Raw genomic sequence first — 121,896 nt, forward strand, 5'->3', positions numbered from 1 at the left:
CGCTAGTAACACGAGAAGGTCAAAGTAGGGGATCATTTGTACAAAGATTCATTTGTAACTCTGATATCTTCCAGTTCCTTAAATAGTAATTAATATGCCTTAAATAGTAATTTTTTAATAGTAAGGATAAGACACATCACCTAGTTTACATAGATTATGAAAATCAAAATTGCACAAATAAGCAATGCTTTTCAGCCACTGTATTGAATGCGAAAAAGAAGAAGGACAGGTAACATTATCATGAACTCCTACTAGGATCCAGAGGTTATGTTTGTGGGTTTTAATGGTCTGTTTATTCCAAAAATAGCTATCATTATTCCCATTTGATAGATGGGGAAACTGAGGCTTGGGCAGTAATACACCATGTGTCCACTGAAGAACCAACAGGAGAAACCAGAGCCAACATGCTACTGTCGCCCCTTTGTAACCAAACAAAAAAAATGTATTGGTTAAATAGATATACAGTTTAAATGAAAGACTATGGATGATAAAAATTAATAAATTATTATTTCTTCTGAAAAGTAAAACTGTTAAAATTAGGACTCGGGATGCCTGGGTGGCTCAGTTGGTTGAGCATCTGATTTCAGCTCAAGTCATGATCTCATGGTTTGTGATTTCGAGCCCCTTGTCATTAGGCTCACTGCCCTCAACATAGAGCCTTCTTCAGATCCTCTGTCCCCCTCTCTTTGTGCCCCTCCACTGCTAGTGCACCCACATTCTCTCTCTCAAAAATGAATAAACATATATTAAAATAAATAAAAATAATAATAAAATTAGGACACATTGTACAAAGGACCATCTTAGTAGTTTAAAATGCTGAATTGAGGAATACTTTCAAATAAATGTCTGCTTAAAATTGTCAAATATTACAACAAGAGTTCTCAACCTGTTCATAAGGCAAAATAACAGAAGTTTGTTTCTCTTTCAGGAAACATGTATGATATTAATATTATTTAATGAATTGAAAATAATAGCATATTCAAGTTACTATCTTATTATTAGATGAGTTCCAGTCCCCAAAATTTAGGAAATATTACTGGGAGGAAAACTTAAAATTATTTTTCAAAAACCTCTGTCCATTAACTTTTTTTCCTACACATATCATCTTTTGATTAGGGAGTAAAATACCAAGGAAATCTTAGTTTGAGAAACATTTGCAGGCATTAAAATAATTCATACTAATAAAGATCTCATAGTCTATATTCTCAGGGAATAGATACAATTTTGACATTTTTGATAATCTCTGTTAGGATACAAAAGTAAGTTCAAAATGTCCCCCTTCTCTACTAAAAGCCCTAGTACTTTTGTACCTCAAAATAAAGGTGCTTCCATTGCCCACTAGTGTCCAAGTTGCTTGGGAACAGGACTTGATCCATTTAGCAAAACTCACAGTATATTCTTAAAATGACCAAACTGGAAACTAGAGAAAGTTTAGTTTATGAGGCTTTACCATATGAAGGACAGACACTTGGGCAGCGGGCGGCTTTCAAACAGGAAGATAACTTTGATATTTCTTGTGTTCACTGCCCTAAGAGCATCGAATTGACTAAGTGATGGGACTTTACCACATAATATGTAAGAGCAGGATTCCCCTGCAGTCCAGGGGAAAGAGGGCAAGTGCCAAGCCGCTATTCCTATTAAAGTATGGGAGTGTCAGCTTCAGCTTGGGGAAGAGAGTAATCAATGGCATTTCTAACACTACTGGATTTGTGTCTTGCTGCATGCTGAGGAATATGTGTTTTCATTAGAAATGATCCTTTCTTTTTTAAAGTGTATTTATTTATTTTTGAGAGAGGGAGAAAGCATGCATGGAGGAGGGGCAGAGAGAGAGAGGGAGAGAGAGAATCCCAAACAGGCTCCCACTGTCAGTGCAGAGCCTGGTGCTGGGCTCAGTCTCACAAATGGTGAGATCATGACCTGAGCCTAAATCAAGAATCGGATGCTTAAGGGATTGAGCCACGCAGTGTCCCCATTGGAAATGATCTTAATGGTGGCTGATTGTATAGGTCAGGGTACAAAGACTTAACCATAATCTGAGAGTCTACACAGAACTACTAGAGATAATGTTATGACTATTGTCCTGGAAATATTTTCACATTGTTTCTATGGCAAAATGCACTCCAAACTCAAAACAATTTAAACAGTGATCTACTGGAAGACAATTCATTTATGACTTACTCCCTAAAATATGTTGGGAACAACATGTGAACTAAAAAAGACAAACCAGATAAAAGAATGTACCAACTGGTTGTTTGGTGTGCCCAGTTTTTTCTCTGCTGTGTTTGAATATTTTTTTTCCTTAATGCAATATTTATTTGCTTTGGATTCCTTCAAACCTTTCCTCAGTTTTTGATTTGTTTACTAAAGTCTCAATTATATTGCATTAGTCATTTCCCTCACATAGATATGTTGGATTATTCTCCTCCATCATTGTGAACCTACATAATGGATCAATTTTCTTTTCTTTCCTTCTTTCCTTTTTTTTTTTTTTTTTTTGCTTTTACCTCCTTTCCCCCTTATGGTTTACCTTTCTGATTTTTTATTTGATTTATTTTTTAACATTTTATTTATTTTTGAGACAGGGAGAGACAGAACATGAACAGGGGAGGGTCAGAGAGAGGGAGACACAGAATCTGAAATAGGCTCCAGGCTCTGAGCGGTCAGCACAGAGCCCGACGCGGGGCTCGAACCCACGGACCACGAGATCATGACCTGAGCTGAAGTCGGCCGCTCAACCGACTGAGCCACCCAAGCGCCCCTGATTTTTTATTTGATTTAAAACAAAGCCCGAAAAAGTCAAAACTTTGTCACCTTTTGCTAGTATGGAAATACAATGTTGTATTACAGCTTTCTTTCAGGCTATCAGTTCAGAAACATAATTTAGCCTCAAGTTTCTGTCTCTGTCCTCGAATTTCCCTAAAATTCCCCTCAAATTTTCTTTTTTCCCCAAAGCTTTCTAACAATGAAAACTTAGCCACCCAAGGCCACTGACCCAGGAAACTCTTTGGCAGGAACAATAGCTGATGTAATCTTCTAGATGAGACCACAAAATTTCCTTTGTTCCGCAAGAATGGATCATAGCGTATTCATGGCCTTTTGTGAATTCACAGAACAAGCAGCAGGTGTGTACCACAGAGAAGCGAGGTCTGGCAAATACAAGCTCACCTACGCAGAAGCCAAGGCAGTGTGTGAATATGAAGGTGGCCGTCTCGCCACCTACAAGCAACTAGAGGCAGCCAGAAAAATTGGTAACTGATTTGACAATGATTTTTCTTCTTTTTCACCTTTGGGGGGAGGGGGGGGCATCCCACTTTTCTGGAATCCCTTCATAAGATTTCTCTCACCAGTACTTCCAATAGTTTCTCTAAGCCCCTGTGACATCTCTGCTCTCTGGCTTCTCCCACCTTCTCTCCCTAGAGCCACTGAAAAGTTCTTAGTACTAGCAGCTTATTTGGGGGTCACAAGCCATTATGAGCTAATATAATAAAAGTCAAAGGAAAACAAAGATATCATTATGTCAACATCATTTCTATTCCTCATTAATTTTAATGCCACTTCTATTTATTTTTAATACTATCTTTTCTTAAAGTCCAAGTATGGGTTCCTCAGCTATTTAATGTTACTGTGTTAAGTTTTACAAAGAAATTTGCTTGGTAGAAGAAATATTGAATTTGGTGGCTTTTTTCTTTTCAAATTTTTTAAAGTTAAGTGGGAGAATACATTTGTACTTTAGGATCAAAAGGAAGATAAAGAGGTTATAATATAACAGGAAAAAGAAACTGAGAAGATGATGTCAGGAAACCTGGTGTAAACCCAGTGACTAACTAATGCTAGTTGCTTCTTAAAAAAAAAAAAAAAAAAAAAATGCACCTTGATAATTTCTCCTGGACTTATAGGAAAATCCAGAAGGCCACCCCCATTCAGAGCTTTCTTCTCCGTTGAAGAAACTCCTTTGCTGGAAGAAAAATACCTGGCAAAGCTTACGTTATTATTACATATTACTCAGGATAAAAATAAAGGTGTTGTCTCAAGTCCCCAAAGTCTCACCACCAGATTGTTCAGTCTAGACCCATAAGGCTATGTGTGAAGCAGTAACTGAAAGATGGATACAGAGGCCAGGGCCTTTACTAACTGCCCTCGACTTCTAATAAAACTGCTCTTGGCTGGCAGTGGCAAATATTTAAACAGCCTCCGAAGCTGGGCAAGGAAAACAGGGCTGCGGCTTTGTTCGAAATTTATGAGCATTTTTATCCCTATTCAAATTTGTAAAAATATTAGCAAATGTTAATTGATCCTGAAATAGAAATTAATTATCATTTGAAAAAAAAATTATTTTCCAGGATTGATGGGTAATTTCAGAAATTACTTCATGCCCCTAGATAGGTCCTTCGTGAAAAGAAGCCAGCTCTGAACTTGGATTGTTTTCATATCCATGGTATTATGATTTCCAGTCCATCTGCCTCTTTTTTTCTTAAAAAAAAATTTTTTTTTAAGCTTGTTTATTTTGAGAGAGAGACAAAGAGCAAGCAGGGAAGGGGCAGAAAGAGAGGGAGAGGGAATCCCAAGCAGGCTCTGTGCTGTCAGCATGAAGCCCAATGTGGGGCTCAAACTCACAAACCGTGAGGTCATGACCAAGAGTCGGATGCTTACAACTGAGCCACCCAGGTGCCCCTGCCTCTTTGTTTTCAAATAAGATGTCATTTTCTACTACATGTCAGATGTTATATTTTATATGTATTCAAACTTTATTTTATTTTTTAAGAAAACAGTTAAGAAAGAAAAGAAACGAAAAGAAAAGAAAAAAAAAGAAAAAGAAAAAGGAAGGAAGGAAACAATTTTTCTCCTTTTCCATAACTGGATTTGGGCAGTTGAGAAGCAGTTATTTTTATTAAGCTGACCTTCACTCAGCTGAGGAACTTTACCCTTTAGGCCTATAACCTTTTCCTTCTCTTGCAGGATTTCATGTCTGTGCTGCTGGGTGGATGGCCAAGGGCAGAGTTGGATATCCCATTGTGAAACCCGGGCCCAACTGTGGATTTGGAAAAACTGGCATTATCGATTATGGAGTCCGTCTTAATAGGAGTGAAAGATGGGATGCCTATTGCTACAACCCACATGGTTTGTTAAAAATAATAATTTTATACTTCACAAAAACAGTTGACGCGTTAACAACAACAGAGATGTTAAAGAAAAAATGGCTCCTTCTCCCGGAGATAAATCAACTTAGCGATGATAATTATTAATAATAACAACCATTCAGGGGCATCTGGGTGGCTCAGTCGGCTATGCGTTTGACTTCGGCTCAGGTCATGATCCACATTGGGTTGTCTGCTGTCAATGCAGAGTCTGCTTTGGATCCTGTCTCCCCTCTCTCTGCTCCTCCCCCACTTGCACCCTCTCTTTCTCAAAAATAAACATTTAAAAAAATAATAATAACAACAATTCACAGAATGATTATGCCATGCCAGATACTGACTCATGCTCCTTCCTCATATACACTGTCACATAATGCAACAATTCTGCAAGAAGCTACTGTTATACCCATTTTAGAAATTAGGAAATTCAAAGTCTAATAACTTACGCCAATTCAGATATCTAATAATTAACAGGTAGCTTGTATCACGGATTCAGGCCTTTTCTATGCTACATCTTTTTCTATTCCCAATCACAAAGCGGTGGGGGGGGGGGATTGGGGAACGGGAGAGAAGCAGGTTATAAACTTGTCTCGGTTAATTAGCTAACACAACAAAGCGATGCTACAATGTTAACTGTTCAAAATTACCTCTTTGATAGAATGGGGAAAAAAGAGACAAAATAAACTCTTTCCCTAATTTCTTTTTTTTTAATTTTTTAAAATCCTTATCAATTTTTGAGAGAGAAAGAGAGAGAGAGAGAGAGAGAGAGAGAGAGAGAACAATCAGGGAAGGGGCAGAGAGAGGGAGACACAGAATCTAAAGCAGACTCCAGGCTCCGAGCTGTCAGCACAGAGCCTGACGTGGGGCTCAAACTCAAACCGTGAGATCATGACCGGAGCTGAAGTCTGATGCGTAACTGACTGAGCCACCCAGGCACCCCTTCCCCTAATTTCTTTTTGTGCATAAATTCTTAAACTACCAAACTAAGCAACTCTTATTCTGTGATTTGTTTTCACAATTATATACTGGATATATTAGTTATTATTATACAGTATATTTTTATTCATATTTTTTCCCATGGTTAACTGTAGCTAGGAAATTTTTAAAAAGAAAATTAATTCAACATAATTACTCTAAAGAGCTATTCTGTATTCATGTTCTTGGAGAAAAAATAGATTGTTCTTTTTGGATATATTTTCCCCAGGACGATACTACGAAGAATTATAATGTGTTACCATCTGTCTCACATTTAGGGTCACAAACACCCTCAGGTGTTGCCTTATTTGGATCTACCTTATAAGAAAGTCCCTATAGTAAAGTTATAATAAGTTATAGTGAAGTTCTAGCATATTATTATAGAATCTATTATATAATGATATTAACCATTGGAAAATAGTTTCTCATGTTTGTAACTAATCTTTATCTTAAAATAATGTGTATTCTAAGTAGAAAAGAATTTTGCCTAGAGCCATCTATTTCCACTCGACAAAATATGAATAAACACTTACAGTGCATTTATGTAGGACTATAATTTTCAATCACTTTGACATACATTAAATCTATTTTATATTTAGTTCTATATTCAGACATTATTAATAGTCCATATACCTTCTTTTCCTTCCCTTTTCCTCTCTTCCTTTTTCTTCAATATATTCATACAAGCAACTTTCTGTTTACTCTTAAGAGTAACTTTTATTTCCAAGTATATTCCCTGATTCTTTCTTTGCTTGATAAACTTTGGGATCTCTGAGCATCTATTCAATCATTTCCATGTGTCAAGATCTAGGGGAGACAAAGAAGTGCCAATTGGAAGTTTCCTACAGTATTTCCTTGCCCTTTTATACAAACGCCGCCTTAACTTACAAATTTTTATAAATTGCTTTTGTTTCTCATAGAGGCTGAATCATTTTTACTCTGGGAATATTTGTACAGAATCCTGAGACACTTGTTCTTACTCAATTCTCAGCTTACTTTTGGATTCAGTGACTGGCTGAGTTTTTAGGATGTGGTGAGCCTGAAGGGGACTGGGGACCGCCTGAACTAGCACTGAGGGAAGAACAGTTTGCTGAAAAATAATTGGAAGGAAAAAATCATAACCATATCATAAAAATAAGGCAATGATTATTAATTAATCAATAAAATGTAGAGCTGATTGATAGGGCTAAATAGACAAATTGTTCAATATTTGAATTGTTTCCTAATCTAATGGTAGGGACAATAAAGATAGGATGGTAGGGGACAGGGCAAGTCACTCCAAAAGCTGGCACTGTATATGCTTATGTACACATATGAGCTATGTATTATATAATATTTAATATTACAATAAGAACAGCTTACATTTTATGTAACACCCTTAGTTATCTTCCGTGTTACTATCCTAAGAATAATCCTGTGAAGTAGGTAATAGGAGAGACATGATTATATTTACTTTACCCATGAAGAAACTGAAGTATCCAGTGGTCACAGAGCTCAGACTGGATCCCTGACCTTCTTTCTTTTGTCATTCCCCTGTCTTTCTAAGATTCTGTTGGGTCCTTGGGGAGATAAGCTTCCTTACCTTCTATGGTATTCAGGATTCTAACCAATTTTTTTTTTAAATAGTTGTTTTAAAGGATAACATTCTTGGAAAAAGTCTCTAACTGATATAATGAAAGATATCTTCGAACACTCCTCACAGTCACCACCACCACCACCACTCGTGTAATTTTTGAGTTTCCAGACTGTACTTTTTTTCAGGACACAAGACACTTATTTGATCTGAAATTAAAATTAACCAGGGCCTTTCCATACCTTTCCCTCAAGGTCACACTGTAAAATCACTGGCAGAGGTTGCTGGTCTGTTTGTTCTCATACAGCTTATAAGGATGACAGTAATCCAGAAAATGATAAATTACTTGAAAAAAAAACAAACATTAATATCTCCATCAAATCCTCAAATATTAGGATCAAGGTGTTAGTTTAAAACCAGTAAAAGGAGTATAGAATGATTGTAAATTATTCTTTTTAACTGAATTACAGTGACCTCCAAGGTCCCTTGTGATCCTGAAATTCTATAATGATTTTCCAAACAGAATTTATGGGACTCATTATTCTAAATGTTCAAGAGTCTTGAAGACACAGTGTTGACATCACGGGACAAAATCCCAGCCATCTTGATTGGGCTGTTGGTAAAATTGGTATATGTATTCATCAAAATATATACACATGAGACCTGCACATTCTAAGCTGAAAAGATAAAAAGGAAAAAAAGTAAACAAGAGCACAATTAAATTGCTGTTTTTTCTTGCTGTTTTACTTTTTTTTAAAAATTCAATCTATATTCATTTGAGAAAATTTAGCAATGAATAATGAATAAATTCATTTATTCTCTAACTACAAGTATATGTATTTAATATTTCATTAAAAGCAATAAATAGGCACTAAGAAGTGCATATCAGTTTAAAATAGGGATAATATTTTTTCTAATGCTTTCTTTCTTTCTTTTCTTTCTTTTTTTTTTTTATCCACTTCAGCAAAAGAGTGTGGTGGTGTCTTTACAGATCCAAAGCGAATTTTTAAATCTCCAGGCTTCCCAAATGAGTATGATGATAACCAGATCTGCTACTGGCACATTAGACTCAAGTATGGTCAGCGTATTCACCTGAGCTTTTTGGACTTTGATCTTGAAGATGACACAGCTTGCTTGGCTGACTATGTTGAAATATATGACAGTTATGATGATGTCCATGGCTTTGTGGGAAGGTATGTGTTTCCCCATATAAAAAGTTAAAAATACATCCAATATTTTGTTTGATGGTTCTTTAATTTTCTTTACCTGTCCCCACAGTTATTGATTTTCCAGTATTTTTTCTCCCCTGCAACACCATATCCTTTAAAAATTGTGCTTTATTTTTTTCTTAAGTTTATATATTTGAGAGAGAGACAGTCAGAGAAAGAGAGGGAACACACACGTGGGCTTGCAAGAGTGGTGGGAGGGGCAGAGACAGAGAGTGAGAGTGAGCGAGAGAATCCCAAGCAGGTTCCACAGAACCAGACGATGGGCTCAACTCATGAGCTGTGAGACCATGACCTGAGCAGAAATCCAGAGTCAGACGTTCAACTAACTGAGCCACCCAGGCACCTCAACACCATATCTTTTTTTAGCAAAGATTTTTCTTAGCACGTTAAGCCAGTCAGCTGCTACATTTTCATATTTTTGAAATAGTGATAGCTGCCTTTTGATTACTGTTAAGTAATCAGCAGTAAGAATTAAACAGTCTATCTAAAAAGACCTCAAGATTTAATTAACAACAGAAGGAAGAAGACACATGCGAACCGAGAAAGTTTCAAGTATTCTAATTTCTATCAACCTCCTAAAAATAATGATAAATTCAGTAATTATTGTCTTTCTTCTGTGTACAAAGCATTGTGTTAAGCATTATGAATGTAAGAATAGGCGAAGTACAGCCCCTTCTCTCGTACAATTTACTTAGAAGTACAATGGAAATATGCTTTAAAATAGCTTTCTTTGCCATAAGAAACACGTGCTCCTTTCCTCAGTATTTCAAGGGAGACAATATTTGCTGGGACACAATATTTCTGTGTTCCCATCCTAAATCATCAATATAGTTTAAACTTTGAATGTCTCACAAAATATTACAAATCAAAGAGTATATAATTATATCTTTTATTTATATAGCCCCCACTTCATAATGCATATCTTGGACTATCCATTATCAATAGACTATCAGTGATCAATTTTCTATTATCCATGACAGTAATTTAATGAAAGAAAATGGTAGTGAGGACAATTAAAAATGACAGACTCAGTAGTTTGCTGTGACGTGAAATGTAACTGAAATACAAAGAAAAACCAAGCATTTCTTGCATAAATGAACAACAATTTTTGGACAGAAATTGTTTTTGTTTTGTTTTGTTTTGCTCTTTGGCTGACAGACCACTGCAATAGAAAAAATACAAATACTTTTTTAAAAAATAGGTTGAAGAAGATATGAAGCAGGGTTGGGGAAATTAAGAGCTAAGTATTTATTGAAAGAATGGACATCCTACCTTGAGAATCAAGATGATATTTTTATTCTAAACCTAGTTTCAGAAATCAATTACAGCCCTAGGTACAATCACATACTATTTTTTAAAAGGTTTTCAATAGACTAATTTGTCATTTATTGTATTTATATTATGTGATAAATCCATCCCTTTTATATAATGTGCAAGGGAATTCCTTTCAAGTCATGATTCAGATAAAAATCAATCCCTCTTACAAGGTCCAACATAATTTTCCGCATTTAAATCAGTCTACACTAGAATTCAGAATATTAATACTATCAGCCATATACCTATTCCTCTTTAACTGTGAAGAAAGCTTTACGGGATTAATCAGAAACAAATTAAAAAATTTTCCAAATACATTCAAGTTGTCTACTACACAAATAATTCTGCAAGTACACAGAGTAGAAATGCCACATGTTCTTTTTTTAAGAATCTCAACAGGGCCGCCTGGGTGGCTCAGTCAGTTAAGTGTCCGACTTCAGCTCAGGTCACGATCTCAATCGGTTAAGTGTCCGACTTCAGCTCAGGTCACGATCTCGCGGTCCGTGAGTTCGAGCCCCGCGTCGGGCTCTGGGCTGATGGCTCAGAGCCTGGAGCCTGCTTCCGATTCTGTGCCTCCCTCTCTCTCTGCCCCTCCCCCGTTCATGCTCTGTCTCTCTCTGTCTCAAAAATAAATAAATGTTAAAAAAAAAAAAAAAAAAAAGAATCTCAACACTGTGAGGTTATTTCAAACAGCAAACTTTTTTTTAACTCTTCTCTCTTACAATTTCAAGTTAAAAAAAAAAAAACCCAAAACAATAAAAAATATATATAAAATAATAGGAAAGTGAGCCATTACTTAGGAAAAATAAAGCACTCTAATTATAGGTCAGAGCCACTTGCAATAGCTGTGTAATATTCATTCGTGTGACTTCTCTTTTTTTAAAATTCCCTTTCAGATACTGTGGAGATGAGCTTCCAGAAGACATCATTAGTACAGGTAATGGCTCTAAATTGAGGTGTAAGACTATGGTTTGTTTTCCCATAGTGTCACAGAAAACTAAGAACTCAGTAGTTACTACTATTTTCTTTTTAAAGTTGAGAGAACAATTGGGACAGATGTAGCCTGCTAGCTTGTAAAATGCAGAGTTTGTCTCTTCTTAAAGCCTTATGCCACCTTACACTAAAAATGTGTAGACTCGTTATGTGGAGGAATGCAGTCTGAGATAGTCTCGAATCTGCAAATCCCTGAAAACTGCTGTAGGTTATGATTTCCATAAAATGAGGTAATACACCAAAATGTTTCATCAATAAAGGATTGAAAAGTATTCTCAAAAGCATTAAAGCTGTTAAAAATACCTTCTGTCAAAAAAAAAAAACACCTTCTGTCACTGAAAAAAATTTTGTATCATACTAACTGCATTTTTATCTTAGTACAGTGTTGTAAAGAACACAGTTCTAGGAGATATTTTTAATAGGTGTTGCATGAGAAAAGAACTCTAAGGTCAAGTAAATTTGGGAAACATTGGGTTAAACCAATGTTAAACAAATCTCTTTAATGGAAGATGTCAGAGAGCTTTTAATATGCTAATTATGCAAAGTAAATGTCAAAAGGCGAGCTATGGTAGGCAATGTGTTCCAAATCTTTTTAACTCCTGCAAATTATTTGTGACTTTGTTCCAAGCAATATACCTCAAGTATAGTCGTATATATTTAGTTCAACAAGCAATTCCACAGCCATTGACCCAAACTGCTATTTTCTGGCTGAAAACCTTTTGTTTCTTAGATATTTTTATTTTTTTCTTGTTATTTCCATCCCCAGCACTAGTAGTTGGCATTCTTACTTGTTCTATTTTTCCTCCAAGTTATAAAATTATCACAATGTTTCCGCAACTAAAAACAACAAAATACACTGAATTACAATTTCTAAGTAGTCCTTAAGCTCAGACACCACTAGCTCAATTACTCCCACACCCTAGCCTTGAGGTGCATGAAATTCTCATTTATGCGTCATTATTACAAAAGATGGAACTTCTTATTCAATTCTTGAATGATTAATACTTAAATGTTATTCATTCATTCTCTATGTTACAATTTCCCTGGTCAGGGCAAACTATTAAACTATTTGTTTGTCTCATTCTTTTCTTGAGGTCATATTTTACGTTAACAGAAAGTTAAAAGAAGACATGAGCTGTAGGAGGTAGTTGGGAGAGGAGAATCCTATTCTTAAAAAAGAAAAAAAAAAAACTAAAAAGGGAGAGTCAAATGCCTGAAACTTGACATTTTTCTTGTTTTGTCTAAAACAGACTAAACTTACTGCAAGTGTAAACAAATCAGTATTTTTCTAGCATAACTGCAAGAAACTGAAAACACACAATTTATGATTCAGAGAGAAACAAATGAACACACAGAAGAGAACAGTGAAACAAAACAGCCAAAGATTTAGCAAAACAGCAAGAGCAGGAAATTGATACCAAATAACAGAAAAACATTTAAAATACATTTGAAGTATAATCCTGTCAGTCAAGTATAATGCTGTTAACATTTGATCTAGTTTTCTGTATTAAAAAAAAGTTTTTTTTAATGTTCATTTATTTTTGAGACAGAGTTTGGGGGCGGGGGGGGGGGGGCAGAGAGAGAGGGAGACACAAAATGTGAAGCAGGCTCTAGGTTCTGAGCTGTCCAGCACAGAGCCCAATGCAGGGTTCAAACTCACAAACCATGAGATCATGACCTGAACCGAAGTCAGAGGCTTAACTGACTGAACCACTCAGGTGCCCCTGACTTGGTTTTCTTCTTAAATATATCCTTGTTCACTCCAGAATATTAATATTAAAAAACAAAAACAGAAAATGAATGAACTAAGAACCAGCCGTAAACTATATCACTTTAATAAAAGGTATATAAAGTAAGAGTATACCCACTCTCCTCATCTGTCCCCACCCAAGAAAGACATTAGCCATTCTCCCAGGTGTTTTCCTGTATTAAATAAACATTATATACACACACACCATGGAAGTATTTCCAAGTCACCATATAACATGTAGATCATTCAAATTCATTTTAATAATTGCCTAGTATGTCACTGTATGGATGTGCCATACATAATTTGTCATGTACCAATATTTAACATCCTACAGATGGTTGTTTCTTTTTTTTTTGTTTGTTTTCCTTTCACTATTTAACGTTTCACTGGATATTTTTAAACCTCTACTTTGTGGTGCTGGGGTTTTTTGTTTGTTTGTTTGTTTGTTTTTTGCTTTTTTTTTTAAAGAGATTCCTAGAAGTGAAAATTTGGGGTCACAAATGATTTCATTTTAAATGTTGATAGACGTTGCCAAGCTGGCACTAGGCCTACAGTTGCCAGTTTGTATATCAACTAGTTGAGTAATCTGTAAAATGTGTTCTCTTTGTTTGTTTTTAGTTTAGGCAACTCTTCCAAGTCTGAGAAAAGTGTAGTGGATCAGAGCATGAACTGACCAGTGCAGAGACCGCCTGGGCTCAAACCCAGTTGTGCCACATTAGCTTTGTTGTAGCTTTGGACAACTCAGGCTCTCTATGCCTCAATTTCACCTGTAACATAAAAACTTTAATATCCACCTCATGATGTGGTGGGGAATAAATGAATTAATAGATGAAACACACTTAAAGCTGTGCTTGGCAAACAATTAAATTTATGTGGGTTTTTTTGGAATGAATTCTGGATTTGTGATGTGGATGAAGAAGGCCTTTACCTCCCCAAAAAGAAAAATATACCTATATTTTACTTTATATAATAAATTTTCCCTTTTAGCACATTTTGGTCTTTAATGCAGGCAAAATGTATTTAGGTATTCTGTGTAAAGTAGGGAGTTAGTGTTGTGGCTTTGTTTCTTACAATGGAAAGCTTGTTGCCCTGACATCACTTATAAATAATCCATCCATACCTCACTGGTTTAAACTGCCTGCCACTCTCCTGTAATTCAGTGGATGTTCCTTCTATAAAGAATACTTTTGGGGCGCCTGGGTGGCTCAGTCGGTTAAGCTGTCCGACTTCGGCTCAGGTCATGATCTCGCACTCCGTGAGTTCCAGCCCTGCGTCAGGCCCTGTGCTGGCAGCTCAGAGCCTGGAGCCTGCTTCGGATTCTATGTCTCCCTCTCTCTCTGCCCCTCCGCCTCTCATGCTCTGTCTCTCTCACTCTCAAAAATGAATAAATATTTTAAAAAATTTAAAAAAAAAAGAATACTTTTTAAAACAGAATAGGCAAGATTTCCTGTAGGACAGATTGAAGGGCCAGAGGAGGAGATAGAGAAGTCTCCCACTCTGCTGTACTTGACAATGGAAGGAAGCACAGATTCCACGTCTTCAGAATCCAGCTCTGAATCCTGGGAGTCTGGTTCATGAATTTTTATGTTCTCCTATAAGAATGATGAGTCTTTGGACTGTCAGCCAAATCAAAGTAGAGTAACATCTTTGTTCTTTTGCACTCCCCTGTCTCACCAGGAAATGTCATGACCTTGAAGTTTCTAAGTGACGCTTCAGTGACAGCGGGAGGTTTCCAAATCAAGTATGCTGCTGTGGATCCTCTATCCAAATCCAGTCAAGGAAAAAACACAAGTACTGCTTCTACTGGAAATAAAAACTTTTTAGCTGGGAGATTTAGCCATTTATAAAACAAATAAGGACACTCAAGTGTTGATGTTTGTATCTTTTGGAACCCCTTTGATCTCACTTTTATATTATTAGTGGTAGTGTTTATTTATTATTTTTCTAAATGTGAAAGGCAATAACTGATAATTTGGGGAAAATTGGAAAATACAGAAATTTTAAATGAAAAAATAAAATATCTTATAATCCCACTGCATAAAAATAACAAATATTAACATTTGTTTATTTTTCTTTTAGTTATTTTTCAATTTGTGGTATATGTATATATGTATCTATATGTATTTGTATTTGTATTTGAAATTTTGGAATCCTGCTCCATGTACAGTTTTAATATTTTGGTTTTTTTAAACTTGAACTTTATGGCTTAAGCATTTTCCCATATCGTTGATTATTCTGCAATAACATAATTTTGAACAGCTGTAAAATAATCTGTGGTATGATTATTCCATACTTTATTTAAGCCTATCTGCTTTGTGGGAATTTTAAGTTGCTTTCATAAATATTGCTGCAATAAATATCATTGAACATGTGTATTTATACAGCTCTCTAATTATTGGGGATAGGGTCCTAGAAGTAGAATTACTGGCTCAGATATTAATTAAAATAGGATTTTCTTCAAGTCCCTGGCTGGTTCAGTTGGTAGAGCATATGACTCATGATCTTGGGGTTGTGAGTTCAAGCCCCATGCTGAGGGTGGAATTTACTTTAAAAAAAATAAAATAAAATAAATGTACAGCTTTAAAAAAATAGAATTTTCTTTCTTATGGGCAAAAGTGACATATCATTATGGTTTCAATTTGCAGTGAGATTGATGGTTGGTTTATATATTTTTGATCAATTTTTTTTAATTTTTCATGTCTTTCAACCATTGTTTTACTTACACAATCTTTTATTGATTTATAAGAAATCATTACATATCGGATATGTAAGTTCACGTCTCTCCTATATGTTGCAATTTAATTTTGTGTGAAGTTTGATTTATATAATGTTTTTTAATGTATTAAAGGTTAAATTTTATTTGCTATCATACTGATATTGCTGCAGTCTCTTGTTTTTATATTTATAATGGATATTCCCATTACAAGTTTATATATTTATTCATTAATATTTTATTTTTGTTGCTTTATGGCTTTGCTGTTTTAGAAGGAAAAAGTCATAGTTGTTACCCTTTATATGAGAGGTAATGGTTACCGTCCAATTAAACTCAGCAGAAATATATGTGCCTGGCATTGTTCTGGACACTTGGGAAACACTCAAGAACCAAATGAACAAAAATCCTCAGGTATGGGGAGCTTATGTTCTGGTGGAAGGAGAGAGACAATAATTAAACATGATAAATTAGTAGGGGTGTTATAATAAATACTCGGTGCCCAGGAAGAGACGAGCCACGTGCACTCAGGAACCAGGATAAAACGTTTATTGCCCACCAGGACCAGCCCAGCGGAGTCACCTCCAAAGGCTGAGCCCTGAACCTTGGCATCAGCCTCCTTTTATGGTTGGGATGGTAAGGGGTTGAGAGACAAAAAAAGGGGGGGGGGCACTAATCAGTGGTGCTAGGTGGGCAGTTGGTGGACACAGGAGGAAAGCAAGATTACAGAAGCCAAAAGCATATAAGGGGAGTATCCAGCTTTGGACATCTGGCTGGCCCCTTTTATCTTGTTTTTACTAGCTTTTCTTCTCAGGGGTACCTGGGTGGCTCAGTTGGTTTGGTGTCTGACTCTTGATTTTGGGTCAGTTCATGATCTTTTGGTTCATGACTTGGAGCCCTGGGTTGGGCTCCACACTAACTGTGCTGGGCCTGCTTGGGATTCTCTCTTTCTCCCTCTCTCTGCCCCTCCCATGATCTAGCATGTGAGTGCACTCACACGCGCATGCTCTTTCTCTCTCAAAATAAATAAACTTACACAAACAAAGAACATGGTAAATTAGTAAACTACATGTTAGAAAAAAATTACAGAGTGTTGGGGCACCTGGGTGGCTCAGTCAGTTCAGCGACTGACTCTTGATTTCAGCTCAGGTCATGATCTTGTGGTTCATAGGGTCGAGCCCCATGTCTGGGCTCTGCACTGACAGCACAAAGCCTGCTTGGCACCTCTCTCTCCCTTTCTGTCTGTCCCTCCCCTGCTCCCACTCTCTCTCTGTCTCTCAAAATAAATAAATAAACTTAAAAAAAAAAGATTAGAGAGTGTTGCCTACAAAATTACTAATGGAATGAGTATAGATTTTAAAAAAAGAAAGGCTTAAGAACTGAGCCTTGGAAGAGGAAGATCAGCAGAGAAGACTGAGAAGGAACAAAGGGTGAATTAGAAGGAAAATCCCTTGGGGTCCTAGAAGCCTAGTGAAAAATACATCAAGGAGGAGGGAGTGATCAACTGTATTAAATGTTGCCAGTAGATTTACAAAGATGAGTGCTGAGAATAACCATTGGGTTTAGCAACTTGAAGATTGTTGGTGACCTTGAGGAGCAGTCTGGGCAGGGTGGAGACAAAGGCCCCTTGGGGTGTCCTGTAGAGTGAGGTAGAGGAGCTCACTGGAGAAGATGAGTCTGGCTATCAAGGAAATGATGCTGTCAGGGTTGAACTGGGTTGAAAGAAGGCTTTCTTGATGATAATGAACTTAGAGAAGGGAGAGATGCTGGGGCCATTTTTCTGAGTCTGGGTAGTAGTCAGGGTCCTGGGAAACTGAAGAGATTATCACAGGAGTGTGGGCTGACTTACAGGAAATTCTCAGGGGATTGTGAATCATTAGATGCCCACCACAGAAGAAGGACCCTCCGCCCCCAGAGGAGAAAAATCAGGGGTGGTTTTATGAATCCAAAGAGAGAGCTTCCTTGATGGAAAAGGATTACCCAAATAAAGCTGAAACAGACCTTCTGCCAACCCAGGACTCTGCGAGGGGATTGCAGGTAAATACCCCAACTTCTTCTTCCTCCTAGGCTTTTATGTCCTGCTGGTGCTTCCCACTGTCTGAACCCAAGCATAAATCAGAATACAAGGAAACCTGGTTGGTGCTGTCCACAGAGATCAGCTCCTGGGCCCCAAGCAAGAAGTTAAAGCATAGATGTGGAAAGGTGAAAGGAAAACATCTGTCATCATGGATGAGAGGAGACTGGTTCTAGTGCAGAAATGGAGGGACTGGCTTTAGATAGGAACATGGACAGTCCCTCTATAGTCCCTCTTTTATGTCATGAATCCTTTAACAGTTGAAACCTATGAACACTTCTCAGTGTTATGTTTTTAAATGCATAAAATTCAGAGAGGTACGTGGGGCGCCTGGGTGGCTCAGTTGGTTGAGTGTCTGACTTCAGCTCAGGTCATGCTCTCATAGTTTGTGAGTTTGAGCCCCACAAGGGGCTTGCTGCTGTCAGCCTGTCAGTGCAGAGCCTGCTTTGGATCCTCTGTCCCTCTCTCTTTGCCCCTTCTGCACTTGCACTCTCTCAAAAATAATAAACATTAAAAAAAAGTCAGAGTACAAAGAAATCTAATTATTTTGAAACACAGTTATAAAATCATTTTTAAAATCAAATCTGTGATACCTTAATGCATGTGTTTCTATATTAATGCTATAAATAATAACTACTGGTGCATCTAATAACTATCATAATTTCAAAGTAGTGATACATATGTGTATAATAATCTGAAGTAGATGCAAAACTGTTTAGTGGTATAAAAATCCCTATGATGTCTACTTGTGACAATAACATAGGTATTGCCACTGTGGTTTACTACCTATATTCACAATTGAAGGAAATGCTACATTTCGGTTAAGAGTTATTAGAAATAAAAATGCATCCAGGAGATGGCCTGGATTAAATCCAAAGATCCATTAGAAGGAAGGTAGAGTGTGAAGAGAGAAGTTGACCTGTAGAGAGATATGTGGGAATCTGCAGGGCTCTCTTCTGCTTGTTTTGCATTTCTCGGTAGAGAAAGAGTCAAGTCATGAGCCAAGAAGGAGAATTGGGAAATAACTGTATGAGGTTTGAGAAGGGAGGAGAAGGCATGAGAGGGTCTTCCAGGAAAGTGGGAAAGAGAATGGACCAGACAAATAGCATGTAGATACCAGGCAGAAGCAAAGGCCCATGCAAGGTTTGTGGTATGGACGAGTAGGAGACTGGTCAGCAAGGCTATGTTTTCCTCTAGTTGTTTTCAGTTACACAAAGTACAAAGACAGATTGAGGGAAAGCTGGAGTCACCAGAGCAGAGTTTTTGTCAAGCAAGTAAGAAAGAAGGTAGGAAAGGGAGTAGGGAGTGCATAAAGGAAGGACTGTGGTGATAATAACTCATGGAATTTAGTTTGATAATGAGGGAAGAGAGGACTTTGAGGAAATGAGAGACAGTGAAGAAATGGCAGACTCGATGAGGTGAAGGTCCCATAAGGACTCAAAGGACTAAGAGTCAGAGGATGAGAGGGGATGTAGCAGAGAGATAGGAGGTCAGAGAATGGGACTTTAAATATAAGCTTTTGTGGCAGGCAGAATAGCTCCCCCTTCCCAAGATGTTCTGTCCTAATCCCCAGAACCTATTAAGTATGTTACCTTATGTGGCAAAAAAGGACTTTGCCCATAGAATTAAGTTAATGGCCTTAAAATGGGAAATTATGCTAGATTATCCAGGTTGGCCAGAGGTACTCACAAAGATTCTTAAAAGTGGATGAGGGAGGCATAAGAAAAAGAGAATCAGGGGCACCTGGGTGGCTCAGTCGGTTGGGCATCCAACTTCGGCTCAGGTCATGATCTTGAAGTTTGTGGGTTTGAGCCCAGTGTCGGGCTGTGTGCTGATAGCTCAGAGACTGGAGCCTGCTTCTGATTCTGTGTCTCCCTTTCTCTCTCTGCTCCTCCCCTGATCATACTCTGTCTCTCTCTTTCTCTCTCTCTCTCAAAAATGAATAAACATTAAAAAGAAAAAGAATCAGAGAAAGAGATAGGACAAGAGAGAGATATAACATCGCTGGTTTCAAAGATGGAAGAAAGGAGCCATGAGCCAAGGAATGTGAATGATTCTGGAAGCTGGAAAAGGCAAAGAAAGAGATTCTTCCCTAGAGCTTCCAGAATGAATGCATCCCTGCTGACACCTTGGTTTTGATCCAAAAAGACCCATGTTGGACTTCTGAACTACAGATCTGTAAAATAGTAAGTTTGTGTTGTTTTAAACTACTAAGTGTGTTATAATTTTTTATGGCAGTGATAGATAGTTAATACACCTCCTAATCAGTTTCATGCAGGCTTAGACTTTGAGGAATTAAAGTATAACTCAAGATGACAAAGCATAAACAAGAAGAAACAGTAAACAGAAGATAGCTATTTTTCTAGAGAAATTAACTTAGTTGACTATTATTTAAGACTAGTATAACACTTATGTTTGTATGTTTTCCTGCCTACACCTAATATTTCTTTACATTCTTGTTCATGAAATTTTTTTCACTCTCCTCTTTCTTTCTTTATTTCCTTGTTCCTCTTTCCTCTTTCTTTCTTTTTCTTTCTCACTCTCTCTTTCTTTCTTTCTCTCTCTCTCTCTCTTTCTTTCTTTCTCTTTCTTTCTTTCTTTCTTTCTCTCCTTTTTTTCTTTCTTTCTTTCTCTCTCTCTCTCTCTTTCTTTCTTTCTCTTTCTTTCTTTCTTTCTTTCTTTCTCTCTCTTTTCCTCACCTCTGTAAGTTTTATTGGTCTTTATCTGAATCCCCATTTTTCAGTTTGTTTCCTTTGGAAGTCTCAATTGGAATTTAATAGGAAATTGAAGAGTATGAGTAAATTTGAAAAGTATAATGTACTCTAGTATATCAGGTATTATTATTTATGATGATGATGATGATTAATGAAAATTCTCTAAGATTTTCTTGAAATTAATATTCAGATTTTAAAATATTTAAAATGATATTAAATGCCATCTATTACCACTGATCTAGATTCTCCTATATCTCAATAGTATAGTGAAAGAAGGATACACAGGGTCAGAGACAGGTTATAACGACTTCTGGACTTCTGGAGATTGAATCATTTACAAACCTTTCTGAGGCAGGACACATTATAGTTATATTCTGAGATCTATAAAAATAATTGGACAGGAAGAGCTACAATATGTATAGATGATTGTGTGTGTGTGTGTGTGTGTGTGTGTGTGTGTGTGAATTATTGAGTGACTTTGTAAAGCATTTTTTAAAACTTGATTTTCTTGGTGTGCCTGGGTAGCTCACTCAGTTAAGTATCCAACTTCAACTCAGGTTACAATCTCATGGTTTGTGAGTTTGAGCCCCGCATTGGGCTCTGTGTGGACAGCTCAGAGCCTGGAGCCTGCTTTGGATTCTGTGTCTCCCTCTCTCTCTGCTCTTTCCCTGCTCACACTCTATGTCTGTCTCTGAAAAATAAACATTAAAACAAAAAAAAAAAAAAACAACAACTTGATTTTCTGTTTTCTTCAATTTAGCATCCTTTTGCATGTCTAATTTAGTATTCTTTAGTATCCTAATAGTAATTCTATTTTATTAGAACATTTTCAATTTAATACCTGCTCAGGTGTATTTAAAGATTTTTTTTCTCTATTTTTTTGCTTTGTCATAGTTATATGTGGATTTGGGAGATTCCTTTTTAAGTAATGCTTACTTTCAACTTAAGGTGATCTTTATATCAATATCATTCTCTGAAAATAAAACAAATGTACTGATGTTCATATATGTATACATTCAGTATTTTATTTATTTAAAAAAAATTTTTTTTTTCAACGTTTATTTATTTTTGGGACAGAGAGAGACAGAGCATGAACGGGGGAGGGGCAGAGAGAGAGGGAGACACAGAATCGGAAACAGGCTCCAGGCTCTGAGCCATCAGCCCAGAGCCTGACGCGGGGCTCAAACTCACGGATCGCGAGATCGTGACCTGGCTGAAGTCGGACGCTTAACTGACTGCACCACCCAGGCGCCCCTCAGTATTTTATTTAATATGACATTCAAGTTCAGATTTTTGGAAAGAATGTTTTATTTATTTTTTAAATTAAAAAAGTTTTTTTTAATGTTTATTCATTTATTTTTGAGAGAGAGAGAGAGAATGTGAGGGGGGGAGGGGCAGAGAGATGCACACAGAATCCCAAGCAGTCTCCAGGCTCTGAGCTGTCAGCTCGGGTCTTGAACCCACAAACTGGGAAATCCTGACCTGAGCCGAAGTCAAATGCTCAACAGACTGAGCCACTCAGGTGCCCCTATTTACTTGTTTATTTATTTAAATGTTTATTTACTTTTGAGAGAGGGAAAGCACAAGTGGGAAGGGGGGAGGGACACAGAGAGCTGGAGACAGAGGATCCAAAGTAGGAACCCTGCTGACAGCAGTAGCCAGACATGGTGCCCAAACTCACAAACAAGAGATCATGACCTGAGAGAAAGTTGGATGCTCAACTGACTGAGCCACCCAGGCACCCCTGGAAAGAACATTTTATGAAAAGGAAGTTTTTTAGAAATATACTTTACAACTGGTCTCCCTCAAAAAATTTTTTTCAGGTTCTGTTATTGTGAAGGCAAGTTGTTTTCATGTTTTGTGTTGCTTTTTTTTTTTAAATTTTTTTTTAACGTTTATTTATTTTTGAGACAGAGAGAGACAGAGCATGAACAGGGGAGGGGCAGAGAGAGAGGGAGACACAGAATCTGAAACAGGCTCCAGGCTCCAAGCCGTCAGCACAGAGCCCGATGCGGGGCTTGAACTCACGGACCGCGAGATCATGGCCTGAGCCGAAGTCGGCCGCTTAACCGACTGAGCCACCCAGGTGCCCCTGTGTTGCTTTAAAAATACTGAAAACATATATTCACAGCTGTTTAATCTCCTTTTGAACAAACGCCCAGCAAAGAAAACCACTAGAAGGTATTATATACAACAAAACCTAAATGTATAAAAGCAAACTCCCTGAAAACAAGGCTCTTGGGCCACAACTCTAAGGCCATATCCTTAACAGTATTTATAAAATATAAAAAATAGTTTTTGAGTATGTATTTGACTGTCAAACAATTATAAATAGGATTATTACTTGCCTAAGTCTCAGTAACTTCAGTGTATCTCATGATGTGCCCCCAAAAAGTTACACAATATTAGATTTAATTGAATCAAGATGTTCATTTAAGTTGAAATTACATGTAAAACATAGTACACAAATAACTATTCACATCATTTTCTGAAATTATATTCCTGTTGCAGTGAATGGGGATCACTTACAGAACAATCTTAAAAGGGTTCTTTTTGTTTTTCTGTTTTAAAGTACCAAGTATTTTGTAATCAATATTCTGCAAGCACAAACAAGAACTCTTAAAATAACAGTGTATTGATGGAGGCGAGAGCCTCCCATCTCAGAAGAAAAGCCAAAGTCAACCCCCAGACCCATCATGATCTGGCTCCCTCTTCTAACTCCCCCCAGCTCGTCTCCTATTTCTCCCCTCACTCCCTCCACCACCATCATCTGTACCCTAGCCACACTGGTGTACTTATTATACTTTGACACATTAGCATACTCCTGCCTCCAAGAGTATATTTCCATGGGTGGCTGTTGTGCTCTCTCTTTAAGAGCAAAGACTTATTTTCCTTTCATCCTCCTGGCTCTCCCATGAGCCCAGTGACTTCTAAAGTTCTAGGTTTTAAGCCCTGTTGATTGTAAGAACTTGCAAAATTCAGCCTCTCTGGTTTTCAAAGCCAAATGCTGTTCCCTCTGCCTGGAATACTCTTCCCAGATAGCCACCTGACTCACTCAATCACTGCCTTTAGATCTTCATCCAAAAATCACAATTTCAATAAAGTCTTCCTGGGTCTTTCATTTCAATTAACTTCTCCCTAAAATTTCATATCCCCTTCCCTACTTTATTTTTATCCTTAGAACTTATTACTATTTAGCATACTACATAGTTTAATTGTTTACCTGGATTTGATCTCCCACTAGAATGTAAGCTCCATGAGAACAGTGATTTTGGCTGGATTTTTGTTTTCCACTGTTGTATCTGTAGGCCTTTGCAACAGAGACTGACATAGGGGATCCTTAATTAAGTGAAGGAATGAATTAGTATTAGTCTTTTATTTAGAATGAAATATGGTATATGAAATATAATTAGCTTAAAAATCATAAAGCCAAGTGGAGAATATTAAGGGGGCTATCTATACATTCTTACTATATGCCAAGAGTTAAGTGATAGAGAATGTATGTTTTATATTTGTATCAGTTAGAGTTCAATCAGGAGACAGAAACCATAAAGAAATCTGAACGGGGAAACTGTAATACCAAGAATTATAGGGGTATCTGGGTGACTCAGTTGGTTGAGTATCTGACTCTTGATTTTGGTTCAGGTCATGATCCCAGGGTCATGGGATAGAGCCCCCTGTTGGTTCGGTGCTGAACGTGGAGCCCGCTTAAGACTCCCTCTAGGGTCTCCTGGGTGGCTCAATTGGGTAAGTGTCTGACTCTTGATTTTGGCTCAGGTCATGATCTCACGGTTCCTGAGTTCGAGTCTCACATTGGGTTCTGCACTGATAGCATGCAGCCTGTTTGGGATTCTACTCTTTCTCCCTCTCTCTCTGCCCCTACCCTGCTTGTGCTCTCTCTCTCTCTCCTCTCTCAAAATAAATAAACTTAAAAAAAAATGTTCTGTCTCTAAAAAAAATAAAAGATTCTCTCTCTTCCTCTGCCCCCTCTCCCACTTGTGAGTGTGAGTGCACACATTCTCTCTCTCTCAGAAAAAAATTTTTTTTAAAAACATACATAAAGACCCATAACAAAGAATTATTAACCACAACACGGGAGTGGAACAACAAGTGATTGACTAGTGGAAACTAAATATACAAGGAGATATAAGCAGATAAATGGAGCTGTCACAATCCCTATGACTGAGATAGAGGACCTGAGGAAAAGCCCCCCAGAAAACCAGACCTTGCTGGAGAGAATGAATTCTATGGTTCCTGGGTGTCAGAGAAGTCACTGTGGTGTAGTGTTGGTGGAACTTGCTAGAAAGCACCCTGCCTAGGGAACCTGTTCAAAAAGAGGTGTCTTATGGAAGACCCTCCATGGCAAAATCATCTGAGGTGGTTGCCAGGAAAAGCTGGAGCTGCTGACCCATTGTAGAAGCTGGATGCTGAAGAAGCCTTGTGCAATGCAGAAACCTGCTGAGCAAGCACACTGCAACCAGAATGGAAAGCTCCTTCCTTCCATCTCTCCAGTGCCCTCTACTGACATAGCTTAATAATCTGCACTACACATAAAGGATACATTTTATTATTTTTTTTTTAATTTTTTAAACGTTTTATTTATTTTTGAGACAGGGAGAGACAGAGCATGAACAGGGGAGGGTCAGAGAGAGGGAGACACAGAATCTGAAACAGGCTCCAGGCTCTGAGCTGTCAGCACAGAGCCTGACGCGGGGCTCGAACTCACGGACCGTGAGATCATGACCTGAGCTGAAGTCGGCTGCTTAACCGACTGAGCCACCCAGGCGCCCCAAAGGATACATTTTAAAGGACTCATTTTCAGAGGCAAATAAGATAGTATTTGGAGCTGGGAAGCAATTAATAGAACACTGGCACATTTTCTATCTTCAAGAGTTATCATGGGGGACCCGCCTGGGTGGCTCAATTTGTTGAGCATCTAATTCTTGATTTCTCAGGTCATGATCCCAGGGTCGTCAGATTGAGCCTTGTGTTGGGCTCTGTGCTGAGTATGGAGCTTGCTTAAGATTCTCTCTCTCTCTCTCTCTCTCTCTCTCTCTCTCTCTCTCTCTCTCCCTCTGCCCCCTTCCCCTGCTCACACTCTCTCTCTTTCTCCTAAAGAGAAAAAAGTTATTATGGGGACTTCCTAGGAAGATGGAGGAGTAGGAAGACCTTAAGCTCACTTCATACTATGGATACAACTAGATAACATATCAGTGTAAATAACCTAGAAAACAACCCAGGGACATAGTCGGTTAAGAATCCGACTTCAGCTTAGGTCACGATCTCATGGTTCATGGGCTCAAGCCCCGTGTTTGGCTCTGTGCTGACAGCCCAGAACCTAGAGACTGCTTTAGATTCTGTATTTCCCTCTCTCTGTGTTCCTCCCCAACCTGTGCTCTGTCTCTCTGTCTCTCAAAAATAAGTATTTTTAAAAAATTATAAAGAAAACAACCCAAAGACTAGTAAAATAGACAATCCCTAGCTAAATGTAGAGAAGAAGCCACATTGAAGAGGGCAGGAAGGGCAGAGAAAGGGTGGGGAGCTAAACAGACCTGTGGGACTGTCTGTGGGGGAGAGTGAGCCGTGGTGCAGAGAGGGAAGGAAACAGACTCTAACACCAGGGAGCCACACAGGGAACATGAATCTCCATAACATTTGGCTTTGAAAACCAGAGGGACTGAATTTTTCAAGTTCTTACAATCAGCAAGGTTTAAAACCTGGAACTTTAAAAATCACTGCAGGGCACCTGGGTGGCTGAGTCAGTTAAGTGTCTGACTGTTGATTTTGGTTCAGGTCATGATCTCACTCAATTGTGAAATCAAGCCTGCATCAGGCTCAGCTCTGACAACACAGAGGCTGCTTGGGATTCTCTCTCTCCCTCTCTCTCTGCCCCTCCCCACTCATGTTCTCTCTCAAAATAAATAAATAAACATTGAAAATTTTTTGTTTTAAATCACTGGGTGCATGGGAGAGCCAGCAGTATGAAAGGAAGCTGAGTCTTTGCTCTTACAGAGAAAGTACAACAACCAGTCCATGGAGATATAGCATGGAAGCAGCACTTTGAAAAATGCCTGGGGTATACATGAAGAAGATGTATTGTCTAATCTCAGAGCCTGTGCTAGATGGACAGGGATCATTGGAAAACTTCTCCAGAAACAAAGGAGCTGGCAGGTGCCATTTACCTTCTCTGCCTCCTCCTTCCTCCTCCCCCCCCCCCCATAAACACATGGATACCTGCAGGAACCAATCTGGTTCCAACACTCCCTACCTAACTTACTAACAGTGAGCCCTACATCCTGCATTTTCCTATGGACCCACCCCCTCCAACCTGGTCTACCTCTATCCCTGGCAGCTGCAGGTTCCCTCCCACTAGAACCTATGGTGCTGACACCACACACCCTGCACTCTCATTGAACTTAAGTCCAGTGCTACCACATCTCTGGCAAATGCCTAGTCTGACTCAGCTTAAGCCCAAGGTGGCCCCAGAATGGCCCACTAAAAACATAGGGGACAAACCTTGCCCACAACAGGCAAAGAGAGCCACTACAGGACCTCTTTCTTAATAAGTCCAGTACTTTCAAGAGCAGGAGATGTAGCTGACTTTCCTAACACATAGAAACATTGAGATTTAGATAAAATGAGGAGATAGAGGACTATGTCCCAAATGAAAGAAGAGGACAAGCACAGCAAGAGGCCTAAATGGCACAGAAGATAAGTAATGTGACTGATAGAGAATTGAAAGTAATGATCATAAAGATACTCACTGGACTTGAGAAAAGACCCTGAATAAGACATACAAAATAAGCAAACAAAAAATCAAAGATGAAGAACTCTTAACTCAAAAATACACTAGATGGAATAAATAGCAGATTAGAGGAAGCAGAAGAACAGATCAGTGACCTGAAAGAGTAGTGGAAATCAATCAAGATGAACAGAAGGGAAATAGACTAAGGAACTTCAGTGACCATCAAGCATAATAACATTCACACTACAGGGATCCCAGAAGAAAAAGGGAGAAAAAAGGGTACAGCAAATTTAGTTGAAGAAATAATAGCTGAAAACTTCCCAACCCAAGGAGGTCCATAACAAGACACACAGTAGTTAAAATAGCAAAAAGTAGTGATGATGAGAGAATTTTAACAGCAGCAAGAGAAAAGAAAACAGTTACATATGAGTGAAACCACATAAGACTTTAAGCTGATTTTTCAGCAGAAACTTTGCAGGCCAGCATATTAAAAGTGCTGAAAGAATAACACCTGCAGCCAACAATGCTCTATCCAGCAAGGAAACCATTCAGAAAAGAAGGAGAGATAAAGAGTTTCCCAGATGAACAAAAGTTAAAGGAAATCATGACCAGTATAGCATCCCTACAAGAAATGTTAAAGGGGACCCTTCGAGTGCAAAAGAAAGAACAAAAGTAGGAGTGAGAAAAGTGGGAAGCACAAAAACAGTTAGATTAAGTATATCTCTAAAAATGAGTCAAGAGACTTACAAAATAAAAGGATGTAAAATATGACACCATATACCTAAAATGTGGCAAGGAGAGGAGTAAAGATTGGGTTCGGACATGAACAACCATCAACTTAATATAGATTAAGTTGCTATGTGTTATATGCATAACATATCATATATAAACCTAACAGTAACCAAAACCCAAAAACCAGTAATAGATATGCACAAATATAAAGAGAAAGAAATCCAAGTATATGACTGAAGAAAGCCAATAAACTGTGCGAGACAAAGAGAAGAAAAAACTACAAAACAGAAAAATTACAAAACAACCATAAAACAAGTAACAAAATGATACAACTACATACCTATCAATGATTACTTTGAATGTAAATGGACTAAAAGCTCCAATCAAAAGACAATGGGTAATGGAATGGATAAAAAAAAAAAAAAAATCAAAAAGACCCATCTATATGCTACCTATAAGAGACTCATTTCAGACCTAAAGACAAGTGTAGATTAAAAGTGAAAGGATGGAAAACCATTTATCATGCAAATGGAAGTGGAACAAAAGCTGGGGTAACAATATTTGTACCAAACTAAATAGACTTTAAAACAAAGACTGTAATAAGAGACAAAAAAGGACACTATATAATCATAAAGGGAATGATCCAACAAAACAACAATCCAACAATTACAACAAAAGATGTAACAATTGTAAATATTTATGCAACCAATATGGGAGCACCCAAATACATAAAGCAGCTAATAATAAAGAAAATAATCAATAGTAATACAAAATAATAGGGGCCTTTAACACCCCAAAGATCATCCAAACAGTAAATCAACAAGGAAATAGTGGCTTGAATGACAAATGGGACCAGATGGATCTAGCAGATATATTCAGAATATTCCATGCTAAAACAGCAGAATATATACTCTTTTCAAGTGCACATGGAACATTTTCCAGAATAGATCACATTTTTAGGCCAAAACCAAGTCTCAACAAATTCAAAGAGATTGAAGTCATACCATGCATCTTTTCTGGCCACTTTGAAACTAGAAATTAACTCATAAGAAAAAATGTGTAAAGAACACAAATGCATGGAGGTTAAACAACATGCTACTGAACAATGAATGGATCAACTAAGAAATCAAAGAGGAAATCACAAAATACATGGAGACCAAAGAAAATGAAAACACAAAGGTCTAAAATCTTTTGGATGTAGCAAAAGCAGTTCCAAGAGGGAAGTTTATACCAATACAGGTCTACCTCAAAAGCAAGAAAAATCTCAAATAAACAACCCATCCTTCATATAAAGAGGTTAGAAAAAGAAGAACAAACAGTCCAGAACCAGTAGAAGGAAGGAAATAATTAGGAAATAATCTAAAAGATTAGAGCAAAAATACAAGAATTAGAAACTAAAAAAAGAAAACCAATAGAAGAGATCAATGAAACCAGGAGCTGGTTTTTTGAAAAAATCAACAAAATTGAGCTCTCCACCCAACGGCCACCCTGCCAGCATCATGGACACAAGCTGTGTGCAGCCCTTCAAGCTGGCCAGGGTCACCAAGGTGCTGGGCAGGACCGGTTCTCAGGGACAGTGCACACAGGTGCGTGCGGAGTTCATGGACTACATGAGCTACTCTATCTTCTGCAATTTGAAAGGCCCCAAGCATGAGGGCAACATTCTCACTCTTTTGGAGTCAGAGCAGGAAGCTCGGAGGTTGTGCTGAACTTGTGGCTAGGTCCTTGATGTCTGGATCAACCATTCAGCTCACAGGGATGATCTGTAATTGTTAATAAAGTATTTATACTGTATGTTTAAAAAAAAAGCAAAGAAAAGATCAACAAAATTGATAGACCTTTAGCCATGCTCATAAAAGAGAGAGAGAGAGAGAGAGAGAGAAGACCCAAATAAACAAAATCAGATATGAAGGAGGAGAAATAATAACTAACACCACATAAATACAAAGGAATATAAGAGAATATTATGAAAAGTTACATGCTAACAAATTGGACAACCTAGAAGAAATGGATACATTCCTAGAAACATATAATCTCCCAAAACTGAATCAGGAAGAAACGGAAAATTAGAACAGACCAACTACAAGCAATGAAATTGAATCAGTAATTTAAAAACTCCCAACAAACAAAAGTCCAAGGTCAAATGGTTTCACAGGTAAAGTCTACCAAACTATTAAAGGAGAGTTAATACCTATTCTTCTCAAATGATTCCAAAAAATAGAAGAAAAAGGAAAGCTTCCAAATTCATTCTATGAGGCCAGCATTACCCTGATTCCAAAATCAGATAAACACACACACACACACACACACACACACACACACACACACACACAAAGAGAACTACAGGCCAATATCTATGATGAACATAGATGCAAAATTCCTCAACAAAATACTAGCAAAGCAAATCCAACAATACATTAAAATAGCCATTCACCAGGATCAAGTGGGATTTACTCCTGGGATGCAAGCGTGGTTCAATATGAACAAATCAATCAACGTGATACATCACATCAACAAGAGGAGGATAAAAACCACATGATAATTTTAATAGATGCAGAAAAAGCATTTAACAAGAAGCAAATTATTCTCTAAGCTTACTTTTTTAAAAAAATTACTTTAAAAATTACTTTTTTTTTTTTTTTTTTACTAACAATTTAATATGCCCTAGAAAGGATCTTAGTTCCGTTATTTGAATAATTTGGCTTTTGGTAAGAAATTGGATTTTATAAGAGATACAAGATGATATTTTATATATTAAGCCTAATATATATATTTTTATTTTTAATATAAAACTGTCAACAAACGATGTTGAGATTTGGTAGGTTAGCATCGAAAGTTCTGTTCTAGGGGCTGGGCTGGAGCTAAGAGGGAGAGCACCTGCCCCAGCTCTGAGCCCCACCCATGGTGCAAGACAACTCCTGGAAGATCCAGTTCATAGTCCTGCTGCTGGAGTTGCCCATTGACCCCAAGCTGGTAGAGCAGATTCTCAGGCACCGCCCCACCCCTGCCACCCTCATGTTGACCAGTGACCAGTCATCCCCAGAGATAGATGAAGACTGGATCCCCAACCTTCCTCTCAAGTGCATTTTGGCCATCTCTCCACAGCATTGGAAGAAGGTGAGGAGGACCACACCCACAATGAAAAATCCATCCCTAAAACTCAGGAGAGGGGCAGAGAGAAACCCATCACAGAGGAACCCTCAACCCATATATCACCATTGGATTCCCAGAGAGCCAACTTGATCTCAGAGTGAAGAAGGTATCCCAGAATCAAGGCTGCAGTTGGGAATGCAGACACTGGATTTGTTTCTTTTTCTTCACTTTTGGGAAAAATCTCATTTTTCAAAAGTGATAAATTTGGTGCTAAAAACAACAACAAAACCAACCAAACAACAACGAAAAGTTCTGTTCTGATCATGGAAATCTTGAATTACAGAAACACAAGTATGGGGTTCTCCTCTGTGGGGTAGGGTTATGAAGTTGCTACAACAGTATTTGGTTATATACAGAGAAAATAATGATAATTCATAATTAGTTAATAAGTAAAAAATATTGAGTGGTTTCTGCTAGCCACAGTGATTTATCATGTGTAGCAACATAGACTTAAAGTCTAATATGAGATCTGAGGCTAGTTTGACGTATTTGTTGAAGCTTGTAATTGCTCTGGGACAAGGAGGTGTATTTATTTTGTTTCTCTACTGCCCTCCCCCAACAACTCCATCCACCTGCTCCATATCTTGCTTCATTTTTTTTAATGTTTATTTATTTTTGAAACACAGTGAGAGACAGAGCATGAGTGGGAGAGGGGCAGAGAGAGAGGGAGACACAGAATCCGAAGCAGGCTCCAGGCTCTGAGCTGTCAGCACAAAGCCTGACGTGGGGCTTGAGCCGCTGAACCATGAGATCATGACCCAAGCTGAAGTCGGATGCTCAACCGACTGAGCCACCCAAGTGCCCTTTGCCTCTTCTTTAAGGGATAGGTTTTATAGGCAATGTTTTTCTAATGAGTTAAGATCCATAGAGCATGGCCTAACATGTACATTCTTGCTTGTACAAAAAGAAAGATTTATATAAATCAAGGAAAAAAATCAATCTGTAATCTTATAGGCTCTGCTCCAAGTTAAAATGCCTAGTCTGTGGAGTCTTTCATCCATAGGAATTCTGGAACCAGAGCTATTTGGGGGGTAGTTTCCTAAATTATATATAGTATATGAATTCTCATATCAAGACGTACTATAATCTGATTGTGTATAAGAGCTGCTGTATATTTTTCTCTAAAAGTAAATCTTACTTATTACGTTTGTAAGTGTTTTGATGAGAGATCCCAAAGACCACCTCCAGGTACAATGATTCACTAGGATGACTCATAGGCTAAAGAGTATAGGCAAGAGTATAGGCTAAAGTGTATAGGGAATATACTGTTTAGAACAAAATCAGTAAAGAGAAAAGGCACCAGGACATATTCTTGGAGAAACTGGACGCAAGCTTCCAAGGGTCCTCTCCCAGTGAAGTTACACAAGACATGCTTAATTCTCGTAGCAATGAGTTGTGACAAACATGTGCCATGTTGCCAAACGTGGAAGTTCATTAAAGATTCAGTGCCTGGGGTTCTACTGGGGGCTAATCGTGTAGGCACACTCTACCTGGCACATACCCAAATTCCACACTCTCAGAAAGAAAAGTATTCAGTAAAAAGCATATTATTCATACAAAAAATTCAGTAAGCCACCTTTATCAGTTAATGTTGGGAACCTTCCCAAAACCTAAGTTCCCAGATACCAGCTAAGAGCCAATCTCGCAAACGTGCCTTTTCAAGGATAGCAGTTCAGGCCTGCTATGTTGACTATTTTCTGTATGATACTGTACCACAGAGAATAAAGAATATTCTTCTGATAATGATCTCAAACTATCAATTATAGCTGAGACACTGAATTGTTAAATATTTTGACTACTTGAGTGGTTCTATTAGACCAAAGAAAATAAAGTTTATCTCTCCTCAATTCTTTCATAATTTACTGTATATGTTCAACTTTATCTTTTTTTTTTTTTAAACAATCTGGCACTGTCATTTTATGTTAATGAAAATTGTTTTCTTCAGGTGCCTGGGTGGCTTAGTCGGTTGAGCGTCCATCTCTTTATTTCAGCTCAGGTCATGATCCCAGAGTCCTGGGATCCAGCCCCCATCAGGCTCTGCACTGATCATGGGGCATTCTTAGGATTCTCTCTCTCTTTTCCTGCTCTCTCTTTTCTCTACTGCTCTCTCTCTCTCTCAAACTAAAATAAAGAGTCCTAGGATCCAGCCCGCCCCCACCCGACCATGCCATCAGGTTCTGCATTGAGCATGGGGCATTTTTAGGATTCTCTCTTCCTCTGTCCCTCTCCCGCTTTCTCTCTCAAACTAAAATAATAAATGTTTTTTTGTTCTTTTCTCACGAAAAGTCCATTTGTCTTTCTTTTTCCTTTTCAGACAACTTTAAATTTTTGCTCTGCTATAGAGGTGAAACTAATGTTAGATAGAGTGATAAACAGGAAAGCAGTTTTTTTCCCCTTGGGAATTGGAAAAAGGACTGGGGATTGTTGAGTGCTCTTGTGTACCTTGCAGCTACCTGTATCACTGGACAGATTTGTGGACAGTTGTCCTGTTTTCACACCAGTGTGGTATGTAGTTTGTTTAATGGCGCTTCTGCTCTTTATATTTATAAATATTCTTGTCTATAGGCTCCCACATCTTAGAAAACAGAGACGTTTTGGGTTATTTCACCTTGAGAGCCAAGGATGTATTGATTTCTATCTTTTTGTTTTTAATGTTTACTTATTTATTTTTGAGAGAAAGAGAGAGGAGAGTGACTCAGGGCTTGATCCCAGGAACTGTGAGATCATGACCTGAGCCAAAATCAAAAGTTGGATGCTCAACTGACTGAGTCACCCAGGTGCCCTTATAGATTGTTTTTAAAGCTATCTCAAAATATTGAGCCACAGATTATTTTCTAAACTGGCAATCTCACACACATTCAAATTAATTTATTTTTTATTAAGTCCTCTCATTTAGGTGTAAGCCCACTTATAAAAATAGAAGACAAGCCTCCTTTCACTTCAGATACTGAATCTAAAATAGAATACTGTTTGAAAGTTTCTTGAAGTATATTTTACTTAACTTTTTAAATCTTTATGTAGTCTATCTTTAAAAGAAAGGCTTCTATAATTGTTTTACGTAGTGTATTTTTTTTTTCAAATTTATTTATTTATTTTGAGAGAGAAAGGGAGAAAGTTCATGTATGAGCATAAGTTGGGGAGGTTAGAGAGAGAGGAGAGAGAGAATTCCAAGCAGGCTCCACATGCTGTCAGCACACAGCCTGACACAAGGCTTGAACCCATGAACCTCAAGACCACAACCTGAGCCAAAATCAAGAGTCGGGTGCTCAACCAACTTAGCCAGCTAGGCACTTCGTTTTTTTTTTTTTAATTTTTTTTAATTGTCGTTATTTTATTTTATTTTTAATTTTTTGAGAGAGAGAAAGAAAGTGCGCATGTGCATGTGGTGTATTTTGTTGTTGTTGTTATATTTGAAAGTTTTTCACAGCTACATTTTTTTTTTTTTTTCAACGTTTGTTTATTTTTGGGACAGAGAGAGACAGAGCATGAACGGGGGAGGGGCAGAGAGAGAGGGAGACACAGAATCAGAAACAGGCTCCAGGCTCTGAGCCATCAGCCCAGAGCCCGACGCGGGGCTCGAACTCACGGACCGCGAGATCGTGACCTGGCTGAAGTCGGACGCTTAACCGACTGCGCCACCCAGGCGCCCCACAGCTACCTTTTTAAAATCAACTCTTTCATGCCTTACTGATTTTAGACATTTTTCCCTTTAAGTTATAGTTGGGACAGATCTATAGTCCAGAATAATAAGTATCTATAAAGCATCCTGGATTCCGTAGTAAAATTTTGTATATCTCTGAAGATTAGGGAGTTCTTTAATTATAACCCCTAATTTGGCTTTGGACCAGGATTTTAATTTAACTTCAAATATCCACCAATGTATAAATGGATAAACAAAAAGTGGTATAACCATTCAATAGAATATTATTTAGCAATTAGAAAGAATGAAGTACTGATACATACTCTAACATGGGTAAACCTAGAAAACAAAATGCTAAGTACCAGAAGCCAGTCACAAGAGGTCACATATTATGATTCCATTTATATAAAATGTCCAGAACAGGCACGTCTATAGAGACAGAAAGTAGATTAGTGGTTACTTGGGGATGGGATGGAGTGGTATTAGGTGGAGAAGGAGGTGACAGTTAAAAAGTACAAAGATTTTTTGTTTGAGGTGATGAAAATTATCTAAAATGGATTTCAGTGATGATTGTACAACTCCTATGAATATACTGAAAACCACTTAAATGTACACTTCAAATGGGTAAATTGTACAGAATGTGAATTATCTCAATAAAACTGTTAGAAAAAAGAATAAATGAAAGGCATGCCATCTACTTCACATAAGAGACTAAATATAAAGAGTTGCTCAAATTCATAATCAGAAAGTGCAAATCAAGACCACAGTGAGATATTTTACACAGTGTGATTGGCTCAAATTAAAACTATCAAGTATTAGAAAAAATGTGAATCAATGAGATTTTTTATAAAATTGCCTTGTGGGATTATAAACTGGGAACACCACTTTAGAAAACAAGTTGCCATAGCCTTATAAAGTTAAATGTTCTCACGTACAGAAATTCGACTACTAAATATATACCAATAGAAAGAACTTTCTGATGATACTGGGAGTGGTATTAACAAATGTGATGTTTGGTAATGTATAATGAAATTGATCAAGATTTGGAACAGCCATATAACTCAATGACTTAATACTTTTCAAATGACCAATGCATACTGATACAAAGTCATGCATGAGCAAAAGACTGATTCAAAATTCAAGACAGACCAACGTATTTTAATATAACAGCCTATAAAAAGTTCATTAATATGATTTCAGATTCCATATGGCAATTAATCTTTTTTTTAAATTAGTCTTCACACCCAATGTGGGGCCCAATGCAAGGTCCAACATGAGGCCCAACATGGGGCCTGAACTCACAACCTGAGCTAAGCTCTGGAGTCAAATACTTTAACCAACTGAGCCATCCAGAAGCCCCCACTGCAATTAATCTTTAAGAAACTATTATTTATCAAGTTCCAGTGTTACATCAAAGAAGAATATCCACAATTGTCTGTAAAAGATATTAAAATACTGCTCTTTCTTCTAACTACATACTTGTTCCAGGATGGGTTTTCTTCCTATTCTTCAAAAAAGCAACATAGCACAATAAATTAAAGGCATAAGCCTTTATGAGAACTCAGCTGTCTTCTATTTAGTCCTACAAAAAAGTAAAACATTCCATGTTTCTATTTTTTTCATAAAACCTTGTTATTTATCATTATATATAATGTTTATGTTAACATACAACGGGTTCACTATTTTTTTTAAAATTTTTTAATGCTTATTTTATTTATTTATTTTTATTATTTTTTAAACATTTATTTATTTTTGAGACAGAGAGAGACAAAGCATGAACAGGGGAGGGTCAGAGAGAGAGGGAGACACAGAATCTGAAACAGGCTCCAGGCTCTGAGCTGTCAGCACAGAGCCCGACACGGGGCTCGAACTCACAGATCACAAGATCATGACCTAAACTAAAGTCGGCCACTTTACCGACTGAGCCACCCAGGTGCCCCAATGCTTATTTTATTTTTAAGAGAGAAAGACAGAGCATGAGCAGGGTAGGGGCAGAGAGAGAAAGACACAGAATCTGAAACAGGCTTCAGGCTCTGAGCTGACAGCACAGAGCCTGATGTAGGGCTCAAACTCCAAACCATGAAAAATCATGATCTGAGCACAAGTCAGACACTTAACCGACTGAGCCACCCAAGCGTCCTAGTTTTGGTTTATTTTTATAGAATATGTTTCGTTACGGTTTTTCTGATTTTTTCCTCATGGATAGATTCAGGTTATGAATTTTTAACAGGCATACCATATCAGTCTGTACCAGTTTTGATGGTTTTCACAGGTGTCTCCACTGTAAAGTTACTTCTTACTTGGTAATTTGTTTCTTCTTACTTGGTAAGTATCTTAAGGGGAGATATTTTGAGACTGTTCCCCATCAGACTTTTGCTCAGTGGTTTTATTTTATTTTTTAACGTTTATTTTTCAGAGAGACAGAGCAGGAGCAGGGGAGGGGCAACGAGAGAAAGAGACACAGAATCTGAAGCAGGCTCCAGGCTCTGAGCTGTCAGCACAGAGCCGAATGCAGGGCTCACACCCACAAACTGTGAGATCATGACCTGACCTGAAGTTGGATGCTTAACCAACTGAGCCATTCAGGCACTGCATTGTTAAATGGTTTTAGTACCTACTGATGATTATTGCTCAAATCAATTATTACAATCATGGTTGCAAAATGGTGATTTCCTAACTCTGCCATTCCTTCTCTGATATATATATACATACATAAACACACACACACACACATATATATACATATACATATGCATGTATATATATATTTATTATTTATTCCTTCTCTAATATATATAAATATAAATTTATTTATTTTTGCATTTATTTATTTATATATTTTAGTATCACTAGGGGCTCATAGATTCTTTTTTTATTTAATAGTTTATAATCTATCATTCCAGATTCAGTCATGGGAGCCCTTCAAGCTGTCTCTGGAGTCTTTAACATGTTTCCTAACTTTTTAAGCACTTGTTTGCTTTCTGACACAAAAAGATGTTCCAGGCTCTTATACATTTTTCAGCCCCAGCCCTAGAATTAGCTATTTATCTAAGAAGGTCTGGTTCCTTTTAGTGAAACTTTCTTTCCATCAAATATATTTTGGAAAGCACTATATATTAGCACATAGAGAGTTGCATAGTATTTTATGGTATAGATGTGCCATAATCTATTTAGCATTGGTTTTGTCTAAAAAAAATTTTTTTTTTACAAACAACTCTGCAATGAACAGAAGTCTTCATAGTTTATTTTACACATGAGTGAGTACACTTGTGGGATAATCATTTAGAAGTGGAATTTCTGCATCAAAACTTTGAGAACTTGGGGCACCTGGGTGGCTCAGTTGGTTAAGCATCGGACTTTGGCTCAGGTTATGATCTCGCGGTCTGTGAGTTCAAGCCCTGCGTCGGGCTGTGTGCTGACAGCTCAGGGCCTGGAGCCTGCTTCAGATTCTGTGTCTCCCTCTCTCTGTGACCCTCCTCCATTCATGCTCTGTCTCTCTCTGTCTCAAAAATAAATAAACGTTAAAAAAAAATTTTTTTTTATAAAAAAACAACTTTGAGAACTTAAATTTTTGATAAATACCACAAATTGTCCTTCCTGGAGGTTGTACCAATTTGTATTTCCACTAGTATCATATGAGAGCAGACAACCAAGCTTACAAATAAAAATTCTGTTTTGTCCATACTACACTTAGGGGATTTAAAATTGTCAGTTATATTAATTTAATAGACTAGGCAGTTTAAGAAAAATTTCCTTAACCCAGTGATCAAGAAAAATAGAACCTTTAATCCTGCCATGAGTACTCCTGGTGATGAATTAAAAATGGATTAATTTTCTAAATTTGTAATTATGTTCTTTGTCCAGAAAGGCCTGAAGCATAACAATGAGTCACTTTCCCTTTTGGCTCCTCAAAGCTGTCAGTTTCAATTATTTTTGTAGTTCTTGAGCTTATAAAAGACTTTTGTTTTTCTCCATGAATGTTTTGAGACATAGGCAAAGGATTTCTGCTATAAAAGTTAAAGAAAATTTGTGCATTGTACACAGTAGGAATCTCAGATTTGATGCTAAAATCATTTGGGGTACATATTAAAAATGCAGATTATGGGGCTTGTCCTGGAACTTCTGGTTCAGTAGCTCTGAAAGGTATGGTCCAGATATTTGCATATAAAGAAACTCCCCCGGGATTTTGATGCACTGATTCTGGAATCACACTTCAAGATATACAACATTAAGTTATTGCTGACGGCTATAGTCACATTATTTTAATGTGGACTAGGAAACCACTTTAAATGAAAATAGGGTTTGGGTTTTGGGGTTTTCTTTTTCGAAGCATTTGTGGTTTTATAAATGTTGTCTTACTTGAATCTGAGAAACTAATGAATCTCTGGCTAACATTTTCTGAATATTTATAACATGTACCCAGTCATTGTTGAGGCAATTTCTGTCTATGAACTTACCTATACCTCAGATACCTATGAGGTAAGTGCAATTAGTCCCATTTTACAGATAAAGAAATTGAGGTACAAGAGGTTGAGTAACTTGACAACAATCTTTGCCACACAGCAAAGATTCAAACCTTATCAACTGGACTCCAGGTTTAGCCCTTATACTATGTTGCCTCTCTTCATTTGAACTCAAAGGGGCTCAATTTTCTCATCTAAAAAAGAGTTGGTTTGGTCATAAATAGTAGAAACTCTTTGCCCAGCTCAGTGGGAAGATTAAAGCTTAGAACCTCTTGGTTATTACGATTTGATAACATTGTGGGATAGGTCTGAATGTAAGGGTAACTGATTTCAGGCTAGTCACAGGTCACTGGGCATTATTAGCTGTGTATATTTACTGTATATGAACTAGCTGATGGGATAAAATAATCTTTAAAAACCTTTTTTTTTTTTTTATGTGTTACCTGTTGCAAAGTCCATCAGGGGATCGATTGAAAACACGGAACTTAAAAAACCTCAAAGTGGAGCTTTCTTTAAATAAATTCTGTAAAATAGTTACCATGGTGGGTAACATTTCAAATGTCTCCCAGAACTCTTATACTCCACAATTTTTATTTTTATTTATTATTATTTTTTAAAGTTTATTTATTTTATTTATTTTGAAAGAGAGAGCACAAGCAGGGAAGTGGCAGAGAGAGACAGAATCCCAAGTAGGCTCCACACTGTCAGCACAGAGCCCAACACATGGCTTGAATTCATGATCATGACCTGAGCCTAAATCAAGAGTTAAATGCTCATCCGACTGAGTCATCCAGGTACCCCAAGTCCACAATTTTTAAATGATGAAAATTAAACTAACGAATACATTTCAGAAAAAAATTTGCAAAAATTTTAATTAGTATATTCATGTATTCGTGTAATAAGCACTTATTAAATACTATGTGCTAGCATTTATGCTAGACAGTGGGCAACAATAGTTACCATTTACTGAACTTTGATGTTGGTATTTTTCTTCTCATTTTATTTTTGAAGACATGGTGAAGTTAAGCATCTTTCTGGAAGATCTCAAGTCACACAGTGGCAGCACCAGTATTTGAATCCTCATCTATTTTGTTCCAAAGCTGGCCCACTGCATTAACTCTAGTAATTTGGATTACAGATGGATACTTCACTAAATGAATTACTATAGGGGTCCTGTAAATAGTGAGCATCCATAGGACTCTTTATATTGAATTCTTACCATGTTCAAGAATAAATCTACTATGAAAACCACACCACCACAGTGGTTTATGCAGGGGAGATCTCATTAAATATGGATGAATGAATGTAACTTAAGTAGGTTAGCTCTAGAGTTACTATGACTACATTAAAGTTCTCTATTTTACTAGGTAAGCTTCACATTGCTTATTTGTAAATTCAAGCAAAGTACTTTTTTGTCTTAAAACCACTGGGAAGAATAAAAGAGATACTGTCCAGGTAACACCTAGCACTCAATAAAAAGCAGTTGAAAAGCATGCTATAATCTTGAAATGATTATGTTAAGGTCATAAATTGAGACCCTAGGTAGATATTAGGTGGACAGGTCTAAGAATTATTAGATAGAAAGAATCATAAGGACTACCGGGGGCAAGTAGGAAAAAGGAGTCATTGAGAGACCTATGATTATAGGGTTGATATCTGCTGAGTAATGATGTGGTTAAAGACAGAAATTGTGAAGTTAGAAGCAATACTGGATTGTGCAAGGTGCAAGGTGCAAGGCTTTTCATGATCTTCTGAGGACAAAAAGAGATGCAGGATTTGAATAAGCAAAGAAGATAGAAATTGTATATTAGTTAAATGATTAAATGAAAAGACGGATGAATTAATACATAAAAAATTAATTCAGAATGGGGCACCTGGGTGGTTCAGTTGGTTAAGCCTCCGACTTCAGCTCAGGTCATGATCTCACAGTCGGTGAGTCCGAGCCCCGTGTCGGGCTCTGTGCTGACAGCTCGGAGCCTGGAGCCTGCTTTGGATTCTGTGTCTCCCCCTCTTTCTGCCCCTCCCTTGCTTATGATCTGTCTCTCTCTGTTTCAAAAATAAATAAAAACATTAAAAAATTTTTTTTAAATAAAAAAAATTAATTCAGAATGTACTTATTGGGTGCCAGGTACTACGAACTTATTGCCTAGCAAGACAAGATTCACGGTGGTAGTTTTAGAATTTCTACAAAAGAGAAGCTCGGGGATAGTAATCTCATTTGGAAGGGTGTGGAGAGAGGGGTATGGGTGGGGAAGGGGATTTGTCTTAATGACTCTGTAATCTCTTAGCACTTTAGCTGAGGTCTGAGAAAATACCAAAAAAGAGGGAGGGGCACTGATTGAGATTAGGCTAGAACAATTGTCCTCAGACCAACCCTCAACTCTGCCACTGCAGACATATAAGGCAGACATATATAAACAATAATAAATTACCAAGATACTTATTTCAACAGATCTCTGAATAAAGAGCTATGTCAGCATGGAGGTGCAAGCATTTACTTTTCCTCGGGGGAAGAGTAGACAAGGGAAGGATTTAATAAAAAGTTGTGATTTTAATACACCCTTGTTTATTACACTTGAAAAAGGGAATTAATGTTCTAAACACAAGGAACAACACAGATCTTCAAAGACAGAATAGAGACCCTGCAGACTGTTTCGAACTTAGCTGAAGCGGAGGTAAGGCTGGATATGAAGTGTTAGCAGTGGCCCAATCATCATAGGCTTCCATGTTTTGAAATTCATCCTATAGTTTTTTTAAAAAAAATCTTTTAATGTTTATTTTTAGGAGAGAGAGAGAGAGAGTGAGCATGCACATGTGTACAGGAGCAGGGGAGGGGCAGAGAAAGAGGGAGACACAGAATCTGAAGCAGGCTCCAGGTTCTGAGCTGTCAGCACAGAGCCCGACATGGGACCCAAACTCACAAACTCGAGATCATGACCCGAGTTGAAGTCAGATACTTAACTGACTGAGCCACCCAGGCGCCCCCTGAAATTTATCCTATGATTGATGGGAACCACTGAAGGATTTCAGTCACTGGCAGTGACAATGATAAAATGCTACCAAACATTTTACTAAGATCAAAGGACTATGCATTTGAAAGAGGTACGAGCAACATGACCACCCCAACCTCTTCTTTGTGGTCCCTATACTCAAGGAATTTACATTCTCATGGGGAGAGATAGACAATAAAAAATAGACATATGATACAATATCAGGTAGTGATAAGTGCTGGAAGAATAAAGCATAGGAAGGCATAAAAGGATTGGGCGGAGGTATTTGTCTTAAGGCAAACTCAATGTTCTTTTCACTAATCTCATCTCATAGTCCACATTAAAAAAATTGGTTTCAAGTCCTCTCTCACTTTCCAACACAACAACTCTACTATACTGAAATCTTAATGTTGTGAACCTAACCATGTATTTCATTTATTGTCTAATAATCCCTTTACTTTCTTCAGTATCTGTGTTGTCTTGCCAAAGCCCAGAAAATGAGGAACAAATTCCCCTCTGAATGTTATAGAACTCATTATCACGCTGCACTGAAAACCTTTCTCTACCATTTCTTCTATAGTGTTTCTACATTTCACCCAGACACAAGTCTTCACAATTTTTTAAGCCCTCAATTTCTGTAGTTTGGCTCACAAGATCTGTTTATGTCTCCTTCCCTTTCCTCTTTCATTTTTTTGCTTAAGAAACATGCTCTGTATTGAGCACTTAGTTTGGCAGACACTTGGCTAGGAACAGAGAAGGGCAAAAGGCAGTCCTGACCTCTGGAGCTGATAGCTGTGCTCAGGGTAAGAGACTTTCGGGGTAGGGGATCTGAAACCTGTTAAGGTGAAGTGGACGAACCACTTGCTGTTGGGCCTTAGATGCCTGGGTTGAAGTTGATACAATCCTGGGTGATATCGACAGTGCTCAGAGGCCTAAGATAAGGGGAGCAGCATATTAATTGTTCGTCAAGGGTTTCCAGTCCTTTCTCCAAGTGCGAAGTCCTGGCCAACCTCCCACCCTTCGGCACCTGGGGCCTAAATAAAGGAATGCAGATCCTCGGGAGCTACCTAAATCTACTGAATCACAATGTCTAAAGGTGGGGCCCAGAAATCTGCACTTTAATCATGAATATCCCCAGGCCATTGTTATGTACACTTAAAATTTGGAAACCCTAGGCTTCATCATTGCTATATTCTGGAGAAGGAAAATGAGGCAAAGAAAGGCTGTTTAATTTGCTAACGTCACACAGAGCTAGGTTTTGAATATACAACAATCTAGATGCAGCTCCTAGTCTTTTTTTTTTTTAATTTTTTTTTTAATGTTTATTTATTTTTGAGACAGAGAGAGACAGAGCATGAACAGGGGAGGGTCAGAGAGAGAGGGAGACACAGAATCCGAAGCAGGCTCCAGGCTCTGAGCTGTCAGCACAGAGCCCGACATGGGGCTTGAACTCACGGACCATGAGATCATGACCTGAGCCGAAGTCCGACGCTTAACCGACTGAGCCACCCAGGCGCCCCGATGCAGCTCCTAGTCTTAAACATTACAATATGGTCCCATCTCCTCTTACTATATGGTTTGTTGCTAATATTTCAAGAAGCACAGGGCTTGGAGTTCGAAAAGAGTCTGAAGGCCCACTAAGTTTAGTCTGATGAACTTCGGCGACTCACTCACATTTTGAATTTCAAGTCCCTCGCCGTTTAAATTTAGGCCCAAACACCCCCACCTGCAAGATGCCCTGATGGGAGAGACTAAGCAGCCGACAGAGCAGGGAGGCGATCGATGATTTAGGCGCGCCGCTGCCTGTTGGATTGGCTCGAGGCTCTCCCGTCAGGCCTGCCCTGCTCCCGCGCGCTCGTGGGCCCGCCCCCGCTGCCATCTTGGCCTAGGCGGGAGCGAGCCGCACGCGAGAGTAAACAGCCGGAGCCGGGAAAGTCGAGTTCCGGCTGCGTCCGGGTGCCGCGGGCTAGCGGCGGAGAGGACGCAGTCCTGATCTTCGTACGTGGGGTAAATATCTGGGTCACGGTGCTAGGCCGCGAGGAACCCTCAGTGAGGCTCACCCTCCGCCCCCTCGCGGCGAGGTGCCTTGCTCCCCGGGCTTCTCCCGCCCCCCGCGGGTCTCCTCCCACTGTTGAAAGCTGCCCGGGAAAGTGGTGGCGGGAGCGGGCCTGGGCCGGAGCGCAGCGTGGACCCGGCTGCGTGTTGCGAGGCTCAGGAGGAGGTTAGAGTCTTGGATTTGGGGGCCAGGGGCCGGGCATGTAGACGCAGTGGTGCAGTGAAGCTGGGGTCGGGCGCTCGGGTCTGGGGCCCGGACTCCGACCGAGCCACTGCGGGGCTGTTTCTGTCGGTCACTCGATTTTCTCCTTTTCCGGTTCATGCCTCAGGGTGGCCGACATGACGGCCCCGGGTGCAAGCCCCCTGGAGCCGCTGTTGGAGACTTTGGAAGACCCTTCCGCCCCCCTTGGAGAGCAGACCGACGCTTACCTGACTCTGACCAGGTAAGGCCCGCTGGGGTTGGGGAGGAGATAGTTGCGGTGGGGCACGCAAAACAGTTTGTGTATTCTAGAAGTCTGCTTGCTATGAGGACGCCGGGGTCGTGGGCAAGGTGGGGGGTGGTGTTGCGTGCTAAGTGACGTCCCCGGTGTTGCTGCAGCGCTCAGGGCGTGTGTTTGGAATGAGGAAGCCCGCACGTGCATCTCGCAGGCGAAGCATTTTTTTTTTTTTTTTTTTTAAGTTGCGTTAGAAGTGGGTGTGCTGGCGGGATGGTTTTTAGTGTAAGTTGCCCATGTATTTGGGGCAACGTGGCAACCCAGAATTGCTTTTTTAATAGGGAGCAGTAACCTGGGTTTCATTTTTAATTGCAAATGCCTTGCAGTATTTTTTTCTTTGCAAATCGTATTTTGCTGAATTATCTGTAGTTATTTGGAAATGCTAACAGTTGTAACAATTGGCACAAAACTATAAAGGCACAGTAAATTTCTAGTAAATTGGTAATTGGAGCTAGGTTTTCATGTTTCCTTTTCACATAGTGATACTGTCCAAATGTGTACACTTTGGATGCAAAAGTTATTCTTAGGGTTTTTTTCTGCGTTAATTTTGGACATTATTACATGATAAATTGTATACACAGGTATTAAGTATTTTAAGCACTGGACCAATCAAATTGGTAGAGTTCTAACAAATTGTAGAAAAGAGTATACAAGTGAGTATTTTAGGGAATGATTATAATTTCTTTTGTGTGTCATTTGCATAACCTTGTGTTCTTTCTGCTTTTAAGTCGAATGACTGGAGAAGATGGAAAAGAAGTCATTATGGAAATTGAGAGAAAACTTTCTCGGCTGTTCAGAGTTTTAAAAGTATGTCTCTGTTTATTGAATGGTTTTTACTTTGTAGGAAAAAGATTTTACCAGCTAACTCATAAGAACTTTGTTGTTGTTTTTTATAATATTTATTTTTTCAGAGAGACAGTGACTGTGAGCGGGGGAGAGGGAGAGACGGCGAGGGAGACACAGAATCTTAAGTAGGCTCCAGGCTCTGAACTCAGTACAGGGCTGCAACCCTTGAGATCATGACCTGAGCCAAAGTCAGATGCTCAACTGACTGAGTCATCCAGGTGCCCCACTCAAAAGAGCTTTGAAATGAGAGGCGCCTGGGTGGCTCAGTCAGTGTAGCCTCTGATTCTTGATTTTGGCTCAGGTCATAATCTCATGGTTCCTGAGTTCGAGTTGGGCTCCCAACTAACAGCTCGGAGCCTGCTTGGGATTCTCCCTCTCCTCTCTCTCTGCTTCTCCCTGCTCTTTCAGAATGAATAAATTCAAAAAAATTTTGAAATGAAACAAAAGCAGGATTATTTTGAGTACTTAATATGTATCAAGTACTTTTAAAATTAGTTTACATGTATTCTGCCACTTAATCCTCTATGTCCCTATGAGGGTACTCTTTAATCCCCACTTTGTAGAAGAAATTGGTTTAACTTGCCTAATGTTGCCTATGGCTACATAATCTAAAACCTGTGCTTTTAATTTAAAAGCAATTATCAGAGATTATTTCATGTTTTCTGCCGTTTGATAGGAGTGTACTTCTAAGTAAACGATTTCTGTAATTTTGTCTTTGTTTTGTGGGTAGCATTCATTTTTTAAAATTTTTTTAAGCCTTCATTCACCATCAGTTTTTGCCACTCTTGCCTGGTTAAAAAACTGTTATTGTTATCTTTTTTGCTTATTTGTCGGGAGGTGTTTAACATCAGACTGAGGACTTCTGTTGTTATCCTCACTTGAGTATATAGTGGCTTTGTGACTGCCCCTAACACCCAACTTCTAAATTCCTTGCTTTTTAGAATGAAAAGGTTGAACTGAATCTCCAGAGTTCTTATTTTTATGACTGTGTTTTTGTGCTTTAAAAAAAAGTATTCTGTCATATTTAGTGTACATTTTAGCATGATTTCTGCCTAAATGTTGAGGCATTTAAGGTACTCCTTATCCTTAAGTGTACCTCTTACAGTCCTCAGTGCTTTTTGTTCATGTAAGCAGGAGCTTTTTTGTGTAGTAGTTCAAGGCTTGTTAATAGTATTACTAAACAACGGTAATCGTATTGTCTCATTTTTTTTCCTTACCATTTTTCACATTCCAGCAGTATATTGGATGCGATGAAAACATGCATTTTTATAAATTTGGTGTTTGAGAACATGCAAGATCAGGAACTCAGTGGCATGCACTGTTAATAGAATTTGTAACTTAAATGCCTGATGAATAATTATTTGGAAGCATGTGTGTGGTTAATAGTAAAATCAACAGAAGCTTGACAATCAACAAAAGGTTTCTGGGTGAATTATTAAGCACTGCAAGGATAATTGAAGTCCTTTAGAACAAGAACCCGGCTGGTCGAAATACAACATGTTTCTGTATTTAGAATACTGTTAGTATCAAGTCTAGGAACCCACAACATTTTTTTTTAATGTTTATTTATTTTTGAGAGAGAGACAAAGCATGAAGGGGGGGAGGGGCAGAGAGAGGGAGACAGAATCAGAAGCAGGCTCCAGGCTCCAGGCTCCAAGCTGTCAGTACAGAGCCTGACACAGGGCTCGAACTCCCGAACCTGAACCTGGAGAACATGACCTGAGCCGAAGTCAGAGACTTAACCCACTGAACCACCCAGGTGTCCGCTCCGCCCCCCCTCCCAAGCATTCTTGAAGACAACACTGTTAAGGAATACTTTCAGGCAATATATATTTAATAAAAGTTGATCATAGATATTCTCCTGGAGATATAGCAGTAGCTTTCAAAGTCTTAGGTGTTTAAGACTGTCTTTTTGTGGTTCTTTGAACTGGTTGTTCTGTTATCTCTTATGCTCCAGAGTTTGGTCTTTTTTATTGTTTTGTTTGATTAATTATAAAAGAGGTGTCCCAAGGAAGTGTCTGTTCATATACTTGACTATTTTTCCTGCTCAAGAGCAGCAAATAGCTGAGAATTTCTTGGATATCTGATTGAGAGCAGTGGGATGATTTGAAGATAAATCACTTTGGAATAGGAAATGGTACCAAGAAAAACACAGGGTTACAAATAATTGTAGGGTTGGGGAATATAGCAAGATTACCTTTGACAGGTTTGGGATTTTACAGCTTTCACATACGTAATATGGATTGGGCTTTGAATTCCAGATGGACATTCAAATTTTCCAATCTGCAAAGTAGGGATTTCTTTTAAAAGATTCAGATAATGCTTAAAGCTTCTATCACTTTAGATTCTCAGTAAATGTTACATTCCAATTCCTCCCTGTTATAGAGGTGTCACTCCACTCTAAAGCTAGAATGTCAGCTTTTGTCTTTTGAGTCTTTTGCCTATCTTTTGTGGAGGTGTCTTCAGCATTTTCCATTTGTTGTCATTTTTTATTGCCTTCAGGTGTGTGGAGTTGGAGACATTCTTTATCTTTTAAGAGAACACTTTTTAGGTGGTCTGTATCTAGTGCCATTCTTCCTTTTTTGGCCAAGCTATGTACATGACTCCTGATTTTATTCCTTTTTTATCTACTCAAACATTTGATTGATTAGGCTAAAATAATTTTGTTTTCTGGTCCACTTTTGTTCCTTAAGAATTTATTTACGGTTGTAATTGTTTGTAACAAATGTGCTTTTTGTTTTTACAGATTCACATTTCCAGTCAAAACTCAGACCTCAGTAGTGCTGCTCTACAGGCCTTGGGGTTTTGTTTGTATAATCCCAAAATTACCTCAGGATTATCAGGTAAATTTATTATGACTTAATATTTTTTAGAGTTTATAAATATAGTTTGGTATGTTAAAAGTACTGTTACTTTTCTGTTAGTTTTGTGATTTGTAGTCTAGGATTTGCTTTTGACAAAGAAATGATGTTTTGTCATCGTTAGAAGATCTTTTTTCTAGATGTAGCTTTAACTCTGATACCATAAGATTTGCTCTAAAAAGAGCATAAGTCTATTTTAAAAATGATTGCAGTGAAAATTGAACCTTTTCCTGTATAAAGCATATCTAATATCTGCTTTAGAAGTTAGTAATTTAGATGGTCATTTGTTGTAGTATAAAACAAGCATATGCACTAAGGAACATGCTGAATTGAAAATCTTTCACGTAGTGGTATTGGGGTAATTTGGAACCAAAAGTAGCTAAGTTTTCAAGTAATCTTAATTATTCTTTTGTAGTTTGCCATTTTATTTTATTTTATTTTTTTAATTTATTTGAGAGAACAAGAGAGGGGCAGAGAGAGGAAGAAAGAGTCCCAAGCAGGCTCTGCTCACAGCATGGAGCTTAAGGGGGGGGGGGGGTTCAAACCCACAAACCATGAGATCCTTAGCTGAAACTGAGAGTCTGACTCTCAACCCACTGAACCACCCAGGCTCCCCTGTAGTTTGCCATTTTAATGCAAACCTTGGAGGTGAACTTTACAGAGGGAGAAATCAGGGATAGGGAATAAGGATTCCTTAAAGTTATTACCATCTTTCTGTCTGAAGGTAAAGTTTCTGCCCATTCTTTTTTATATGTGGAAATGTTCCCAATCTAAAGTAGAAGTTGTTCATTTTAGAGCAGAGGTATAGGATTTATGACATCTTGCCAAAATTTGTCTTATATGTTCAAGGCTATTAATGATGCCTATACAGTTTTTTCAGTTGCACAAAATTAAATCTATTGTTTGTTTTCTCTGATAAAGTTTTGTGTTTTGGGAAGAAGTTTGATACCAACATTGGTTCACTGATCCTAATCTCTGGATATGCATTTAATTTTTTTGACAATGTAGAGTATGTTTTGCTCTATTTCTATATTTGAGATTTTAAAGGATATAAACTGTTTCACATAATTAAAGCTACTTGTTTTTCAGACACAGATATTGAAGAACTGCTTTTAAAATTGAATGATAGTGTTAAGAGCTCAGACAAAAATGTACGTACTAGGGCACTTTGGGTGATATCCAAGCAGACGTTTTCCACTGAAATCATTGGCAAAGTAGTGAGTATGGTTTTTATATAAGTTTTCGTAACTACGCACCACTTAAAAAATTCAGGTTTACTTGATTTGTATTTATTTGGTTCTGTCTTTTAGGTATCCACTATAATTGATTCATTAGAAATAGTATTTAATAGAGGAGAGCTGCATTCTGCTGTTGTTGATTATGAAGCATTAAATGTCATCATAAGGTATGAGTTTGCTGCTTTGGAAGAATAATTGCAGTACATTTAGAATTCACTTCATCGCTTCTCGGCCTTTTGGCTAAGATCAAGTGTAGAATTCACTTCAAAGAGTGGACTTTGGTTACTTGAGTTAGACATTTAAAGAACGAAAATGTCTTCTAAAAGTCTCAAGGAGAAAAGATAACAGGAAAAAGAAGGAATTAGATGAGTTTAAATTAGTAGGTTTCCTTGTTTATTTTTACTGAGTCATAAAAATAAAGTCTTGGTTGGGGTGCCTGGCCGGTTCATTTGGTAATGTATGCGACTCTTGATCTTGGGGTCATGTGTTTGAGCCCCATGTTGGGCAGAGAGTGTACATAAAAATAAAGAAAAAGTCTTGGTTATGCTGATGCTGGTAACAGAGTTCTGATTTTAAAAATTATTTCCATTAAAGCTTTTGCAAGAGTTTAAAGAATAATAGGCTTTCAAGTAGACTTAGGGGATATGTCAGAAGGCAATAACAGTGACTAGCAGCAAATGGGAGAACAGGAAAATCCCCTAACTTCTATCCATCCCTGCGCTTTAAAGGACATACTAACAGCGCAATGACTTTGTTGCTGTGATTTGTCTTACATCGTTTTTCCATTCTTTAAAGTTTTCTTTAATTGAGCTATTTGCCTTAACTCTACTTAGTGTTCTGATGCCCTGAGTGATGCTCACATGTTACCATTCTCTGGCTATCTTCTAAAAGAATGTTAAATTTAATTGTATAAAAACATTGATACTAGGGATGCCTGGGTGGCTCAGTCAGTTAAGTGTCCGGCTCTTGATTTTTGGCTCAGGTCACGATCTCACAGTTTTTGAGATTGAGCCTCGAGTTGGGCTCTGCACTGACGGTGCGGCACCTGCTTGGGATTCTCTCTCCCTCTTTCTCTCTGCCCCTCACCCGCTTGCGTGTGTGTGCTCTCTACAAATAAATAACCATTAAAAAAAAGTAATATGGAGATCTACAAATTAGCAAGTAAAAGTTCGATCTGTGTGTGTGTATGCGTATATGTACATATTCTGAAACAAATGGACCATACTAGGTATATTTCTTTGTGCTGGTTATTTTCCTAGTAGTTTAGACATAAAAGGTGAGGTCAAGCTAATTTATTCGTTGACTTTTTTATTATAGGCTAATTGAACAAGCCCCAGTTCAAATGGGAGAAGAGTCAATTAGGTGGGCAAAACTGGTCATACCTTTAGTGGTTCATTCAGCCCAAAAGGTACATTTGAGAGGAGCAACTGCTTTAGAGATGGGAATGCCGTTGTTGCTTCAAAAACAACAAGAAATAGCATCTATCACAGAGCAGCTTATGACTACTGTAAGTATTACTTTAAGGATTTTTTTGGATACTGAATTGTAAATTTCTGGCCCAAGCTTAGAGCTCATAGTGGTATCATTTCATTGTGATATAGGAAGTTCCTCTTCGAATAAAACATAAGTAATTGCTTAAGGTAGTGTAGGCACACTGCTCCTAGATTAAGGAAGGAGTGTCTATTCAGTGTTTGTAGGATCTAGGCATTTTACTTCATCACCAATGAATAGTGATTGAAAGGGATTGCATTTCTTTTTTTTTTTTTTAATGTTTATTTATTTATTTATTAAAAAAAATTTTTTTTTTTTTTCAACGTTTATTTATTTTTGGGACAGAGAGAGACAGAGCATGAACGGGGGAGGGGCAGAGAGAGAGGGAGACACAGAATCGGAAACAGGCTCCAGGCTCTGAGCCATCAGCCCAGAGCCCGACGTGGGGCTCGAACTCACGGACCGCAAGATTGTGACCTGGCTGAAGTCAGACGCTTAACCGACTGCGCCACCCAGGCGCCCCTTTAACGTTTATTTTTGAGAGCAAGAGAGACAGAGCATGAGCAGGGGAGGGGCAGAGAGAGAGAGAGAGAGAGAGAGATACATACAGAATCAGAAGCAGGCTCCAGGCTGTCAGTACCGAGCCCTACACGGGGCTTGAACTCCCAAAATGTGAGGTCATGACCTGAGCCAAAGTTGGGACACTCAACCAACTGAGCCACCGAGGCGCCCCGAAAGGGATTGCATTTCTGGAAAAGGGAGAACATTAACTAATTTGAGTGCTATTTGGATTGTTTTACACAATCTCAATAGGTATAAATTTAAAGCACATAAGTGCATATAATGTATTGTTTACTAATAACTTTTCCTAATAAGCTTTTCTATCTTTATTTCTTGTAACAAATATTTATTTAGCACCTGTATATGCCAGGCATTGTTTTAGACACTGAATATAGCAAAGAACAAAAGGAACTTGTGGAGCTTATTGTCTAGTGGGAGAGGCAATAAAGAATACAGTATATTCAGTGAAGAACATGATGGAAAACAGACTAGATGAAGAGTGCCATTGTAGAGGAAGGGTGTGGCAGTCAGGGAAGGAAAAAGAATAGGATATTTGAGCAGTGATTTGAAAGTGGTACAAGAATTAGCTACTTGGGTAATATGGAGTAAGTTAATTCCAGGCAGGAGAAACTGAGAGCAAAGGGCCCTGTTCTGATGGTTGTGTGTTAGTTGGTGTTCAGTGAACACTGGCAAGGGCAATATGATAGAGTAAATGAGGGTGAGAGGATAGGAGATGATGTCAGAAGAACAGAGGGCCAAATCACATAGGACCTTGGGGGATATTGTAAGGAATTTTCACTTTTATTGAAAACTGTATTTGAAGGTTTTGAGTATTGAGCGTTATATGTACTGACTTGGGCTTTAAAGGGATTGCTGTGCCTGTGTTGGGAATAGACTCTAGAGGAGTTGAGTAGAAGAAGGGAAGGCACTTCAGAGGTAACTTCAGTAATCCAGGTGTAGTGAGGGAGGCTTCCAGATTTTAAAACCTGGGATTTTGTTTATTTTTTAAAATTCGAGAGGCCTTATGGTAATGTTTGGAGACTACTAAAGTAGCTCCAATGTCTTTGCAAGTTTTTTTATTTTGATAAATTTATTTTCCAAGAGTATATATAAAATTCTTCATAAATTTGAACTAAAATGTTCTCAGGTGTCTGCTACCCATGAAGCTGTTAATGTATTTTTAAGTTAAAATGTTATCATTTGAACCCTTACGGTATACATGCTGGTTTTCTGGGAAACGTATATTGGTAGAAGAAAATTAAGCTCAATTGATAGATGGAGGAATGGCCAGATTTGTGATAAGACCGTTATTGTAAGATGTTAATGGTATGTATTTATATTTGGAAATTCAATGTAAAACTTTCAGCTTTGCTATATACTTGGAAATTTTCTAATAAAATACTGGGAAAAGCTATTCAACTAAGATAGTCTGATACTGCATATTTTGTTTTCCCAAGCGTCTTTTGGTAAATATTTTTGCATTTATTTGCAGAAATTACTTTCAGAACTCCAAAAGCTATTTATGAGTAAGAATGAGACTTATGTGTTAAAATTGTGGCCTTTGTTTGTCAAACTTCTTGGGAAGGTAAGTCCACAGATCATGAATATTTCGTAGTTTATACATGAGTTTCTCTCGTGTCTTAACTTTACATAGTGGAGCTGATCCTATAGATGTGAATTCAGCTGCTTAATAAAATTTGTTTGCAAACCCACTGTAAATACTTTTGCTTTTCCAGTCAATTGCAAATCTGCAAAATGGCAAAAGAGATCCACCCCAGCGTGCAGGTTCCCAGCTGAGGTAGAGCAACGTTATGCTCTGCCTTTTTATTTGAGCTCTCAGTATTCATTTGTAAACAGATGTCCTTTTCATAATCCGCTTGGTGACATATTTTCCACATTTTGTGCTTTTTCTTGGTGAATTTAGTTTTAAGTGACCCTCAGGCTTAGTGCCAAAGTGTTGTCCATGATTCTTAAGCACAGGAAGATTATGTGATGTGCCCTGGGGAGAAATTATATGTATTATTTTTTAAAATTTTCTTTAATGTTTGTATTTATTTTTGAGAGAGAGAGAGAGAGAGCGCACGCATGAGCGAGGAAGGGACAGACAGAGAGGGAGACGCAGAATGTGAAGCAGGCTCCAGGCTCTGAGCTGTCAGCACAAAGCCCAACGCGGGGCTTGAACCCACCGGCCACAAGATCATGACCTGAGATGAAGTTGGACGCTTAACCAACAGAGCCACCCAGGCACCTCAGAAATTACACGTATTAGATAAGCTCTGTTCAGGCATGAGTTACAGTGCTGTTGGCTGTGAGTTCATTGTTCATGAATCAACAATACATACGGTATCTTTAAACAGAAATAAATATAAGATTGATGTCGATTGGTTGACAGAAAAGGTTCTCATAGGAGCCTAACCTGCATCTTCCCTAGGAGCAAGGGCTCAGTACTTGCTAACACAGTGTTTGCAGTGGACTTTATAGAACTTAATTTTGATGAATAATGAGGATCAACCGCATGTTGTCTTCTTTAAGCCAGGTTTTTTTTTTTTAAGTTTTTTTTTTTTTTTTTAACGTTTATTTATTTTTGAGACAGAGAGAGAGCATGAACGGGGGAGGGTCAGAGAGAGGGAGACAAAAAATCTGAAACAGGCTCCAGGCTCTGAGCTGTCAGCACAGAGCCCGACGCGGGGCTCGAGCTCATGGACCGTGAGATCATGACCTGAGCCGAAGTCGGCCGCTTAACTGACTGAGCCACCCAGGCGCCCTGCCAGGCTTTTTTTTTAAGGAGAGGGGAGGTGTTTTTCTTTGCTGTGATAAATAAACCTATTTATCGTAACCGTCCTACGTACATTTCATTGTTATTAAATATATACACAAATTTTGTAAACGTCACTATTATCTATACCCAAAACTTTATATTCTCCAACAATTTTATATATGTTAAGCAAGAACTTCTTTGGTCTCCTAGCCCCAGCCTCTGGTAACTGCTGTTCTACTTGCTGTCTCTATGGATTTGCTAATTCTAGGCATCCCACATAAATGGAATCATGTACTGTTTGTCTTTCTATTTATGGTTTATGCTAGACATCATTTTTTCAAGTTTTATTCATGTTGTAGAAATTAACTAAATTTCATTCTTTCTTAAAACTGAATATTTCATGGTGTGTAACTCAGTTTGTTTACTCATTTGTTGACAGATATTTGAGTTGTTTCTACCTTTCAGCTATTGTGAATAATTGCTGTGAACTTTGGTGTACAAATATCTTTTGTATTCTCTACTTTTCGTTCTCTTGGATATATGTGTAAGAGTGGAATTGCTGGTTCCAAACTGTTTTCCACAGTGGCTGCACTATTTTACATTCCTACCAGTAATACACCAGGGCTCCAATTTTCCCATATCCTTGCCAAACTTGTTTTTTTTTTTTTTTGTTTTTTGATATGATAGCCATTCCAGAACATTTTGTTTTGTAAAACTGGGCCATTTTCATGTTTTTGACAATGCAGTAAATAGTTCTCTTGGTGATTGCAGACATACAAGAAATAATCATAGTAATGGTGGGTTTTCCTGATTGGTGTGCAGTCTTCAGTAATTGTAAAGAGCTACTTGTATGTAACTGCTGTCAAGCCAGTAAGACCGCATCTCTGCATCCATCATTTTCAGGATTGCTAGTAACTTGGGCATATTTCTCCAGAATAACCTTACGTGTTTGTTGTGTCACAGGACCCAGCTTGCTTACATCTTTGTCCATGACAATACCTTTGGTAGTAATACCCAAAGTTGTATATAGTGGGGATAAAGGGTTTTTCTTTATGCCATATGTTGAGGTAAAAGGTGACTTTCAGGCTGAGCTGTATTATGTCGGCCTTCTTGAAACATAAGTCTATTGGCCTAATGAATTTTTCACATTTAGGTGATTTTCGTATAAAGCCGTTTCCAGTGGAGCAGACTAGTTACAGCAACCAACCTCTTCTTTCCCTTTCCTGTTTGAATAACTTAGAATTTCTTTCTTCCTGGGCATTAACCTTGGGCAGAGGGCCTTCCCATTTTCGCGCTTCCCCTTTCTGGTTTTAATCATATTTGAAAGTATTTTAGCTCAGGGCTGTCCCACTGTGTCCAGTAGATAGCAGGTACTATTCCCTGTGAATCTTTTAGTCACTCTTAAGTTTGGTGTTTCCCTTTAATACGTTTTCTTAATCGTAGTTTTTATTTGTATTTTTTTTTTTTTTTTTTTTTAGCATGGTGCTGTTTATGGTAGTGCTTAGCTTTCACACCAGTTTGAACATTCTAGAGCTTTCCTTTTGGTTTTTCTCTTGGTAATCCAAGTGATATCCATAGTAGTTATAGTGTAACTCAATAAGTTGTTTTGTGGCTGGTGGGTTTTTGTTTTTATAGAGAGCAGGAGCACTGGGGAGTTGTTGGGGGAGAGGGAGAGAGGGAGGGAGAGAGAGAGAGAGAGAGAGAGAGAATATCTTCACCCTCTATGCCCAGCACAGAGCCCGATGTGGGGCTTGATCCTAGAGCCCCACCGTGAGATCATACATGGCCTGATCTGAAATCCAGACTTTAATGTTTAACCGACTGAGCCACTCAGGCAGCCCTGCCCACTTTTTATTTGGGTGGTTCATTTTTGTTGTTGAGTTGTAGGAGGAGTTCTTTATTTTGGATGTTAACCCTTATAGGTCTGGGATTTTCAAATATTTTTCAAATATTTTTTTCAAATATCTTTTCAATTGATAATATCCTTTGGTGCACAGGAGTTTTTAGTTTTTAAGTTTGAGAGAGAGAGAAAGTGAATGAGCAAGGGGAAAGGCAGAGAGAGTGAGAGAGGGTATCCCAAGATGTGGGGCTTGAACTCACGAACCGTGAGATCATGCATGACTCAGGCTAAATCCAAGAGTTGAATGCTAAACCGACTGAGCCACCCAGATGCCCAGGAGTTTTTAGTTTTGAAGTCCCATAAAAATTAGATTTTCTTTAATTGCCTGTGCTTTTGGTGTCATAGACATGAAATTGTTGCCAAATCCAGTGCCATGAATCTTTTTCCATGTGCATTTTTGTAGGATTTTTATAGTTTTAGTTCTCATAACTTTTTATATTTGATTCCTTTTGAGTTTATTTTTGTATTGTGTTGAATCTGTAGATTGCCGTGTGTAATAATTGACATTTTAATGGTATTAAAAAATCTTTCTATACATGAACATGAGATGGTTTTCCATTTATTTAGGTCTTTTTAAATGTTTTTCGGCAATACTTGATAGGTTTTAGTGTACAAGTCTTTCACCTCCTTGGTTAGATTTATTTCTAAGTTTAATTCTTTTAGATGCTATTGTAAATGGAAATACCTGATTTCCTTTTCAGATTGTTCATTGCTGTTGTGTAGAAACACAGCTGATTTTTGTGTGTTGATCTTGTATACTGAATTTATTAGCTCTACTAGCTTTTACTTATGGATTCTCTAAGCAAGTTATTTTTTGTTATTTATATTCTGTTCAGTTTGGATGTGATTTACAGCCGGTTGAGATTGCGGTTTCATTTTTAATGTATTTTTCCTTGTTATTCATAATTTACTTGTCATCTGTCCATTTTTCCCTTAACGTTTTGTCTTTTTGAGTATATTTAAAAAAATTATTTTTATTAGTTTCAGGGTTCAACATTTCTTACTTTTTTTTAATTACTGATTTTCTTACGGATACCGTTAAGTTGGTAAAATTTGAGATTTTTCTTAAACCTTCCTCATTTTCTCTAATGTCAGAAATGTTCTGTGTTATGCATTATGTACTTTATGGAGCCTTATATTTTGTGATGCTGAGTTTTGAGTGTACGTATAAAAATCAGTAAATTTTAAACTTAAGTTTTTAAGACTTTACATAGCTAACACTGAATGAATTAGGTTAATAATAGTGCCTGTATATTGTTTTAGTCAGGTAAATAACTTTCTAATGATTTTTCATTTTTAGACCTTGCATCGAAGTGGGAGTTTCATTAATTCTCTATTACAGCTGGAAGAACTAGGATTTCGTAGTGGAGCACCCATGATTAAAAAAATAGCATTTATTGCCTGGAAGAGTTTAATAGATAATTTTGCTTTGAATCCAGGTAAGTAAGTCTTATTTAAAATTTTTGATTTTTCTATGGATTTCACTCAAGCAAGATGAAAAGAACAAAGCTTTTCTGATCTTTTGGGTTTTATATTGAAATAACCTGTTAAATATTTTTTTTTTATTTTAAGAGAATAAACTTGTAGCTAAAAATAGAATTTAAAAGGATAGGCATTTTTGAAATTCACAGCTAAAAAATTATGATTGCTATGGAACAAAAGTATCAGTGACTGATGAACTTTTTCAGGACCTCTGGAACAGTACCTAATAGTGGGTCATTGCTACTAATGTATAGAATTGACTCCTTTTGATTTACTTTATCTTCCTGTTGCCTAGCGGAGGTGTTTGATATATAGTTGACCCTTGAACAGTGTGAGAGTTAGGGGCACCAACACCCCACCACAATTGAAAGCCTGTATATAACTTTTGACTCCCCCCACATTTAACTACAAGTAGCCCACTGTTGACCAGAAGCCTTACCAATAACATGAATAGTTGATTAACCTGTATTTTGTTTATGTATTGTAAACTCTCGTCTTAGGATAAAGTAAGCTAGAAAAATGTTAAGATCATAAGAGGAAATATCTTTACAGTACTATACTGTAAAAAAAAAAATCTGTATAAGTGGACCAATGCAATTCAAACCTATATTGTTAATGGGTCAACTGTAAATATGAGAAAGTATGTAGCCCAAAAGTGGATCAGTATGAGTACCCACTTACCTTATATATAAACAGTATTGGATGTTTATAAGATCTGCTAAGTAATGTTGATTTCATGTTATATTTTTCTCTGGTGAAGATCATTAATCCCTTTTTCCTTAGTGTGTATTATAAAGTAATTATTTTTATTACCTATAATTTTATTGAAAATGGTGGTAAAAGTACATTGCCAGGCACAAATTGTAAATGTTACCTTTTTGTTTATGAACTGGTAATGCAAGTTAGCGTTCTGGACTAAACCTATTGGACTTGTGTAAAAGTTAAGTGTTAAAGCATAAAATAGACATAACTTAAAGAAGGTAAATAAAACGCTATCTCATTTGAAATAAGTCCAGAGTTAAAAAGTCTGGCCCTGGTATTATGGATCCAAGAAGTCTTAAGGAATCAGCTGCCTGCCTTTCTCTTCTGTTATCTTCAGTATGCCTTAATTATAGACTACAGGAAAGGGAGAAGGCAGAAGAGCAAAAATGAATTTCTTCCCAGCTGAGCCATCTATCGCTAGAGCTTTCCAGAAATTCTATATACACTTCCCTTTAAATCTCATTGGGTAGAATGGCTAAATGGGAGACTGAGTAAAGGAATAAAATATTGGGTATCCATCACTGTCCTGAGTGAAAGAAGTAACTAAAAATATGGTAACTGTCAATTTCTGCTGTAGGGATATTATTGTAGGACTCTTCTTATAAGTACAGTAGGAGTTCAAAAAGGATTAGAGTATTTGCACAGTGGTTTGACTTTATTTTCTTTATAGAAATGTTAATTGTGCAAGCTAAATGGCAAAATAACTGTCAGAAATATTAATGCCATTTCATCAAATAACACAGCTGGACAGATGTTTCAAAATCCCTATTAAGTCTTCTTGATAATTTACTTGAGCACAGAGGTCTTTTTATGTATCCCCAGTTGTTACACTCACATGGAATATTAGGCTGGATGGTTTGTTGTGGAGGACTGTCCCATGTGTTGAAAGAAGTTTAGCAGTATCCCTGGGTGCATTCTAGATGCCAACAGCATTCTCTGTACCTCCTGCCTCTCCGGTCTAACAGCCAGAGATGCCATATATGTTGCCAAATGTCTCTTGGGAAAATTGTCCCTAGCGCACACACGGTATCTAATAAACATTATTTATTCTATTTATTTATTTATGGCCATCTTAAGTACAGTCTAGTTGTATTGGAGTTTGTCAAAGTGAAAATTTGAGGTGTAACAAGAACAGTTGGTGGTTTAAAAAATTTTTTTATAAAGTATTTTTTATTTTTGAGAGAGAAAGCACAAGCAGGGGAGGGGCAGAGAGAGGGGGAGACACAGAACCTGAAGCAGGATCCAGGCTCTGAGCTGTCAGCATATAGAGCCCGAGGCGGGGCTCAAAGTCAAGAAACATTAGATCATGACCTGAGCCGGAGTGGGACGCTTAACTGACTGAGCCACCAGGTGCCTCCCAAAATAATTTTTTTTAATGTTTATTTTTGAGAGAGAGAGGGAACATGTGAGCTCCAGGCTCTGAGCTGTCAGCACAGAACCCGACATGGGGCTCGAGCACATTAACTGTGAGACTATGGCCCGAGCCAAAGTTGGATGCTTAACCGACTGAGCCGCCCAGACGCCCCTAAAAAAAAATTATTTTTAATCTGTTCTCTTGCGATGATAAAAGGAGACTTACATACTTAGTTTTAAAATTTAGTTTTTAGCAAAACCACAAAATTTATCTTAACTTCTTACATGTTTTTGCCCATGTGCTTATTTTCTTTTAAGAAATTTTATGCAGTGCGAAAAGACTGAAGTTGTTAATGCAGCCTTTGAGTTCCATCCATGTGAGAACAGAAACTCTAGCACTAACAAAACTAGAAGTCTGGTGGTATTTACTAATGAGACTTGGACCTCATCTTCCTGCTAATTTTGAACAGGTAATATAAGTTTTGGCTCTAATGATTGGAGTTTTTTAACGTGTTCTTAAATTCTTAACAGTCTATTCTTTCAGTATTACATTTGCTGTGTTAGCAGATCACAATATATAAAAAATCTTTTCTTCCTAACACAGAATTTTTTATTTCCCTCAAAAGATTCTCCAGTTGTGTGAAATGGAGCTTCTAAAGCTTTCTCAACCAGCAAACACTCAAATATCTAACTCTAAAGTCATTTTGAAAGATTTTTGAAAGGAAATTCCATAACATTTAGAATGTAATTGAGAATAAAATCAACATTACTGAAATAGAAATTAAGTGCTACACTTGGTTGATAAAAGTTGGATCAGTTCTTGTTTTTTTTGTAACTTTCTAGGCTACAAAATTGTAACAAATCCTCTATCTAATCTGAGGACCATAGGCTTTGGCCCTCTTCCTCCTTGCTGGTCAGGTCATGCTGGCAGCCGCTATGGTGGACCCACTGGGGCCCAGCAGCAGCTTCTCCACCCCCCTGCTGGCGCCATCTTGCCAACTGCCCTTGCTGGCATTTAGACATAAAGTTTATTTAATCTTAGTTATACTTCCTTTATTTTTGCAATGAATCCCATCTTTGGTTTCTGAATATTTGTACAGTAAGTAAAAAAAAGGATAGCTCTGATAATTTCTTTTATCTTTTTCATTTCTTTATCTGGGTTTTTGGAGTACATTTTACTTTTAAATCTGTAGTCTTAGTCTTTTTGTCTATATACACAATTGCACAGCAGTGAGTATAGTATATTCTTGGGGTTTTGTAATATACTGGAATTTTTAGCAAGTTTGTAAAATTTTAATTAATGTATTAAAGATTTTAAACTTAATAGCATGAATTAATTAGAATTGGGCATTAATGGTAATATGTAACTTGAGATCATAATTTTTCCAAATTCTACCATTATGAGGTCCTAGTAGGCTTATCTTACCCAGTTGTCCCACACATTCATTGGTTGAAGTTATGCATTGGCTAGATTTGATTGGTACTGGAACGATCTTAGAAAATGAGCTTGAGGTTGTCTTAGTTTATATTTTCTTAGGGTGAATTTTTTAAAAGCTTAGAATGAGTCTCTACCAATAGCATTAAAACTCAGGCATTATTTACAGATATAATTTCCCATTTGGAATTTAGTAACAAAACTTACAGGTATTATACATGGCAAATATAGTTGTAATAAAAATGTTTACTTTTCCAATTTTAGTATTTAGGCAGTGCATCCAAACAGCCAGTAGGATTCAACATATCAAAAGAATTTAGATTGCTTCTTAAATTTAACTGTATTATGCAAGACTTTTAAAAAATTATGGATAATTAGGTAGTTTAGAGATAGTTTCCCTTTCTTTTTGTTTTTAACCCCAATAGGTGTGCGTGCCTCTGATTCAGAGTACAATAAGCATCGATTCTAATGCTTTACCTCAAGGCAGTTCATCTCGTGTAGCTACTTCTCCCGGGTTAAATCCCATGACTCCTATACACAAAGGTAAGGTAGACATACTTGGTTCTTTTTCTGTTTTTAAAAAGGACTTGAAATAAAACCTTTGCTAAGTGTTACTCATATAAAATGAAGCACTTCGTAATTTTGGCTCCCTTATCACAAAATCCATCCTATACTCTTGTTTTCCTTATGTGTTACTGTTGTACTTGCATTGTTGTAGTTGAAGATCTGCGTTTTTCTACTGTATCTGTGAGATATATTACAAATGACTGTTGAGTTTGTTTCAGAACCAGAACCTTAGAGTTATTATTAAAAACAACAGATCTTAACAGATGTTTTTTAAAAAGTGGCTTAGCATATATAGTATTGAAAGAAAATGATTTGCTGTATATTATTTTGTTAGTTATAGTCAGATTTTTATATTTAAGTGTTAGAAATGTGTGCATATTAATATTTCATAGTATTATTATTTTAATTTAAGTGGTATCTGACAGAGGCACCTGGGTGGCTCAGTCAGTTAAGCGTCTAACTTCGGCTCAGGTCATGATCTTGTGGTTTGTGAGTTCAAGCCCCAAGTTGGGCTCTTACGCTCAGCCTGGAGCCTGCTTCAGATTCTGTGTCTACCTCTCTCTCTGCCCCTCCCCACTCATGCTCTCTTTCCCAAAAAATAAGTAATAAAACATTAGAATTGGTAAGTGACAGTAATGTTGTTCTTCACCTACTAATTAGGAACTCTTACAGGTTTTAAACAAGAACTCAACTTTTATTTCAGAAACAAAGTATTTACTTTTTTTTTTTTTTTTTTTAATAATTTTTTTTTTCAATGTTTATTTATTTTTGGGACAGAGAGAGAGCATGAACGGGGGAGGGGCAGAGAGAGAGGGAGACACAGAATTGGAAACAGGCTCCAGGCTCTGAGCCATTGCCCAGAGCCCGACGCGGGGCTCGAACTCACGGACCGCGAGATCGTGACCTGGCTGAAGTCGGACGCTTAACCGACTGCGCCACCCAGGCGCCCCCAAAGTATTTACTTTTAAAAATATATTTCACTGAAATGAAGTAAACAAAATATGTTCATTTGGTTAGCTAATTTAGCTTATGTAACTTACCTTTTTTTTTTCTTTTTTCTTTCTTTCTTTTTTTTTTTTTTTAAGGTGCTTCCCCATATGGAACTCCTGTAACTCCTCGGATGAACTTAAGTTCAAATTTTGGTGGAATGGCCACAATCCCCTCTATTCAACTTTTGGGACTTGAAATGCTGCTTCATTTTTTGTTGGGTCCAGAAGTCTTGAGTTTTGCTAAGCAAAACAAACTTGTACTGAGCTTAGGTATTTACTTTTTAAAAACCGTTTAGATCATTGTACATTGGGGTGAGAAGACATGCTTTTTTCCCCCACAGCCAAAATATTCTGTAATTCTGTGTGATATAAGCATAAATCTTTTTAATAGAAAACACATGTCGGACCACCTAAAATTTTATATTGATACATTTATTTCATAAAGCTTTGGGTCGGCATAATTGTCTTTTTTTCTTTTTTAGAGCCACTCGAACATCCATTAATCAGCAGCTCTTCTTTTTTTTCCAAACATGCAAGTACGCTTATCACTGCTGTTCATGATAGCTTTGTTGCGGTTGGAAAAGATGCTTCTGGTAAATACTTAAGAGAAGATTTTTTTGTTTGTTTAAACCTGTGTTTAAAAAAGTAGAATAGGAAATATTTACATATTGCCATCTTTTGCCCAGATTATGCTGCAGGACCTTTACGTATAAATCATTTAATCCTTAGAGTAACCTTTGTTTTTTAGATGAGGAAATTGTGTTGTACATAGAAGTAAATAACTTGTGCAAAGTCACATAGTAAGTGGTGGAACTGTGATTCAGACCTGGGCTCTGTGGCTCCAGCATCCACACTCAAAACTCCTATGTTTCATAGCCTGTCAGATATTGTGAAGAAATTTCAAAAATGAAATCGTTACCTGTTTAACTGGCTGGTTTTCAGGTGTCCTTTTGAATCTTTATTTTTTTCCTTCTGTCAGCAGCAAAAGGTGTTCAATAAAGAAAATACAGGTACTAGAAAGAAAATAATTATCCTTAAGTTCCATGACCCAGTGTTAATGTGTTACAGTTTGAAAAAACATTTCTTTAAGCAGTGTTGTGATAGTGTTTCATAAACTGATTACAAGGCTGAATATTATAAGAATTCTGTTTTAGACTAAGAATTGCTCAACGTCTTTAGCATAAAGGTAAAAGGGTGAGCCTTTATAGTACTTTCTGCTTCATTTCTAACGTTTGTTTTGTTTTGTTTGGCAGAGGCAGTTGTCAATGCTATTTGGAAGGAACTAATTAGCTTGATGAAATCAATCATTGAATCAGGTAACTACTATAATACTGATCAAATAATTTTTATAGAACTCAGTGAATTGTTTGGCTTTTACATATTTTTTTTTTTTCAACGTTTATTTATTTTTGGGACAGAGAGAGACAGAGCATGAACGGGGGAGGGGCAGAGAGAGAGGGAGACACAGAATCGGAAACAGGCTCCAGGCTCTGAGCCGTCAGCCCAGAGCCTGATGCGGGGCTCGAACTCACGGACCGTGAGATTGTGACCTGGCTGAAGTCGGACGCTTAACCGACTGCGCCACCCAGGCGCCCCTTGTTTGGCTTTTATAAATAAAATTATTTTAGAGTCAATTTTTGAAGCATATAGCTTCCAGACTTTAATTTTCTTTTAAACAAGGCAATTTATTGATTTACTTTAAAAATTAGTCTTTCTTAGCTAAGTATATGTTTTTATTCCTAAAAATACTGTATTTTCACCCCTAAAAATACTTGCATGTTTAGAACCACATTCTTCCTTTTCCTTTTTGATAGGTAACAAAAAAGAGAGACCAGGTTCTGAAGTTTTGACCCTCTTACTAAAATCGTTAGAAAGCATAGTAAAGTCAGAAGTATTTCCTGTATCAAAAACATTGGTAAGTAAGATAATTCATGCTGGAATTTAAAAATCATATTCTGAAATTGAATTTTTTATTGGAAAAAATACTACTTACACAGACCATGTTTTGAGAAGACATTTTGTATCAAGTATTTATCAGCAATTTAGCCCTGTAATAAATGTTATTCCATTGACTTCAGAGTCGTCTGAAACCTCAGTAAAGTAAATGACTATACCGGCAATACAGAAATATTCCACTGTCATAAGAATGAGCCATACAGAGAAAATTGGGGTTAAGAACATGAACTGTGAACTGAGCTAAACATTAATTTTATAAGATTGCCTAGCTCCATTAATTGTTTGTACATTTAAGCTGGTAATAATCTTTGGGACTTGTGCAATTTAAATTAACCCTCCTTAACTGAGATAAGTATTTTGGTATTAAAGACTTTTTTTTATCCTATAGTAGAGAAGGAAAAAACCAATTGGATATACTTTTTTATAATAGTGAGTCTCCCCAAGATAAACTGCAGATGAAATAGACTGTACTTAAATTCCTTCTGAGTCTCTGTGTACTGGGACGGCGATAACTACTATGGCAGTAGATCATAGTGGTTAATAGCAAGGGCTCTGGAGCAGACTAGGTTGAATCGCAGCCAAATTATTTATTAGCTGAGTGAACTTGGGAAGTTTATCTCCTCCCTTACCTTTTTTTAAGGGAATGTAGTAGTAGTTTTATGATTAATATGTGAAGGGCATGATGAGCCAGAAATGAAATAAATGAGTCCACAAATACAATTTATTATTATTATTATCATTAGTGTTTGATTCAAATGAGAATGTGAAAACATATTCACCAACATTTCTTTTCTTTTTTTTTTTTTAAGTTTATTTGTTGAGAGAGGGAGGGAGGGAGAGAGAGTGCACACTGGAGGGGCAGAGAGCAAGAGGAAGAGAGAGTATCTCAAGCAGGCCCCGCACTGTCAGCACAGAGCCCGATAATGGGGCTTGAACTCTAGAACCCTGAAATCATGACTTGCGCTGATACCGAGAGTCAGATGCTTAACGTACATCCACCCAAGCGCCCTAAACTTTCTATTACATCATTATGTCACTGAAGTTAAAGTCGTTCAAGTTAATACCAGTACATTATTTTTGGATGGCAGTTTGATAGGCTCTGTCACATTTGAGAGGTGTGTCTTTTTTTTTTTGTTTTGTTTCTTGTTTGTTTTACTTTTATTTACATCCAAATTAGCATATAGTGCTATAATGATTTCAGGAGTAGATTCCAGTGATTCATCCTCTATGTATATAACACCCAGTGCTCATCCCACCAAGTGTCCTCCCGAATGCCCCCTACCCATTTAGCCCATCCCCCCCACTGACAACCCCTCTAGCAACTTTCAGTTTGTTGTCTATATTTAAGAGTCTATTATGTTTTGCCTTATCCTTGTTTTTACATCATTTTTGCTTCTCTTCCCATATGTTTATCTCTTTTGTATCTTAAAGTCCTCATATGAGTGAAATCATATATTTGTCTTTCTCTGGCTAATTTTGCCTAGCATAATACCCTCCAGTTCTATCCATGTAGTTGCAAATGGCAAGATTTCATTCTTTTTGAGTGCCATTCTTTTAATACTTCATTGTGTGTGTATATGTGTGTGCACATCTTCTTTATCCATCCATGGACGTTTCGGCTCTTTCCATAATTTGGGTACTGTTGATAGTGCTGCTATAAACATTGGAGTGCATGTGCCCCTTTGAATCAGCACTCCTGTATCCCTGGGATAAATACCTAGTAGTGCAATTGCTGGGTTGTAGGGTAGTTCTATTTTTAATTTTTTGAGGAACTTCCATACTGTTTTCCAGAGTGGCTGCACCACTTTGCATTACTCTTTTTCCGCATCCTCACCAAATCTGTTGTTGCCTGAGTTGTTTATTTTAGCCCTTCTGACTGGTGTGAGGTGGTATCTCATTGTGGTTTTAATTTGTATTTCCCTGATGATGAGTGAAGTGTTGAGCATTTTTTCATGTATCTGTTAGCCATCTCGATGTCTTCTTTGGAGAAGTGTCTGTTCATGTCTTTTGCCCATTTCTTCACTGGATTATTTTTTTGGGTGTTGAGTTTGATAAGTTCTTTATAGGTTTTGGACACTAACCTTTTATCTGAGATGTCATTTGTAATAAATACTTCCTCCCATTCTCTCGGTTGCCTTTTAGTTTTGCTGATTGTTTCCTTCGCTCTGCAGAAGGTTTTTATTTTGATGAAGTTCCAGTTGTTCATTTTTGGTTTTGTTTCTCTTGCCTCCAGAGTAAGAAGTTGCTGCGGCCAAGGTCAAAGAGATTTTTTTTGCCTCCTTTCTCCTGTAGGTTTTTTTTTTTTTTTAATATAATTTATTGTCAAATTGGCTAAAATACAGTGTGTGAAGTGTGCTCTTGGTTTTGGGGATAGATTCCCGTGGTTCATTGCTTACATACGACAACACCCAGTGCTCATCCCAACAAATGCCCTCCTCAGTGCCCATCACCCATTTGCCCCTTTCCCCCACTCCCTCATCAACCGTCACTTTGTTCTCTGTAAGAGTCTCTTATGGTTTGCCTTCTTCCCTCTCTCTCTTTTTTTTCCCCCCCTTTTCCCATGGTCTTCTAAGTTTCTCAGGATCTACATATGAATGAAAACACGTATCTGTCTTTCTCTGACTGGGTTATTTTATTCAGCATAATACCTTCCAGTTCCATCAACGTTCCTGCAAATGGCATGATTTCATTGTTAATCATTGCCAAGTAGTATTCCATTGTATATATAAACCACGTCTTCTTTATCCGTTCATTCGTTGATGGACATTTAGGCTCTTTCCATATTTTGGCTGTTGTTGAAAGCACTGCTATAAATACTGGGATACATGTGCCCTATGAATCAGCACTGCTGTATCCTTTGGATAAATTCCTAGTAGTGCTATGGCTGGGTTTAAGGTAGTTCTATTTTTAATTTTTTTTTTTTAATTTTTTTTTTTTTAAATTTTTTTTTTTTTTTTCAACGTTTATTTATTTTTTTGGGACAGAGAGAGACAGAGCATGAACGGGGGAGGGGCAGAGAGAGAGGGAGACACAGAATCGGAAACAGGCTCCAGGCTCTGAGCCATCAGCCCAGAGCCCGACGCGGGGCTCGAACTCACGGACCGCGAGATCGTGACCTGGCTGAAGTCGGACGCTTAACCAACTGCGCCACCCAGGCGCCCCACTATTTTTAATTTTTTGAGGACCCTCCACACTTTCCCAGAGCGGCTGCACAAGTTTGCATTCCCACCAACTGTGAAAGAGGATTCCTGTTTCTCCATATTCTTGCCAGCATCTGTTGTTTCCTGACTTGCTAGGTTTAGCCACTCTGACTTGTGTCAAGTGGTATCACAGTGTGGTTTGATTTGTATTTCCCTGATGATGATTGTTGAACATCTTTTCATGTGTCTGTTGGCCATGTCTATTCATGTCTTCTGCCCATTTCTTCTTCACTGGATTATTTGGTTTTTTGGATGTGGAGTTTGGTAAGTTCTTTGTAGATTTTGGATACTAGCCCTTTATCCGATAGGTTATTTGCAAATATTTTATCCCATTCTGTTATTGCCTTTTGGTTTTGTTGGTTGTTTCCTTTGCAGTGCAGCAGCTTTTTGATGAGATATGTTGAGTAAGAAATGGCTACGGCTGAGGTCAAAGATTGTTGCCTGTTTTCTTCTGTAGGGTTTTGATGGTTTCCTGTCTCACATTTAGGTCTTTCATCCATTTTCAGTTTATTTTTGTGCATCGTGTAAGAAAGTGGTCTAGTTTCATTCTTCTGCATGTTGCTGTCCAGTTCTCCCAGCACCATTTGCTAGAGACTGTCTTTTTTCCATTGGATACTCTTTCCTGCTTTGTTAAAGATTGTTTGACCATCCATTTGTGGATCCAATTTCGGGTTCTCTATTCTATTCCATTGGTCTATGTGTCTGTTTTTGTGCCAATACCATACTGTCTTAATGATTACAGCTTTGTAGTAGAGGCTGAAGTCTGGGATTGTGATGCCTCCCACTTTGGTTTTCTTCTTCAGTATTACTTGGGCTGTTCGGGGTCTTTTGTGGTTCCATACAAATTTTAGAATTGTTCTAGCTTTGAGAAGAATGAATGTGTATCTTGTTGGGGTAGTATTGACATTTTAACAATATTTATTCTTCCAATCCATGAGCACGAAATGGTTTTACATTTCTTTGTGTCTTCAATTTCCTTCGTAAGTTTTCTATAGTTTCCAGCATACAGATCTTTTACATCTTTGTAAAATGTATTTTATGGTTCTTGGTGCAATTGTAAATGGGATCAATTCGTTGATTTCTCTTTCTGTTGCTTCATTATTGGTGTATAGAAATGCAACTGATTTGTGTGCATTGGTTTTTGTACCCTGCTACTTTGCTGAATTCAGGTATCAGTTCTAGCAGCCTTTTGGTGGAGTCTTTCGGGTTTTCCACGTAGAGAGTATCCTGTCATCTGAGAAAAGTGAAAGTTTGGCTTCTTTGCCAATTTTTATGCCTTTTATTTCATTTTGTTGTCTGATTGCTAATGCTAGGACTTCGAACCTATGTTAAGCCAGAGTGGTGAGAAGGACATCCATGTCACGTTCCCGATATCAGGGGGAAAGCTCTCAGTTTTTCTCCATTGAGGATGTTGTTAGTAGGCTTTTCATATGGCTTTTATGATGTTTAGGTATGTTCCTTCTATCCTGACTTTGAGGGTTTTTATTAAGAAAGGATCCTGTATTTTGTCAGATGCTTTTTCTGCATCTGTTTACAGGATCATATGGTTCTTATTCTTTCTTTTACTAATGTGATGTATCACATAGATTGAGTTGTGAATGTTGAACCAGCCCTGCAACCCAGGAATGAATCCCACTTGATCATGGTGAATAATTCTTTTTATATGCTGTTGAATTCGATTTGATAGTATCTGGTTGAGAATTTTTGCATCCATGTTTATCAGGGATATTGGCCTGTAATTCTGCTTTTTTGTGGGGTCTCTGTCTGGTTTGGGAATCATGGTAATGCTGGCTTCATAGAATGAGTCCGGAAAATTTCTTTCCGTTACTACTATTCGAACAGCTTGAAGATAGGTATTTTCTTTTTTAATTTTTTTTAATGTTTTATTTATTTTTGAGAGAGAGTGCGAGCGGGGGAGGGGGAGAGGGGCAAAGAGAGAGGAAGACACAGAATCTGAAGCAGGCACCAGGCTCTGAACTGTCACCACAGAGCCAGATGGGGGGCTCAAACTCATGAACCATAAGATCATTACCTGAGCCGAAGTCGGACGCTTAACCGACGGAGCCACCCAGGTGCCCTGAGAAGGATAGGTATTAACTCTGCTTTAAATGTCTGGTACGGTTCCCCTGGGAAGCCGTCTGGGCCAGGACTTTTATTTGTTGGGAGATTTTTGATAAATGATTCATTTTCTTCACTAGTTAATGGGGGTCTATTCAAATTTTCTGTTTCTTCCCATTTGAGTTTTGGTAGTGTGTGGGTATTTAGGAATTTGTTCATTTCTTCCAGGTTGTCCAGTTTGTTGGCATATAATTTTTCATAATGTTCTCTGATAATTGCTTGTATTTCTGAGGGATTGGTTGTGGTAAATCCATTTTCATTCGTGATTTTATCTGCTTGGGGCCTCTCTTTTTGAGAAGTCTGGCTAGGGGTTTATCAATTTTGTTTTTTTCAAAAAACCAGTTAGCTCTTAGTTTCATTGTTCTGTTCTACGTTTGTTTGTTGTTGTTTTTTTTTTTTTGGATTCTGTGTTTATTTCTGCTCTGGTCTTTATTATTTCTCCTCTGCTGGCCTTGGGGTTTCTTTGTTGTTCTGCTTCAGCTTCCTTTAAGTGTGCTGTTAGATTTCGTATTTGGGATTTTTCTTGTTTCTTGAGATAGGCCTGGATTGCCACATATTTTCCTCTTAAGACTGCCTTTGCTTTATCCCAGTTTGGGCTGTCATGTTTTCAATTTCATTTGTTTCCATATATTTTTAAATTTCTTCTTTAATTGCCTGGTTGACCCATTCATTCTTTGGTACGATGTTCTTTAATCTCCATGCATTTGGAGGTTGATTTTTCTGTGGTTGATATCAAGTTTCAGAGCATTGTGACCTGAAAATGCATGGTATGATCTCAGTTCTTTTATATTGATTGAGGGCTGTTTTTGTGAACCAGTATGTGATCTATTGGAGAATGTTCCATGTGCATTTGAGAAGAATGTGTATTCTGCTGCTTTAGGATGAAAGTTGTGAATATATCTGTCAAACTACAATACAGAACCAGAATACATCTGGTTCAGTGTATCATTCAGGGCCATTGTTTCTTTGATTTTTCTGTCTGGATGGTGAGTCCATTGCTGTAACTGGAGTTTTAAAATCCCCTGCAATTACCACATTCTTACAAGTAAGATTGCTTATGTTGTGATTGTTTTATATGTTTGGGTGCCCCCGAATTGGTGCATAGACATTCATAATTATTAGCTCTTCTTGATGGGTAGACCCCGTAATTATGCTATAATGGCCTTCATCATCTCCTGTTATAGCCTTTAGTTTAAAATCTAGTTTGTCTGATATAAGCATGGCTATTTCAGCTTTCTTTTGACTCCAGTAGCATTGGGTATTCTTTCCTGCTTTGTCAGATTAGTTGCCATACATTTGTGGATCCATTTCTGGATTCTATATTTTGTTCGATTGATCTGTCTGTTTTTGTGTTGATACCATATTGTGTTGTTGATACCAGCTTTGTAATACATCTTGAAGTCTGGGATTGCGATGTCTCCAGCTTTGATTTTTTTCAGGATTGTTTTGGCTAATTGGGGTCTTCTGTGGCTCCATACAGATTTTAGGATTGTTTGCTTTAGCTTCGTGAAGAATGCTGGTGTTATTTTGATAGGGAGTGCAAGAGTGTGTCTTTAGACCCAGCTTCTAGTTAGTAGTCTTTTGAAATACTTGCTTTTGGCACTAGTGAGTACATAATTCATTGCAGAATATCTTTTTGTGGTATGAAAAAAATACCCTCAAGGGCCATTAATAGAAAAATGTTTGAATAAACTATGCATGTTCCTATAGTAGTTACGAATGTCTACATAGGGGGCATCTGGATGACTTAGAAGATCATACAACTCTTTTTTCTTTAAGTCTGTTACAGCCTGCAAGCGAGTGAGTGGGGGAGGGGCAAGGAGAGAGGGAGAGTGAGAATCCCAAGCATGTTCTGCACTGTCACGTGGAGTCTGATACAGGACTAAGCTCAACTGTGAGATCATGACCTGAGTCTAAATCAAGAGTCAGACGCTTAACAATTGAGCCACCCAGATGCCACAGAAGAGTGTACAACTGTTGGTATCAGGGTCATGAGTTTGATCCCCACATTGAGCATAGTGGTTACTTAAAAGAATAAGTAAACTTAAAAAATGTCTACGTATGTTGATGTGAAAACTCCATAACATAATTAGATGAAGGTCAGTTCCAGAGTATCTCACAGTGTAATGTCATTAATGGTATAAGAAAAATAATTATGTATTTTTATATGTGACAGCTAGCCCAGGAAGTTATGTTTCTCTGTGTACTAAAATACATGGAAATTTAGAAGGTCCTGAACATAAACTCCAAATTGATAGCATTGATTTTTCACTGGAGATAAAAGACTTTATTGTTTTATTTTTTTGTATTTCTGTATTTGAACTTTTAAAATTTTTTTTTTTTTTTTCAACGTTTATTTATTTTTGGGACAGAGAGAGACAGAGCATGAACGGGGGAGGGGCAGAGAGAGAGGGAGACACAGAATCGGAAACAGGCTCCAGGCTCTGAGCCGTCAACCCAGAGCCTGACGCGGGGCTCGAACTCACGGACCGCGAGATCGTGACCTGGCTGAAGTCGGACACTTAACCGACTGCGCCACCCAGGCGCCCCTGTATTTGAACTTTTAAAAATAACATTCACATTAACGTATAAACATTGTATTTGAAACTTAAACTGGGAATGTATTTACATTAATGAATGAGCATTACTTAACCATAAATTGTTGAAAATATAGAATATAGCTAACGCTACTAGATTTTTACTAAGTAAAGTAGTTTTATGGCTAATTTACAGCAAAACTTTTTATCTTTCTTAGGTCCTCATGGAAATTACAATTAAAGGACTGCCCCAGAAAGTATTAGGTTCACCAGCATATCAGGTTGCTAATATGGATATTCTTAATGCAAGTATCTTAAATGTAATGATATGGTTAAAATTAGCCAAAAAAAAAAAAAAAAAGGTTCCATGACAGTTGTTGTTTTCCTTACCGTAGTGAAACATAAATTGTGAAATTTTGAGAGAATTAGATTTGGAATGTTGATTATGTTAAAGGGAAAAACTGATAACAGTAATAAGTTAATGTAAAGAAATATGGCACTATTAATGGAACTGTTTTTCTGAATTACATAAAAAGTTCTAGAAGGAAAGTTTTCTATTTACTTATACATAGTAATAGTGGTGGTTACTGTTTAAAAATTTGGAAGCATAGTAACAGTTGCTTGATTATGGTGAAATAAACATAACTACAAGATGTAGGTATTTGTTAGTCCAGGACGTTTTAACTTAATGTTCTTTTTATGTCTGGAATATTCCATTCCTCAATTGCTCATGTAGATGGAATAGCTGTCATTGAAATATAAAGAGCTTGATTTTTGTGTGTGGCTTATAGAAATATATTTTCTGACATTGTGTCATATCCTAAGTAATAGGTAAAGTTAAATTATTTGTAGCTTAAAAGGATCCTATTTAACATAATTGTAGGAAATGTGTAACAAGATTATACTCCTTATAACAAGAAGATTGACTGCAATCTCCTGTCTTTCTTCAGGGGACTCCTGCTTTGTTCTTAATTCAGTTAATTTTCAACAATAATCTCCTGGAATATGGTGTAGAAGATGAAAGGTAATTTAAACTGAAACTAGGCTTTTTATGTTTTATTTTTTGAGAGACAGCACGAGCAGGGGAGGGGCAGAGAGAGAGCACAGAATCTGAAGTAGGTTCCAGGCTCTAAGCTGTCAGCACAGAGCTCGATGTGGGGCTCAAACCCACGAACTGTGAGGAGATGACCTGAGCTGAAGTAGGACATTCAACCTACTGAGCCACCCAGGCGCCCCCTGAAACTAGCCTTTTTATAAACTTGGAAAGGTGGCTGTTTGATGAATGAGAGTCTTGAATTATATACTATATCATTTTTTTAAATTAAAAATATCAAAATAAAACTTGGGATTTATCATTTCTTGTTTCCTTGGCAGTTACTTTTGAAATTTTAGTAGTGTGGTGTAACTAATGTATTTTGGCAAAATGCACTCTGGTTAATGCATGGCTCAAAATTTTTTCTTCAGGTTTTTTCTCAATCTGGAAACACTTGTAGGCTGTGTCCTTTCTGGACCAACTTCACCACTAGCTTTCAGTGACTCTGTTTTAAATGTTATTAATCAAAATGCAAAGCTGTTGGAAAACAAGGAGCATCTCTGGAGAATGTGGAGTATTATAGTCACCCCACTAACTGAATTGATTAATCAGGTATGACATAAGTGCTACATATTTCCCATAAAACTTAAGTTTGAATTTGAATAGAAGATGTTAAAAATTTTCTCCTGTGGGATTAATTTCCTGTTCTTTATATTAGTTGATTTCTTTTCATTGCATTTCTGCCTTTTTTGAGAAGGTATAACTTAATGGGGACTAATCAGCTCCATTGTTTCCAGTAGTGATTATAAAGCCAGAAGGCTCAGGTCTGTTACATACAACTTTTCATATTTATATTTCAGTTTATTTCATTATTTGTACTATTATGGAAGAATAATGTTCTTCTTGACTAGACTGTATATTAAGATTTCCATGGGCAAGCCATGTTGGTGATTGTGGCAAAGCCATATACTAGTCCCTGAACCAGTAATCTGCTGAGAGTTGACTAACCCTTATCATTTAAATACTTTAAAAAGTTACATTATTGGCAGGGGTAAGGAGCTCAAGTTCTGTCACTACTAATAAATGGTTCATCAGCTGCTTTGTCAGTCTTTAAATGGAAGTATGTTCTGGGAAATACTCTGCTGTGATTCTGAAATAAACTGAAGACTCAAAATTCATTAAGTGATAATATAATAGCCATTATTTTTACTTCTCAATTCACATCATTTAACATTCTTCTGGAAGAAAAAAGTTTATATTCCTAAATAGTTTTCTATTATTTGAAGGATAGCAATTCAAGTTCTTGCTTGAATCCTACCTTCTATGTATAGTAGAAAATTTTGGACTTACTTCTGGGATTTTTTTTTAAGGACTTAAACACCATGCATTGTTTCTCAGCGTTGCTGTAACACATTACTGTAAGCTGATGGCTTAAAACAACAGGGATTTAGTCTTATAACTCTGGAGCCCAGAAATCCAAAATCAGTGTGTTGGCAGGCTTGGTTTTTTTCTGGAGCCTGTGGGAGAATTGTTGTATTCTTCTCAGTTAGCTACCTTTGGTTGCTGGCAGTTCTTGATTGTTCCTAGGGTTGTAGACCCATCACTGTAATCTCTCCTTCCATCTTCACATGGCATTCTTACCTGTGTCTTTTGTCTATCCAAATTCCTTTTCTCTTACAAAATACTAATGATTGGATCAGGACACACCCTAATCCAACATGCATTCATTGTAACTTGATTACATCTGCAAAGTACTTATTTCCAAATGAGGTCATATTTGCAATTAGAGGACTTAGGAGTGCACTACCTTTGAACATCTCAATACTGGGGGACATATTCTTACTATAGATAATAAGATGGTACTACATAGACTAGAAATAGATGGTAATTTGTCTAATTTCTTCATTATTTTTCTTGTTTCAGACCAATGAAGTGAATCAAGGTGATGCCTTAGAACATAACTTTAGTGCCATATATGGTGCATTGACTTTACCAATAAACCATATATTTTCAGTACAGAAATTTCCAGTGGTAAGGCAATGTCACATTTTTTACATGAAGAATTTACAATTTTCTGAAAATGTTATTTCACCCTTTATAATGAATTCCTACAGTAATTTTTCCTGAAATGAGATTTCCTTATGACTTAATTAGCTTAGGGTAAAGGAAAATGGTGAAGGAAGAAAGAAATTTCTCTTGACCTCTGATAATTGTGGCATTATTACCGTTCTTCAAATAGAATTCTGGGGGGGTGGCGGACTTACTGTACACTAATGTCTTCTATGACACCTTAAATGTTACAGTGGCTTTTTAAGGTATAGTCTCTTAGGTGTTTTATATGCAGATAGACATTTTAAAATTTTCTTTCTTACTGTTAATTTTAGGCTACCATGAAGACCTTACTTAGAACTTGGTCAGAATTATATAGAGCATTTGCCCGCTGTGCTGCTTTGGTGGCAACTGCAGAAGAGAATTTGTGCTGTGAGGAACTTTCTTCCAAGATCGTGTCCAGTTTAGAAGATGCAGGCTTTTCAGTGAGTTTATCCCATACTGACCTTGGTGGTATTTAAAGAATACTTTCCAAATAAATTGAGATGACATGTGTGAACTATCATTTATTAATGCTTTTAGTTGATAAGGGACTAATACATAAACAAGTAACAGCATTGCAAAACAGTTTTGTGTCTTTGGTCTACAAGACTCTAAAGTCCATGTTTCAGGACCAGTAACATGGAGGCACTTTTAGTACTTTCCTACACAGGCAGTGCTTGTGTCATTCTAGATTAACAACACAAGGACCTTGTCCTGGAGCCAGCTTTTCTCATATTTATCTATTAGATCTTCAAAGGCAATCCTTTAGAAGTTTGTAGACTTAACAGCAGAGGATTGTTTTTGTACCTTTCCTTTATTTAATAAAAGAGGCAAATGCTTTCAATTGGTTTATATCACTAGAGTAGACTTCTTTTTTGTATTCACACAAATAATTTACATATTGATACCTATGTACATGAGTACTGTGTTCTTGCCACTTGAATTCTATTATATAACTCTGAAGCATGCTTTTTCATCTGGAAATATGGACTTCTATCATTTGATAGTGGTTATCACTGTTAAGAAAAGTAGAGATACTGGGGCACCTGGGTGGCTCAGTTAATTAAGTATCTGACTCTTGGTTTCTGCTCAGGTCATGATCTCATGATTGGTAAGTTCGAGCCCTGCATCAGGCTCTGCACTGACATTGTAAAGCCTGCTTGGGATTCTGTCCTCTCTGTCTCCCTTTCCCACTCTCTTGCTTGTCCTCAAAATAAAAATAAACTTAAAAAAAAAAAAAGAGGTACAAGAGCTAGAAATTCATCTTTCAGATTTTTTATTGCCCTTATAGTGTCTTTTTAAAAATATTGGTACAATTTTGATACGATAGAATTTGTCAGGATGACTTTAAAAATGTCATCTTATCATTGAAAAAAACTTCTGTAGCACTTAGGGTAAAAATCCAAACTACTTACAACTGCCCGTGAGGCTGATACTTCATTCTCCAAGGGGTCTTTCCTAATTAAGTTTGCCAGTATCTATGGTAGCACCTTGTTATTTCCTTTTTGGCACTTCTGTCAGAAGCATTTGTGTACTTCATTATGTTACTTAACACTCCATGAAGTACATTCTGTCTTCATATGTATCCCTGGCATTTATCTGGCACATAGTGAATGTTTTTTTTAAATCCAAGTTAACATATAGTACAATAGTGATTTCAGGAATAGAATTTAGTGATTCACCACTTACATATAACACCCAGTGTTCATCCCAGCTAGTGCCCTCCTTAATGCCCATCACCCATTTTGCTCATTCCCGCCCCCTCCCCCCCAATCCTCACCAGCAACCCTCAGTTCTGTGTCCTTAAGAGTCTCTTATGGTTTGTCTCCCTCTCTGTTTTTATTGTATATTTCTTCCCTTTCCCTATATTCATCTGTTTTGTTTCTTAAATTCCACATGTGAATGAAATCATATGGTATTTGTCTTTCTCTGACTTATTTCTCTTAGCGTAATACACTCCAGTTCCATCCATGTTGTTGCAGAGGGCAAGATTTCATTCTTCTTGGTTGCTGAATAATATTCCATTATATATATTACACCTTGTGTATCCATTCGTCAGTCAACGGACATTTCGGCTGTTTCTATACTTTAGCTATTGTTGATAGTACTGCTGTAAACATTGGGGTGCTTATGCCCTTCGAATCAGCATTTTTGTGTCCTTTGGGTAAATGGCACATAGTGAATTTGTTGAATGATTTTATAACTGTTAGGGAGAATGTCAGCCCATACTTTTCATCTTTTAAATACTGTCTTGGTTAGACTTTCATCTTTGTTCTCTTCTGAAATAAGTTTAGAATCTGTTAAGTTTTATGAAATACTCTTTAGATTTTGTTTGGCATTGGTTGGTTATGTTGAATTCATAGAGAAATTTGAGAAGTACTCTTTATTATGTTGAATCTTTCCATCTAAGAATAATTGTGTTCATATATTTAGCTCTTCTAAGGTTAACCTATCTTGCTTGTTTTTTTTTTTTTTTTTAAAGCTGGCTTTCAGCCATTACAAAGGTCCATCTATTCCTACCTGCCACACAAATACCCATAACGTGGTTGTTTCTGTAGTATTTATAAAAGCTGTTGCTGATGTGCATTTCTTTATATCGAACCAGTCTTTTTTTCTTCGGATACCCTTAGTCACAGTGAAATTCTTTTAAAACATTGCATATATATAGTGTTTTAAGATTTTTGCCTGTATCTCTGTTAGTGAGATGGAAATTCCTCATTGTCTAATTTTTGTCTAGTGTAAGAACGTCATCTGTAGTTGTATTGTTCGTTGATTATCACCATTGAAAAAAAATTTTTTTAATGTTTTATTTACTTTAGAAAGAGACAGTGTGAGGAGGAGAGGGTCAGAGAGAGAGAGGGAGACACAGAATGTGAAGCAGGCTTCAGGCTCTGAGCTGTCAGCACAGAGCCTGATGCGGGGCTCAAACCGCGAGATCATGACCTGAGCTGAAGTCAGAAGCTTAACCGACTGTCACCCAGGCACCCCGATTAACACCATTTTTGAAGTCACTGATAAATTCTATTGTATAAAAATACAATAATCAGAATTATCCCAGTATTGTGGAGAAGAATGTTATACTTGATACTAACATTGTATATAAATTATTCTCAAATTTTAAAAATTTTAAAAATGTTGAAAGTACATTAAAAACTCTGAAAAGATGGGTTTCTAACTTTTAAATTTTCAGTGTCATTACTATATTACACCGAATGTTTTTGTTTCCATTTTCTGGGTAAATTTTTAGCTTACATCTGAAGGTGTCACTTTTTCATCTTTTCCAATGTATGCATCTAAGGCTACTCTTAATGCTGCTCTTAATGATTATAGGATATTAATTTTTTCTTTAATTTTTATTTTGGTTCAAGTATAGTTAACGTACAGTGTTAAGTTACTGTTTCAGGTGTAAAATACAGTGATTCAGTGATTCTGTACATTACACAGTGCTCACCATAAGTGTACTTTTAATCCTTTTCATCTGTTTTACCCATCGCCGCTGCCCTCTGGTAACCATCGGTTTCTTCTTTGTAGCTAAGAGTCTGTTTTTTGGTTTGCCTCTTTGCTGTTGTTACTGTTACTATTTTTAAGTTTATTTTGGGGGAGAGAGAAAGTACATGTCAGGGAGGGGCAGAGAGAGAATCCCAAGCAGGCCCTTCACTGTCAGCCTAGAGCCTGACACGGGGCTTGAACCCATGAACTGTGAGATCATGACCTGAATCAAAGTCAGATGCTTAATCGACTGAGTCAACCAGGCGTCCCTGCTGTTGTTTCTTTTGTCTAAAATTCCACATATGAGTGAAATGACATACTTGTTTTACCTTGACTTACTTCATTTAGCATTATGCCCTTTAGATCCATCCACCTTGTTGAAAATGGCAAGATTTCATTTTTTTTTTTTTTTTTTTTTTTGGCTGAGTAATAGTCGATTGTATATATACACCGCATCTTTATCCATTCATCAATTGATGGACAGTTGAGCTGCTTCCATAATTTGGCTATTGTAGGTAATGCTGCAGTAAACCTAGGAGTGCATATGTCTTTCAAATTAACATTTTTGTATTCTTCGGGTAAATATCTATGGTGGAGGATCATATGGTAATTCTATTTTAATTTTTTGAGGAATCTCCATACATGCTGCACCAGTTTGTACTCCCACCAGTAGTGCATGAAGGTTCCTTTTTCTCCACTTTATAGTCAACACTTGTTTCTTGTTTTTGATTTTAGTCATTCTGACAGATGTGAGGTGGTGTCTCATGTGGTTTTGATTTGCATTTTCCTGACTTGTGCTGTTGAGCATCTTTTCATGTGTCTGTTTGGCCATGTGTATGTCTTCTTGGAAGAAATGTCTGTTCATATCTTCTTGCCATTTTTAATTGGATTATTTGTTCTTTGGTTTTTTTAAAAAAATTTTAATGTTTATTTTTAAGAGAGAGACACTGTGAGAGAGGGATGGGCAGGGAGAGAGGGAGACACAGAATCCGAAGCAGGCTCCAGGCACTGAGCTATCAGCACAGAGCCCCATGTGGGGCTTGAACTCATGAACTTCGAGATCATGACCTGAGCCGAAGTCGGACGCTCAATTGACTGAGCCACCCAGGCGCCCTGGGTTATTTGTTGTTTTTGATGTTGGGTTGTAGAAGTTCTTTACTTGGATACTGCCCTTTTTATGAGATGTGTCATTTGCAAATATTTTCTCCCATTCCATAGGTCGCCTTTTAGTTTTACTGATTGTTTACTTTGCAAAACTTTTTATTGTGATGTAGACTCCATCATTTATTTTTGCTTCTTTTTCCCTTGCCTAAGGAGACATACCTAGAAAAATGTTGCTATGGCCAATGTCAGAGATAATTACTGTGTGTGCTCTCTTCTAGGATTTTTATGATTTCATGTATTACATTTAGGCCCTTAATCCATTTTGGGTTTCTTTTTTTGTCTGGTGTAAGAAAGTGGTCTACTTTTATTCCTTTGCATATAACTGTCTAGTTTTCCCAACATCGTTTGTTGAAGAGACCATCTTTTTCTCATTGCATAGTTTTTTTTGCCTCTTTTGTCAAAGATTGACTATATAGTCATGAGTTTTTCATGGGCTTTCTGTCCTGTTCAATTGATCTATGTGTCTGTTTTTGTGCCAGTGCTGTACTGTTTTGATTACTATAGCTTTGGTAGTATATCTTGATATTGGGGATTGTGAGAGCTTTAGTATTGTTCTTCAAGATTTCTTTGGCTATTTGGAGTCTTTGTGTTTCTATACAAATTCTAGGACTATTTATTCTGTGAAAAATGCTGTTGGGATTTTTTTTAAGGGATTTAATTTTTTTTTTTTTAATATTTATTTATTTTTGAGACAGAGACAGAGCATGAGCATGGAAGGGGCAGAGAGAGAGGGAGACACAGAATCTGAAGCAGGCTCCAGGGTCTGAGCTGTCAGCACAGAGTCCAGTGTGGGGGCTCATATCGTCAGCTGCGAGATCATGACCTGAGCCAAAGTCAGAAGCTCAACCAACTGAGCCACCCAGGCGCCCCAATGGGATTTTTATAAGGATTGCATTAAATCTATCAGTTGCTTTGGATAGTATGGACATTTTAACAGTATTTTTTTTCCCTGTCTGTGTGCATGGAATATGATTCCATTTGTGTCACCGTCAATTTCTTTCATCAGTGTTTTATATATTTTAGGTTACAGGTCTTTCATCTCCTTGGTGATGTTTATTCCTAGGTATTTTATTATTTTTGTGCAATTGTAAATGCGATTGTTTCCTTAATTTCTCTTTGTGCTGTTTCTTTAGTATATAGAAATGCAATGGATTTCTGTATACTAAGTTTGTATTCCACGACCTTACTGAATTCATTTATCAATTCTAGCAGTTTTTTGGTGGCATTTTTTTTTTTTTTTTTAATTTTTTTTTTTTTCAACGTTTATTTATTTTTGGGACAGAGAGAGACAGAGCATGAACGGGGGAGGGGCAGAGAGAGAGGGAGACACAGAATCGGAAACAGGCTCCAGGCTCTGAGCCATCAGCCCAGAGCCTGACGCGGGGCTCGAACTCACGGACCGCGAGATCGTGACCTGGCTGAAGTCGGACGCTTAACCGACTGCGCCACCCAGGCGCCCCTTGGTGGCATTTTTTAAAGGTTTTTTTCTAGGTATACTATTATGTCATCTGCAAATAATTTTACTTCTTCCTTACCAGTTCGGGTGCCCTTTCTTTTTCTTCTTTGATTGCTGTAGCTAGGACTTACAGTACTATGTTGAGTGAAGGTGGTGGGAGTGGATATCTTTGTCTTATTCCTGACAATAGGGGGAAAACTCTCAGTTTTCATCATTGAGTATGATGTACACTGGGTTCTTCAGATATGGCCTTTATTATGTTGAGGTATGTTTTCTCTAAACCTACTTTGTTGAGGGTTTTTATCATGAATGGGTGTTCTACTTGTCAGATGCTTTTCCTGCATCTATTGAAGTGATCATGTGGTTCTTATCCTTCCTCTTGTGATATATCATGTTGATTTGTGAATATTAAACTGCCACTGCATCTCAGGAATAAATCCCACTTGATCATGGTGAATTATTCTTTAATGTATTTTTGAATTCCATTTAGTAATATTTTGTTGAGGATTTTTGCCTCTGTTCATCAGAGATACTGGACTGTAGTTCTGTTTTTTGTAGTATCTTTATCTGGTTTTAGTATCTGGGTAATAGCGCTCATAGAATGAATTAGAAGCTTTCCTTCCTCTTCTATTTTTTGGATTATTTTGAGAACAGTTATTAACTTTTCTTGAAATGTTTGGTAGAATTAACCTGTGAAGCCATCTGATCCTGGACTTCTGTTTGTTGGGAGTTTTTTGGTTACTGAATCAATTTCATTGCTGGTAGTTGGTCTATTCAAATTTTCTATTTCTTCCTAATGCATTTCTAGGAATTTATCTATATTTTCTAGGATGTTTAATTTGTTGGCATATACTTTTCATAATATTCTTTCATAATACTTTTTATTTCTGTGGTGTCAGTTATTATTCCTCCTTTTTTTTTTTTTTTCAAAGATTTATTTTTAAGTAATCTTTACACCCTAAGTGAGGCTCAAACACACAACCTTAAGGTCTAGAGTCTCATGCTTTTCTGGCTCTGTTTCTCTTTCTGATTTTGTTTGAGTCCTCTTTTTTTGTTGATAAGTCTGGCTAAAGGTTTAGCAGTTTTGTTGGATTTTTCAAAGAAGCAGCTCTGGTTCATCTGTTCTATTGCTTTTTTTAGTTTCTAATTCATTTGTTTCCTTCCTTCTACAATTTTGGGTTCTGTTTGTTCTTTTTCCTGCTCCTGTAGATGTAAGATCAGATTGTTTATTTGATATTTTTTTCTTGCATCCTGCAGTAGGCCTGTAATGCTATAAACTTCCCTCTTAGGAACACTATTGCTGCATCTCACAGGTTTTGAACCATCATTTTCATTTGTTTTCATGATTTGTTGGTTGATCCATTCATTGTTCAGTGGCATGTTATTTAACCTTTCTGTATTTGTGTTTTCTTGAGTTCTTATTTCATAAGGTTGTGGTTGGAAAAGATGGGTTGTATGAGTTTGATTTTTGAATTTGTTGAGAGTTGTTTTGTGGCCTAACGTGGTTCATTCTGGAGAAGGTTCCACGTTCACTGGAAGAGAATGTGTGTTATGCTGTTTTAGATTGGAATGTTCTGAATATTTCTATTAGATCCATCTGTTCCATGGTACTATTCAAGAGTATTTCCTTCTTGATTTTCTGTTTGGATAATCTGTCCATTGATGTAAGTGGGTGTTAAGTTCTCTACTATTACTGTATTACTATGAATTATTTTATGTATGTTATTAGCTGTTTTACATACTGGGTGGTCTCATGTTGGGTGCATAAGTATTTACAATTGTTTAATCTTCTTGTTGGATTATGATTATCCTTTATGAGTATATAGTATCTTTGTTACAGTCTTTGTTTTAATCTGTCGTGTCCAGTAGAAGTAGTGTTTCTACCCCAGCTCTTTTTCCACTTTCATTTGCCCGATTAATTCTTTTGCATTCTTTCACTTTCAGTCTGCATGTGTCTTTAGGTCTGACATGTGTCTCTTGTAGGCAACATATAGATAGATCTTGTATTTTTTTAATTCATTCCATTACTGTTTGTCTTTTGATTGGAGCATTTACTCCATTTACATTCAAAGTAATTTTTGAGAGGTTTGCACTTAATTGTCATTTCGTTTCTTGTTTCCCTGTTGTTTTTGTAGTTCTTCTCTGTTCCTATCTTGTTCTCAGAGTTTCCTGGCTTTCTTTCGTGGTATATTTGGATTCCTTTTTTTCTTTATTTTTTGCATATCTATTACTGGTTTTTGATTTGTGGTTACTATTAGGTTTGTATGCAACATAGTTTGCATGTAGATAGCAATCTGTGTTAAGTTGATCACTACTTGAGTTTGAACTCATTCTTTACTCCTGTCTCTACCTGCCCTGTATTTTAGGTATATGGTGTCATTCTTTACATTCTTTTGTTTTGTGAATCCCCTTACTGCTATTTATAGATATACTTCATTTTACTGCTTTTGTGCTTCCTGCTTTTCTTCTACTTAAGGTCCATTCCACTCAAAGAGTCCCCTTTAACATTTCTTATAGGGCTAGTTTTTTGGTCATGAATTCCTTTATGTTTTGTTTGGGAAATTCTTTATCTCATCTTCTATTCTGAATGATATCCTTGCTGGATAGAGCATACTTGGCTGCTGGTGTTTGTTTGTTCGTTTGTTTGTTTCTTTTCTTTTTCTTTCATATTCTTTGAATATTTAATGTCCCTCTCTTGTGGTCTGCAAGGTTTCTGCTGAAAAAATCTGCTTATAGGCTTAAGGGTTTTCACTGGTATATAACTGTTTCTTCTCTCTTGCTGTTAAAATTCTCTTTTTATCACTGCTTTTTGCCACTTTTATTACTATGTATCTTGGTGTGGACCTTCTAGGGTTGATTTTGTCGGGGATTCTCCTGTGCCTCCTGAATTGGATTTGTTGACTTTCTCAGGTTTGGGAAGTTTTCAGTTATTTCTTCAAATTTTCTGCCCCCTTCTCTGTCTCTTCTTCTGAGATCTCTGTAATGTGGATATTACTATGCTTGATGGTATCACTGAATTTCTTTAATGTTTTCTATCTCTTTATTCAGGGTCTCACTGAGATTCTCCAATCTTTTTCCAAGTCCAGTAGGCATCTTTATGACTATTGCTTTAAATTCACTATCAAGCATATTATTTATTTCCATTTCGTCTATTAGTCTTGTGTTATGATTTGTTCTTTTCTTTCATTTGGTGCATGTTCCTCTGTCTCCTCATTTTATGTAACTCTGTTTCTGTGTGTTAGGGAAGTCAGCTGCATCTTCTGCTCTTGCAGGTGGTGGCCTTATAAAGAGAGGTCCTGCAATGCCCTGTATTTCAGTGTCCCCTATTCACCAGAAACTCGTTCTTGAGGGTGTCTCATACATGTGTTGTATGTGCCCTGCTGTTGTGTCTGAGTCGCTTTTGTCTTCAGTCCAGTTGTCTGCAGTGGTTCTCACTGTTGCTAGGTTTGTCCCTATGTTGTTAGTAGGCCAGTCTGGTGCCGTCTTGGGCTTGAGTTGAGTCAGACCAGGTGTTTGCCAATAGCAAGGAACTCCGTGTTACTTTCCCTATGTTCCCTGAGAAGCTTTCATTGGTAGGTGGGGCCTGCAGGCAGTCTTGATGTCTGCCCTGAGTCCACTGCTGGAGCCACAGTTAGAATGGTGTATGTGGTTATGTTCACCTCTCCTGGAGTAGGAGTCACTTTGGAGTCCTCGTGATTCCTGTTGGGACTGTTTGCCCATTGCCATACCATGGGCGGGCTGGAGGGGCAAGTCCACAGAAAAACACAGGTGCAGGGCAAGACTTTAGCATGCTAATTGGAGAATGTTCATGCTGCGCTAGCTCCTGTGTATGTCCATGTGTCTAGCCTGGGCATTGGGAAAGAAGTTGGACCTGCCAGCTCTTTTGTTCTTACAGAAGTCTCCTAAGGACCCCTGCTCATCCAGCACTTGTTTGAAGTTTAGTCATAAATGTTTTTCCCTTGTGCTCCAGGTGTTTCTCAAACTGCTGCGTCTATGCTGTATCTCAGTAAGTTTGTTTGTTATGCTGTTTATGGGTGGGGACTCAAGTTTCTCCTGGCAGTCCCGGCCCAACCAGCTGATTTTTGAAGTTCCAAGTGTTGAGCCCCACTGATTGTAAGAATTCCCAAAGTAGCCCTTCTGTTTTTCAAAGCCATATGTTAATGGGGATTCATCTCCCTGGTGCCTGGCATGGGGTCTGCTTCTCACCCTTTTCTGTGCCTGCTGTCACCTTCCTTACTGGGGACCATTTTGTGAGTCAGCTTGGTTCCCAAAGGCATCTCCACCCTTCCTACTGTTTTCCATATGGCCCCTTCTCTACATTTAGCCATCAGTCTTTGTGTTGTTTTCTGGGTGATTTGCACTGATGTGAGTGTTACCTAGGTGTATTTTGGAGATAGGGTGAATTTAGGCTCCGTCTACTCTGTCATCTTCCCTCTACCACCTGTTATCTTTTTTTAATGTTTATTTATTTATTTTTGAGGGGGGTGGGGGAGGGGCAGAGACAGAGGGAGACATGAATCTGAAGTCGTCTCCAGGCTCTGATCTGTCAGCCTGGAGCCTGACACGGGACTTGAACCCACGAAGTGTGAGATCATGACCTGAACTGAAGTCAGATGCTTAACCCCCAGGTGCCCCCTACCACCTGTTTCTAAGAATCTTGGTAAAGTATCTCCCTGATTGTGAATTTGATATATTTGAACATGTTTATTACATATTTTGATGCTACATCATCATGCTTATAGGTTCGTGACTTTGTCTTCATGGTAATTAGTTCCTCTCTACCTTTTTGAATTTTACCTACTTGATATTAACTGATATGAATATGCTCATGCCTTTTTGAGAATTTGTGTAATCTTTTTTTATTTTTTATTATTTTGAGAAAGAGGGCACAAGTGAGCGAGTGGCAGAGAGAGACAGAGAGAAGCAGAAGTGGGGCACAAGCTCACCTGAAGTGGGACTTGAACTCAAGAACTGTGAGATCATGACCTGAGCCAAAGTCAGATGCTTAACTGACTCAGCCACCCAGGTGCCCTGTGTAATCTTTTTTAAAAAAAGAAACTTGCCGTGGGGTGCCTGGGTGGCTCAGTTGGTTAAATGTCTGACTCTTGATTTTACCTCAGGTCATGATCTCACATTTTCTGAGACCGAGACCCTCCTCAGGTTCTGTGCTGGATGTGGAGCCTTCTTGGGATTCTCCCTACCACCCACTCCTCCCCCTCCTGTGCTCACTTGCGTGCTCCCCCTCTCTCAAAATAAATAAACATTTTAAAAAATAACAAATGAAAAAACTTACCCAGCAATACAAAGAAAATTGCATGAAATAATACAGTTTGACAAATTATTATACGAAATACTTCTGTAGCCATCACCAAGGTCAGTTATAGAGTATTGTCAGCACCCCAGGTGCTCCTCCTTTGTGTCTTTTGCAGCATATAAATAAATATGGAAGTCTTTTTAAAAGTAGATTTAACCTTGTATTTAATAGGAAATGGAGTATGTGTTTTAATCTTTAGCTTCTTTCAGATATACTGTTAAAACTTCTATTCATCTTTTAGATTTGAAGAGTTCATATCCGTAACATTCTACCCCAGCAAGTAAAGACATTGATACCACTCTCCTACAAATGTAGGATTGTAGACTCTCCTACAATCTCCTACAAATATTTTTTAAATATGCATTTATATATATGCATATATATATATATAAATGATGACTGGTACCTGGTACTAATATATAAGATACACACACCCACATATGACTGATAACCTCCTTGTTTGGTACATATAACTAATCAGTATTGATTAGTTATAATTTTTAGGTTCCAGAAAATTTAGATCACAGAATTTTGACTAAAATTATTTATTATAGCTTATATTGTTGCAGATGCATACTTTGATACTTTTTTTTTCCTTAATAACTTTTTTCTATAAAGTTACAGGATTTTTCTCTAGTTTTTGGAATTTAGACATTTCAGCAGGGTGTCTCTTGGGGTGTCTTTATCATTTTTAAATATTTTTGAGAGAGAGGGTGCACACGGGGAGGGGCAGAGGGGGGGCAGAGACAGAGGTTTGGAAACAGGCTCTGTGCTGATAGCAGAGAGCCCAGTGTGGGGCTTGAACTCCTAAACTGAGGTCATGACTTGAGCTGAAGTTAGATGCTTAGTAGACCCTTTCAATCTAAAGAGCTGTGCCTTCATCTCAGAAAAATTGCCTTGCTTTAATGGTGTTCTTTGTCCCTTCTGTTTTTCAGTACTGTTTTAGGTGGTTTTTAGGCCTTTGAATTTATCTTTTGTGTCCCTTCTTTTTCTTTCTCTACACCTGTTTGTGTTTTGTTTGGTACTGCTTTCTAGGAGCTTGGTTACTTTGTGACTTAATTTGTGGTTTAAATGCTGAAGTGTTTGATAATGGTTTTGTTTTTTTAATTAGTGTTTTTTTTTTAGTTATTATTACTTTCTCTATTTTTTTTTGAGAGAGAGTGGGGGAGGGGCAGAGAGAGAATCCCCAGCAGGCTCTGCACTGTCAGCATGGAGCCTGATATGGGGCCTGATCCCATGACCCTGGGATCGTGACCTGAGCCAAAAGCAAGAGTTGGATGCTCAATCAACTGAGCTACGCAGGCATTCCTGTGATTACTATTTTTAAGTCGATAATATTTCCTCTTCTCTCTGGCATATTAATTTCCTTTTGTTTGTTATTAGATTTTCCCTCATGGGTTGGTACTGTTGATGTTTAGCCCACCTTTCCCATGGGACTGGTTCTCCTTGTGAATGTGCATGTTTATTGATTAAGGCTAATACTGAGCAATACTGGTATCTGTTTCCTAGAGAGAGCCCCTCTTTTTCCAGCCTTGATAGCAAATTGAAGTTAGAGGCATCTTTTACTTGGTCATTGGAGCCTGAAGGAAACACCTGGGGATTTAACATCTTTTGTATATGAAAATATGGATTGTCATCTGGACTTGCTGTGTAATTTTTGTTGGTTCATTGGGGCACTGCTGCTTTCCTCCTCCTGGCTCTTAATACTCATTGGGGGAGATTGTCTTTGGGGGCAGACATGTGAATTATCCCAGTGAAGTGGAAAAGTGGATAGTAATGGAGAATAAGGGGAGAAGAAAGTGCATTTATTTTATAGATCTTTAATTTCAGTAGTGTTTTAACTTTTTTCTCAGAACTCTCACTGTGTCTTCTGTTACTTAGGTTTGCTAGGAGGGTGCCTGGGAGCTCAGTCAGTTGAGCATCTGACTTTGGCTCAGGTCATGATCACACACACAGTTTGTGAGTTCGATCCCTGCATTGGGTTCTGTGCTGACAGCTCAGAGCCTGGAGCCTGCTTTGGATCCTGTGTCTGCCCCTCCCCTGCTTGTGCGCACACTCTCTCTCAAAAATAAATAAACATTAAAAAAAAAAAAGTTTTGCTAGGAAGGCTATTTTGGAGGTGCTTTTTTTTTTTTTTTTTTGGAACTCATGGTGCTGGGATTTTCTTGGTTCTGTGTTTAGTCTCCCTGCCTTTAAAAAAATGTTTCCAGAAAATCTCTGATGCTTCTATGAATTTTATTTTTGTTTTAGTTGGATTACAGGAGGAGGAGGAAAGGGTATGAGGGAGCTTAGCAACTTTTTCATTGTTTTGTTTTGTCACTGGGTTCGGTGAACACTTGTAATTTTCATGAAGAATTTGATAAAGACTCTAATTAAGAACCTTGTTCTTGGGACCCCTGGGTGGCTCAGTCGGTTAAGCATCTGACTTCGGCTCAGGTCATGATCTCACAGTTTGTGAGTTCAAGCCCTGCATTAGGCTCTGTGCTGATAGCTTGGGGACTGGAGCCTGCTTCAGATTCTTTCTCTGCCCCACCGCCACTTGTGCTCTCTCTCTCTCTCTCTCAAAAATAAACAAACATTAAAAACAAGAAAAAAGAACCTTGTTCTTATGGGGCACCTAGTGGACTTTGTTGGAAGAGTATGTGATATTTATTTATTATTTTTTATTTTACGTCCAAGTTAGCATGTAGTGCAACAGTGATTTCAGGAGTAGATCACTTAATGCTCCTTACCCATTTAGCCCATCTCCCCTCTATCAACCCCTCCAGTAACCCTCTGTTTGTTATCCATATTTAAGAGTCTCTTATGTTTTGTCTCCCTGTTTTTATATTATTTTTGCTTCCCGTCCCTTGTGTTCATCTGTTTTGTGTCTTAAAGTCCTCATATGAGTGAAGTCATATGATATTTGTCTTTCTCTGACTAATTTCGCTTAACATAATACCCTCAACTTCCATCCATATAGTTGCACATGGCAAGATTTCATTCTTTTTGATTGTCGAGTAATACTCCATTGTTTATATATATACCACATCTGTATCCATTCATCCATTGACAGACATGTGGACTCATACTTTGGTCTCTTGTTGATAGTGCTGCTATAATACATTGGGGTGTACGTGCCCCTTTGAAACAGCATACTTGTATCCCTTGGATAAATACCTAGTAGTACAATTGCTGGGTTGTAGGGTAGTTCTATTTTTAATTTTTTGAGGAACCTCCACACTGTTTTCCAGAGTGGCTGCACCAGTTTTCATTCCCACCAGCAGTGCAAAAGAGATCCTCTGTCTCCACATCCTCGCTAACATCTGTTGTTGCCTGAGTTGTTAGCCATTCTGACAGGTGTGAGGTGCGGTATCTCACTGTGGTCTTGATTTGTATTTGCCTGATGACGAGTGATGTTGAGCATTTTTTCATGTGTCTGTTGGCCATTTGGACAGATGTCTTCTTTGAAGAAGTGTTTATTCATGTCTTTTGCCCATTTTTTCACTGGATTATTTGTTTCTTGGGTGTTGAGTTTGATAAGTTCTTTATAGATTTTGGATACTAACCCTTTATCTGTCATTTGCAAATATTTTCTCCCATTCTGTCATTGCCTTTTAGATTTGCTGAGTGTTTCCTTCACTGTGCAGAAGCTTTTTATTTTGATAGGTCCCAATAGTTCATTTTTGCTTTTGTTTCCCTTGCCTCTGGAGGCGTGTTGAGTAAAGTTTCTGTGGCCAAGATCAAAGAGATTTTTGCCTGCTTTCTTCTCCTCGAGGATTTTGATGGCTTCCTGTCTTTCATCTTTAAGTCTTTCATCCAATTTGAGTTTATTTTTGTGTATGGTGTAAGAAAGTGGTCCAAGTTTGGTTTTCTGCATGTCGCTGTCTAGTTTTCCCAGCACCACTTGCTGAAGAGACTGTCTTTATTCCATTGGATATTCTTTCCTGCTTTGTCAAAGATGAGTTGGCCATACATTTGTGGGTCCGTTTCTGGGTTCTCTATTCTGTTGCATTGATCTGAGTGTCTGTTTTTGTGCCAGTGGCATACTGTCTTGATGATTACAGCCTTGTAATACATCTTGAAGTCCGAGATTATGATGCCTCTTGCTTTGGTTTTCTTTTTCAAGATTGCTTTGGCTATTCAGGGTCTTTCTGGTTCCATACAAATTTTAGGATTGTTTGTTCTAGATCTGTGAAGAATGCTGGTGTTATTTTGATAGGGATTGCATTGAATATGTAGATTGCTTTGGGTAGTATTGACATTTTAACCATATTTGTTCTTCCTATCCAGGAGCATGGTATCTTTTCCTATTTTTTGTGTGTCGTCTTCAATTTCTTTCATAAGCTTTCTACAGTTTTCAGTGTATAGATTTTTCACCTTGTTGGTTAGATTTATTCCTAGATATTTTATGGTTCTTGGTGCAATTGTAAATGGGATCAATTCCTTGATTTCTCTTTCTTTTGTTTCATTGTTGGTGTATAGGAATGCAACCAATTTCCATGCATTGATTTTATATCCTGCAACTTTACTGAATTCGTGGATTAGTTCTAGCAGTTTTTTGGTGGAATCTTTTGGGTTTTCCATATAGAGTATCATGTCATCTGCGAAGAGTGAAAGTTTGACCTTCTGGCCGATTTGGATGCCTTTTATTTCTTTGTGTTATCTGATTGCTGAGGCTAAGACTTCCAATACTATGTTGAATAATAGTGGCGAGAGTGGACATCTCTGTCTTGTTCCTGACCTTAGCGGGAAAGAAAGCTCTCGGTTTTTTCCCTGTTGAGGATGATATTAACATTGGGTCATTCATATTTGGCTTTTATGATCTTGAGGTATGATCCTTCTATCCCTACGTTCATGAGGGATGAGAGAAAGGATGCTGTATTTTGTGACAGGCTTTCTCTGCATCTGTTGAGAGGATCATGTGGTTCTTGTCCTTTCTTTTATTAATGTGATGAATCACATCGATTGTGGATATTGAACCGGCCCTGCACCCCAGGTATAAATCCCACTTGGTCTTGGTGAATAATTTTTTTTAATGTATTGTTGGATATGGTTGGCTAATGTCTTGTTGAGCATTTTTACATCCATGTTCATCAGGGAATTGATCTGTAGTTCTTTTTAGTGTGGTCTTTGTCTGGTTTTGGAATCAAGGTAATGCTGGCTTCATAGAATGCATTGGAAGTTTTCCTTCCTTTTCTATTTTTTGGAACTGCTTCAAGAGAATAGGTGTTAACTCTTCCTGTGACTCTTGATCTTGGGGTCATGAATTTGAGCCTCGTGTTGGGTGTAGAGATTACTAAAAAAAATAAATGAACTTATAAGTTAAAAAAAGAAAGGGAACCTTGTTCATCAGACTCAATTTATTGGTTTATATGCTGAGTCTACTGGGCATCTTAAAAATGATTTATTTTCCCTAAATGTTGAGAAACAAAATTTATGGTACTTGGCACACAGAAGTTAATGAGCAAGTATTCATAACTGTATTTCATGTACCTTATAGGTTATATGTGGGAATGAATGTCTTATATTTTTTGTTGATGCTCGCTATATTTGGAATTTATGCCAGTAGTTGGAAGTTTCTAATATAATATTTAATTTTTCTTCCCCAGAATTTGTTGCTCTTAGATAGGATCATTCATGTTATTACTGTAATGGTTGATTGCATTGACTTCTCACCATATAATATTAAATATCAGCCAAAAGTTAAATGTAAGTACTTTTGTTTTTATTTTGTTCACCCAGTATTTGATAAACACGACTGTCTAAACTGTTGTCAAGGCAAATCCTAATATTTTTTCTGACCTCATTTTGCTGACTTTTGATGTATAACCATGTCCTACAAGTTTGTTATATAACTTTGGTATGCTAGGAGCTTAAGTGCTCTTACATGCCCATGCTCACAGTCTCTCTCTCTCTGTCACATACGCACCCACATATCTTTATTCCTTTGTATAACACTGAAAGATCAATATTATCCTATTTAGAAATTGTGTAGTAAGAGTGATTTTACTTGCCATCTTATACAAGGGATTATCTGGGCAGGAAAATTTGATGTTTGTTATTAAAATGTTATTTGTCGCATTACTGGTAATGTTAACATTTGCTAATTGGTTAAGACAATATCTGCCAAGTTTTCCACTGTAAATTACCGTAGAGTACCTATGATTAATAAATTAATGTTTTGTGGTAGGTTATTTGAGACTATATACTTTTTTTCTCAGCCAGTTTTCACTCATGATTTTATCATCCACTAATGCTTTTTGCCTGAAACACTAATGTTACCAGAAGAATAGTTCGTTGTTTCATTTGATTATGTTAAATTGTGTCAAGATGATTAGCTCCTTTGTCTTTAATTAATTCTAAAAGCTGTCCCTATTATTTATCTCTATTCTAATAAATCATTCTGCCGTTACTGAGCACTGTTAGGCACCAGTCACTTCCAGGTGCAAATGACATCCTAATGTAAGATAGAACTTCCTTTGTCCCATTTTATTTTTACCACTGTGAGTTTCTGTTATTCATTGGTTTATAATTCATTGCTATTAATATTTATGCTCATGTTTGCCTCTTTGACCATTTCATGTGTTTCCATTATTTTTTGAGAACTTTGGCGTAAGATCATCAGGCTCATTCTGTACTTCTCCCTCCTTAAGCCTGGAACCAGACATATTTCCAAGAAACATGGTTCCTTTTGCTGAAGATGGCATTTAGAAACCAAGGTTTAGTCATTGTGGCTAAGATGTCACTGCTTTTGGATCCTCTTGAGTAGACGTTTGGGATAGGTGTCGCCTGACTCATGGGCTGTCTTGTCAGCCTTAACATCCTGGCCTGGAATTTCTGGGAGACCATTCTAATTTATATTCATCTGGGAAACAGATTCTGGGGAAGAAGGAGAGTTTTCTCTTAAATCTGAGCTATTCTACTTTTAGAGACTGGTTTCTTTGAGGGAAACGGGTAATTTTGGACTATGTTTTTTGTTTTGTTTTTTTGACAAAGTGGATTCATCCCTGTAGGTAGGTATCTGAAGAGAGGCAGAATCTAAGAATAGTAAACAGGAGTGTTGGACAGTGCTTTTAAGATACATCTTTTTGTTTAAATTTAAGCTTTTCCTGTATTCTTGCTGAGGATTTGAATCTGTGATTTGATTAATGTTATTTGTAGGGTTCAGTTTATTATACAGGGAGCAGTAATTTCTAAGGGAAATTTTGTTTTAAAAATTGAATTTTAAAATTTAGTTTTGGAACTTACATAATTTAGTACTTACGAATTAGTTGAAATTCAGAGAATATAAAAACTTGAAATGTGTTTTATAATTCTTTAGAGAAAAGACACCCACTTTTCTGGAATTCTTCTAGATCTGCCAAATAGTTTTCCTTTGTCTCTGTTTCTGTTTTAAAGATACGGTTGTAATGGTGTATATCCAATAATGGCATATCATTTTAAAATTTTGAGTATCATTCTACAGAAACACATATATGAGATGTACAGTATCTGTCATTTAAATGAGATAAATTGTAAAGATGTACAATGACACTTTTCAAAGTACTTTACTTTTTAATAAATTCAATTTTATCTTAGCACCACAGAGACCTTCAGATTGGTCCAAAAAGAAGAAAGAACCTTTAGGGAAATTGGCTTCTTTATTTAAACTTACTGTGAAAGTGATCTACTCTTTCCATACTCTGAGCTTCAAGGAAGTACATTCTGATACTCTCCTCACTGTTGGCAACTCAGTCACCAGTATTCTTTCCAAAGTACTTGGACGTATTTCTTTGCCTTCTATGATCCGAAAAATATTTGCAACTTTATCAAGACCTCTGGCATTATTTTATGAAAACTCAAAGTAAGTATTTTTTGACTTAATAGCTTTAAATTAAGCGTCTTGGATATAGGTAGCAAACTTTGGTCATTTTCCTAGCAGCGTGTGGTTACAAATGGTAATCTACAATTTAGTGAAGAGGACAATATACTCTGCTTTTGTTAAAAAGATAGTTCAAATCATACATAAAACGAGGTAGAAATTGTGAGTTTTTAATTTTGTATGGTAGTTCAACCCTCCTTTTCAAAAACAAATTTTTTTAATGTTTAGAGAGTGTGCGTGGTGCAGGGACAGAGGGAGACACAGAATCTGAAGCAGGCTTAGGCTCGGAGCTGATGCTCAGAGCCTGATGTGGGGCTGGAACTCATGAACCACGAGATCATGACCTGCGCTAAAGTCAGAGACTTAACTTAGCCACCTAGGCACCCCTCAACCCCCCTTTTCAATTTAGTACATCTCTTTTTAGATTTCTTAATACAAATAAATACACCTGTTAAGTGTATGACTTACATGTAGCATATTTGACATGCTACTTTGCCATTAAGTATATGGCGTGCACTTAAAATATTGTGTGTATCTTGCATCATACATATAAGAATCTCATTGTCTTTAATGTCTCCATAGGGTTCTATGAAACTTTGTACCCAATTATTAGTGGACATATGTGTTTTTCCAGCCTGTTCACTCATAACAATATTATAGTTGAACATATTTGTACACACATCAGTGTCCTCATTTTGTACTACATCTGCAGAACAAGGCCCTAGAAGTTAAATTGTTGGTCCAAATGGTATACACATTTAAATTTCTGAATTATCCTGTAAAAATTTATTTTATTTTACATTATCCTTTACATTTGAATTGAAGCAACCATTGCCTTAAAAAAAAAACCATGAAAATATCCCAAATAGCATACTTTTTAAAAAGCAGCTTGAAAGGATTCATTGATGTCTTTTCTGTCAAGCTTATGTGGTTCAATCATAATTGTCCCATCTTTTTAAAGTTATATTCATAGAGAAAGTTTCAGGAACAAATTTTACAAAGTACAAAGTAGAACCCTAAATACATCAACTTTTTGTATGTCTTTCAGTCTTTAAGTTTCATCAAAAATAATTTATGCTTTTTAGAAAAGGTACAATAACAAACTAGTATTAGTAGTTTGAGGTCTATTCCAGATGTTTTTCTTGGACTCCTTTTTTAAAGATAGGTTTGTTTCATGCTTAATGTTTGGTAATTTGACATTTTTTAGATGAAGATTTGGGGCACCTTTTAAAATCACTACACATGTCTCATTTTTATGGCTGCATTATGTATTTTTAGGCTTAACTTTCTGAAATATAAGTGGTACTCTTGTGTTTTTCTTCCCAGGCTTGATGAAGTTCCTAAAGTGTATAGTTGTATGAGCAACAAGGTAAAAATAGACAATTGTCTGTAAAACATAGCTTCATGAAGAAAAAATGTTAGAGTTCAGATAGTTGCCTTCCTTACATATACTTCTGATTTTTAAAAGGTTTATATATTTTCAGTTTTCATAGGCATTTAATAACATGACATGGACACATACACAAGATAGTTGTTTTTTTTTTTTTTTTTTTTTAATTTTTTTTTTTCAACGTTTATTTATTTTTGGGACAGAGAGAGACAGAGCATGAACGGGGGAGGGGCAGAGAGAGAGGGAGACACAGAATCGGAAACAGGCTCCAGGCTCCAGGCTCCGAGCCATCAGCCCAGAGCCTGACGCGGGGCTCGAACTCACGGACCGTGAGATTGTGACCTGGCCGAAGTCGGACGCCCAACCGACTGCGCCACCCAGGCGCCCCCACAAGATAGTTTTTAAAGAAGAATAACATTGCTTTAAATTCATAGACCTCAACAACTCTTATCCCTTTATATAGGAGAGTATTTATAGGTAAAACTTGTGTAGCCAGCTGTTAATCTCTGTTCATGAGAAAACAATTTTTTCTGTTAATGGAAAATAAGCTTGACATCAAATCTCACATCAATAATTAATTTCACCTGACAGTTTGTCAGTTTATATAATAAACCTGTATTTAAGGAAATAGGTGCTTTAAAAACCATTTGAATTGTAAAAATTGAAGAAGTGGTAGCATGTTGTGAGTTGCTTAATTTATAATTCTTTGTGCTTTTATCTTTACTGTTTTAAAAGCACATTTCCAAATGTTATCCTAACAAAATTTTCCTTTTTCCTAGTTAGAAAAGCTATTAGGAGAGATAATTACTTGTCTGCACTTCAGCTACACTGGAACTTATGACAGCGAACTTCTTGAACAGATCTCTCCATTATTATGCATAATATTTTTGCACAAGAATAAACAGATTCGAAAACAGAGCGCTCAGTTCTGGAATGCCACATTTGCTAAAGTGACGATGTTGACTTATCCTGAAGAGTTAAAGTATGCTAATAACCTATTTCATACAGTTACTGTGATATGTAAATTGATATTTTTGTTTTAAAATGAATTTTTCTTAGAGGAATCATTGCAGAGGATTCCTCAATTGAAATGTTATTTTGAGGATGTGGTAATTACTAAACATTATTTGGTTTACTTTGGTCCTTCGAGTATCCTTGGTTTTAGGAACATAAAAAGAAATTTAAAACTTTCCTTGATAAAAGAAATACAAAGGACAAGAAATTGATGGTTATTACATCTGGGTGATGTGTACATGGGAATTTAATGTAAAAGTACTCCTGCTTGAAAAATTTGGAAAATTTTTAAATAAGAGAATTTGGGAACTGAAGAATGTAGCAAAGAAACTAAATGTACTGTCTACATTTCTCCTAGTTTTGTGTGTATATAGAGAAAGTCTTTAAACTCGATGTATTTTGTCACTTTAAAATTGTAATTAAAGTGTCCTTATTAACATATCGTTGGTATTCACCAGTATTACTTGACTGAAGGTATATATGTTTATGTACTTTTTTAAAGACCAATATTAAGACAAGCCAAACAGAAATTTCTGCTCCTCTTGCCTGGTTTGGAAAATGTTGAATTTATGGAGGAATCCAGTGGCCCATACTCAGATGGAGTAAGTTGGGATTTTTTTTATTAGTGTTGTTCATTTATTCCATTTTCGTGTAATTTTTTAAAAGACAAAAACCTAGGGATACCTGGGTGGCTCAGTCAGTTGAGCGTCCAGCTTTGTCTCCCATCACGATCTCGCGGTTTGTGAGTTCAAACCCCGTGTTGGGCTCTGTGCTGACAGTTCGGAGCCTGGAGCCTGTTTCAGATTCTGTTTCCTTCTCTCTCTGCCCCTCCCCCACTCATGCTCGCTCTCGCTCTCTCTCTCTCTCTCTCTCTCTCTGCCAAAATTTAACATTAAAAAAAATTTTTTTAAAGACAAAAACCTAAAATATGTTACTGAAGTAAAACTTGAACATAAGAACATCATAATACAGGATTTTTGTATGACCTCAGTTGTCTGGCTTGAATACTTTTTTTTTTTTTTTAATCTGAGTGTAACTGACATACAATATTGTGTTTCAGGTATACGTCTTGGTGATTTGATATTTTTATGCATCATGAAACAATCTTCATAAGTCTAGTTATCATCTGTCCTGCAAAGTTATGACAGTGTTATTAACTATTCCCTGTGCTGTACATCACATCCCCATGATTTATTTATTTATTTTTATATGTTTATTTTGAGAAAGAGTGTGGGCGGGGGGGAGTAGAGGGAGAGAGAGAATCCCAAGCAGGCTCCACACTGTCAGTGGAGAGCCTGACGTGGGGTTTGATCTCATGAACTTTGAGATCCTGACCTGAGCCGAAATCAAGAGTCAGATGCCTAACCAACTGAGCCACCTGATTGCTCTGATTCGTGTATTTTATAACGGGAAGTTTGTACCTCTTGATCCCCTTTGCCTGTTTCATTTGCTCCCACCTGATCCCTGCTCTGGTGTCCAGCAGTTTGTTTCCTGTCTTTGAGTTTTTCTGTGTTGTTTGTTCATGTTATATTTTAGATTGTACCTATTAGTGAAATCATATAGTATTTGTTTTTGAGATTTTACTTAGCATAATATTCTCTAGGTTAATCCATGTTGTCACAAAGGGCAAGATTTCATTCCTTTTTATGTTTGAGTGATATTTCATCATGTGTATATACCTTCTTCTTTTTTTTTTTTTTTTGTATATATCTTCTTTATCCGTTTATCCATTTATTTTTCATTGATCACTTAGGTTATTTCCGTATCTTGGTTATTGTAAATTATGCTGCAATGAAGTTGAGGGTGCGTATCTCTTTAAATTGGTGTTTTTGTTTTCTTTGGACGAATACCCAGAAGTAAAATTGCTGGATTGTATGGTAGTTCTATTTTTAATTTTTTGAGGAACCTCCATACTGTGTTTTATAGTGGCTGTACTAATTTACATTCCACCAATAGTGCAAGGGTTCCCCTTTGTCCACACTTATGCTAACACGTGTTATTTTTTGTCTTTTCCATTAATAGTCACTTTTACTGGTGTGAGGTGATATCTCATGTTTTGTTTGCATTTCCTTGATAATTAGTGATGTTGAGCATTTTCTCATGTGCCTGTTGGCTATCTGTATATCTTTGGAAAAATACTCAAGTCCTCTACCCATTTTTTATTTGGGATTTTTAAAAATACTAAGTTGTTTACTAACCCCTTATCAGAAGTATGATTTGCAAATATCTTCTTCCATACAGTAGGTTGCCTTTTCATTTTGCTGATGCATTCCTTCATTGTGCAAAAGTTTTTCCATTCGATGGAATTTCATTTATTTTAGCTTTTGTTGCCCGTTGACCTGAAATACTTTTATGATTTAAGGGCATTAAATTTCACCATAGATTCTCATGTAAGTAGTCTGGTTTTTGTTCATTAATTATCTTTTTTGAACTATGGCATTTCATATATATTCCTTTGCAAATGTTGTAATTATTATAATACATGGTTAAGTGTTGCTTCAGATAAACGAAAATAATAATTATTGGTCCATGTCTAAGCAAGAGCTACCCTTCATTTTTCTCAGTTCTTTCCATCAAATCCCTCATTCCTTCTGTCAGAAAAACACATATTTGTTGTCACACACCCACTTGAAACCAGGGTACTTTGGCCAGTAACAATTACTGTCTGAGGATCAAGGAGTAAAGACATGGGTACTGCATGTCCACGAGGTACCACATTCTTAGACAACTTTGTTTCTATTCAGCAACAACAAATGGAGTCTAGCTGTTCTTTGTTTAGAACCTGTAAGAGAAAAGTTAATGGCCAACTGAGTACTCTATTGTTAGTTCTTGGCCTATCATGTATGCCTTATTGGTTGTATGATGTTTAAAGTTTCATGGCTGTGATTTTTCTTCTTAGAAATATTTTCAGTAATTGGAAGGGTCTTTGAGTCCAGTAATTTGATTCATTTTAAGTATTTATATGATGTATCTTATTCTTAGAATATGTAAAATTCTCAAAACATTCAGATTCTATAAAATTTCTAAAAATGGTGCACAACAGCTGTGTAGGTTAGAAATGTCAAATCTGTTTGATGTTGAATTATACAATGGCTCTTTTCTTTGACATGACTTTAATAAGTTTGAATAATGAGAAAGAATTTTAATATTTGTAATGAGCATTTATTACACTGGAATTTTCAAATCATGAAAAGGAGAAGTAGAGCATTTGTACTTTTTAGCAGTTTTAATTTTGGGGCGCTTGGATGGCTCAGTTGAGCGTCTGACTTCGGCTCAAGTCACGATCTCATGGTTTGTGGGTTTGAGTCCCGTGTTGGGCTCTGTGCTGACAGCTCAGAGCCTGAAGCCTGCTTCATATTCTGTGTCTCCCTCTCTCTCTGCCCCTTCCCCACTTGGCACGTGCACACTCACTCTCAAAAGCGTTAAAAATTTTTTTAATTGTTTTATTTTTAATAAAACAGACAGAGAATTCACAGTTAAATATGAAGATAAGTGGCATGGAAAGAAAATCAAGTGGAAAAAGAGATTCTTTTTTGGCACAAACAAAGGATGCGAAAGAAAATATGAAACCACCAGGCCAAGTATGTTTTTCCAAAATTTATTTAATAGAACTTTGAGTATATGGTAGCTTGAGAATGTATAACTTCTAATTGGAAGAAAAAGCTATTAAAGGCTAAATAAAAGGATTAAAGAAGAATTAGAGAGTTTGGTCTAAAAGAACGTAGGATAGCATGGAAATCTAGAAGCTTTAGGAGATGATTCATTCTTCCTGAGGTTTAAGTCTGTTTAATATGTAGCATCCATTAAGTATAGTTAATTCAGGCACCTATCCATTAAGTATGGTTAATCCATTAAGTTCCTTGAAATGGAATCAACTATAGGTATGAATAATTATAGAATAGGTAGCATCAGAGACTGTTTTAGAACTTCTGGTAAAAGAGAACACAGAGGTAAGACATCTAAATCTAAAACTCGTAATCTTAACTAGTTGCCAGTCAACTGATCTTCAGACAATAATTGTCTCTTCCGTGACTTCCAATAAGGATATTCTGGAGTCTTGAAACCATGGCCTTTGGCAAAATGAAAGAATGTTATGTTTTAAGGAATGACTCCAATACAGTCAGGTAGCAACTATGATATAGAATGAAAACAATTGCATTGAAAAATAGTAAAAGTAACAGTAGCAGTGTTCTTGGTCTGTAGTGCATATTTTTTTTGGCAACTTTTACTTAACTTGACTAGTTTATGCTTCAGCTTGAGAGCTGGTGATACACTCCCTTGCCAAACCATTTGATTTTCATATGTTGTCCCGAAAACCATATTTGCCTGTGCTTTGTTGGTAACTTGCCTACTTTTTAAAAAGGTGTAATAATTTTTACTTTCCGAATTTTTTTTAGAGGTAGAATGAAAGCGAGCGACATTGTACTAATTATTAACCAAGGATATCATATAGATTTGAATTTCAAACTTCTTAGTCATTATTGAAGACCTTTTCTAGAGGGCTAGAAGAGAGATTGGTACGTTTGCTTTTTTAAAATTTGCAGTTGAAATTAGAGTCGCCTTCTCCAAAAACAAAGAGTGAAATGCCTTTGGAAGAAGAAAAGTCTGTCGACTTTGTGTTTATACCTTCCGAAGGAAAAGAAGCAAAGGAAAGAATACTAACTGAACATCAGAAAGAAGTACTCAAAACAAAGAGGTTTGTAGTCCTTTTATCTTGAATTAGATATTCTGTATTCACATTTAGATGTCGTGCAGCAATTATAACTTTCTGCTTAGAACTGAGGTACTGTATGTATAATCTGTATTTTAATGCCAGAAAAGATGTGCCATACATGGTTGCATTTCATAATGCACATGGTAACTTAGTTATGTACCAAATATTTCTGAATTCAGACGTGAATCATTAATGGAGGTAGTGTTGGAGGAGAGGATAGGGAAGATGATTTCATGGAAAATAAGCATCTAAGCCTTGATTTTATATTGTTCTTAAAAGACAATTAGATGTACAGTTTTAAGTTTAATTTCTAATTGTAGAAATGTTGCATTTTGAAGTTACTTATGTAAGATCTTTTTTAGGTGCGATATTCCTGCCATGTATAATAACCTGGATGTTTCACAGGATACTTTGTTTTCTCAGTATACTCATGAAGAGTCTTTGTGAGTATGGAAGATGTTGAAGTAACTGGTTTTCTAATTTTTAATTAAAAGTAATTTATGGGCAGCTGGGTGGCTCAGTTAATCGTCTGACTCTGATTTTGGCTCAGGTCATGATATCACGGCTCGTTGTTTTGAGCCCCACATCGAGCTCTGAGCTGACACCAGGGATCCTGGTTGGGATTCTGTCTCTCCCTGACTCTCTGCCTCTCCCCTACTCTCTTTCTCTCTCTCTCTAAAAAGAATAAATAACATTTTTAAAAACAGTATTTTAATTTGCACATTTTTATTTCAGGGAAGTTCCTACTTTAACTGAAAAATCAAAGGAAGATTCCAAGGTGATATTTAAGGTATGTTTGGTATTTCATATTTTGGGGTTTTTAGAATTACCATTCCATTATGAAGTCTTGTGTATTAATTTTAAGATGTATTGCATAATCTCTTAACTCTTATTGGCAGACTTTGGCAGAATTGTAGTCATTTTATTTGTGGGTATTTGTGTGTTTAAAATAAATATATTTGGCTTTATTAAATATTTATAATTAGAAACACAAATTAACGGGTGTCTACCACCACCTTTGGAATATTTGCAAAATATTGAAAGTCAAGTGTTACCTTTTGAGTTACTGAAGTTTTATACTAAGATATCCCCACAAAGTCAGACTTATTTGCAGACTAATCTATATATGTGTATACTTTTCTGTGCAGGAGGAACAAATGGAGAGTGACATTGTCATCCCTCAAGATGTCACAGAAAACTGTGGTATGGATGAACATCCTGAAAGGGGTTCCCTTTCAAATAATGAGAGTGGTTCTATTGAAGAAACCAGCCCAGACATACTGAGCAGTAATAATGATGCCAGAAAGAAAGCTTTAATTTCATCAACGAAAACACCAACTGAATGTGCATCTAGTGCAGAAAATACTTTTGGTGTCAACAGTAGCTCAGTTTCTAATGTCATCATTTTTGGAACTCCCCCACAGCCTACAAGTCGGAGGCAAACTTTTATTACTTTGGAGAAGTTTGATGGTTCAGAAAATAGACCTTTTAGTCCATCTCCCTTAAATAATATGTCATCAACTGTTACAGTGAAAAATAACCAGGAAAACATGAGTAAAACAGATATTCCATCAAAAACAAAGAAAAGAGAAATAGCTCTTGTAAAATCTGACTCTGAAAAAATAGTGCATGGAATTAAGAGATCAAGCCGAAAGTCGAGTAAAGGTGAACAAACTGGGAATAAAAGGTCTAAGCTCTTAATGAGATCTGAGCAGGAGAAAAATACTCAGGAATCTGTTGATGGAATGGTAGCCTTAGAAAATAACCAACCTGGTTTGCTTAATCAGACAGAATGTATGTTAGATAATAACCATACTCATCTCTCTGAATCTGCAGTGGAGTATGAGGATATGGTGCTTAAACCAACAATAGAAAATGCAGTGTTATTAGAAAACAGTACTGTAGAAGACAAAACATTAGGAATTAATTTAGAATCCAAAGAAAATACACCCCCAACTGTAACACCAGCAGATCAAATAGTAGATGAGGATAGTACTATTCAGATAACTCCAAGCCAAAAAACCCTTAGACGATCGTCAAGGCGACGTTCAGAAATAGCAGAGCTCACCACTGACAGCCAAGAGAAAGAAAATAATCAAAAAAAAGAGAGACGTAAAGAAGAAGAAAAAGCTCTTCAGAAGAGCCCATTGCAGGTAAAAGATGACTTGTTACTTAAGCAAAAACTGATTTCTGAACAAACTGTGCAGGAAAATGTAGAGAAAGGAACTAACTTACATGAGAAGACTTTTGGGGAAACCAGCACTAATGCTGAAATTGATGAAAGTAAAAGAAAGCTAGACCTTGAGAATATTAAATCTGAGGGTGACGGTGCTCAGGACATTGCAGAAAAGTCCTCTGAAAAACCAGTAAGTGGACGAACACGGTATCAAACAAGAAGAGCATCCCAAGGTTTACTATCCAGCATTGAAAACTCAGAATCTGATAGTTCTGAGGCAAAAGAAGAAGGTTCTAAAAAGAAGAGATCTGGAAAATGGAAAAACAAAAGCAGCGATAGTGTTGACATTGAAGATCAAGAAGAGAAAGTGGTAAAACAAGAATGTATAAACATTGAAAACCAGACACTTGATTGTAAAGCAAATTCTGATGTAGACAGAGACATAAAATCTCAGATTTGTGAACAAAAAGATGAGAGTAGTGTAACTCTTGAAGATTCTACAGTATCTTCAGATTTATTGCAGGTTTCTGATGACGGATCAAATACTTATGAGGGAAAAATCAAAACCAACAAGTGTGCAGAATATTCTTTTTCAAACCCATCAGTGCCAGAATCAAATCTTAGGACTAGAAATGCCAGTAAGAGATTACAAAAACGAGATTCTGTAGAAAATAACAGTGTGGGAGAATCTTCAAAAATAGGGACATCAGACATTTCTTTGCTTTCTGAAAAATCTTCTCAAACACTTGAATGCCAGCATAAGAGAAGTAGGAGGGTAAGGCGATCTAAAAGTTGTGAGTGCTGTGGAGAAAAATCACAACCTCAGGAAAAGTCGCTCATTGGGTTAAAGAATATGGAAAATTACGATGTAAAGGTCACTGAAACAAAAAAGACAGACATGCAAATAGCTGTACCTGTATCGGAAACTTCTAAAGCTAATCTGTACTCGGAGGTAAAACTTTCAGATGAGCATCATGCTGTGAATTTTCATTTGGGTCTCAAGGAGGAGAATGATACTGTTAATGATTCGTTAGTCATATCTGAGACTGAGTTCAAAGAAGATACTGTCCAAAACCCTCTTCCTTCCGAAGTAGTGAATTTTGAACAAGAAACTTGTGATACGAATTCTGCAGAAGCAACATCTCTTGAGAGCCAAGGGCCGTCCAATAAAAAATGTAAAACTGTTGGCCCATCTTTAGATGATTCCAGAGATAATTCACTGGAATATGCTACTTTGGAGATTAACAAAGAAAAGCCAGAGGCTGTCCTGGAGAAGGAACTAACAATAGAGAACATTGCCAGTGTTGAAACAAATGCATGTGAAGCTGAAGCAATATTTAATCCAGAAGTAGTAGAAGCTGTTGAATTGGATACAGAAAGTGATCAATCTGAAGCAGGCTTATCTGAACAAAAGGATGCCAAAACTGTTTTTGAAGAAGAGGTAATGGAGATAAACAGTGAAAGATGTGATAACTCTGAAGCAGAGGCAGCTGAAGAACCGAATGCTGAAGAAACAGTAACTAAAGAATTTAATTCTGGTATTGGTTATTCTGATGATACCACACCTGTAAAAGTGAGTGCTCAGGCAGAGATACCTGAACAAACAGCAGTTGGGGAATTAGATGAAGGAAGTGATGAATCTAGTCCAAACTCATCTGAAGAAATGAATGCTAAAATGGAAAATTATGAAGAGACAGTGATTAGTGAGGTAAATGCTGAAGCTGACCAAGTCAGTGAAACAGAGGATGGGGACTTGACTACTAAAATATCTACTAAGCTTGTACAGGCCAATACAAAGACATTGACTATGGGAATCGACAGCTTTGTTTTCAATACACTTGAGATGAGTATTGAAGAAGGAAAGGTGGACTCTAATAAAACTGAAGCAAATATTGAACTTAGTAAGTCTGAAGAAACAACATTAGATGACAATCAAATGGTAGAAGGGAATGATGAAATTTTACAAGAAGTTCACCCTACTTCAGAGAAAGTGGAGGAAACCTCACAGTCTCTGACATCCGAAACAGCCATCTCCGAACTAGTAACAGAAGACAATAATGCGTCTCCTCAAAAATTAAGGGAACTTGATCCTTTACTTCTGTCAGCAAATGGCAGTCCTAGTGGCATGCAGACACGCTGTGTCTGGTCTCCTTTGGCTTCTCCATCCACCAGCATTTTAAAGAGAGGATTAAAAAGACCACATGAAGATGAGATATCGTCACCTGTTCACAAGGTAGGGGAATTGAGGTTGAATATTAATTAGCCCATATTTACTTTGAGTATTTTGGTCATACAGTGACACCTGTTGAATGACAGAATATTAGACCACTTATTTTGAATGTTTACCAAGGTGACTCGGGAAAAGGGTAGGCAGAAGGAAAAGTGTTGATAAAAGGGGACTTAGATCTGTCTTTACTTGAGGACACTGAAGATTTTCAGCCATGTACATTTTTCACCTCTTGCAGAATTGGTGAGGATTTCTCATGATTTCTCATAACATGAGGAAGCATTTAGAAATGGTGGTAAAACAGCTTTAGTTAGCATTTACTGTGTGGTAGGACATTGTATGGTCTATTTCACATTGAAGTGTTTATATGAACTCATTTCCAGACCTTACAACGAAAAAGTCTCAGGCTGTGCCTTTATCAATTTCTGGGTGGGATTGCATTTCTAATTTTATTTCCCCATCTTCACTAAAGTCACTTTTGTGAAAATCGATTATCTATGTATCTGATTTAGCTCCTGACCCTATAACTTACACATAGTTTGTTGATTGAATAAATTAAAAAAGGAAAAGTTACACGTGCTTACATAGCTGAGCTTGTCCTCTGCTTAGCAAAGGAGTTCTGAAAAGGTATGATGTGAGCATTCTTTAACTTTAAAATTGAATCTGCCATTTACTGCAGAATACGTGTGTTTATATATACAAACATGCTTTATAGACCTAAGATATACTTAATTTTGCCTTTAGCAAGGACATTGTGAAGACTTCTCAAATACACCAAAAATTCTTACACTGACAGTTCAGTTTTTTGGTTTTGTTTTGCTTTGCTTTTATTTTGAGGCTGTGTGTGTGTGTGTGTGTGTGTGTGTGCGCGCGCGCGCGCGCATGTGTTTTGTAAGTATCTTAAGTTTAATTAAATTGTCCATAGAAGTCTTTGAAAAGTATGAAGATAGAATGCTTTTTCTTCAGTATAATTTATTTTTCTTCTGTATATATATTTTAGATTGGTGATAAAAGTTAACTAGTCATGTTTTGCTTGATAGTACCTCATATTTAATTTTTATGTAGGCAACAGTAAGACATTGTAGTTTCCTATAGCAAATACATACAGAATCTGCCCATTCTTGGGAATCAAGACCAGGAGACATTTATATAGATATAGATATAGATATAGATATAGATATAGATATAGATATAGATATAGATATAGGTATAGATATAGATACAGGTATAGATATAGATATAGATATAGATGAGGATTTCTCATGATAGTTTTTTTGTTTTGCTCATAAGCTATATATATGTGTGTGTGTGTGTATATATATATATATGTGTGTATATATATATATATATATAGTTAATGGCATAAATGCTCTATTGTGTATTTGTATCAAATAGCTGAATGAATGAACACATCATAAGAGTTTAGTAGAAGCTAAAATGACTTCATGCTGGGACTAAGACAAAAATTGCCACTCAGTTGCTGTGATTCTGGTATCCTCAAAGAGTTTAGAACAGAGGTTAGTAAGATGCACCAGAGCCCAGTTAATACCATTTCTACCTCTTTACCTTATTTTTTTTAAGCTACTGTAGTAAGCCTACAAAGTGAGTAGAATTTGATGATACAATTTCAACTGCTGCATACAATTTCATTGTTTCTGCCACTGTCCCTGTTTCAGTCTTTGTTGGTATATATTATGTAGAGACCATTTAGAACATGGATAATTGGAATGATCTGTGGTATTAAGTAATACCTATCTATGAAAGCAGCCATTAGGAAGAAGTACAGCAATGTGCAGTTGGCTTCTACTGAAGTAAATTAAGCTTCTAAACCCACATTCTATTTCAGGGAGGCCTGATAATGAGAATTTATGGTGTGAATTTTTTTTTTAACTTTAATTATGTTAAATAAAAACATGACCTGTGTTTTCAGGTTCGCCGTGTCTCCTTTGCAGATCCTATATACCAAGCAGGATTGGCAGATGACATTGATAGGCGATGCTCTATCGTTAGATCCCATTCTTCAAATAATTCTCCCACAGTAAAAAGTGTTAAAACTTCACTTACACAATCTAAGGTAAGCTGTAGGCTTTGAAATATGCATATATGTATGCAGGCATAGAAATGAGTTAAGTATAATTTGTCTTAAAAATAGTAAAGAACAGGGGCGCCTGGGTGGCGCAGTCGGTTAAGCGTCCGACTTCAGCCAGGTCACGATCTCGCGGTCCGTGGGTTCGAGCCCCGCGTCGGGCTCTGGGCTGATGGCTCAGAGCCTGGAGCCTGTTTCTGATTCTGTGTCTCCCTCTCTCTCTGCCCCTCCCCCGTTCATGCTCTGTCTCTCTCTCTGTCCCAAAAATAAATAAACGTTGAAAAAAAAAAAAAAATAGTAAAGAACAAAACTTCTTTGGTTTGGATGTATTGTTTTGTCTGTGACATGGTAAGCAAACACGAAGAATGGGAAGAGACAGTAAGACAGCAAGTAATTGATTAGGTAATAGTCAATTACATTTTTTAGTTTTCTCAAAATTTTAGGAAATTACTGCAATCTAAGTAATGAAATTATAAAATTAGAGTTTCTAGGGTTCTGAGTGAGTTTTTTTTTTCTCTTCTTTCTTCTGTCTAGCATAATGCCACTTCAACCAAAGGATTTCTGTCCTCAGGATCACGTAGCCCTAAATTTAAGAGCTCAAAGAAGTGTTTAGTAAGAAGTGCTTTAGTTTTCATGCAACTTTATTTTTCATGTTCAGTCAGGTGACCTCTGTTTAACGGCTTTTGAAATTTATTCTAAGATTACAGAAATGGCTAAAGAACCTGTGCCATGTCCAGCAGAAAGTGTTTACCCAGCTTTGGTGAACTGTGTGGCTCCAGTTGATATCATTTTACCTCAGATTACATCAAATATATGGTAAGGAGTTATTTATACTGGTCTAATACTTCAAGATGCCACTTGTTTAAGAGGAAAAGTTAAATGAGGTTCTATTTAGAACTGATTTACATGCACTTTCACATATTTTATTTTAAAAATAAAAATTTATCTGGGAAGATGAGGCAGATAGGGCAATAAGAGAAGCATCTATCATAATTAAATAATGGCTAAGATAATTGTGCTCAATATTTGCCAGGTGCTATGCTGAACTCTTTGCATATGTTCTTATTTAATCCTAATTATAAATCCCATAAGGAGTATATTTATTTTCCACTTTATAAGATGAAGTTTACAAAAGTTAATCAACCAAAGTCAGGTAGCCATTAAATCATAATGTAGGTGAAATCTGACTGACACACATTGGGTTTAGTCTCTGTCCACTGCTATTGCTTAAGCTGGACAAACATGTCAAATTCAAATTTTGTTTTAACTTAAATGTACATGGGGTATCCTCAGAGTGGGTTAAGTGTGCCTGTATAAATGCAGTTATGATTGAGCATAAGTCAGGAAATTCAACTGGATAGGCTATCACAAATAGAATAACTATAGAGTTGCCTGGGTGGCTTAGTCAGTTAAGTGTCTGACTTTGGCTTATGTCATGATCTCAAGGTTCTTGGGTTAGAGCCCCACATCAGGCTCTGTGCTGACAGCTCAGAGCCTGGAGCCTACTTCAGCTTCTGTGTGTGTGTGTGTGTGTGTGTGTGTGTGTGTGTGTGTGTGTGTGTGTCTGCCTGCCCCTTCCCCACTTGAGCTCTGTCTCTCAAAAATAAACAAACTTTGGGGCGCCTGGGTGGCTCAGTCTGTTAAGCATCTGACTTCAGCTCAGGCCTTATCTCATGGTTCATGAGGTCAAGTTTTGCATTGGGCTCTGCACTAACAATGCAGAGCCTGCTTGGGATTCTCTCTCCCTCTGTCTCTTTCCCTTCCCCCACTCGTGCTCTTTCAAAATAAATAAGTAAACTTTAAAAGATAAGTAAACATTAAAAAATAGCTATAAAACTATATGATGACATTTCTCCTTTTTCTCTTACCTCTTTAGGGCAAGAGGACTGGGACAGCTCATTAGAGCTAAGAATATAAAAACAATTGGTGATTTGAGTACTCTTACAGCATCTGAAATAAAAACTCTTCCTATCCGTTCTCCAAAAGTGTCCAATGTAAAAAAGGCTCTCAGAGTTTATCATGAGCAACAGGTAAACTTCAATGTTAATAAATCATGTATAGATAAATGATTTAGCAATACAATTACAGAAGTTTGTACTGTTGCTTAAAAACTCATTTTATGCCACCTCCCCTCCACCCCCCCTGCCCCCCGCCCCCAGGTAAGAGTAACTTAGAAGGTCACTTTATAATTTTATAGACAAAATTGGCTTCTTGAGTTTGTATACTATCTTTGTGTAATGCATCTCTTTCTTCTTCAGTTCTCCTACCCCCTTGTCCCATTCGTTTCCACCAAATTCGTGATTGTGGTTCTGTGGCTGCTATTCCTAAAACCTGGTCGTTCAAATCTAAACATTATAATAAAAATCTTGCAAATTAGTAGTCAACAGTACTTTGGTCTTGATATCCAAGACAACTGGGACTAATTTTTCTTGCTCTTATCAACTTTTTGCACATATTTTGGCTTACAGACATTTTTGAAGATTCTCCACCACCCCCCCCCCCCCCGCCCGCCCGTAAAAATATATACAGAAGATTCTGTATATTATTTCAGAAGGATTTAGATTGTACTGAAACCCATTCAGAGACCCTTTATGTGCCCATTGAGATTATGCAAAAAATTGTGAATAAATGGGGGGGGGAAGATGTTAAGATTGAAAAACCAGTGTTTATGTTAGAATTTCTGAGACTGCACCTTACTACTGAAGACTTCTGTTTTCTTGAAAGTCTTTGATTTAAAGATTATTTGTGATCTTTAAAAACCTGTTAAAAAAAACAAACAAAGACTATATTAGTAATTTTCAGTCTCAAAGATCAGGAGCTCAGTGTCTGAAGTATACTCAGTGGTCTGTGGGCCCTGAGATTTGTCTCTGAAAATTAACATTTTTTAAAAGCGGTTTTATTGAAATACATTGATATACTGTAAGGCCCATCCAGACACACAATTGATTTTTAGTATATTCACAGTTACACAGTTGTCACCATGATCTAATTTTAGAGCATGTATTACCTCCCCAGAATGAAATCCTGTATAGCCCTTAGCATTCACTCCTCATTCTCACCCCCCCCCCCCCGATTTTTTTTCTCTATAGACTTGCCTGTTGTGGGCATTTCACAAAACTGGGTTCATGAAACCTGTGGTCTTTTGTGACTGGCTTCCTTGAGCATAATGTTTTCAAAGTTCACATGTATCAGTATTTCATTCTTCTTTATGGCTAAATAATATTCTATTGTATGAAAATATAAAATATTCATATAAATTCTGTATGTTATTTAAAGTTTAGAAATCTCTTCCTTGGGTTTTCTTTTCCCATGCTTCTAAACTTGGGAAATATAATGTAATTTTCTTGACTATCATGGATTTCTCTTAAGAAGTCCATTAGAAAATAGGAATTCCTAATCAGCTCTTTGAGAAAAACACTTTGTAATCCTGTTTTTTGTGTCGTTAGTAGAACATAGTTTCTTAGTATTATTAGCTAAGTTAATAGTCATGTGATAGGCTGGGAAACATACTGTGTCATATTTTTTTCCAGCTTTCGTGTTTTTTAGTCGTTTTAAAAACAACTTGCTGGTTTGTTGATTTTGTTTTTTTTTTGTTTTTTTTTTTTTACTGGCCTGAATGTATAATCAAGGTAAAGTCTCGTGGACTAGAAGAGATACCAGTTTTTGATATTTCTGAAAAAACAATAAATGGAATACAAACTAAATCTCTCCCTTCTGATGAAGAAAGACTTGCCTCAGGTATATTTTAACAAAGTGGGACAATTTTATTTATAGGATCAGCTAACTTGAAGAAATATTGTTATGGTTCTAGTTTTAATTTGACCGTGCTCTGTTAATTTCACCAGTTTTTGTGTTGTTGTGCTAGTGGCCAAGTGCATGAGAAAGTAACTGATTTGACTTCAAGTATGCCTAGTTGTTTTTATCTAATTGTTAACTGCTATTCCATCAAGGTCTTAAATAGGGATATAAACTAAAAATTGTGTTTCAGTTATGCTGTTAATAAAAATGAAGTTGCCTGACCATTTCTTTAATGGCACAGAACAAACTATGGTAGATATTTCTGTTGGCCTTTTCCTTTTGAGGAGCAGGGATACAGCCTGCACTCCCAACTTAAATCCTAGGTAATTAAACTTTGTATTAACGTAAAAAGAGATATATACAACTTAATTTTTATCTCGGATAAATTGTGCTTTTTTTCTTTTCCTTTTTAGATTTAATTGATCCTGTTGCTTTAGAAACTTCATTACCTAAAAATCTTATGGCACAGATTAGTGCACTTGCTGTTCAACTGGATTCAGAAGATCTCCATAATTATTCAGGAAGCCAGCTGTTTGAAATGCATGAGAAACTTGGTAGCATGGCAAACTCAATAATAAAAAATTTGCAGTCACGCTGGAGGTCACCAGCCCATGAAAATTCCATTTAGTATCTTAAGAGAAAATTGAAGGTTTTTTGTTTTTTTTAACATCACTGGATTTTTTTTGATTCCTAAAATAAGTTCTGAAATACAGCACAGTCTCAGTCTGTTTGCAAAGTTGATATTTCAAACCCTGAAGGGCTGTGACTTATTACGTAAGTTCAGTTTGTAAGTTCATATGTAAAATTTTTGTTCATACAACATTTTCTTGGCTGCTATGCATAGCTTTTTGAAAAATTTAAATACCTTGCTGAAACCTGAAAAGCGAAAACTAGAAACAAAAGCATTTTATTTTACACGTCTTAAACTCCTGGATATTCTGATGAAATGTTCATGTAAAATACGTTATTTTAAGTAAAATTGAACATTTCTATTTGAATTTTTGCTGAACTGGTAAAACTGTTTATACTTTTTTTTTTTTTAATTTATATTTGTTGTGCCTGAGGTTTAAGAAATTTGTTCTTTGTAGAACACCTCAAAGGAGATGCAGAAGAATTGAAATGTTTTTTTGCAGATGTCAATTTTGGACATATTTCAAAAAAAAATACCGAAAGTTGCAACTTTTGGGGTTAATATATTAAAGCCGAATTTACTAAAATTCCATTCATTTGCATTAGCAAATATTTGTGCAACAGCATTGGTGAAAATTTAGTCGTTTGAGACCTACCCCATTCATTTTAAAATGCATGACTGTTTGTACATTATGTATAGATTTAAATGTTTTTAATTTATAAATTTCAGCCTTTGTTAATGGCATGAGTTTTTCTGCAGCTACTTGTGAATACCTTTGTTTAATAGAAACCTATTTTGTATATATACAAAGGCTGAGAGATCAGTATGGACAGTTAGAAGTGATTTGTGGGCTTGCTGCAGATGATTGTAGGATTCTGTATCTACAAATACAAATAGTTTTGTACTTAGTAGTCTTAGTAAAAACATGAGTTTATTTTCTAAAGTAACCAGAATGAGTTATAGAGATGAGAAAGTGTTACATAAGAACTTTGCTATTCATACCTATACTTTTTTTTTTTTTTTTTTTTTTGGAAGGAGGGTGTCCACCACTAGAAAACGTGCTTCATCACATTTCTTTTTAATGGAGAGTTAGTATGGCTATTTTTGTTACAACTTGGACTATAAGAAATCTAGACTTTATCTGCTCTTTTCACCTACACCTAAAGCAAACTTGGAAGAAATTTGAAATTGTTCTTTTGAAATATGTATGTTTTGCCTAGTTTAAAAGAATAGGGTGTATATAATTAAAACGTTTGTAAATTTTACCATCTAGTATTAGTGCCTGACTTCCCACATTTGTTTCGTCTCTTCACAGTGAGAATATTTCATTTGCTCTCTGAATAGAATGAGTGAGTGACCTCAGTTTCATCCTTTATTCAGAACTTAACCAGATTGAAAAGGCACACATTATTCAGCAAGTTACAGCAAGTTTAATCCTTGTGTCTAGTTAATTCTTATAATACTCAGAAGGGGACCACCAATCAGCCAGCAAAGTTGGTGTCAATTTCGTAATTATAAAATAGTAGTTTATATCGTCTCTCTTTTCCCAGATTCTTTTTTATAGTAAAGAGGCACGTAAGTTTTTTTAGTTAACAGATGTAAGAAGGTGTGTGTGTGTGTGTTTGTTTGGAGAGTTAAAATTGGCTTATTTCTTACTGTGTCTTAATGTTTGTGTTAACTGGTTGGTGAAATGAGTTCTAGGGAACATGAACAGTATAGCAGAAAATGTGACTAAAATGATTATCATTTACTTAAATCACTGAATTTGATACAAGCACAGCTATTAATTTTCAAATGTTATAGTTGCACAAGGATGTATTTTAAAATGTTATTTGAAGGCAGAAACCAGTTTGCTAAATCTTCATTCCTGATATAGTTGTAAGTGTATATTTGAGGCACCTTAATTTTAATATTCTTGCCTTAAATGTTTCTGCACATTTTCCCCTGAATGATTCCTGAATAGCAAAAAGTATTAACACTCCTTGATCAGTTTCAGTGTGTTGTTTCACTATTAAAATAACATCAGTTTTCCAGCTATTTTCTAAGGGTTAATAAAACAAATGGCAAGTATTAGAGAATCTAAATGTGATTTCTTATTTTATGCATTTATAAAAAGAATCTGGTTGCTTGCAGAAGCATAGTACAATTTATGTTCCAAATGGACTTTGTATAATGGATTTAATTCAGCATTGCAGTGAGCCCATTCTCAAAATGCTGTCACATTTGAACAAGTTTGAAAGCCATTGTTGAATGATATGGAGCTTTTGTTCTAATTCCATATTGTCTAAGATGAATCGGGTTTTACACCTTGAAAGTAGTCAGGGATTCTATTATATTTTTAAGAACCATAAAAATGTCAAGCAGTTTGGATTATGTTTTGCCTAAAATAAAAGTGGCAGGGCAAGAAACAAAATTAGGGGAAAAATGGGAGAGGGGTGTGTGTGTGTGTGTAGTTTACAATTAGCATTTTTCTAAAAAATTTTTTAATTAAAATAATTTAAAATAAGTGCCGTTTAGAAAACCTTTCTTGGAATTTAACAGAAAATGTGAGTTAAAGGGGTCACATTTTCCCTTAATGCCATTCTTTCCAACTTGACTTTACAACCCAGTAAGAAGGGCCTAGTTTCCGTCTTACATTCTTTGTTACTGATTTTCAGGGAGATACTTTGCAGCTGGGCTAGGAGGTCATAAAATAGCAGCTATTGACAATATTACGATTTTGGTGGAGGGGAGAGAGCTGTTTGCTCAATAGCACAACCCATGTCTGTTTTATTCCTAAGCCATCAGAAAGGTTATGTACATTGTATACAAACATTAAAGTTTTGACTTTTAACAGTGCTTCTCAAATTTGGCCTGTATGTATGAAAATGCAGATTATGATTCAGCAGTTCTGGGCTTGAGGCCTGATAGTTCATAGCCAAAAATTTCCACATGATCCATACAAATGCTCATGTCTGTGGGTAGGCCTAAGATGCTTCAGGCTGCGAATTAGGTGATAATAACTCAAGCAGGTTTAAATCCCAGGAATTGTTGCTACAAAAGATAAAGGTTAGTGTTTTTTAAAATAATTTTTTTCAGATTTATGTTTGGGGGTACAGACTGGTCTTGAAGCCTTCAAATTAAAGTTCAAAGTTTTTTCAACAGTTAAAGGTAGAATTTTGCCTCATTTGGAGCCTTTTTTAAATATGGAAGATTTACGGTATTGGAGAGATTTATGTTTTTAAGTAGGCAGTTCTGTATTTCATATTGTAAAGAACCTTACTAAGCAGATTAGACGATTTGAACCTTTTTCATTAGTGTATGTGGATTATTTTCTCATTTTTCTAATATAAAAGTAAAATTTCAAATATTAGGAATGTATTTAGTCTCTAAATCTTGCCTTCTAAGTTATGGGGCTTCATATTTTACTAATAAACATTGAAAACAGACTACCCCTAATTAAGATTAACTTGGCAGTAAAGTTAGCAGTACCAAAATAAGTCCTAAAAGATGCGAGTTGTCATTTTACTAAAGACTTCTGGTTACTTTGCCATTACATTGTTGACATTTTGTGTCATCTTAAAATGGTGTTTGAAAAACAAATAATTTTACCCAAGAAATGAGTTTCTCTGGGCATTGTTATGTTGTGTTTCCCTAACATATTTTAAATGCTTTTTGTGTGGATTGCACTCCTTCAGAGCACTTAAGAAAATGTAGCCAGAAGTTAGGTAATGGGTTTTTTTAATTGATTTATCAAAATTTGTTGATTTTTTTTTTTTTGTTTGTTTAATCTGTAAAATAAATCTGGGCTTCGGTTTGCAATGGTCCAGTTGATGATAATGTCTGTTATATGCCAGCCTTTGTATATTGCTTTTTTTTTTTTTTTTTAAATGTTCATTTATTTTTGAGAGAGAGAGAGCACAAGCAGGGAAGGGCAGAGAGAGAGACACACACAGAATCCAAAGTAGGCTCCAGGCTCTGTCAGCACAGAGCCCGATGTGGGGCTCGAACTCATGAACTCTGAGATCGTGACCTAAGCCAAAGTCAGACACTTAACTGAGCCACCCAGGTGCCCCTGTATATTGCTTTTTGAAAGTATGTATTAAAATCTGAGTCATGAGGATTTGAAGATCCTTAGATATTTAAGAGTAGAATTGAGTATTCACTCAGTTCTTTAATAGAATGTTAAATTTTATAACATGATGTTAACCATTTTTTTTCTTTAAATACCAAAGAATATTTAAAACCAAACATGAAGTGCCAAGCTGTAAATGCTTACTTTCTTGAAGTATACCATTAGAAGAAAAGATAATCTCTCCCTTTACCTGAGAGTATAAGATTGAAGGCAATATTTTAAATTGATATCACATGGAATAAGAGAAGTATATAGCCTTTTAGTATAGGAACAGTCCTATATACTTTGAAAATAGCTGGTAGTTATCCTATATCCTATACACATAGTACCAGAACTGGTACTAATAAATACCCTGAATAATTGTTTGAGATCTACATTATTTATGGGTTACTCATCTGACTCGGTCACTAGTAGAGCATGTAACTCCTAAGCTCAGGGTTGTGGGTTCGAGCCCTATGTTGGGTGTACAGATAACTTAAACATAAAATCTTAAAATATATATATACATTATCTAATATTCTGCCCCCCCAAAACAGTAAATAAAACGACTTCCAACAATAGGCAGAATCATTCCTTAAATGAATAAATTGGGTATAACTAGGAAGTTCACTTTCAAAATAAAGTCATGGAATGGAAAATGGAATATTGTGTAATAGCTGTTTTGATAATTGAGTAATTAGATGTCTAAAAAAATTTTTATTTTTGTAGAATGGGAATTTTCTAAAAGAAGAATGAAATTAACAGAATTTGAGTGTAGAAACTGAAAGATGTCAGTCCTAACCTAGTAAGTTTTTATGAATGGGTCAAAAAACTATAGCCTGCCACCTGTTTTTTATACTTCCTGAGAGGTAGGAATCGTTTGTACATTTTCTAAAAGGTTGGAAAAGAAAAAAGTAATATTTTGTGACACATGAAAGATGAAATTAAAATTTCAGTGCCAGTAATAAGGTTTTATTGGGACACAGCCATGTTTATCTACATACGGTCTTTGGCTGCCTTCCTGCTGCAACAGTAGATTGGAGTAATGTGACAGACTATATGGCCTATTAACACCTAATGTTCACATATTTGGCCCTTTTGCATAAAGTTTACTGTTCCCTGGTACAAAGGGTATGTTTGTTCATACATGGCATGTAAGTCCATTTGGTCATTTGCTTCTAAATGGCAAAACGGGATCTTCCTTAAATCCTTAATTTATTGTTGTTACTTAGATTTTACAAAAATGTGTTCTCCTGATTCCACTTATATCTTAACAATATTGCTCAAATACATATATACTAGGAGGTACTGGTACTTTTTATGTATACTTTTTTCCTCCTATTTAAACTCAAATTATAGTTATGTGTTTGCCATGGATGTTGAGGGGCGTTGATGTGAGGGAAAGGCATCTGACATTCAGTGGTTCTGTCACTCCTGTGAAATAAATTGGGAGTTTAGGGAGTTTGCTTTCTGTGTTGGTGAGGAATTAATGCTTTCAATCTATCTTAACACTACCTCCTGTGGATAGACTTGACTAAATGCACTTAGACTGAGAGAAGCCAAATCAGTCATTTATTAGCCTATGATAATTTTTGTTCCCACCACTTGATAAACTCGAAGAGAACTTAGTTTTACATTGAAAATATTTATATTTGATAAGTCAAATGACTTAAGTTGAAATTTCACAGAAGTACCTGTTCACCACTCAATTAACTGCACTAGTATTTGGGAAATAAGGATGTAGTCAGTATTATTTGTGTAATGCTTTATACAGTGTTTGAAGCAGGTAGACCAATATTAAAAGTTTATTTTCAGGTTCATTATGATCGGATTCAAGGAGGGAGAATCTGTGTCTTACCCACCATAAAACTTTTCATGATCTATTGAGAGCTGTTATCACTTGCCAATTGAAACTGGATATTGAAACATTTTTAAAGAAATGCACTTTAATCTGAAATAAAACTATAAAAACTAAGCAATTCTGGCACTGTTTTTGTTTTGTTTTTGCTTTGAAGTTCATAAGATTAGCATAATCAACATACATAAAGTGAACACTGTCCCTCCAGAAACACATGAGCTATTCATATTTTATGGCCTATCGTAGCCTTAGAAGAGGTTCTTTTTCTTGTCCTAGTTTTATAGGTTTCACACTTCTAGATAACATAGCTGTATTAAAATTGAATAGACTTAATGATATTGAAAAATACTGTATTAGTTTACTATGGCTGCTATAACAAAGAGCCACAAACGGAGTGGCTTAAACAACAGAAATTTATTGTCTCACAGTTCTGGAAGCTTGAAGCCTTGAGACCAGTTGTTGGCAGGGTTGGTTTTTTGTAAGGGCTGTGAGGAAGACCTCCGTGCTTCTCTAGCTTCTGGTGCTTTCCTAGCAATATTTGGATTGGCATGTAGAAGCTTTGCTCTGATCTCCACTTTCATCTTCACCTGGTGTTCTCCATGTGTGTGTATTTGTCCAGACTTCTTTTATAGACATCAGTTCTGTTGGTTCTGAGCTCACTTCATTTTAACTACTGACTTTTGCAGGGACCCTAGTCACAAATAAGGTCACATTCTGAGGCACTAGGGGTTAGGAGTTGTGGAAACCTGAAGAACCCATAACGTGAATTTCACAAGAGTAGCCCTGAATAATAGTACCATGAGCACTGGTCATCAGGGGAACTGTGTGACTCCAGTATAACTTCATTCATCAGTTCCTCTCTTTATTATAGTCTCTTGAAGATGGTATGAACAGCTAGTCACTGAGGATCTTTGCAGCCTTAGGTCTTCACATTTGTGTGATTTGTAGGTGTCTGTACAAAGGACTTCCCTGATATCACTGTACTGACAAAAATGGGGGTCTAGCCTTTCAAACAGGAGGCTAGAAATAGAAAGTTGGATGAGCAGGAAAGTTTGAACCCTGGATGTGGATTGTCTGTTTTAAGGTGTATCCATTGTGATTGTTTTAAGATGTGATTAATAGGATTCACTTTAAGGTAATGGAAGGAGGGCATTGGTAGGGTAGAGACAAAACAAGATTGGTCATGAATGGAAAACTTTTGAGGCTAGGAAGTGAGTATAGTTGGATTCTCTACTTTTGTATGTGTTGAAAATTTTCCAAACTTTTAAATAAAAGCCCTAGAGTTAGGTTAAAATTGTTTATCTAATAGCAACTGCAAAGTGTGCTTTGGCAGTCTTAAAAAGTGAAATTTCAGAACTAAAACATTTATTATAACTGAGACAGCCTATACTTTGTTCTGGAAGTTGGAAAACCATGCACAATGGTATTGCTGTCATTTAACCTGGATTTTATCCCAGTTAAAATGAAGATTGAAGATGGGAGGAGAGAGTGGCTGTCTCGCCCAGCATTACACTTTTAAGGCATGGCCTGCTTTCTTCACAGGACTCTTAAGTTTCATGAGGACACCAACTGTCTCTGGCTCATCACTCAAACCCCTGCATGCAGTGTGATCTCTGATCATTTCCACATGTGTGCACTCTGCACTGGTGTTTACTCTACTAGTGTGTGCCTACTGTGGGTTTCCTCAAGAGACAAGAAGCTTTGGGACAGCAGTTGAACGCCTTTCGCATGTGCTGTCAGCCCATGGCTGTGGATTAGAAAGATACCCTGCAGTTAGGATTCGATCCCATAGCTATTTACTTTTTTATAAGTTTAACTTTTAGCTTTGCTGTAGTGAATTTATTACCTATTTCTAAATTTAAATTAGTGTTTAAGGATATATATTTGTATATCAGGGGAGGCCAACTGCCTACTTTTCATTGTAGTTAGCCCTTCTCAGGCCACATTTCCCCTAAGTGGAGGAGCCAGAGGGAGACAACTCATGTTTAAAGCTTCTTCATTGTATGGGGTGCCTGGGTGGCTCAGTTGGTTAAGCATCTGACTCTTGATTTCAGCTCAGTTCATAATCTCAAGGTTTGTGAGATCAAGTCCCACATTGGGCTCTGTGCTGTCCGCTAGACACAGCACACAGAGTCCGCTAGAGATACTCTCTCTGCCCCTCTCCTAGCTCTTTGTCTTGCTCTGTCTCAAAAATAAGTGAATATTAAAAAAAAAATAAAGCTTCCTCATTTTCCATGAGCTCCCTGCGTAGACACCATTTTCCATGGTGCTCCCCCAACACCATGCAGTGCAAAAACAAGGAAGCAAGTTGTATTATTAAGCAAATAATAAGTTGGTATTGAAAGTAAGTTACATGAAGTTTTTTTAGCTTTAAATTACAGTATAGTTAACATAGTGTTATGTTAGTTTCAGGTGAATAATACAGTGATTTAACAATTCTGTACATTACTCGGTGCTCATCATGATAAATGGACCCTTAATCCCTTTTACTTATTTCATGCATTTCCCCAACCAACCTCCCTTCTGCTAACCATCAGTTCTCTGTAGTTAAGAGTCTTCTTTTTTTTTAATTTTTCTTTTATCTTTGTTAGTTTTGTGTCTTAAATTCCACATATGAATGAAATCATACAGTATGTCTTTCTCTGACTTCACTTAGCATTTTACTCTCTCTCTATATATATGTGTGTGTGTGTATATATATATATCTATATATATCTATATATAGA

The 121,896-nt window shown here is 37.0% G+C and overlaps 3 protein-coding genes and 1 pseudogene across 9 annotated transcripts in view; all 4 read left to right on the forward strand.

The window, feature by feature from the left end:
• Window positions 1-15,344, forward strand: part of TNFAIP6 (TNF alpha induced protein 6) — a 17,118-nt gene extending 1,774 nt beyond the window's left edge. Inside the window, exons 2-6 of the mRNA XM_045479780.1 lie at window positions 3,111-3,248; window positions 4,957-5,118; window positions 8,648-8,876; window positions 11,123-11,163; window positions 14,647-15,344. Coding sequence (XP_045335736.1) covers window positions 3,111-3,248; window positions 4,957-5,118; window positions 8,648-8,876; window positions 11,123-11,163; window positions 14,647-14,816 — 740 coding nt within the window. The 3' untranslated portion in view covers window positions 14,817-15,344. The remainder of the gene's footprint in view (window positions 1-3,110; window positions 3,249-4,956; window positions 5,119-8,647; window positions 8,877-11,122; window positions 11,164-14,646) is intronic.
• Window positions 15,345-29,418: 14,074 nt separating this feature from the next.
• Window positions 29,419-29,656, forward strand: LOC123596753 (40S ribosomal protein S28-like). Its single transcript, XM_045475083.1, has one exon. The coding sequence runs from the start codon at window positions 29,444-29,446 to the stop codon at window positions 29,651-29,653; it is 210 nt and encodes a 69-aa protein (XP_045331039.1). The 5' UTR covers window positions 29,419-29,443; the 3' UTR covers window positions 29,654-29,656.
• Window positions 29,657-30,845: 1,189 nt separating this feature from the next.
• On the forward strand, window positions 30,846-31,687 carry LOC123596752 (annotated as a pseudogene).
• A 12,341-nt stretch (window positions 31,688-44,028) lies between these two features.
• Window positions 44,029-119,282, forward strand: RIF1 (replication timing regulatory factor 1). 7 transcript variants are annotated; one of them, XR_006712878.1, is made up of 37 exons: window positions 44,042-44,197; window positions 44,575-44,688; window positions 45,468-45,546; window positions 48,332-48,428; window positions 49,536-49,663; window positions 49,757-49,851; window positions 51,002-51,191; window positions 53,229-53,321; window positions 57,695-57,833; window positions 60,310-60,461; window positions 61,852-61,969; window positions 63,079-63,252; window positions 63,465-63,575; window positions 64,236-64,298; window positions 64,797-64,897; window positions 73,012-73,098; window positions 73,744-73,817; window positions 74,258-74,438; window positions 75,750-75,857; window positions 76,211-76,360; window positions 92,932-93,031; window positions 94,901-95,165; window positions 96,510-96,552; window positions 97,353-97,555; window positions 98,090-98,189; window positions 101,049-101,168; window positions 102,132-102,283; window positions 102,664-102,744; window positions 103,037-103,091; window positions 103,450-106,710; window positions 108,635-108,778; window positions 109,325-109,402; window positions 109,491-109,606; window positions 110,667-110,820; window positions 112,420-112,528; window positions 113,002-113,362; window positions 114,535-119,282. XR_006712878.1 is itself a non-coding variant. In XM_045479784.1 (36 exons), exons 2-36 carry the CDS (start codon window positions 44,585-44,587, stop codon window positions 113,214-113,216), a joined length of 7,416 nt encoding a protein of 2,471 aa, XP_045335740.1. In that variant the 5' UTR covers window positions 44,029-44,197; window positions 44,575-44,584; the 3' UTR covers window positions 113,217-119,282. The 7 variants fall into 7 exon arrangements, 6 of the variants coding, with proteins under 6 accessions (XP_045335740.1, XP_045335737.1, XP_045335742.1 ...); XM_045479784.1 differs by having other exon boundaries at window positions 44,029-44,197; window positions 73,012-73,074; window positions 113,002-119,282; XM_045479781.1 differs by having other exon boundaries at window positions 113,002-119,282.
• Window positions 119,283-121,896: the final 2,614 nt, after the last annotated feature.

Source organism: Leopardus geoffroyi, chromosome C1, assembly GCF_018350155.1.
Source record: "Leopardus geoffroyi isolate Oge1 chromosome C1, O.geoffroyi_Oge1_pat1.0, whole genome shotgun sequence".
NCBI lineage: Eukaryota > Metazoa > Chordata > Mammalia > Carnivora > Felidae > Leopardus > Leopardus geoffroyi.

Excerpts from the sequence above, each read along its gene's own strand:
- RIF1 (XM_045479781.1), top strand. The coding sequence starts at position 44,585 with ATGACGGCCCCGGGTGCAAGCCCCCTGGAGCCGCTGTTGGAGACTTTG. Across the intron at positions 76,361-92,931 it reads TAGAAGATGCAGGCTTTTCA|AATTTGTTGCTCTTAGATAG; the intron begins GTGAGTTTATCC and ends TTTCTTCCCCAG. Across the intron at positions 97,556-98,089 it reads ACTTATCCTGAAGAGTTAAA|ACCAATATTAAGACAAGCCA; the intron begins GTATGCTAATAA and ends ACTTTTTTAAAG.
- LOC123596753 (XM_045475083.1), top strand. The coding sequence starts at position 29,444 with ATGGACACAAGCTGTGTGCAGCCCTTCAAGCTGGCCAGGGTCACCAAG.